General features: G+C 43.3%; 7 protein-coding genes and 1 non-coding gene across 19 annotated transcripts in view; 4 read left to right on the top strand and 4 right to left on the bottom strand.

Moving 5' to 3' along the window:
• rin1b (Ras and Rab interactor 1b) overlaps window positions 1-31,008 on the top strand; it is a 34,732-nt gene extending 3,724 nt beyond the window's left edge. Inside the window, exons 1-13 of one of the 3 annotated variants that reach the window (XM_052497372.1) lie at window positions 7,387-7,529; window positions 17,291-17,422; window positions 17,701-17,815; window positions 19,547-19,619; window positions 19,816-19,907; window positions 20,768-20,976; window positions 21,323-21,640; window positions 22,466-22,809; window positions 23,106-23,329; window positions 24,820-25,131; window positions 25,342-25,473; window positions 28,491-28,666; window positions 30,568-31,008. In XM_052497372.1, the coding sequence (XP_052353332.1) occupies window positions 17,291-17,422; window positions 17,701-17,815; window positions 19,547-19,619; window positions 19,816-19,907; window positions 20,768-20,976; window positions 21,323-21,640; window positions 22,466-22,809; window positions 23,106-23,329; window positions 24,820-25,131; window positions 25,342-25,473; window positions 28,491-28,666; window positions 30,568-30,891 (2,451 nt within the window). In that variant the 5' untranslated portion in view covers window positions 7,387-7,529 and the 3' untranslated portion in view covers window positions 30,892-31,008. Of the gene's footprint in view, window positions 1-7,386; window positions 7,530-17,290; window positions 17,423-17,700; window positions 17,816-19,546; window positions 19,620-19,815; window positions 19,908-20,767; window positions 20,977-21,322; window positions 21,641-22,465; window positions 22,810-23,105; window positions 23,330-24,819; window positions 25,132-25,341; window positions 25,474-28,490; window positions 28,667-30,567 lie in introns of those variants that run through there. The other 2 variants (XM_052497373.1, XM_052497371.1) reach the window with 2 other exon arrangements.
• A 2,690-nt stretch (window positions 31,009-33,698) lies between these two features.
• On the bottom strand, window positions 33,699-40,574 carry LOC118368899 (actin-related protein 2-like). The gene is made up of 9 exons (XM_035753366.2): window positions 40,324-40,574; window positions 39,124-39,234; window positions 38,663-38,821; window positions 38,291-38,420; window positions 37,970-38,106; window positions 37,649-37,798; window positions 37,105-37,250; window positions 34,952-35,084; window positions 33,699-34,697 (listed from the first exon to the last, which is right to left on the bottom strand). Exons 1-9 carry the CDS (start codon window positions 40,369-40,371, stop codon window positions 34,527-34,529), a joined length of 1,185 nt encoding a protein of 394 aa, XP_035609259.1. The 5' UTR covers window positions 40,372-40,574; the 3' UTR covers window positions 33,699-34,526.
• A 240-nt stretch (window positions 40,575-40,814) lies between these two features.
• Window positions 40,815-49,908, bottom strand: LOC118367984 (homeobox protein SIX6-like). 2 transcript variants are annotated; one of them, XM_035751690.2, is made up of 3 exons: window positions 49,127-49,908; window positions 44,669-44,832; window positions 40,815-43,830 (listed from the first exon to the last, which is right to left on the bottom strand). In XM_035751690.2, exons 1-3 carry the CDS (start codon window positions 49,547-49,549, stop codon window positions 43,617-43,619), a joined length of 801 nt encoding a protein of 266 aa, XP_035607583.1. In that variant the 5' UTR covers window positions 49,550-49,908; the 3' UTR covers window positions 40,815-43,616. The 2 variants fall into 2 exon arrangements, with proteins under 2 accessions (XP_035607583.1, XP_035607584.1); XM_035751691.2 differs by having other exon boundaries at window positions 49,142-49,908.
• Window positions 49,909-68,271: 18,363 nt separating this feature from the next.
• b4gat1 (beta-1,4-glucuronyltransferase 1) lies at window positions 68,272-73,107 on the bottom strand. 2 transcript variants are annotated; one of them, XM_052497370.1, is made up of 3 exons: window positions 71,542-73,107; window positions 69,478-69,678; window positions 68,272-69,147 (listed from the first exon to the last, which is right to left on the bottom strand). In XM_052497370.1, the coding sequence occupies exons 1-2, from the start codon at window positions 72,646-72,648 to the stop codon at window positions 69,487-69,489; spliced, it is 1,299 nt and encodes a 432-aa protein (XP_052353330.1). In that variant the 5' UTR covers window positions 72,649-73,107; the 3' UTR covers window positions 68,272-69,147; window positions 69,478-69,486. The 2 variants fall into 2 exon arrangements, with proteins under 2 accessions (XP_052353330.1, XP_035609258.2); XM_035753365.2 differs by having other exon boundaries at window positions 68,272-69,678; window positions 71,542-73,104.
• Window positions 73,108-77,467: 4,360 nt separating this feature from the next.
• Window positions 77,468-77,549, top strand: trnas-gcu (transfer RNA serine (anticodon GCU)). The gene has a single exon. It is a non-coding gene; the product is annotated as a tRNA-Ser (tRNA).
• Window positions 77,550-78,203: 654 nt separating this feature from the next.
• Window positions 78,204-81,670, bottom strand: pfdn2 (prefoldin subunit 2). Of its 2 annotated transcripts, XM_035753363.2 has the most exons (5): window positions 81,517-81,622; window positions 80,923-80,967; window positions 80,549-80,637; window positions 80,103-80,226; window positions 78,204-79,498 (listed from the first exon to the last, which is right to left on the bottom strand). In XM_035753363.2, exons 1-5 carry the CDS (start codon window positions 81,595-81,597, stop codon window positions 79,319-79,321), a joined length of 519 nt encoding a protein of 172 aa, XP_035609256.1. In that variant the 5' UTR covers window positions 81,598-81,622; the 3' UTR covers window positions 78,204-79,318. The 2 variants fall into 2 exon arrangements, with proteins under 2 accessions (XP_035609256.1, XP_035609257.1); XM_035753364.2 differs by lacking the exon at window positions 80,923-80,967 and having other exon boundaries at window positions 81,517-81,670.
• Window positions 81,515-84,834, top strand: nit1 (nitrilase 1). Of its 2 annotated transcripts, none has more exons than XM_035753360.2 (7): window positions 81,515-81,759; window positions 81,931-82,014; window positions 82,481-82,717; window positions 82,871-82,974; window positions 83,117-83,253; window positions 83,375-83,500; window positions 83,817-84,834. In XM_035753360.2, the coding sequence occupies exons 1-7, from the start codon at window positions 81,701-81,703 to the stop codon at window positions 84,084-84,086; spliced, it is 1,017 nt and encodes a 338-aa protein (XP_035609253.1). In that variant the 5' UTR covers window positions 81,515-81,700; the 3' UTR covers window positions 84,087-84,834. The 2 variants fall into 2 exon arrangements, with proteins under 2 accessions (XP_035609253.1, XP_035609254.1); XM_035753361.2 differs by having other exon boundaries at window positions 81,515-81,763.
• A 116-nt stretch (window positions 84,835-84,950) lies between these two features.
• On the top strand, window positions 84,951-141,084 carry LOC118369181 (H(+)/Cl(-) exchange transporter 3-like). 6 transcript variants are annotated; one of them, XM_052497364.1, is made up of 15 exons: window positions 84,951-85,225; window positions 90,635-90,827; window positions 113,439-113,599; window positions 115,645-115,744; window positions 116,444-116,631; window positions 118,289-118,411; window positions 118,965-119,171; window positions 120,856-120,936; window positions 121,164-121,712; window positions 122,312-122,498; window positions 122,787-123,004; window positions 123,526-123,706; window positions 131,122-131,338; window positions 135,831-135,906; window positions 139,769-141,084. In XM_052497364.1, the coding sequence occupies exons 2-15, from the start codon at window positions 90,662-90,664 to the stop codon at window positions 139,946-139,948; spliced, it is 2,634 nt and encodes an 877-aa protein (XP_052353324.1). In that variant the 5' UTR covers window positions 84,951-85,225; window positions 90,635-90,661; the 3' UTR covers window positions 139,949-141,084. The 6 variants fall into 6 exon arrangements, with proteins under 6 accessions (XP_052353324.1, XP_052353327.1, XP_052353326.1 ...); XM_052497367.1 differs by lacking the exon at window positions 90,635-90,827; XM_052497366.1 differs by lacking the exon at window positions 135,831-135,906.
• Window positions 141,085-142,933: the final 1,849 nt, after the last annotated feature.

The following is a 142,933-nucleotide window of genomic DNA, read 5'->3' as shown; positions in this document are numbered from 1 at the left end:
AGTGGGTCAGAAGTTTACATACACTAAGTTGGATGTGCCTTTAAACAGCTTGGAAATTCCAGAAAATGATGTCATGGCTTTAGAAGCTTCTGATAGGCTAATTGACAGAATTTGAGTCAATTGGAGGTGTACCTGTGGATGTATTTCAAGGCCTACCTTCAAACTCAGTGCCTCTTTGCTTGACATCATGGGAAATCAAAAGAAATCAGCCAAGACCTCAGAAAATAAATTGTAGACCTCCAAACGCCTGAAGGTACCACATTAATCTGTACAAACAATAGTACCCAAGCATAAACACTATGGGACCACACAGCCATCATACTGCTCAGGAAGGACACTTGTTCTGTCTCCTAGAGATGAACGCAATTTGGTGCGAAAAAATGCAGATCAATCCCAGAACAACAGCAAAGGACCTTGTGAAGATGCTGGAGGAAACGTACAAAAGTATCGATATCCACAGTAAAACGAGTCCTATATATACATAACCTGAAAGGCCACTCAGCAAGGAAGAAGCCACTGCTCCAAAGCTGCCATAAAAAAAGCCAGACTACGGTTTGCAACTGCACATGGGGACAAAGATAGTACATTTTGGAGAAATGTCCTCTGGTCTAATAAAACAAAAATATAATTGTTTGGCCATAATGACCATTGTTATGTTTGGAGGAAAAAGGGGGAGGCTTGCAAGCTGAACAACACCATCCCAACCGTGAAGCACGATGGTGGCAGCATCATGTTGTGGGGGTGCTTTGCTGCAGAAGGGACTGGTGCACTTCACAATATAGATGGCATCATGAGGAAAGGAAATAACGTGGATATTCTGAAGCAACATCTCAACACATCAGTTAGGAAGTTAAATATTTGTTGCAAATGGGTCTTCAGAATGAACAATGAGCCCAAGCATACTTCCAAAGTTGTGACAAAATGGCTTAAGGACAACAAAGTCAAGGTATTGGAGCAGCCATCACAAAGCCTTGACCTCAATCCCATAGAAAAATTGTGGGCAGAACTGAAAAGGCGTGTGTGAGCAAGGAGGCCTACAAACCTGACTCAGTTTCACCAGCTCTGTCAGGACTAATGGGCCAAAATTCACCCAACTTATTGTGGGAAGCTTGTGGAAGGCTACCCAAAACTTATGACCCAAGTTAAACAATTAAATGGCAATGCTACCAAAAATAGATAAAAGCTGAAATAATCATTCTCTCTACTATTGTTCTGACATTTCACATTCTTAAAATAAGTGGTGATCCTAACTGACCTAAGACGGGGAATTTTTACTAGGATTAAATGTCAGGAATTGTGAAAAGCTGAGGTGTATGTACACTTCCGACTTCATCTGTAGCTAGCAAGCTAACAGTCATCATGAATCAAGTCGACAATCTACTGGCAAATCCTTTTCAGTCCTTGTCATATGAAGAGAAATTACGAAGGAAAATTATAGATAAAACATATCGGTGCTCATCGGCCATTGGCCTTAAACATTACACAACAAGTTGGAAATCTCAAATTCAACAATGAGTTGTTTGGAAGAAATCAGTGGCTTACTGCAAGTGTTGCAAAACAATCACAAGCCTGCTATTCAGTGGAGTGGTGTGTGTGGTCTGGGTTTAAGGGTCTCTTTTCCAAGCTTAAAAGGGAAGACATTCACATGCCATGGGCCAGAAAAGGTTCAGAAGAACTGGAAACTCGGAACTGGGAAATCTCAGACTTTCAAGACAACTGGGAACTAAAAAAAACGAGCTCCAACTGGGAAAATACTTTTTGAACAGTCATCCAACTCCAATCCAATTACAAGTCGGGAACGCTGGCCTCTTTCTAGGGCTCCGACCTGAAGATCACTGCGTCATGATTCAACCGTGTTTTTTTCAGAGTTCTCATATGTCTTGAAAGCACCGTAAATCCAGAGAATGCCAGACTTTGATGACAAAATTTGACCACGAAAGACCGCCGCACCACCTTCCTGTTCAAGTGAGCACAGCATAACAAGGTGAGTCCAAAAATGTATTATATACTGCTGCATAAATTATGTAATATTCCAGGGAGATATACATACTGTAGCTAAGAAAGTAATTCTAAGTGTGTGTTGTGTAGTAAGCTGCTTGTGCCTCACCCTAATAATTTGGTCCCTTTCCCCTTCATAACTTAGCCTACTGTTCTGACTTGGTGGTGCACTTGTAGCCTGTTTTAGATAAATGTCATCATCAAATATTGTAAGAGCTTTCATTGTTTGCTTATATGCCCCCTTTATTTATCCTATGGTTCTGAGTTGGTGTACTGGGAGAACACTGTAAGAACGGAAAATATTCTGTCACTGTACATTCCAAAAGTGCTGAACAAATAGTTATATTGACTACGTCCATTCTAGCTCGCTCATTGTCTTAATCGAAATTGCTGATTTCTCAACGTCCCCTTATGCCATAGTTTGTACATCTCAATTGTCAGTAGAAACCACATTTCTTTAAGCAAGTCACCCAAATCAGCTATGTTTTTTTTTAAAGGCAGTAAATTAAGCTGAATTAACTGTTTTGCTGCCAGACAAGGCTCCACTGATAGCCAGGTGTATTCACTCAATGGTGCTGAAAAGCAATCTCTGTGGTTGGGAAAGCTTTATTTAGGCCCTAACAGTTTGTGGGAACTGTTTGTCACTGTTCTGGTGCAATTAATGTATTGTTTAGTGTTGTGTTGTGTAGTGGCTTTGCTGGCAGGCATCTAAATATTGCAGCCTGCAGGTAGAAAATATCCTAATAAAAATAAATATGCTATAAATCACATTGGCTGCAACGAACTTGAAACATTATTTTGGGTCCAGCCAGAAGCTTGTGCTTGTGAACTTGCAACTTTGTATAAAATATTCTTGGCCCTCAGAGTTTCCGGACAGTGAGCTCGGGACAAACACAGCTGTAGGCTATTTGCACAAGGGATAAGAAGCAGTGCTTGACTTGGGCAGGTGCTCACCAGATCTGAGTACCTCATCTCAAATGTTCTACTGCTTGAGCTCTTGTTCCTCTTATAGAATGTTAGCTCAAAAGCATTGTGGAACTCCTGCAACTAAATATAAACCGTACCAGCACCCAAAATGAGTACCGGAACCTATTTATCAGTCAACTCAAGTCAAGCACTGATAAGAAGTGATCAGAGCATGACATTTTTCTCTTTCACACTGAGTGGTTATTGAAAGGGAGAGAGCTGGAAAGATTAATGATTAATCAAATACATTGAAGAACTATTGTAATTCTCAGTGGAGGTTAAAACGGACTTGTTTACTTGCTGTTTGAGGTGGAGAAAAAATTACTTTGACAAGCTCCACAGGTGGTGGTGTGTTAAGCCAATCAGAAATACTATCAGATCCTGTCGTGGTCATTTCCTGTATTACTAAACATTGAGAGAGCAAACCACACACAAGTCAGACGTATATCATAAAGTCCATCTTTAATTATATATGAGCTTCAGCATAGCCCTGTGACTCTCAGATCAATTCCGTATCTATAAATGAATTCTCTGAGACTGCTTACAAAACAGTTTAGTATCATTTATAGCCAAGACACACCCATCTCAACTCACATGACGAAACACAGATCTTAGGAACATTACTCAAAGAACCTTTTACTTGAAAGCGGTAGTTTATAACTACCTCTGTCGTTGGACAGAAAGAAAATCGGATCTTACATCAGTGCACATGAAAATGTATAGTCTACACAGCAAAAACTGTTATGAGCTTTTCTTGATAAAGAACATTGACACCCAGCCACCGATGCAGGTTTAACTGTTGATCTGATGAGATAAGCTGTGATGGAGTTGGGAACTTATCATCATAGTTCCTGGCTGATCTGAATCACTGTCTTGTCCATTGGCCATTTCAGGGCTAAAATTATGACTATTCACAGTTATGCTAACAGCTCTCCTCTCCTCGCTACTTCTCCCACAGCCTAAGTGATGGTCTGACTCATTCTGCTGCTGCCTGCCTCCTTATTGCACTCTCGCTCTCTCTAAATTACAGCGAAGTCCATGTTAGAAGAAATGGCAAACAAGACAAATAAATTAAATTAGAGATACTTTAATAGGAGCACCCCCCCCCATCTCTCTCTCCGTTTCCCTCCCACTCTCTATTCTCTCTCTTTCTCTCCCGTCACTCTACCCTCAAACTCCCCAACAACAGCTCTTTACAGCCACTCAAACAGAAACCAGTCTGAAGGACCCCTGTGCCCCCTCTCCCCCACACACACACACAAGGTAGATTCACACAGCAATTATCCACTTGCATAAGTCACATTGAATGGTTTCACTCCACAACCTTACTTTGCAATTATTTCTATATATAGCTTTGACATAATTGTCTCTTATGTACAGGAAGTGGTGACATCCATTGATGTCTGATGATCTACAGATATCATGTAGTACGTCCCTATTCTGACGAGCCGTTTGAATCTTTGCCCTCTCCGTACTACATTAGATGACTTCGCCAATATCATCCCCAGACATTAGAAAGCCTGCGTTGTTATTCAGAATCCGAATCATCATAATGTAACAACGTATTGTAAAATGGACTATTTATACAGTCCAAATGTCAGAGTTACAGAACAATAAGCCACTTCTACCTAGTGCACTGGTCCACTATATTGTAAACACATTTTTATTTGAACCTTTATTAAACTAGGCAAGTCAGTTAAGAACAAATTCCTATTTTCAATGATGGCTGAGGAACAGTGGGTTAACTGCCTTGTTCAGGGGCAGAAGACAGATTTTGTACCTTGTCCACTCGGGGATTCGATCTTGCAACCTTTCGGTTACTAGTCCAACGCTCTAACCACTAGGCTACACTGCCGCCCCTAGTCTCGCCCTCCTCTACTATCTATTAACTGTATTTCCCCTGCCTGACACTAATTTAAGGTTTTTGCTGCAATTGCTGCAATGTTTCCTTCTCTGACTCCTCGTTCTCTCCCCTCTTCCTTGTTCTCTCCTCCGTCACTGTCACTGCTGGCTGCTGCCCACTTTCAAACTAAAGGTCTTGTTCTCTCTCCCTTTCACTCTATTGCTCTACTTCTTGCCTCCCCAGGGGTCTGCCCTACCAGGCCTGCCGCTCTCTTTCATCCACTTCAGACTCTCATCTCCACTTCTTTGTTATCAAGCAAGCTCTCTGCATACTGTACCAAGCTTCTCTAGTACTACTACAGTACATCACGCTGGCGTCTGTCCTCCTGTCGCCCCCTGATAAAGCTCTTTAATTGGATTCTATGGCCTTGTCACTGGTCTCTGTGGATTACAATTGATTTAGACCAATGCTGACAAGTAATAAACTGAAATGCTTTATGTTGGCCTTCACATGTAAAATGTTCCCTTGGAATTTGAACCGGGTCTTGACCTGATAGATTCATTTGTGTTAATGCAACATGACATGAGGAAGACTTCAGTGAACTAGACTACATTTTCTACTAGTTTTCAACGTGTTGTGTACTGCAACTGCTAAGTAGTCCCATTATTGCTAGCAAGTGCCCCCAGTTAGCTGTGTAATTTTAGTTTAATTATTTCTTTCAGTTTGTGCATTTATTTTGCGTTCAGTCTAAAAAAAAACGCTGTGTAACATTAATTTAAACAGAAAAGGTGCCGTTCTGAACAACCAGTTGAAAAACGGGGAGGGGTTGGGGAACGCTGTCAGCATGTCCGCTGTCCTTTAAATACGTCACTGCTTCATGCCACACCCACCAAACGGAGCAAACACCCAAAGATTGTCTATTATGTTGACAAGATAGCAGTGGCGGTCAGTGTCTTATTTCTATTACAGCATATTGGATGACTGTCATTCATATTCCATTCACTCAGTTCAATGTAACAGTGATAGGTTTAGGCTACTACATGATACTCACATTTTCCCTATACCCATCATGAGGTTGCTACAACCTAGCCTGTGAATGAAAGCTTACAACGTAGGTGCACACTGGTCGAGAGACAAATTTGATGTGACAGACAGTGACACATGGACAGACAGTGACATTCAATACCGCCTTGCACACTCTTGCCTAGCTAATAGTGGGTGTAATCATTAGTCCAACAGTTGCAAACGAGAGTTTCTATTGAACAAATGCAGGTATGTTTATCCCCGTTTTGTTCTGTTTGTTTGTGTAAGAAATGAATGAATACACTCCTGATCACGCGTAAACACAGTTGCTGTGTAAGTCTATGGAAGGGGGTGAGAACCATGAGCCTCCTAGGTTTTATATTGAAGTCAATGTACTCAGAGGAGGACGGAAGCTAGCTGTCTTCCGGCTACACCATGGTGGTACCCTACAGAGTGCTGTTGAGGCTACTGTAGACCTTTGCAAAATAGTGTGTTTTAATGAATGATTTGGTGACGTGATTATATTTAGTATAGTTTTATCTAAAAAGGTTAACTTAATGTTTTAACATTTACATTTTTATGAAATTCACTGAGGAGGTTGGTCCTCCCCTTCTTCCTCTGAGGAGCCTCCACTGCAATATAGTCAAGTGACCTCTCTAACAATGGAAATATATGTCTTCAAAGATGGAAGGCAGGTGGGAGGAGGTGAGATCAGATAGGAGGACCATTCTAGCCAATTAGAGGGCAGATACACGTGTGAACAAGACGTGAATAAACACAAGTTGCTTTACGAAAAAAAAAATAGCATCATTGAGTTTAATAGTAAAACAACGATGTAGCTATGTTTTACTCTCCCTAAAACGTGGCTACTTGTTGACAGGACCGTTACCCATTTGTTTAGACTCCACCTTGTTCACCAGTCATGTTACCTCATTAGGCGGCAGGTAGCCTAGTGGTTAGAGCGTTGGACTAGTAACCGAAAGGTTGCAAGATAGAATCCCCGAGCTGACAAGGTACAAATCTGTCGTTCTGCCCCTGAACAAGGCAGTTAACCCACTGTTCCTAGGCCCTCATTGAAAATAAGAATTTGTTCTTAACTGACTTGCCAAGTTAAATAAAGGTAGAATAAAAATTAGCGAGCTATAGCTAACAATCTGGGGCGCGTTCAGCAGGACGTAACGTTTTGGAACGTTCAGATATAAATGTGCTATGAAGAACAAACATGCCTTTGATATGATGAATAAGGAATAACGTTGGTTCTATTCAATATGTTTTTTTTTCTGCAACGTTCGAGAACGTTCTGCAACAGAACATGGCCCTGGTAACATTACCAGTAGTCTATACGCAAACATTTGGTGCCACAGAAAGAAAGGAAAGGGGATAGCAAACCATTTGTTGACTACATTCCCCGTAGGACACAATATCTGACTGGTAGTACCACAATCTCTTTTTTATTTGTTAATGTGGACCCAGTGACTCAGATTTAAGCTCTGGGACTTGGATTTCAGCCATAGGGACTCGTGACTCGACTTGTGACCCAACCATTGGGACTCTATTTGGAATCTAGGTTTAGTGACTCGACTCCAGCACTCACTGGGCGAAACAGTCATTAGTTCCCGTTCTACTTTTGGACACCAATGTGGCTGAGGCGTCTGTGGAACGTTGTTAACAAAGGCAATGACGTGATCGAGTGACGGAGGTGCATCCCCATACTACTTTGCGACACCATCTGGTGATTGTGGTACTCTTTCTCTCGCGCGCTCTCTCTCTCTCTCCCTCTCTCTCCCTCGCTGCGCTTGTGTGGGCCTGTTTGTTTTATGTGTAAAGTGCAATATCTATGTAGGCTGAATTTACATGGCCAGATAATTCTTATATATTCTATATTTGGCATATGTCTGCTGTTGGGAAAAGAATAAGACATTATGTTGAAAAATATGTTGTTAGGACAAGGCTATTATGTATGTATGTGCACATGGAAGTCAGTGATTTATGTTTACTATACAGTGCGTTCAGAAAGTATTCAGACCCCTTGACTTTTTCCACATTTTGTTACGTTGCAGCCTAATTCTAAAATAGATTAAATACAATTAAAAAGCCTCATCGATCTACACACAATACCCCATAATGACAAATCTAAAACAGGTTTAGACATTTTTGCATATGTATGAAAAACTGAAATAGCTTATTTACATAAGTCTTCATACCTTTTGCTATGAGACTCGAAATTGAGCTCAGGTGCATCCTGTTTCCATTGATCATCCGTGAGATGTTTCTACAACTTGATTGGAGTCCACCTGTAGTAACTTAAATTGATTGGACATTCATTTCTGCAGCATTGAAGGTCCCAAGAACACAGTGGCCTCCATCATGCTGTGGGGATGTTTTTCAGTAGCAGGGACTAGGAGACTAGTCAGGATGGAGGGTAAGATGAATGGAGCAAAGTGCAGAGAGATCCTTGATGAAAACCTGCTCCAGAATGCTCAGGACCTCAGACTGGGGTGAAAGTTCACCTTCCAACAGGACAACGACCTTAAGCACACAGACAAGACAACACAGGAGTGACTTCGGGACAAGTCTCAATGTCCTCGAGTGGCCCAGCCAGAGCCCAGACTTGAACCCAATGGAACATCTCTGGAGAGACCTGAAAATAGCTGTGCAGCGACGGTCCCCATCCAACCTGACAGAACTTGAGAGGATCTGCAGAGAAGAATGGGAGAAACTCCCCAAATACAGTATCGTCATACCCTAGAAGACTCAAAGCTTTCAAAAGGTGCTTCAACAAAGTACTGAGTAAAGGGTTTTAATATTTATGTAAATGTGATGTTTTTTTTAATTTTATACATTTGCTAAAATGTCAAAACCCCAGTTTTTTCTTTGTCATTATGGGGTACTGTGTGTAGATTGATGAGGAAAACAAAAAACGATTGAATCAATTTTAGATAAGGCTGTAATGTAACAAAATGTGGGAAAAGACCAGGGGTCTGAATACTTTGAGTGCACTGTAGGTTCATGAGGCAATACAAATGTGATGTGACTAAAAAGAAAGAGCATTTAGTTGACCTAAATGGCCCACTGTTTTCATTTTGACAATACCTTGACTAAACCATTATTCAAATGACAAAAATGTGACTAAGACTTCATGATATTTTAGTCAAAATGACTAAGACTAGACTAAATCTGAAAAAAGAGCCAAAATTAACACTGGAGGACAGTAGCAGTTGACTGTGGTTTGTAAAAAAGTATGATTTCCCATTGTAACCAATTCAGTTGCAGTAATTCCGTTACTGAACTTTTGGTAATGTCATTACCAATTTGGTTTTAATCACTTAATAATACATAAACAAAATTGATATCAGTAAAATCACACATCTACAATTACTTGTTACTTCTGTGAACTTTCATTATCCTCCTCATGAGGGAGAGAAATTAGAAAATATCTTAAAGATATGTGGGAATTACAAGGCACAGGTAGGTTTGCAAAGCGATCTGTGATTTACCAAGGTTACTGTAATCTTCAGTCATTTGGGTAATTAAAATAAAATCTATGGCAATTTAGCATAACATTGGTAATGTTATACTTGAATGACTTTTTAAAAAATGTATTCATATCATTTTTTCATATATCATCATTTTTTATACAGTTGAAGTCGGATGTTTACATACACATAGGTTGGAGTCATTAAAACTCATTTTTCAACCACTCCACAAATTTCTTGTTAACAAACTATAGTTTTGGCAAGTCAGTTAGGACATCTACTTTGTGCATGACACAAGTAATTCTTCCAACAAAAATAGAACTGTTTGGCTGTAATGACCATTGTTATGTTTGGAGGAAAAAGGGGAGGCTTGCAAGCCAAAGAACATGATCCCAACCATGATGCACAGGGGTGGCAGCATCATGTTTTGGGGGTGCTTTGCTGCAGGAGGGACTGCTGCACTTAACAAAATAGATGGCATCATGAGGAAAGCAAAGTATGTGGATATATTGAAGCAACATCTCAAGACATCCATCAGGAAGTTAAAGCTTGGTCACAAGTGGGTCTTCCAAATGAACAATGACTCCAGCATACTTCCAAAGTTGTGGCAAAATGGCTTAAGGACAACAACGTCAAGGTATTGGAGTGGCCATCACTTTGTCCTGACTTCAATCCTATAGGAAATGTGTGGGCAGAACTGAAAAGGTGTGTGTGAGCAATGAGGCCTACAAACCTGACTTTTGGGTAATTGTCCTGTTGATAAACAAATGATAGTCCCACTAAGCGCAATCCAGATGAGATGGAATATCACTGCAGAATGCTGTCGTAGCCATGCTGGTTAAGTGTGCCTTGAATTCGAAAATAAATCACTGACAGTGTCATCACACCTCCTCCTCCATGCTTCACGGTGGGAACCACACTTGCGGAGATCGTCCGTTCACCTACTTTGCATCTCACAAAGACACGGCGGTTGGAACCAAACATCTCAAATTTGGACTCATCAGACCAATGGTCAGATTTCCACCAGTCTAATGTCCATTGCTAGTGTTTCTTGGCCCAAGAAGTCTTATTGGTGGCCCTTAGTAGTGGTTTCTTTGCAGCAATCCGACAATGAAGGCCTGATTCACTCAGTCTCCTCTGAACAGTTGATGTTGATGTGCCTGTTCATTTCTGAGGCTGGTAAATGAACTTATCCTCTGCAGCATAGGTAACTCTGGGTCTTCCTTTCCTGTGGCGGTCCTCATGAGAACCAGTTTCATCGTAGCGCTTGGTGGTTTTTGCGACTGCACTTGAAGAAACTTTCCAAGTTGTTGAAATATTCTGGATTGACTGACCTTCATGTCTTAAAGTAATGATGGACTGTCGTTTCTCTTTGCTTATTTGAGCTGTTCTTGCCATAATATGCATTTGGTCTTTTACAAAATAGGGCTATCTTCTGTATACCACAACTACCTTGTCACAACACAACTGATTGGTTCATACACATTTAAAAGGAAAGAAATTCCACAAATGAACTTTTAACAAGGCACACCTGTTAATTGAAATGCATTCCAGGTGACTACCTCATGAAACTGGTTGAGAGAATGCCAAGAGTGTGCAAAACTGTCATAAAGGTAAAGGGTGGCTACTTTGAAGAATCTCAAATATAACATATTTTGATTTGTTTAACACTTTTCTGGCTACTACAGGATTCCATATGTGTTATTTCATAGTTTTGTTTTCTTCACTATTCTACAATGTAGAAAATAGTAAAACATTAAGAAAAACCCTTGAATGAGTAGGTGTGTCAAAACATTTGACAGGTACTGTATATACAGTGCCTTGCGAAAGTATTCGGCCCTGTTTTCTTTGCGACCTTTTGCCACATTTCAGGCTTCAAACATAAAGATGTATTTTTTTGTGAAGAATCAACAACAAGTGGGACACAATCTTGAAGTGGAACGACATTTATTGGATATTTCTTTTTTAACAAATCAAAAACTGAAAAATTGGGCGTGCAAAATTATTCAGCACCCTGAAGTTAATACTTTGTAGCGCCACCTTTTGCTGCGATTACAGCTGTAAGTCGCTTAGGGTATGTCAGTTTTGCACATCGAGAGACTGACATTTTTTCCCATTCCTCCTTGCAAAACAGCTCGAGTGAGCTGTTTTGCTCGAGTGCTCAGTGCTCAGTTCGAGTGCTCAGTGAGGTTGGATGGAGAGCATTTGTGAACAGCAGTTTTCAGTTCTTTCCACAGAATCTCGATTGGATTCAGGTCTGGACTTTGACTTGGCCATTCTAACACCTGGATATGTTTATTTTTGAACCATTCCATTGTAGATTTTGCTTTATGTTTTGGATCATTGTCTTGTTGGAAGACAAATCTCCGTCCCAGTCTCAGGTCTTTTGCAGACTCCATCAGGTTTTCTTCCAGAATGGTCCTGTATTTGGCTCCATCCATCTTCCCATCAATTTTAACCATCTTCGCTGTCCCTGCTGAAGAAAAGCAGGCCCAAACCATGATGCTGCCACCACCATGTTTGACAGTGGAGATGGTGTGTTCAGGGTGATGAGCTGTGTTGCTTTTACGCCAAACATAACATTTTGCATTGTTGCCAAAAAGTTCCATTTTGGTTTCATCTGACCAGAGCACCTTCTTCCACATGTTTGGTGTGTCTCCCAGGTGGCTTGTGGCAAACTTTAAACAACACTTTTTATGGATATCTTTAAAAAATGGCTTTTTTCTTGCCACTCTTCCATAAAGGCCAGATTTGTGCAATATACGACTGATTGTTGTCCTATGGACAGAGTGTCCCACCTCAGCTGTAGATCTCTGCAGTTCATCCAGAGTGATCATGGGCCTCTTGGCTGCATCTCTGATCAGTCTTCTCCTTGTATGAGCTGAAAGTTTAGAGGGACGGCCAGGTCTTGGTAGATTTGCAGTGGTCTGATACTTCCATTTCAATATTATAGCTTGCACAGTGCTCCTTGGGATGTTTAAAGCTTGGGAAATCTTTTTGTATCCAAATCCGGCTTTAAACTTCTTCACAACAGTATCTCGGACCTGCCTGGTGTGTTCCTTGTTCTTCATGATGCTCTCTGCGCTTTTAACGGACCTCTGAGACTATCACAGTGCAGGTGCATTTATACGGAGACTTGATTACACACAGGTGGATTGTATTTATCATCATTAGTCATTTAGGTCAACATTGGATCATTCAGAGATCCTCACTGAACTTCTGGAGAGAGTTTGCTGCACTGAAAGTAAAGGGGCTGAATTATTTTGCACGCCCAATTTTTCAGTTTTTGATTTGTTAAAAAAGTTTGAAATATCCAATAAATGTCGTTCCACTTCATGATGGTGTCCCACTTGTTGTTGATTCTTGACAAAAAAATACAGTTTTATATCTTTATGTTTGAAGCCTGAAATGTGGCAAAAGGTCGCAAAGTTCAAGGGGGGCCGAATACTTTCGAAAGGCACTGTATTTTTATCATCTTATTCAATTATTTGACATATTTTACATGTCATAAGACCACACAGAGGGCCAGAGATAATTGCAGACACCTGTGATAATCTGAAGTACCCAAAATCCATGAAAGATGGCAACATTCTGGTAGTTTACTGGTAAACTTAGAACGTTTCCTGTAATATACCCTCCCTTTGCAAACCCAAGGCACAAGGCAATATTTCTTAAACTTACAGAAGGTAAACAATTTCTTCCAAACTAAATATGTGTTGATATTAGTTGGCAGGTGTCTTTACATCAACATGATTGTGTTTTGATGTATTTTCTTTTTTTTATGTATCAATTAATTTCCATGAAATATAGACTCTTAGCTTTCATTTGACACCCAATTTGATATGTTCCTATGAACTTCACATGTTGGTGCTCATGGGCCCTTTTCGATGGAAATGCCTAAACGTTATTGGCTGATTGCTCCCAACTCATAACAATCCTCACCCAGTTGACTACTTTAAAATGGTGGAAGCCATCCATGGCAATGTCAACGCTTAAAAAAAAATGTAAACCTTTATTTAACTAAGCAAGTCAGTTTAGAACAAATTCTTATTTACAGTGATGGCCTACACCAGCCAAACATGGATGACGCTGGGCTGATTGTGCACCACCCTATGGGTTGCAATACAGCCTAGATTTGAACCAGTGCGTTTGTAGTGATGCTTCTAGCACTGAGATGCCGTGCCTTAGACTGCTGCGCCACACAGGAGCCCAAGGGTTATATTCATAATGTGGTCCTCTATCTCTGTGACAACAGGCACAACTCATATATTAAGTTGTCCACTTATATCAGTGCATTTGTAACAACCTAACCAATACGCTACTTCTATTACATACAGCATATTAGATCCAATAAGCCTCACATAGCCAATTAGAAATTTAAAAAAATGTAAACCCAGTTTGACACTCATTGACCTTCATACAAAAATTCCTCACTTTGTGGGCTTATTTTCATGGACAGATATTGGGTGGCGTAAAACCTCTTGCTTTGCCTCTTCCTCTCTAACGTACCTTAACGTCTGTTTAAGAATATTTGGGGGAAACGTGTAGTTCAGTACAGACCGTCACGCAACTTAGCAAACATTTAATTGAACTGAACACACCCCTTGTGTTTGTCATGCGACTGTTGTGTTGCCGCTTTTCAGAGCTCCGCTCGCATATTCACAGTTGCTTCAGAAGAGCTCACCCTGTTTCCCCGTGGGTTTTGTCATTTTGGTTATGTTTTATCAGGTAAATTGACTGAGAACACATTCTCATTTTTAGCAACAACCTGGGGAATAGTTACAGGGGAGAGGAATGAGACAATTGTAAGCTGGGAATGATTAGGTGACCGTGATATTATGAGGGCCAGATTGGGAATTTAGCCAGGACACCAGGGTTAACACCCCTACTCTTACAATAAGTGCCATGGGATCTTTAGTGACCACAGAGAGGCCAGACACCATTTAACATCCCATCCGAAAGACAGCACCCTACACAGGGCAATGTCCCCAATCACTGCCCTGGAGCATTGGGATATTTTTGTAGACCAGAGGAAAGGGGGCCTCCTACTGGCCCTCCAACAGCACTTCCAGCAGCATCTGGTCTCCCATCCAGGACCAACCCTGCTTAGCTTTAGAAGCAAGCCAATGGTTTTGCCAATGGAGTCTCAAGGTATTTGCCATTTTTCTGTGAGCTTTGATGGGGAGAGTGTCCCTATGTGGATAGGCCAACTCTATGGGGTAGGCTGTATTTTGTCCTGACAATAGGGTAGTAGGGGGTAACTATCCCCCCCAGGAGCAATGTCTAATTTCTGACACTAAAAAGCAACGTTTGGGGAAAAAAGTGGGTATATGTGGATGAGGTTCATGCTGAGGCGTAAAACTATAAAGGGAAAAAAATGGCTACAGTTAACAGTTTTGTAGGTATTGTATGAAATCTTGTTTTTAGAAAAGGTTGCGTTTTTTTTAAAGTACTGGGGTAAATAGCTAAAAGGCTATAAAGTAACATTAACTCTAAAGCTATCAGTGACTAGTGGAAACATTTACAACTGATATTAAGTTATCTTTTTTTAATGTATTTTACATCAGATAATCTGGTAGTAAGGTTGCTAGCTAGCACTCCTAGCAGGTTATGGTAACTAGCTAGCTGGCTAGCATGTATTGCTAGTGAAGTTGCTAGCTAGCAAGTTAGCATAAACTAGCACTAACTGACAGGTAGAAACACATTCATAACCATAAAGGGGTAACTATCCCTGGGGGGGAGGGAGGTGCCCCCAACACACTCATCCAACATATTACTACTACTACTCCAAACTTAAGGCTTTCCTACTTGCATATATATGTGTTTTAATTATAGATATATCTTCATTGGAATGCATCTACAACTTTTTCAAAATGTCAAAAAATGTGATCAACTTACCACAAAATCGTTTTGTTGAAATATCTCCAACAGTTGTGATGACACAGAGGACATTTGTTGTGGAGCAAGAGCAGTGGCAGCCAGGGAAAGTGTTGTGGAAATCATTTGGTGCCTGTTTCTTATGCCATTAGGGTGAATCCGGATTTCTGGATTGAGTCCATTTAACATTTTAATTTCTTTGGATAAATTTGTTTTTGCTAATCTTTTGCTTGTTTTTGTAATTATTTGTTGCCTATTTTGCTGAATTTCTTATCTACCATAATCACAGCTACCATCATAACCATTACTCTGTGGATGAAACCGCACATTTTGCACTTTATCCTTTGCCTCCTGCCTGTCCTTAAGACCATAACACATGTTTTCAAGACAAACATCTATTACATTCTCTTCCTAGAGATATTGCATATCAGACTTTTTCTCTCCCTCTCTATCTTGCTCTCTCAGTCTCTCTCTCCCTTTCTGGGAATTACATAAGTCTCTGTGTGTGTGTGTGTGTGTGTGTGTGTGTGTGTGTGTGTGTGTGTGTGTGTGTGTGTGTGTGTGTGTGTGTGTGTGTGTGTGTGTGTGTGTGTGTGTGTGTGTGTGTGTGTGTGTGTGTGTGTGTGTGTGTGTGTGTGTGTGTGTGTGGGCTGTGTGGTGTTTTATGTAAGGGAGACCTGGAAGTAAGTATGGGTGACCCCTACACTGCCCTGCACACTCACTGGAGGTGGGAGGTTGTTTATGTTAGTTATAGAGAGCACAGGATGTGTGTGTATGTGTGTCACGTGTGTTTTCTATTACCATGTTAAATCAGTTTATAAAGACCAGAGAATGGAGTAGGTTCATGAGTTTTTCCAAGTCTGCTATTGTGGTTGGGAGAAACACCTGGCTCTGAATGAATAAAGATAGGTTATGATGATAAAGTGAAACACTTTTTTTTACCCCCTTTTTCGTGGTATCCAATTGGTAGTTACAGTCATGTCTCATCGCTGTACCTCCCTTACGGACTCGGGAGAGGCGAAGATCAAGAGCCGTGCGTCCTCCGAAACACAACCCAGCCAAGCCGCACTGCTTCTTGACACAACGCCCGCTTAATCCAGAAGCCAGCCGCACCACTGTGTCGGAGGAAACACCGTACACCTGGAGACCGTGTCAGCATGCATTGCTTCCGGCCAAACCCTCCCTTAACCCGGACGACGCTCGAACCCGGACGACGCTGGGCCAATTGTGCGCCACCCCATAAGTCTCCCAGTCGTGGCCGGCTGCGACAGAGCTGGACTCGAACCAGGATGTCTAGTGACACCGATAGCACTACGATGCAGTGCCTTAGACCACTGCGTCCCTCGGGAGGCAAAGTGACACCTTGATGAATTATACTACTGAGACTTGGAGTTCTCATTATACCTCTGGCTAATCATGGTGTTTATTGTCATTTGAGACTTGTTTCTCACTAGAGAACATTTCTTATTTCATAGAAAGGCGTTTAGACAACATTAACATTTGAACATTTGATCATTGTGTTATCTTCCTTGTTTCTAAGTGATTTCTCCTACTTGGCTGACTCCTATTCTGACGAATGTTATCATCATCAAGTCATCAAAGAAAACAATAACAAAAGACTCGTTCCTGTTCAGAATTGCAGCTCACCTGACTGTCTATACGAGGAAGGAGGGTGTTGTATTGTTGTTAACCAGTGGAGAGGAATTACCAGTACCGGTATAAATACACTTTGTTTGTTTTGTATGCAAGAGAAAAGTCACGATACTTTCTAGAAATATAAAAGAAGACTTCACCTTGCCAGTAGTTTCCCTGCACTCCGGATGTGTGTATTTGTGTGTGTGTGGTGTGTATCGCCTCGTGTTGGGAGAAGGGGGTGTTCTTACTGAGTGGGAATGCCTGGTAGGATGTGTAGGCCTCTGTAACCAAGGCAACCATCTGCTGCTATGCTCGCAACGCTCTCCGGCAGCCCACACAATGTCACCACTGTGACATCCAGCCTGCAGTTCTGAGAGAGAGGAAGAGAGAGGGGGGAAAACAAGAGAGACAAGAGAGATTGTGTGTCTGTGTCTGTGTGTTATACATTGACCCCTTCCTGTGTTCTATCTAGATGCAGGGGGATCTAGGGTCCCAGCGGAGTTTCAGTGTGTTGGACCGACTCCTCCACACACACCCCGTCTGGCTGCAGCTGTCCATCAATGCTGACTCCGCCCTCTATATCCTGCTCAGAGAACCTGTCGGGGTGAGGAGGGGAAAGCCAATCAGATCATTCCATCAATTAACTAAACCTGACTGCCAGGTGAACTGTATCTGTATAGTATAGCTTTCTAATAGAGTAGTGTACAAGACAGTCAGGAACTTACTGTACAGTTCCTCACCCCAAGTGTTCACAAAGAACCCTAATAAAACCCAACCTTAGCATACTCTTACTTACTTGTTATTGACAGTTCTTATTGAACAGTTCCATAAGTACTTGTTTAACAATGTTTGTCAATATTTATGGCTGGCCCCTGTGTGTAGACATTCCTGGTGCGTAAGTGCAGCTCCAGCCAGAGGAAGTTGTTGTGTGTCAGAGTGACCGCAGACCGAGCAGCATCCTCCATTAAGGAGTGTCTCATATGTGAGGAAGACTCCAGTGAGTACACATACATGTAGGCTACACCAACATTCTAAACTAACAATGAAACAGTTTCTCAACTCCAGTCCTCAAGAGCGCACATTTTTCTTGAACTAGGCAAGTCAGTTAAGAACAAATTCTTATTTAAGATGACGCTCTACCGGAGAACAGTTGGTTTACTTCCTTGTTCAGAGGCAGAACGACAGATTTTTTGCCTTGTCAGCTCAGGGATTCGATTCAGCAACCTTTAGGTTACTGGCCCAACGCTCTAACCGCTAGGCTACCTGAAGCTCTGGACAAACACCCCCGATTCAACTCATTGAGGGATTGATAAATAATTGACAAGTTGAATCAGGTGTGCTTGTCCAGGGCTAAAATTAAAATGTGTTCTGTTGGGGGTACTGGAGGACTGGAGTTGAGAAACACTGCTCAAAACTAACAATAAAACACTTGAACAGTTTCAGTCACACACAGTACTGCATGTGATCAACATCCACTGTGAATCAATGAAAGATCAGGCGCGGCTCCACGAGGGGACAAAAGGGGACTTAGCCCCCTCAATTGAAGCTTGTGCCACCTCAGTTGTAGTTTTATGCCCCTAAATAAACGATTGAGTGACAGGTTGGTGCAAAATCTGTATCAGCGCTGTATCAGGGCTATGAAAGGCCACTGGGTGGTTAGGTATTTCTCCTTTGGGTTTTCATAAAAAGCGGGGGGGAAACGCTGCTCATCTGTGGTAGGCTATGTGGAAAATGAGATACGCCTCCATCTGCAATATTTTATCCGGATTTAGAAGAACCCGGTCAAGTTTACAATTGAAGCTCCTTCACTCAACTCTGCCTCACCACTACAGAGTTAAGTTAGCTTCTTCGCTAGCTTTAAAAGGCATTTGTGTTATTACCCTAGAGCTCTAACCAGTTAATCTGCCACCGCCACGATGGATATCGGAAATCAAACCACCAAGGCGCCAAACCCAGCAGGGATGATGCTGCCGGGCACCGGCTATTTCACATGAAGAGCCCACGACCCCTTCCCCGACTGTTCCTGACTATCTTGGGACAGAGGAGCCAGCCCAGGTTAGCCTGGAATCCTACCCTAGCCGCAGGTTTTCTGCCCAAAAACGTTTATTTAATAGCAACTGGTTCATAGGAAGAGAGTGACTGGAGTCCTCGGTTACTGCAGATGCGGCATTTCGGTTTCCATGTCAAAAGGTCTGTGTTGGGTCCAATGCTAACGCAGACAAGGCCTTCACCCAAGGTGGATATTCTAACTGGAAGAACGCTATTGATGGTACCAAAGGATTCACTAGGAATCCTCCAGCAAGGAGCATTTCAAATGCACTGCACTGTGGTAAGGAACTAGTATTCAGATGCATTCACATAGGATAATTCACCTATTTCAAACAGCCTATATTCATTGCCCAACAGGCCTTTCTTCAGTGTGTAGGTCGCTGTCCATTGTGCTGATACAGCACAGCGGAGATGGGTTACAGATTTCACGCCAACCTGTCACTTCAAAAGCACTCACTGGTCTAGGAGTCTCAGCATTTTAGCTTTATGTTTATTATGGTATAGCGTGATATAAGCAGAATTCAATATAATTCCAATGCAGGAACTCCCAAAAATTGTGCCCCCTCACCGATTTCAACTGCCCCCTTATTCACTTTATCCTTTCCCTGGATCTGTGAAGGGTGCTGCCAAATGTTACAAAGCTGTGATTGGTGTCAAATTCTTTCTGTCCTATCCCCAGCCTTCGCCTTGGAGAGCTCCGCCCTCAGCTTCCCAGACCTCTGCCGATTGGTGGCCTTCTACTGCATTAGCAGGTGATTACCACTACCTTTACCCCATCTACCTGTCAATAACACTGCCACTGCTTTGGTCTATTTTGTCCACAGACTGTAAATACGCTGTAATGGCACTCCCATTACAGAACAGGGCACCTCCATGCTGTTCTAGCCCACTACGGCACACTGTGTTATTTGATCATAAATAACCTCAATATGTGTGTGTTGTCTCCAGGGATGTGCTGCCTTTTCCACTGGAGCTCCCAGAAGCCATTGCTCAGGCCTCCACCCACAGGAAGCTGGAGGCCATCTCCCATATGGGATTAGGTAGGAGTTCATTCAACGGATCTATAGCATACAGATGTAGGATCTTAATTTGATCACTGTTTTGTTGCTGAGTATGTTCCTGCACAGCAGGAAATGCAAACTTGTTGTGTATTTGAGGTTTAATAAAGGCTTTAAAATGTCAGAATTGATTTTCCCTATGGAAATATATATCAACCCCTACAGAAAATGTCCATTAATTAAAATCCACATAATAATTCACATTTCCTGTTGCTTCAGGATTATTTTCCTGCTGTAGCAAACTGGCTCAAATTAAGATCCAACATCAACATTACATTAGACTGTGGGATGGGGGGATGGGGCGACCTACACACAAGAAAGTGAAGGTGACCTGCCTAAATGACTACCGCCCCGTAGCAATCATGTCGGTAGCCATGAAGTTCTTTTGAAAAGCTGGTCATGGCTCACATCAACACCATCATCCCAGAAACCCTAGACCCACTCCAATTCGCATTGACTCGGTACTGGTACCCCCTGTGTATAGCCTCGTTTTTGGTATTTTATTTTTTACTATAGTGTATTTTGTCAATATTTTCTGAACTCTATTTCTTGAACTGCATTGTTGTTTAAGGGCTTGTAAGTAAGAATTTCACGGTAAGGTTGTACGAATACAATTTGGTTTGATTTGAAAAGGAACATAATGTGTCTAGGGGTTGTTTCTGGACTGGGCCTAAATGTTTAGCACAGTAGGATATGGTCTTCAAAGCACTTCAATATCACTCACTTTATGGCGTGAATCAATTACTTATCCTCTGAACACGACAGTATGAAAATGTTACATACCAGAATCTGGACCGGGAAACATTGTCTTTCTTCTCCTTCTTTTCCCCACAACCCGACAGAGTTCTGGAGTTCACTCTCTGACACCCAGAATGGACCTGGGGATCTACAGGCTCCACCCACCATCAAGGCTTCACCCATTACCACCAAGACTCCGCCCACCAGTGCCATGCAGGTCAAGGCGGGTCTGTCCCAGGACCTGTGTTACCTGCTGTCCCGCGGCAGACAGGAGTCTCTCTGCTTCATTAACCCTCTCTTTCTCCAGCTTGAGGTAGTCACCCTTAAGCACAGATCTAGGAACAGATTAGCCCACCACAATTCCTCACCATAACCATTGGGGGAATAAAAATAATGTCTTACCCTGATTCAGTTTACTTGGCTTCCTTCAGCTGGAGGTAGAGACTTATAAACACATCAACATGGCTGTAAGTGGGAAGTCATCCCAGTTTTTAAAGATGTCACCTTGCAGAATCTACCTTTTAACCACATCTGGGATCAGTTTTCCCTACCAAAATTCCTAACCATAACCATTAGGGAGAGTGAAAACATATCTATCTGACCCTGAATCAGTCGGTATAGGGACAACTACCTACCTCCTACCTCCTTTCTCCCTCCAGCAGCAACAGCAGCCGCAACAGTCGATCCCGGGGGCGTCCCACAAACGCCACCGCTTCAAACGCAGCATGAGGGTCCGTGTCTCTACAGAGAGCTCCATGACTCTGTCTGGTTGTGGTGGTGGTGGGGGGGGGGCTGGGTCATTCCCCTTGCCCCCACCGGAGAACCCCAAGGACCAGGAGAGGCTCCAGCCCACACCCCTCCAGCCCAGTCCCAAACCGCACAGAAAGGTCCATCCTGGGGCTGGCGTCCTGAGGAAAACCCCTGCACTGTCCCCCATGTCGGCCGAGGATGAGGACCTCGTGCCTGTACCGCCAGCGGTAAGGGTCCCTTTATGATATTCACTACCGTTCAAAAGTTTGCGGACACTTAGAAATGTCCTTGTTTTTTAAAGAAAAGCACATTTCCATTAAAATAACATACAATTGATCAGAAATACAGTGTAGACATTGTTAATGTTGTAAATGGCTATTGTGGCTGATTTTTTTATGTAATATCTACATAGGTCCATTATCAGCAACCATCACTCCTGTGTTCCAATGGCACGTTGTGTTAGCTAATCCAACTTTATCATTTTAAAAGGCTAATTGATCATTAGAAAACCCTTTTGCAATTATGTTAACACAGCTGAAAACTTTTGTTCTGGTTAAAGAAGCAATAAAACGGGCCTTGATAAGACTAGTTGAGTATCTGGAGCATCAGCATTTATGGGTTCGATTACAGGCTCAAAATCACCAGAAACAAAGTCCTTTCTTCTGAAACTCGTCCGTTTATTCTTGTTCTGAGAAATGAAGGCTATTCCATGCGAGAAATTGCCAAGAAACTGAAGATCTCGTACAACGTTGTGTACTACTCCTTTCACAGAACAGCGCAAAGCCTAAAATAGTCATTTACAACACTAACAATGTCTACACTGTATTTCTGATCAATTTGATGTTATTTTAATCGACCATTTTCTTTCAATAGCAAGGACATTTCTAAGTGACCCCAAGCTTTTGAACGGTAGTGTATGTCTCCATCCTCTGTCTTATTTTCTCTCTTTTCCTAACTCCCTTTCTTTCTCTCCTGAAAGCACACATCCAGTCAACACACTGACCAGCTGATGCATCGTATAAAGATATGACCTTGACTCCGTCTCTCCCCAGGCTCCAACAGATCCTCCAGTGGGGGAGGTAGAGGAGGACCCATCTGCTCCAGAGGAGCCCAGCATCGAAGAGGCGTGCTTGGCCTTGGAGGGCCACCCAGCCCCCTCTCTGGCCCAACTGGACAGCAGCAGCTCTTTCAGCAGTCTGGAGGAAGAGGACACAGGAGCAGAAGCAGAGGACCAGTTCTTCAAACAACCAAACCCCAACCCTCAGCACCGCCCGCCCTTGGTGCGCTCGCGGGGGGGTCACGGAGGCCTGCAGAGGATGAGCGCGGCATTTGTGTGTTTCTTTGCTCCAGAGAAGAGGCTCGCCAGGCTGGTGGAGGAGCTATCCAGGGAACGGAGGTCAGCAAAACCACTTATAAATATAGAGAGAGACTTTGGGAAAACTTGATGCCATGTTTGTGCATTTGAACATTACATTTGTCTGTTCATGGCAATTTTTTTTTTGGGGGGGGAATCTTGTTCTAATCCTACACATTAATTGACGTGGCAGTGTTTAAAATTCCTAAATGAAATGCTATTGGTTGATATTGCCCATAGGGAGCTAACATGGCTTCCGTGGAATTGTGTAGTGTCATGTAAATTCATCATGTTTTTGGTGTGAAAACCTCAAAACTCCAAACTCTCTGTCTCTGGAGGTCTGCGTTTGGTTCCTTGGTCCAGGAGTTCCTCCAGAAGCAGAAAGAGGAGCTGAGAGGGGTCTTGACCCAGGCTGACTCTTCATCGTCGTTTTCCTCGCCGAAGTCCTCTTTGGTGGTGCTCCAGGGGCTGCGGTGCTTCTTGTCCCAGGCCAAGAGCTTCCTGCTGGACAGCGGAGAACTGTCGCCCCCCCTAGAGACCCTGGTGCCCGAAAACGAGAAAGGTACCACCATTCTCACCTCCTAAGGATGCAAGGAGGAAAAAATAGGATAGAGGAAGAAAGAGAGAGAGGAATATATCATAAGAATGGGAGAGATACTGAGGAGAGGCAAGAATTTGGAAGGGGCAGGATCTTCAGTAACTTCAGGTGTTCAGCATCAAACACACAAAACAGATTGATACGATACACAGGACATTACAAATACTTTTAAATGCTGCAAAGCAAGCCCATATAATATTCACTAAAGACTATAACACAAATATTATTCGATATTATCAGCATGTCAATTGGGGAAAGCATTACCACCACTGTCTATTGGTTTGACAGGATGTGTAATAACACACAGTAAACCCATAGAGAGAGACATAGATCTACGGAAACAACAGGCTAGCTTTAGATGAGACTCAGACAAGACTGTCCAGAGGCTTTTAGTGAAAAGGTATTACCACTGCGTAGGGGGTAGCTTTTCATCCATGAGTTCATATTGTCTCTAGGATTTATAAAGCTTTGCTAGCCAAGCCAGAGAACTACATCTATCACATTTAGCCTGCCAAATATCTCTGTACGTTGCTGGATGGGAGATATAAGACGTCCATTCATTGATATTACTTATTTCGGGGGACTACGGGGGATGGTTGGTGTGTGTGTGTGCTGAGGCTTTTGGAGACAGTAGAGTGGACTCCACACTCACATTTGCGTCGGTGGAGGCATTTTCATTTTTTTCTCCCTCATCGTTTATCATTCAAAGATATCACAGTCCCACGCGCACTTGAAGAGCAGCACGATTCTCAGGCTGGAGGGAGAGTGAGAGAGAGCGGGAGGAAGGGGGAGATGGAGGGAGGGGGAGAGAGAGATGGAGGGAGAGAGAGGAAGGGAGCGAGGGATGGAAGGGGAGAGAGATATGGAGAGAGGGATGGAAGGGGAGAGAGATAAATAGAGGAAGAAGGCGAGGCAGGACGAGGACTGGGTATTGATGTAGAGCTGACATTAGCTTTATGTGTGTTGGACAATGTCAGCCTAGTCAGGGAATCCTGTGACCCTCCACTTCCCCCTGTCCCTTAGTAATGATTAATCATTTCCTGACTGAACAAGTGGGTGGTATGTGTAGTGTGTGTATGAGTGGGTGTTGTGTTGTGTGTATGGGTGTGTATGAGTGTGTGTTGTGTGTGTATAGGTCTGTGTTGTGTTATGGGTATGTGTTGTGTGTGATATGAGTGTTTAGATCTGGTACGTTGTTATTTTAGATAAATGTTTGTAATCTGAAACAAAGTAAATCTTTCATACAATATGTTTCCTTATAATATTCAACTACTGTGTGTGTGTGTGTGTGTGTGTGTGTGTGTGTGTGTGTGTGTGTGTGTGTGTGTGTGTGTGTGTGTGTGTGTGTGTGTGTGTGTGTGTGTGTGTGTGTGTGTGTGTGTGTGTGTGTGTGTGTGTGTGTGTGTGTGTGTGTGTGTGTGTGTGTGTACCTATGTATGTGTTCCCCCATGCAGCCATAGCCCTGGAGAAGGCCATGTTTGGCTGTGTGCTGAAACCTCTGAGGGTGCTGCTAGACCAGGCCCTCCTCTCCCTCCACAGACAGGACGGCTCCACCCAGCACCTGGCCTCTAGTCTCCTGGCCTGCCAAGAGGGGGCGATGGAACGCCTCGGAGTGCTGGTGGGCGTGCCTGACACACGCGGAGTGGAGAGGGTGAGGCAGAAGCTGGGCCTCATGCAGCGCACCCACTCACCCATAGACAAGGTGCTGCTGCTGCTGCAGGTCTGCAAGTCGGTCCAGAAGGCCATGGGGGCCCTCCACGACGGTGGTGAGTCGGCCTTCAATTTGCCTAATCTTAAACGTCAAATAAAGTAACCACAGCCAGTGATTATCTATTATAAATAGAAACATTTTAAGAACCATTTATTTACCTGTTATAATCTAGAAGCTGTTATCAACTGTCATAATCAATCAATCAACTGTTATTAATCAATCAGTCTGTTAAAGCTGTCTTGTGCCATCCTCTTCCTGCTCCCAGGACAGGAAGTGAGCTCTGAGGACTTCCTGCCGGCGCTGTCCTATGTGATAGTGATGTGTAACACGCCTCAGATCCTACTGGAGGTGGAGTACATGATGGAACTACTAGAGCCCTCCTGGCTCACTGGGGAGGGTACGCACTATACCCAAACCACACCCTAACTACACCCCTTATAGCCTACACCCCTTATAGCTTACATCCCTTCCACCTTAAAGCTTACCGAATGCTTCCCAGTCGAAACAGTATTATGGCGAAATTTGGTGCCATTTTTATTTCCTGGGAGGTTTTATTAACACTCAACATAAATGCTAGATTATTTTGAGGTTTTTGAATAACTTCCTCAACACTTTAACTGAATGTTTCAATAAGCCTTAATAACACAGCTAGGTTATTTGGGGTTAACTGTTTTGAACTCCAAGCACAGATAGGACACATGGAAATGCATTTCCTTGGGCATTAATCATGAAAACACGTTTATTTTTATTGTGACACGGCGTCCGTGAGATTCAAATCTATAATATTCTGTTCTTGATCCATGGAATTAGTCCACTACGCTACTAGAATGGAGCTAGCATGCCATGTTTTTTTACGCATACAAAGCTAATTTACTTAACAAAAGGCATGACATAGCACAAGTGGGGGGGGGACTTTTGCTCCTCTATTGTTCCTCAAGCAAGAGGCCGATGACATCAGACCAACTCCTTCACTGCCTTACTCCTTGGAGTTTGTAGTTGTGTCTAAAAAAACAACTATTTTACTCAAAACATGTTTTTTAGAGTGTGTACTTTACTGTATTTACACTTGGGATATTGCCTTTCAACTGTAAACGTTTTTTTTAAATCACTGGAGAACATCTTTAGGATCAGGTGCGGCCAATTAGTGGGCGCAGCCAACACACCTGAACACACTTAATAAGATAGAGAATAGGGAGAGTTGTGTTGATGCTGAGAACGGAATGTATGTTTTGAAATAACATTCTTAGAATGTTCCTCTAAAAGTTACTAAAGTTTTCTTCTAGTTTTTATGGAAACATTTTTTTACGTTTTCGGAACCATTTGAGAACATGACATTAAATAGAACCATGAGGGAACCTGTAGGAAATGTTATGCGGATGCACTGAAATTCCCACAGAAGAACTTTGTTTCTTAACGTTCTTGGAAAAATTTGAGAACATTCCCAACGTCAAACCAGTTGGAGAATATTCCTAGAATATTACCAAAATGGAAAATAAATGTAACAATGTTTTAACTTTTAGGAAAAGTTCTGTTAAACATAATTACTCCTGTAAATTGCTCTGGATTAGAGCGTCTGCCAAATGACTGGCCCAGCGTTGTCCAGGTTTGGGGGAGGGTTTGGCCGGGGGGGCTTTACTTGGCTCATCGCGCTTTAGCGACTCCTTGTGGCGGGCCGGGCGCCCGCAGGCTGACCTCGGTTGTCAATTGAACTGTGTTTCCCCTGACACATTGGTGCTGCTGGCTTCCAGGTTAAGCGGGTGGGTGTTAAGAAGCAGCATGGTTTGGCGGGTTTCGAAGGACGCATGACTCGACCTTCGCCTCTCCCGAACCCTTTACACTTGTGGGAATTGGCTTTTGTGGATAGGGCTCAATTGAAATGTTTCTTACAGAAGAAATATGAAAGCATATGTAGTGTAATGGTCGCAATTGAAAGGGAACAGTTAGGAGATAATGGGAAAAGAATTAGACCAACGGTGAGTACACAGTTCACCCCACACAAGACATTACACTGTTGATGTGTATTTTACATTTACTGTACTTTTTGCTGCATTTGTTAACAACGAAATCTGAAAATCCTGTGGATACATTCAGTAAAATGAGAAGATTATTCCTGGAAAATGTGGGGTAAGCGCAACATGAGACAAAAACATGACATGGGTTTGAGTGAGAGGAGCAACTGGAGTCTCAAAGTGGCCACACACCTCTCCCAAAGTGTGCACGGTTCCTAAGCAATTTCAATGTACTTGTATGACTCAAAGAAGAGTCTTCAACTACAAGCTGCTATTTTGAGCTCTCCAAGCTGTGCTGTTGAGGAACTAGAGCAATCGCACTTTTAGTTGTTTTCTTTGGAACACAGCCCTACATCCCTGCCATCACACAATTACTGTTGTTGTTTGCGCAATCCAAAAATGGTCTGGGTCAGCTGGGCATCATTTCAAAGCTTGTTCTATTGCCAACATGACTACCTAAGCTATAATATATGATTTTAAAGTGTTAGGCTGGGGTTACACAACGTTGTGTAATGGCAGCCTACGGCTTTCACAAGGCCATTCAGAGAAACGGATCGTACTGTTGGTGCGCATAGATAGGAGTCATGCGGCAAAATGGAGTCATAATAAACAAATCAGAGACTCATTCTGTTCAGAACAACCCAGGGTATGACGCCATGTCATCTTGTAACCACATCAAACATATTCATCAGAAACATTGACACTGCATATGACATGAGTTTTATGATTTGGAAACTAGAAGTGCACATTTGGACTCACAGGTGTTTGGCTTGCTTGGATCACATCAGTGGTATTTATTATAATCCTCAACGTCTCGTCTTTCAAAATACATAGTCCTCTCAATTTGCAGCATTTCCCTCCCTCAGACAACAACGAATGTGTAAAAGTAGCCCAATTATAGCGGAAGGGATGGGGACAACTTGTCGCGCGCCGAGCTCAATTTCAGAACATCTGTCAGTCAAAACCCATGTATAGCATGTTATTGTACACCCACAACGTTCCAATTTAGGAGCTTATCAGTGCTCAAATCTGCCGTTTTCAACCCGTATTCGGGTATGAGTGTAAACGGCTACATGTGCTGCGAATGTTCCAAAGCCAAGCAACTAACCTGCACCGTTCCCAGAACGTTGTGGGAAGGTTGTATGCAAAATGACCCTCGGACAACCACACTCACCAAGCTCTAAGAGACATATGGTTCTCAGTACGTTATGTGATAGCTGGTTTACCCTCTCCACCCCAAAGGAGAGGGCACCACTACGAACTACACCCTTTTCCTTTATACACTCTACCTCTAAAATAACATTGCGGATAATGAAGACAACATAACTGTGGTCTTGATGGATATTTAGATGCCATTCATAGTCACTGTATTGACATTTAGCTGTGCCCCCACCCACTCTTCCAGGTGGCTACTACCTGACCAGTGTCTATGCCAGCCTCTGTCTGATCCAGAGCCCTGAAGCGAAGGGGGACCAAGTCCCCCCAGGAGGTCTGACCCGCGAGGCCCTGGACGGGCTGAGGGAGTGGGGCCGCAGACGCAGCCTGGAAGCCAAGAGCAACCGTGAGAGACAACAGAACCAGGTGAAACACTAGCTCCTGGGTAACCATAACCATTAGTGGAGAAACTGCCAAACTGACCCAAGATCAGTGTCTAGGGGCAGCTTCACCCTATTCTGAGACGCCACTCGACCCAGACCTGGATTTAAATAGCCTGGATTTAAATGTGTTTTCTTTCAAATACTTCAGCTGCACAGGATTGAGATGACAAAGGAATAGTCCCAAAAGAGCAAACCCCACCCATCTATAACTCCAGACAGACGCACCCTCCTTGTGCTTGTTATTCGCCAGAATCATGACCGCCATTCACCAGCAAACATAGTATGGTGGATAAGCTGGTTAGTGACGTGGGGAATACTGACTCCCTTCAAATAGCAGCTTGCTAAAAACCCACTCCTTTGTCCTAGTATTTGATTCGTCCCCAAATGATGACCATTCACTAGATGAAATGGTACAAACACTGTAGTTAGCTAGTCAGTCACGTGGGCTACTCACTCTCTTCAAATAGCAGCTAGCTAAAACACACGTACACACCACACACCCGCCAGCAGATTTGCTATACCGCCACTGAGGGAGATCAGTGAGCTAGCTAAGTGTTATGAAGAAGTGGGCGGTCAGATAGCATGAAATTTACTGAGCAGCAGCAACCCACTGAAGAGAGGAGAGCAAACACAATATGCACACGGACAGTGAGGAGCTCAGTGACTCTGTAAGTTGCAGTTTTTTAATGTTGTTTAATGATGTGGTTCATGGGGAACTTGCTGATTTGACTGTGTCCGGTATGTGAGAGTGTTAATAGAGGGTGTTTGGGAATGGGCAGGTTGTGTTATATGGAGGCAGGTGGTACTGTAGGTGGTTCTCCTATTATGTAATATAGTATATACCCAACGTTTCAACTGGTTGTGGCACACTGTATTTACATGTAGTATAGATGTATATTATTGTACTTTGGTGTAGGCTATTTATGTGTAAGTGTATGGATTCATTTTGTTAGGATGAAGGGACAGTGTGGTTTAATGGAGCTGTGTACGTGTGTTTTAAAGTGTGTGTTTAAAGTAGAAAAGTAAAAGTGTTGAATTTGTTTGAATATTAAGGCAATGCATGAAGACTGTTGGACTGTATTCATTGTAGAATATTTTGAAACTGATTGGTATTGATTTATTATGAGGAATGTGCATTTGTGGTGTATTGCCTACAGTATGTAATGCTGTGTAACGAACAGTAGCCCATTGAGGCTCTGTATACTACTAGCTCTCACAGTCTCACGTCAGAATTAGACTTTCATCTGTGTTTCTCAAATGTCAAATTTCAAAGTTGTTCCAAACCTCACATTTCAGAGTGTTTAAGGTTAAGTTTTGGCATTAACTCCAAATTTTTAACATTAGGGTTAAAATTAGACATTAACTCAGAATTGTTAAGGTTAGGCATTAACTCTGAACTTTCTATCGCTGGATTCGAACATGCAACCTTTGGAATCAGAGGCAGATGCTTACGCCCATCCGCCACCCCTGTCCACAACCCGAAACAGCGCTCACTGTTGCCCCTAGTGGCCGGTTTCCACCTCATCTCCCAACATCCTCAGACATCGAATGCTGACTTGTATCCCGGGTGACGTCCTGGTGTTTTATGTACTGTTTACAGTATTGAGTTAGTTTGGTTTAAATGAATGGAAGACAGTATATTATTTTGAAGCACTCTAATTTTCATGAGTCTTCTGACGGCTATGTTATAAAGGCTGTTTATGTGAGTTAACAAGATTATACATTTTGTAACTCATTTTGAGTGTGTGTGTGTGTGTGTGTGTGTGTGTGTGTGTGTGTGTGTGTGTGTGTGTGTGTGTGTGTGTGTGTGTGTGTGTGTGTTTGTGTGTGTCCTGTGTGTGTGTGTGTGCGTATCTTTGCTTGTATGTGTTTCTCTCTGTACAGAGGTGTGTTCGGGTACTGTTCCAGGACGGCGAGCGCAGCGCTGTGCGGACGCTGCAGTGGAGAGCCGGGGAGAGCTGCGAGGCCCTAGCCCGGCTCTGTGCCTCCACCTTCGGAGTCTCCGAGCCCCAGGACTACACCCTCTACTGGAGGTCCGGGGGGGAGATGAGGACCCTTCCCACCCAGACACAGCCTCAGGACCTGGCCAGCCACAGTGAGGGAGGCCCCTCTCTCTCCTACCTTCGCACGGACCACGACTTCAGCAAGATGCGGCGCCTGACCAGAGGGGGAGCTGTGGACCTGGGGGAGTCCGTGTGTGAGGAGTGAAGGAGGGAGGGCGATGGAAGGAAGGAGGGCGATGGAGGGAGGAAGAGGAGGTGGAAGAGTCCTTCTCGGATCTCAGCGTTTTTCGATTTATTGATTGATTAAAAAAGCTGTGTTGTGTCTTGGACGTGTTGTCATAACTACAGCTCTCACTAAAGACTAAGGGGCAAGTCTCAATTGGCACCCTATTCCATAGTGGAGGTCTAAAAGTTGTGCACTGCACTGTATGGGCTCTGGTAAATAGGGTGTCACTTGAGACTCAGCCTTAGAGGAAGGGCAGATTGGTTGTCTATTATTCACATCACTTCTGTCAATCTACTGCTCCTTGGTTGGAACCATAGAATTAGAATGAATTCTATAAATTATATTTCTATGTTCAGAACCCTGTTGTTAAGGGTTGGGGGGGGTGGCCTAAAACACTAGCTACCGGTATGTCCTTGCTACTGTAACGTAAGAGCGACGGAAATATTTTTTGTAAGACCGAACCTCAATACCAAAGTTAAGAAAGTAAAGTCATACACATAGGAATGTGTGCAGCTCAGAGGACAAGCTTTGCTTTAAGGTAAGATAGACCTGGTTCTTTTGACTTATTTACAGTGTTACAGATAAAGAAGGAGTGAATAAGAGCCAATACAGGCAAACGCCATGAAGCCATTTGGATTGTGAGTCTGAGGTACTGTTGATGTTGGCTCTGCCACCTCTAGTCACTTACTGTTGACAGGATTGAGGGAAAAACATTTTTTAACTTTACAAATAGAAAACCGGTTTGAGGAATTTTGTTGAAAGGCACAATATTTCCTTGTTTTAAGATTTTTGCCAACTGAATGTCTCTTTATGTTAAAAACGGACACATTTGTCAAAATAATTAATTTTTTTCTGTTTCACTTTCTATTACTGTTTCCATTGAACTGCTTTAATATTCCATGATAAAAGTAGCTTCTGAGAGAAAAGACCATCTATGTGACAATGGCCAATAAAACTGGGACCATGTTATGCCTCATGGCGATTAGCTGAATGTAAAGTCACCTAAGTGGCCATGGCAACGACTCCTGCTGCAGATCATCTTTGCCAACTGACTGTTCAACTTAATGTTAACACTTATAATATATTATTACAATAATGAATTGTTTCAACAACAAAAAAAGGTGGAATAGTTATATTGAGTATGAATCACAGATTTCTAAAAAGGAAAGTGAGATATTTACCTTTATGGAAGCTTTTACTGGAGAAGGGGTTCTTTAAAGAAGAACAAGGACACATGGAGGACTATTGCATGCTCTTTTCATTGAATGTCAAGACTTTGCTGGTTTCGTATGTGATGCATGTGTTGACTGTGTTGAAAAAGGCAACATAATGGCATTCACTATTTCATTGGCTGTATAACACATTGCTGTATTTTGTCCAGTAATACAAAATCGCAATAAAATTGCATTATCGGTTCATAGTGCTAATACATGATGTGTTCTTTGCTTATCAGTGTTTGCTGCGTACAATCTGTATTAATATAATGTTGAAGTTACAGTATATTGCTAAGGGAATATTACAAGTCACCACTGGGAGGCAGCAAATTACTTTACTTATACACTGAGTATACAAAACACAAGGAACACCTTCCTAATATTGTTGCACCCCACCCCTTCCTCCTTACCTCCCAGTACCTACTGCCATACCCCATTCAAAGGTACTTCAACATTTTGTCTTGCACATTCACCCTCTGAATGGCACACACACACACAATCCATGTCTCAATTGTCTCAAGGCTTAAAAATCCATTAGCCTGTCTCCTCCCCTTCATCTACACTGATTTGAAGGGGATTTAACAAGTGACATCAATAAGGGATCATAGCTTAATTCGACATCTTAGTCATTTAGCAGACGCTCTTATCCAGAGTGACTTACAGTCCATGGAAATCAAAACTACAACCCTGGCTTTGCTAGCGCCACACTCTACCAACTGAGCCACACGGGACCACAGCCTTCACCTGGATTCACCTGGTCAGTCTATGGAAAGAGCCAGGTGTTCTTAATGTTTTCTATACTCTGTACGTTGTTTTGCTATTCTTGAATTGGAATTTCAAGGAATCTCCTGAATTGAAATGGAAATGACCCAAACCCTTCCCAGTACATCAAAGCACAACTGTCACAAAATCTTTGAATAATCATATTCTCTCCACTGTCAGAATGAACAAATATGTATTTACATAAATGATTTATGACAGTGAATACGTAATACAAACATTTTTTGAAGACACAAATTATTGTCCAATAGAAATGGCTATTCGCCAGTGGTGGATAAAGTACGCAATTGTCATACTTGAGTAAAAGTAAAGATACCTTAGTAGAAAATAACTCCAGTAAAAGTGAAAGTCATCCAGTAAAATACTACTTGAGTAAAAGTCTAAAAGTATTTGGTTTTAAATGTACTTAAGTATCAAAAGGAAATGTAATTGCCAAAATATACTTAAGTATCAAAAGTAAAAGTATAAATCACTTCACATTCCTTAAATTAAGCAAACCAGACAGCACAATATTCTTGTTTTATTCTGAAATAATTTACAAACTAAGGATTTGTGTTTAGAAAATCTGCCAGATCAGAGGTAAAAGGGATGACCAGGGATATTCTCGTGTGTGAATTTGACAATTTTCTTGTCTTACTAAGTATTCGAAATGTAACGAGTACTTCTGGGTTTCAGGGAAAATGTATGGAGTAAAAAGTACATGATTTTATTTAGGAATTTAATGGAGAAAAAGTAAAAGTAGTCAAACATATAAATAGTAAAGTACAGATACCCAAAAAACTACAGAAGTAGTAATTTAAAGTATTTTTTATTTAAGAACTTTCCACCACTGCTAGTCAGTCATCAAAAACAATGACATTCACTTTATTCAATTTGGCATTTAGGCTAACGTTTAGGCTAACGTTTAGGCTAACGTTTAGGCTAACGTCAGTTATATTTATTTGCATATGCATTTGAAACAATGGCTACTTCAAAATGATTCCGTTAGACACAGTGAGAATTCAAATGGTAAAAATATGAAAACTTACAAGTGTATTGTACTGTATAATTGTTGTATTGTATGCAATACAATATGTTAACTTGACAGTACGAAACAACTTGGAAAGTTGACAGTGACGAATATGAAAATGTTATTCTCTTACAACAGACTTAACATACTGTAATGAACTGTAATGAACAGTAATGACATTTAATCTCATGGGTGACCAATAAGAGCTAGCTGAAAGACACACCCCTAATAAGTCACGCCTCCTGAACAGAACCTAAGGGTTATATTAAAAAAGACCCAGCTGCTAGGTCAACCCAGCGTGAGAGTAAAAATACCCAACTGATGGCTAAATGAACCCATGTTTGGGTAATCCCAACAACCCAACTTGTTGGTCAAAATAACCCTAGGTGTTCTGTCCACTATTTAACCAGCGCTGAGTTACCAAATAACCCAAATAGGGTTGTTTTTAGCACATTGTTTTTTGGAGCCTAGTGAATATAACCCAGGACTCCCAGACTTCTGTCTACTGCTGCACCCCAGATTGTCCAGCACCCCCAGACCTTATCTCTGTCTGTGTCTGTGTCTGTGTGTGTGTCTGTGTGTGACCCTAGCTAACCACCTCTATTTCACCTCTACTTCACGCCACACCCCAGTTTGTCCAGAACCCTCAGGCCTTTCTCCAGGTAGTCAGCCCGGCTCAGCCAGAAGGACTCCTTGTCCTTCATGATGTTGGCCAGCACCGCTCCACCCATAAACACCATATGTTTACGGCTTGGGGGGTCCTCAATGCGGATCTTAAACTTCTGCAGAGAGGAAGGGAGGGGGGACAGGTAGGGGAGAGTGTAGAAAAATACACAGTAAACTAAGATAAAGGAACATATAACACCATCTCTATCATTACACAGGTTTACGTATTGTACTGTGGGTGTGTACTGTGTGTGTAATGTGTGTTTGTATGTGTGTGCGTGTCCATACATGTGCATGTGCATGCATGTGTGCGTTTCCTTGCATGTGTGTGCATGTGCATGCATTTCCTTGCATGTGTGTGTGTGCTTACAGAAAGTTTCTCAGTGTCCCCCTGCAGCACCTTCTCCAGGTACAGCTGTTTGATCTCCCTCTCCAGTCTGGAGGGAAGGCCGGGGTACATAGTGGTGCCTCCTGACAGAACAATGTGCTTGTACAAGTCAGACCTTAAGGAGAGAGAAACAATATGGTAGAATACAAAAAGTATGTATGTACAGTTGAAGTCGGAAGTTTACATACTCCTTAGCCAAATACATTTAAACTTCCGTTTTTCCCAATTCCTGACATTTAATCCCAGTAAAAATATTCTGTTTTAGGTCAGTTAGGATCACCACTTATTTTAAGAATGTGAAATGTCAGAATAATAGTAGAGAGAATAATTATTTCAGCTTTTATTTTTTTCATCACATTCCCAGTGGGTCAAAAGTTTACATACACTCAATTCGTATTTGGTAGCATTGCCTTTAAATTGTTTAACTTTGGTCAAACATTTCGAATAGCCTTCCACAAGCTTCCCACAATAAGTTGGGTGAATTTTGGCTCATTCCTCTTGACATAGCTGGTGTAACTGAGTCAGGTTTGTCGGCCTCCTTGCTCGCACATGCTTTTTCAATTCTGCTCACATATTTTCTATAGGATTGAGGTCAGGGCTTTGTGATGGCCACTCCAATTCCTTGACTTTGTTGTCCTTAAGCCATTTTGCCACAACTTTGGAAGTATGCTTGGGGTCATTGTCCATTTGGAAGACCCATTTGCGACCAAGCTTTAACTTCATGACTGATGTCTTGAGATGTTGCTTCAATATATCCACATACTTTTCTTTCCTCATGATGCAATCTATTTTGTGAAGTGCACCAGTCCCTCCTGCAGCAAAACACCCCCACAACATGATTCTGCCACCCCCGTTCTTCCCGGTTGGGATGGTGTTTTTCGGCTTGCAAGCCTCCCCCTTTTCCCTCCAAACATAACGATGGTCATTACGGCCAAACTGTTATATTTTTGTTTCATCAGATCAGAGGATATTTCTCCAAAAAGTACGATCTTTGTCCCCATGTGCAGTTGCAAACCGCAGTCTGTCTTTTTTATGTATGTTTTGGAGCAGTGGCTTCTTCCTTGCTGAGCGACCTATCAGGTTATGTTGATATAGGACTCGTTTTACTGTGGATATCGATACTTTTGTAAGTTTCCTCCAGCATCTTCACAAGGTCCTTTGCTGTTGTTCTGGGATTGATTTGCACTTTTTGCACCAAAGTACGTTCATCTCTAGGAGACCGACCATGTCTCCTTCCTGAGCGGTATGACAGCTGCGTGGTCCCATGGTGTTTATACTTGTGTACTATTGTTTGTACAGATGAATGTGCTACCTTCAGGCATTTGGAAATTGCTCCCAAGGATGACCCAAACTTCTGGAGGTCTACAATTTATTTTCTGAGGTCTTGACTGATTTCTTTTGATTTTCCCATGATGCCAAGCAAAGAGTTTAAAGGTAGACCTTGACATACATCCACAGGTACACCTCCAATTGACTCAAATGATGTCAATTAGCCTATCAGAAGCTTCTAAAGCCATGACATTATTTTCTGGAATTTTCCAAGATGTCTAAAGGCACAGACAACTTAGTGTATGTAAACTTCTGACCCACTGGAATTGTGATACAGTGAATTATAAGTGAAATAATCTGTCTGTAAACAATTGTTGGAAAAATTACTTGTGTCATGCACAAAGTAGATGTCCTAAACGACTTGTCAAAACTATAGTTTGTTAACAAGACTTTTGTGGAGTGGTTGAAAAACGAGTTTTAATGACTCCAACCTAAGTGTATGTAAACTTCCAACTTCAACTGTATGTTTGCATACAGTTTTAATTGTAATTTAATAAGTCAACTATAGGTTTATAATACCATTGCTTCATATATTTAGTACAGCTACCAAACAAAATAGCTTGGGCTCTATTGGTAATATCCACATATATAGAACAACTATGTAACACTTGCACAGATCTCTAACTCTAGCACAGGCCACAATGTAATGTACTGTAGGACCTGACTCTATAGGCTGGCCTCCTCCACTTGTATGGCATTAAAAACAAACAATAGAGAAGTTGGCTACAGCACCACACAGTACAGGATGAGGCTACAGTATCAGTTAAACCATGTGGAGACCAACAGCAGGAGGGTGTATATCTGACCTGAGATCTATGTCAGCAGCCTGGATGGTGTTGAACAGCAGCTCAGCCACGCCTGCACCCTCTACGTTGATGAGGTGGGGCTGGAAGAGGGCCTCCGGTGCTCCGAACCGCTCCCCTCCCACCATCACCTGACAACCGTCAGGCAGCTGTAGCATAGAGCGAGTTAAATAAATAAATTATGTGGTTCTCGGTAGCTCAGTTGGTAGAGCATGATGCTTGCAACGTCAGTATATTGGGTTCAATTCCCGGGACCACTAATACATTGAAAATGTGCATGACTGTTTGGATAAAGTGTCTGCTTAATGATCTATTATTATATTACTTACAAATTCACACCTCTATTCTCTGATGGGTTTCGTTTTATGTCATGATTGATATACAGTGCAGAAGCTATAGGTAGGAGATTCATATAGGTTAGCCTGGGAGTTTTGCAACATTGCTACATTGCTATAAACAGACTGCCACCCAGGCTAAGAGACCATTCATAAATAATAATGAACATTCTCTCTGATTGACATGAGAGAAGAGGCGTTTTCTACAGTACCATGTATGACTCCACCAGCACGGTGGTCTCTGTAGCCAGTCTCTGCTCCTGCTCGATGTTGTATCCCACGTAGCACAGCTTCTCCTTCAGCATGCGGACCGTCTCAAAGTCAGCCGAGTGGTTAAAGGCATAGCCACGCATCAACAGCAACTGAGAGGGATCATAGGTGAAGAAACAGCTTCTCTCGGGCCATAAATAACTAAAAACTAATTCAAACTGTCAATTTTTAAGAAGTTTACATTGATTATGATTGACACAAGGGATATAAAGGCATAGTTTGGTTCATAATGTGACGAGGTGGTAATATATGTAGAAACACACCTTGATGAGGTAGCGCGTGATGTCACGTCCAGCGATGTCCAGCCTGCGTGTGAGGTGGGGTAGAGAGTAGCCCTCGTACACAGGACATATATGGGTCACCCCGTCCCCCGAATCCACAACTACGCCTGTCAACAAACCTAGAGACAGGACAAGGCAGGACACACAGGGTCACATAACAGACCGTATGAAAGTGAATGTGGGTTTGAATCAGCTCCTTACAAGAGTCTGTTAGCCCGCTGAGGTAAGTCTGGGCATTTATACTACAGTATATCATTATATATTACAGGGAGAACCATGTCTGTGGGTCTAGTGTCCCCTTACCCTGGGCATAGAGAGTGAGCACGGCCTGGATTGCGACGTAGATGCCGTGGAACTGGTAGGTCTCAAACATGACCTCAGCGATCTTCTCACGGTTCTTAGTGGGGTTCATGGGCGGTTCCGTCAGAAGCACCTTGAATCAAATGAAACTTCATTGATCCGTAACATTACAACACATACAGAAGGCAGGTGGACTGTAAAAAGTGTTTTCTAAACAAACCATTTTCCTAATAGTCCACTAAAACACTGGAAGTTTAACAGACTAAATGGATTTCATACCCATGTCTCTCCTTCAGAAATGTGATTTTATCTCAATCCCAGTAACCTGCCTAAAAAGTTTATTAAAGGAAAAAGGACAAATAAAAGAATGGTGACCTTGCAGTCTGGGGGGCTGATGTCCAGGCGCTCAGGGCCGAAGGTGTAGTCCCACAGGTGAAGCATGTCTTCCCAGGAGCGCACCATGCCGTTGTCCATGGGGTAGGACACCTCCAGCATGGAGCGACACTCACTGGCCTCGTCACCCACCATCAGGTCCTATAGGTTAGGGGTTAGAGGTTGGAGGTCAGGCCCAGGGTTGGGGGGTCAAAAAGGGAGATGGTTTGGATGCATTTGATCATACAGAAATATGCATACAGAGTACAGACATGGCAATTTTAAGATATTAGGCTAGCTCTCAAACATGATTGTCAGAGAGGGGATTGACAGTATTTGGAGATGGCTAATATTCAACTGATGCTTTCACAATCATACACAGCACAGCAAAGAGCAGAGGACTCTTCTGTGGCTCTGTCAGTGTTTAGGCTAGAGATCAACTGTCAGTGCTCCGTTGACCTCACCTTAATCTCGATGTTTCCAACTTTGGTGTTTGACCGGATGATGGGCCGACCCACCAAGGCAGGGAAGATATGCTCTGGGAAGTTGGAGCCAGCGAAGCCACACTTGACAAACTGCATGGGAACCAATATGAAAGAAACATGATGCTAAGGCATACTTTCAACAGTCTTTCAATAGTATTTCAATACACTTTCTGTAGTCCTTAAATACACATTCAACACACTTTCAATATGAGGGGTGAGGGACAGTTCGAGCTACTGAAAAAGTCCTTGCTTTTGTGCATTGAGCGGAAACCAAAATTGAACCACAGATAATGTCACTTCTCTTGTGATGAACTTCTGCAAAATATTTTCAGTTCAACATTAATAGTGGATGTGTCAAACTGTATCAAGTCAGCAACAACACTGTAAAAACGCACCTTGAAATAGTCAATTATACATTTTATTGGGACATTTCTGTCTGTTTACCTGTGTGCTTACAACACCATTTATTGAAATGCCCTAACTTGTCTATGTAGCCAAGACACATTCCATAGCCTGAAGGTGTAGAATACATTCCAAGCACCAGCCACAAGTGGAGGTGGGGTAAGCTAGCCTGCAGTCATCAGTTAACATGATTCTAGTGTGCTTTTGCGGGACAGGAAGTTTAAAGGGGCTTCCAATAGCCATTGATATGGTGCGAGTGAACTCAAGAAGCATGGGGAATGGAGAATTGTTTCAATTCTTTGCTTGTGTTCCTTCTTCCCATTCAATAACAGCTCGCTCCACGACATCAACACCATGTATGGCAGTGTGTGTAGATAAGAGAAGGAGTCTGTGACAAGTCCAGACAGACGCGCACCCATATTAGACCCACACCCTTACCTAGCGCGCAAAGAGAGCAGCTTGCTTCATAGGCTTCTACGACACCATACCGTTTACTGTGACAGACACTGTTATCTCCTTTATGAATAAAATGTTGCAGCTTTGTAGCAGGGTGCTTAGAAAACAACTTAATTTGTGCTGTTGTTATCAACACACATACACGTGATTAAGATATTGTCTATGACTTATTGGAAATTGTTAAATTCCAATACATATTACTACTCTCATAATTTATTCGCAAATCCTAAATAAACATTCAGTATTATCATTTTTTTAAACTCCATGGGGTAGTGATAAAAAACTTTTTTTTTAAATAACGTTAAATCGACACTCACTCACCCCTGTGCCATTGTCACAGACGACAACCTTTCTGCCCTCACTGTCCATGGTCCACTGATGCTGCTGGAGAGGAGAGGATCTCAATCTGTTCCCTCCAGCCGGGGCTCTCAGGTGGGCTAATCCAATTAAGCAACACGTTTTGATTGCTTTGAAAACATTCTGAAAATATTCATGCAAAATGCATATAGGAGCTACAGCAGCTGTAATCTTCTTCCTTCCGTAATTTGAAATGTGGGCGGGGTCAAAAAAACAGGGAGAGGGGGGCGACGCCGACCTTGCGTACAGGAAGGCTAGTGTTGTCAAAATAACTCTTATTAGTTCAATTATATACTGTCTGATTCACACTTCACTTTCTTTCTTCAATAAAAAAATGTCTGAGAATTATGTAGTTTGTCGTAATCCTTTAGAAATCAGCACATGTTTAGTATTTAGTATTTTATTAGGATCCCAATTAGCAGCAGCAGCTACACTTCCTGGAGTCCAACCAGAGTTATAACAATACATCATAATAAAACAATACATCATACAAGACACTGTGCTTTATACAAATGTATATTGCTCCAATATTACACATTTACAATTTAAAATGTACAATATCACAATGTGTGTCTGATTGTAGAGTATATCTGTGTGTGTGTGTGTGTGTGTGTGTGTGTGTGTGTGTGTGTGTGTGTGTGTGTGTGTGTGTGTGTGTGTGTGTGTGTGTGTGTGTGTGTGTGTGTGTGTGTGTGTGTGTGTGTGTGTGTGTGTCTTCACAGTCCATGCTGTTCCATGAGGTGTATTTTTTTTTATATCTGTTTTTAAGTAACATTTTACTGGTCACTTGAGTTACTTGATGTGGAAGAGAGTTCCATGTAGTCATGGCTCTATATAGTACTGTGCGTCTCCTAGCCTGTGTTCTGGACTTGGGGGCTGTGAAGAAGTCTTGTGGCGTATGAGCTGTGTGCTAGTCGTTTGGACAGACAGCTCAGTGCTGACAACACATCAATACCTCTCACAAAGACATGTAGTGATGCAGTCAACCTCTCCTCTACAGTACTTTGAGTCAGGAGGGATTGACATGCATGTTGTTGATATTAGCCCTCTGTGTACATTGAAGGGCCAGCTGGGCTGCTCTGTTCTGGGCCAACTATAATTTCTCTATGTCCTTCTTTGCAGTACTTGATCAAATAACTGGGCTGTAGTCCAGGTGTGATAAAACTAGGACTTGATTGGTTGATTGTGATGTCAAGAAAGCAGAGTTGTGCTTGGTCAGGGACAGACCTCTCCCCATCTTGGCAACCGTTGCATCAATATGTTTTCACCATGTCAGTCTACAATCTAGGGTTACACCAAGCAGTTTAGTCTCCTCATTTGCCACATTATTCATTCTAAGATTTAGATAAGGTTTAGAGTTCAGCAAATGATTTGTCAGAAAACACAATGCATATGAGCCCCCCTCCCGAACAAACAAACAATATGGTTCCATCCTGGAAACGCTTGTGGACTCGTTGTTCACAGACTTCAGCAGGTTTGGATAAAAATACTTTCATTTATTCCAAATGCATACATCAGACACATTTTTACAAAATACTTATTTTTCTATGAATGAATCCCATGACGATGTATTGTATGGTGATATTTATATGGGTAGGCCTATATGGGGTGGCAGGTAGCCTAGTGGTTAGACCAGGGGTGGGCAACTCCAGTCCTCGAGGGCTTGATTGGTGTCACACTTTTTCTCCATGCCTATTAAACACAGCTGATGAATCAAATTGCGTTCTAAACTGAAGATCATGATTAAGTGATTATTGGAGTTAGTTGTGTTAGCTGGGGCTGGTGCAAAACTGTGACACCAATCATGTCCTCGGGGACTGGAATTTCCCACTCCTGGGTTAGAGCGTTGGACTAGTAACCGAGTGGTTGCTGGATCGAATCCCCGAGCTGACAAGGTAAAAATCTGTTGTTCTGCCCCTGAACAAGGCAGTTAACCTACTGTTCCCCGGTAGGCCGTCATTGTAAATAAGAATTTGTTCTTAGCTGATTTTCCTGGTTAAATTAAAAATATATAAAGATGAAACGGTCATGTTAAACAGGTCATTCAGTCCTCAAACGTTTATAGGCACATCAATGAGTTAAGACCAAGTTGTGCTTCACTTTATCAATCTTGCTTTCATTTCATTTTTATCCCACTTATTTAGTTTTGCTCTGACAGGCAATTCCTGCAAGGACATCTCTAGTGAAATCTGCACAGAGGATTCCACACTGAATGATGCCTCCAACCACAGTCTAAAAGGATATAACAGGTTTGAACTGGATAATGTTAGAATGAGGATGTTTTGGATACACATCAACATTGTTATACAGTAGTCACATGATCATAATACAGGAAAACATTTCAACCACCATGTATAGTGATGTGTAATGTCTATATCCATGCATTACAAGATTGTCTAGAGAACATTTTTTTAGGCTGTGTTAGCTTTAGGGACAGTTATGGTCTGCAACGGTGCCTAATGTTAGCCAGACTAGAAGATTGAGGCTGTGATGCCAATATACTTCCTTCTTAAGGCAGTGACGTGTATGAAGAGAAATGCAGATCTGTCCAATCCAATCAAGCAGTTTTGCGTCCACCAACGACTGATCATGTAGGAAACCAACAGCCTACAGAAGGCAGTGGTTATTGTAAGGGGCTAATTAAGAAATGGGATTAAAGCTAGCGCTCAATGATCGACTACTCAAAAATAGACCCACGATGAGTTGAAACCATTAAGTATCAAAACATATAATATTATAATTCAAGCTCAGTAATTACTCTACGACTTTGTATGTTTATATTCTTTCTATAAATAACGTGCCTGAGAATTGCTGTCCTAGAATATGTTATCGCTGCTGACTGACTGACTTCTTTCTACCCACGTTGTAGTCCAAATCTACAGAACAGAGAATTGTAGTGGGTTTTTATAGCAGTCATTTGCACAGTCATATGGTACTTAGTAACAGTTTACCTTACAGTCATGTGCGATGGTGCATTTTAAGTGCATGTGTTTGTAGATGGTCTAATCACCAAACCCCCACCCCTCCCCATTCGTCCACTAGCAACCACATCAAGTGTCCATATCAAGTCTCTCATAGAGAACTTCCTGTCCAAGTGTCCAATCTCAAGCTACAGACATAGTAGTTCTACAGTGTCTATTGTCTCTATATATCTGTGGGGTCGGTCCTTCCTGGCTGAGAACTGATGACAGCCTCTCTCTTCAGGATTTAATTAACCAATGAGAGCCTCTCGCCTGCTGTGGTCAGTGACCCGACCCTCAGGATTCGAACTCGCTGTCGCTGCTAACGGAGTGGTCTGGGGTGGAGGTGCCAGTACCCCGGGGGTCGGTGCTCGTGCTGCAGTCGCTGGCCTCTGGGCTGCCCGGGTGACGCGGAGAGGCGGCCAGCAGGCGGGGGTGGTGGGCGTGATGCTCCTGGGCAGAACCCTCAGGGGAGCTTCCGGAAGGCAGGTGGGTGGGGTCCTGCTGCAGTCTGAGAGAAGAGAGAAGAAAGAGAGAGGAGTATGTTTTAGTTTTTAGAGATACATGGTTGGTTTAAGTGGTACCTAACTGGTACTCTCTCTCAACGAGAGCATTCAGCCTGGTCTCATAGGCTAGACGTAACATAGTAATTGTAAATACGGGACACGAAAATGAACATGTTATGTTACATTTGGTATGGTTACATAAGATAGAAGGCTATTTAAGGCAACAAAAAAAGTATGGTGGTTGGTCGGGCGTATAACGCAAACGTCTAGCAACCCAAAACCTGCGTGATTGAATATCATGACGGATAACTTTAGCATTTTAGCTAATTAGCAACTATTCAACTACTTACTACTTTTTAGCGACTACTTTTTAGCTACTCGCCATGTAACTAACCCTTCCCCTAACCCTAACCTTAACCCTTTAACCTAACTCCTAACCCTTAACCACCTGGTTAACAGTAGCCACAACAAATTGGAATTTGTAACATATCACATGTTTGGCAAACATATCCTAAGAATTGTAATTCGTAACATATCATACAAAATGTATGATAGACATCCACAAATTAATACATAGCATACGAAACATAAGGTATGATACTAATTGGAGTGTCCTGGATATCTGTTTACTATGCTACGTGTACCCCAGAGTCCAGGGTGCAGCATTGGTTATGCATTTGATGTAAAACAAACATTAAGATGTCCACAGTCCTATATTATTATTTTTAAATGACTTATATATATATTTTTTTTCTTCATTTAATTTAATTTCTAAAATATTCAACAAGACACTAGAAGTCAAAAGGTTTCGGCTGAGTAGAGTTCCTGTCTGTCTTAACGTACATGTTCTTTGCCGATGCAGCCCTGTCTCTCTGGCGTCGGTTCTTGAACCAGTTGCCGACCTGTGTGGGCGTGAGTCCCGTGGCCTGGGCCAGGTGCCGTTTCCTGGACGGGTTTGGGTACGGGTCCTGGAGGTACCACTCTCTGAGTAGGCTGCGAGTTCTCTCCTGTGATACATAAAGGACACAATAATGGTCAGTTTCCTGCTTCATGTAACCAACAGTGTTGGTTCTATCTATCACAATGAGATTTGACACACACTACCTGTCCAAAGTTTTAGAACACCTACTCATTCAACAGTTTTTCTTTATTTTCACTATTTTCTACTTTTTAGAATAATAGTGAAGACATCAAAACTATGAAATAACACATATGGAATCATGTAGTAACCAAAATGTGTTTTAAATTTGAGATTCTTCAAAGTATCCACCCTTTGCCTTGATGACAGCTTTGCACACTCTTGGCATTTTCTCAACCAGCTTCATGAGGTCGTCACCTGGAATGCAGGTGTGCGTTCTTAAAAGTGAATTTGTGGAATCTCTTTCCTTAATGCGTTTGAGCCAATCAGTTGTGTTGTGACAAGGTGTGTGTGTGTGTGGGGGGGATACAGAAGATAGCCCTATTTGGTAAAACACCAAGTCCATATTATGACATGAACATCTCAAATAAGCAAAGAAAAATTACAGTCCATCATTACTTTAAGACATGAAGGTCAGTCAATACGGAAAATTTCAAGAACTTTGGAAGTTTCTTCAAGAGCAGTCGTAAAAACCATCAAGCGCTATGACGAAGCTGGCTCTCATGAGGATCGCCACAGGAATGGAAGACCCAGAGTTACCTCCGCTGCAGAGGATAAGTTCATTAGAGTTACCAGCCTAAGAAATTGCAGCCCAAATAAATGCTTCACAGAGTTAAAGTAAAGGACACATCTCAACATCAACTGTTCAGAGGAGACTGTGTGAATCAGGCCTTCATGGTCGAATTGCTGCAAGGAAACCACTACTAAAGGACACTAATAAGAAGAAGAGACTTGCTTGGGCCAAGAAACATGAGCAATGGACATTAGACCAGTGGAAGTTTGTCCTTTGGTCTGGAGGCCAAATTGGACATTTTTGCTTCCAACCACCGTATCTTTGTGAGACGCGATGTGGGTGAACAGATGATTTCCACATGAGTATTTCCCACCTTAAAGCATGGAGGAGGAGGTGTTATGGTGTGGGGGGGGGGGCTTTGCTGGTGACACTGTCTGTCATTTATTTAGAATTCAAGGCACACTTAACCAGCATGGGTACCACAGCATTCTGCAGTGATGTGCCACCCCATCTGGTTTGGGCTTAGTGGGACTATCATTTGTTTTTCAACAGGACAATGACCCAACACACCTCCAGGCTATGTAAGGGCTATTTTACCAAGAAGGAGAGTGATGGAGTGCTGCATCAGTTGACCTGGCCTCCACAATCCCCCGACCTTAACCAAATTGAGGTGGTTATGTGGGAACGCCTTCAAGACTGTTGGAAAAGCATTCCAGGTGAAGCTGGTTGAGAGAATGCCAAGGGTGTGCAAAGCTGTCATCAAGGAAAAGGGTCGCTATTTGAAGAATCTCAAATATAATATGTATTTTGATTTGTTTAACACTTTTATGGTTACTACATGATTCCATATGTATTACTACATAGTTTTGATGTCTTCACTATTATTCTACAATGTAGAAAATAGTACAAATAAAGAAAAATCCTTGAAAGAGTAGGTGTTCTAAAACTTTTGACCGGTAGTGTATACAGTATGTTGGTGTAGTGTCTTTACTAGGCTACTCCATTGATATCAGTTAGAGAAGATATCCTAGTCCTAAGACATTACAACCAAATAATCGTATAATTGGATGAAATAATTGGATTTAAGGGATAATAATTATAATCCACATTATCAACATGAATATGTTGCACTGTATATTGGCTCAGGATGAAAAGCTTAGTACTGATGTAACCTGGGGAGTGGGGATATCCCCTAAGCCCCCCTGACCTATATACTGTCTATAGCAACAGTGAGCGCTCAGCCTCTGCCCTTTCACCTAATGCTCAGGCACAGACGTTATCCCTTCAATCTTGTAGACAACAACTTGGGCCAGAGACTGACACACGGGGCTTATATTGTTTAACGTCCATGGACCGTCTGTGGAAATGTGACCTGCTCAAAGTGTGTATCTGTCCAGGGTTAAGTCTCGGGCTACTCAGTCAGTCATGGATCTTTACGCTGTATGTTCTGAATTGCCTATTCCCTGCCCTGAAGCAAGTGCTTTCATATGCATTTCATTGGGTTTAGTTGGTTGAAGTGCTGTCTGCTCCCCTATCATTACCAGGGATGTTCCCTATTGTCGCTGACCAAAAGTAGTGCACTATAGAAAGAATAGGGTGCCATTTTGGAACACAGCCTAGGTGATTGCTCACTGCTGTGAGGGATGGAAACCCCAGAGTAAAATAGTGCCACAGGTGGTCTCTGACACACACGGCTTAAGCAGACTGACTCTCTCCATGGCTTTGTCCCAAATGGAACCCCGTTGACCAGGGTCCATAGAGTTTGGGTAAGAAGCAGTGCACTCTATAGGGAATATGGTGCCATTTGAGACACAGGCCATGAACTACAGCCCTAGCATACGGCAGCACAGTCCCTGTTTAACAGGCTTGTCTGGTGCTCTTTAACCCCTGGATTACTACCTGCAAGTTGAAGTAGCCTGACATCCAGACCTGTTTTGTGCTAAAATTCCACTCCTTTTACTCTGTGTCATATGAGGAGTGGATTGTTAGCACAAACAAACTGGTACCCAGGCTGAGGTTGAAAAGCAGAGGCATGACTTCCCGCCCATGTCCTTTACATGTTGAGATTTAGAACAAAATAAAGTTTGAGAATACTTTTAAATTAAATATATATTCTTTGTGTAGCCTATTCAGGTTCACTTTCATCACATTCGTTTTGTGATTCCACACATAGATGCTGATGCATATTGATCAGTGGCAAAGCCAGAGATGGTTGAGCAATGAGATTGTATAGACAGTCATCTATTGCTTCCCTGCACTGTAAAAAGTCATTACTTCTGATAACTCCATTTTTGTGTGGAAACCCGTTGCCTAGAACCATTGAAGTAACCCAACTCAAAGTATTGCAGTGTTCAAAACTTAATTAATAAAGTGACATCACCACCCATATGGTTATTTAAAAAAAAGTTGTAAATACTTTTGTTTTATGAACTTTTTGACACTAACTTGCATTATATATTCTGAACTATAACGATTGTAGTTACTTGAATGGAATATGTGTTGTACTGAACATAAAAATGTGGGATCCCTTCTACTTAAATGATTAACCTTCCTTACAAATTGTTTTCAAGTGTAATTGGTAAGTAGTTCTGATTAGTAATTTCCAGTGGTTGTGTCTTAATGTTTAATATTGTTTGATGTATTTGATGACTTGTCATTTTAACCTGCCTTAGCAGGCATTGTCGATCACAGTGCTCATTCCTCTAGCAGTAAACGGGAAGAGCTGTAAGCATTACAAGATGCTGCATTAGCCTCTGTCATCAAGAGTGGTGCACATGAACTTGTTGGTGGTGGAAATGGCATCTGTCATTATTGAACGTCAATTTGTCTGACTGTTTTGATATCCGTTCATCATGATCAATTACACCTCAGAACAACAAACTGCTTCATACTATTTTAGAAAGAAATCTACTTTTTTTTTCTTTAAACATTTATACAACATTGTGTAAAAGTCCACAATATTTGAATTACCCACAATCCTGTAAAAACAGAGCCATGTTCAATATTGAGTATGCATAACTTGCAAAAACAAAATCATTCTATATCAGCACAACACACATAAATGAAGTGTTTTTTATGCAAATATCAACTACACCGTTGTTATTTTAAGTAAAGACGTAAAACATAATAAAACAAATTCGTTTCTATTTATAAATAGCCTACGTGATGTATAATCTTTCGTGAACGGACTACCTAAAGATAACAGCTGACCAAATTACGCCCCATTTTAGTTCTAGGTTAACCGAGATTAAGTGATTTACTATTTCTAACCTTGCAGGGTGGCATTGACCCTAGAGTTTGCGTTAAGAGCGATCAGGGCTGGAGAAACTTAGATAACCCTGGTCCATGTCATTTAGACTTAATATGCCAACGTGCCATAATGGGACCTTCTGAATTCATTTCAAATGGTTCATTGTAAGAATGTTTTAAAAAAAAGTTTTACAAATTAGCATTCAGTGAGTCAGCCCAGTATACCCAAGTATTGAAATGCATGGTTACAGATATGAGTTCAATATAAGTAGATACATATATATATTATTCTCTAATATATAGCCAGGTGGTGCGTAAAATGGATCATGGAAAGGTGCGTCACTATAGTTATGGAAGGTAAAGTGCCTAACTACTATTGGTGCGAAAGAATATTACTTACAGCTTGGTGTCTCACCTTAAAGCAGTGCGTCTTCTGCTCGCCGTCCCAAATGGTGCGAGGCAGGGGGAACTTCTTGCGGATGCGGTACTTCTCCACGGGTCCCAGGGCACGACCTCGGAGCCGCTCCGCCTCGCGGTAGTGCGCATCTAGCCACAGATCTTGGAGCTTGGCGTGAGACTCTCGCGTAAAGCGGTGGCTCTGGAGGATCTGGTAAAGCGCCTCGAAGTTTCCTCCGTGGAAGGCAACCAGCGCCCTGGCGCGCATCACTGACTCGTGGCGGTTGAGAGCCTCCCCCGCGGAGCCAGGGACAGCGGCAGGCAGGGACCATAAGAACCGCCCAAGGCGCTCGATGTCGCCGGTCTCCTCGAGGTTCTCGCACACCCGAGCCACTTGCTCCGGGGTGAACATAGGCAGAGGAAACATATTTCGTTGTTCTCAGACTTTGTTAACAAACAAAATGGTCTAAATTTGCTAAATGGACATGGCCAATGGTCATATCATTCCAGCTGCCTGGTACGTGTTCAAATAAAGAGACCGTAGCCCGCGATGAAGCAAAACCCGCTGGAAGTGGCCTTTTACGCACCACGGTCACCGTGCGCCTACAGAGTGATGTGAAAGTTCAGTTGAGTCAAATATAGGCCTAGTTTTTCATTGGAAAAAGACACCAAACAAAATCTGATTGGTAGCGAGTTGCTTATATAAGTTGTGTCTCCTCTTTTCCCGGTATTGGCGAGCTATGCTATATGTGAGAAGATTCGTGGCGGGCTCATGCGCTTCCAGGAGTTCAGGCCGTTCTAGTAGGCTAAAGAATGAACGCCAAGAGTCAACCGGTATTTATAGCTAGATGCAATTAGCATCGTTGTAGTTGTTTTGAGACGGATTATGCGCCTCGGAGGTCATTAGCCACTTAGGGGTGGTGTGTGTGTGTGGGGGGGGGGGGGGCAGCCTGATCAGATTGTTTGGCTTAGTCGAGGGATACACTGACTGTCAGGCTGATTGGTAAGCTAACAACAAGGATATTTAATTGGTCTGATCTGCATAACCTGCAGGCCGGGCGAAATCCATTTCAGGCCAGGGGACAGGGAGGGAGGAAGAGGGGAATAGAAGAGAGCAGGAAAACGTGGGTAAACAAGATTTACCCATTAGGCCGGGTTTAATCACCCACTGGAAAGAATTTAATCACCCAAATATAATGAAGTGATGAATAATCAATAACATTTCTGTGACCAATAGCATACTTTATATTGGAATAGTAAATGTGTCATAACTTTTGTGCTTAAAATCGTTTGAAAAAATAATCCTGACGCGTTTAATTCTTGGTCCGACAAGAGAAAATAAAAACTATTCTTACTAACCCTTGCAGAGAACACACATGATCAAAATCAAATCACATCATTGGTGTGACATCATAGAGGGACAGAGCACGCGTTAAATAGGAAGCTCACTCCGTGAAGGACACAGTACACTTTTTTTTACACGTTTTATTTTGATGTTAAGGTTATAAAACTGTAATAAATAATTCCCTGTGCAAAATTGTGATGTCAAATGTGCATACTATGAACTGGTGCATCAACATATATTTTTAAAAGTTGCTAACATCATTTCAATTGTGTAATTCAGTCATTTGTGTTGTTGTACTATATCCTGTTCGTTTTGTCTTTCTGTTATTAGACTGTTATTTGAGTGAATTCAGAAAAATGTCCATCTTCTGTAACCTCTTCAGACATCTATCCAACATATTTAACCAGAATGTCATACACGTATTACATCCTCAGATGCTTACTCATCACAAAAAAATGGAATTGTCATTGGGGTACCATTGGGACTATAATAAGGGTGTCCTAGTTTATCCAATCTGCTGTCCCAGTCTACCACATGATTTTGGCTCAGAGTGCACAAACAGGTGTGTCATGCCTCCTGTGAACATTTGTTTTTTTTGTGTGTGTGTGTGATTAGGAAACATCTTAACAATTTCAGAAATGTATCAGGTGTTGGGCTAATATGTTGGATAGATGATGAAAGAGTTTACAGAAGACAGAAATGCCAAACGTGTCCCACTTATTCCAAATTCACCCTACAGAAAGTTTGGCGACTGACTATTTTAGGTCTTGGGTAAATTGTGCATATTTCAGACATACCTAACAGTGATACTTGCAAGAGCAGTGTGCGGGTTTCTCTTTTCTTTTAGATAGGCATAAACCAAACGGAATTTATACTGCAGTTGTTTTCAGATGTTTTTTTATTATTAAGTTTTGAATCTGCTTTAAAAAAGTAAGGCAACAAGAATATACGTAATATTATTAGTAGACGCAACTTTCGATGTTTTTGAGAAACAATTGTTTGAATAAATTGTTCACACAAATAAAGTAAGTCCAGGGAATAAATAATAGCCATAAAAATGTTTTCGATTTTTAAAAATTGAACCATTATTTAACTAGGCAAGTCAGTTTAGAACACATTCTTATTTATAATGAAAGCCTACCCTACTGGGTTAACTGCCTTGTTCATGGGCAGAACGACAGATTTTTACCTTGTCAACTCGGGGATTTCTTTCGGTTACTGGTCCAACGCTCTAACCACTAGGCTACCTATCGGATTTACTGATAATATGATTAAATATGAGTTGATATTACACCAATATTTAGTAAACCCAACATGAGTGTTCACGTGCTAGTCGGAAATCAGATTTTTCCGATTTACTAACTGGATGAACGCTTTGACTAGCATGTGAACAAGTTATTATTCCACCAGCAGTAGCCTACCTGGAGGTAGAACTGCAAGTATTGCATGATGCTGAATTTGCCCGTCATTAAAAATGGTCATGATGGGAATGGGTGGTCTCGCCATTGAACAACAATTTGTCAACGGTTTTGATATCCGTTCATCATAATCCAACATAGCACAACAAGCTGCTCAATACTAATATAGAAATATAGCCTACTTTTCTTTCTTCAAAAATGCATACAACATTGTGTAAAAAAACAATTGTACCCAAAATCCTCAAAAAAACGGGCAAATTGTTGCAATATCTTAAAATTGTTAAGTTGAGAGAAATAGTATTATTATTAATAATATTTACAAAATTTATTAACATTTAGTAAATTAAATCACATAATTTTCTATCTTTTTGGTTGTCCTCATAAAATATATATTTTTTTGGTCAAATTAAATGAACAAATCATTGAAATGACCTAATCTCATTTTTATTATGTAGGCCTATATGTGGGTTGTTGTTTTTTGTTGTTGATTGTTTCAATTGACCTCATAATTGTCTTTTACAGTGTTGGTGGATGGATGCACCCTGGCTCAGAAAATGTAGGGGCTATAGACGACAGACAGCTATAATATACCCTCCGTATTTAATAAGGATTGGATATGAGCGCCAGAGATACCGCGCGTTAGGCTTGCATGTAAACCTGTATCACATGCGTGGAGGCTGCGTCCATTTACCGCGTCGACATTTCCGAGGCGACTGCATGCTCTCAACGCACCTGACAACTAATCGCATGTTAATTGAAGTGGACACTGTTATACCGTAATCTCTCCATCCCGGTTGGTCCCCGGGTCAGGATTGGAAAAAACACCAGTCTCTCGAGGCAGGATGATGGGGATCCACGACAGTTACACGAGGGCACGGTATTACATGATCCTGCCCCATGGGTTCAATACCTCTCTGATCTTATAGTATTAATCAGTGTTTAGGGGACAATAAATCCGGTTTAGAATAAGCATCTGTCTATGAATGCGGTACAACAAACACACATGAAAGGCTATGATATGTGTATAGGCTATGGGGAATTGATATGTCCAATTAGCCCATTAGGTTATAGCCTATCGCTTTTCTATTTCATTCAACAGATCCGGGTCTTTATGCACATTGCAGTTTAATGTATTACTGTTTTGTTTAGGGAGTGATGTCAATGGGTTTGTGTACAATGGTGGCTAGCATAGCCACAGGATGTAGGGGTGATAAAAAAGAAAATATCTGACAAAACATATCCCCCCAAACTACTATGATAGCTAGCCTATATGTTGGTGGAGGTGGGTTGGGATCAGTTTAGGAAGATACACATTAAAAATACATCTTGCTATTCTTGAATTGGAATTCCAATAATTCTCCTTAATTGATTGAATTGAAATGGGATTGACCCCAACCTTGCCCAGTACATTCCGAGTCTAGAGTGCCACATGCTTGCCAATCCACCACCACCAAACCAAGTTTATGGGCTTTGTATGCATATATGTTTTAAAATAGAGGTTGTACTCAAATTAAGAGGTCATGGTTTAGAATAAGGTAAATGGATTTAGTCTTGTCTAATAATCTGTCTACACAACACAAATATGGGTTTACTTATCAGACAATGCTGGCTTAGCTGGGGACATTCAGGGTGATGATTGATTATAGAATTAAGTCAACAGACAAGATATTCAGACTTTATTAAGTCATCAGACGACTAATTCAGACTTTATGCAAAATGTAAGTGTAATAGCTGAGTTAGTAAGTAAATATGTTATTGTATTAGAAGGTTTTTGGTTTTCTTATTTTGTTTTATTGCTTACTCTTTTGTACACCTCTGAAAATAACTAGTCCAATTGAATCAATCAGTCGTGATTTATAAAGCCCTTTTAACATCAGCAGATGTCAAAAAGTGTTTATACAGAAACCCAGCCAAAAAACCTCAAACAGCAAGCAATGCAGATGTAGAAGCACGGTGGCTAGGAAAAACTCCCTAGAAAGGGCAGGAACCTAGCAAGAAACCTAGAGAGGAATCAGGCTCTGAGGGTTGGCCAGTGCCCTTCTAGCTGTGCCGGGAGGCGATTGTAAGAGTACAAGACCATTAAATCCAAATCAAATCAATCAAATCAAATTTTATTTGTCACATACACATGGTTAGCAGATGTTAATGCGAGTGTAGCGAAATGCTTGTGCTTCTAGTTCCGACAATGCAGTAATAACCAACAAGTAATCTAACTAACAATTCCTAAACTACTGTCTTATACACAGTGTAAGGGGATAAAGAATATGTACATAAGGTTATATGAATGAGTGATGGTACAGAGCAGCATAGGAAAGATACAGTAGATGGTATCGAGTACAGTATATACATATAAGATGAGTATGTAAACAAAGTGGCATAGTTAAAGTGGCTAGTGATACATGTATTACATAAGGATGCAGTCGATGATATAGAGTACAGTATATACGTATGCATATGAGATGAATAATGTAGGGTAAGTAACATTATATAAGGTAGCATTGTTTAAAGTGGCTAGTGATATATTTTTCATCATTCCCATCAATTCCCATAAGTGGCTGGAGTTGAGTCAGTGTCAGTGTGTTGGCAGCGGCCACTCAATGTTAGTGGTGGCTGTTTAACAGTCTGATGGCCTTGAGATAGAAGCTGTTTTTCAGTCTCTCGGTCCCAGCTTTGATGCACCTGTACTGACCTCGCCTTCTGGATGATAGCGGGGTGAACAGGCAGTGGCTCGGGTGGTTGATGTCCTTGATGATCTTTATGGCCTTCCTGTAACATCGGGTGGTGTAGGTGTCCTGGAGGGCAGGTAGTTTGCCCCCAGTGATGCGTTGTGCAGACCTCACTACCCTCTGGAGAGCCTTCCGGTTGAGGGCGGAGCAGTTGCCGTACCAGGCGGTGATACAGCCCGCCAGGATGCTCTCGATTGTGCATCTGTAGAAGTTTGTGAGTGCTTTTGGTGACAAGCCAAATTTCTTCAGCCTCCTGAGGTTGAAGAGGCGCTGCTGCGCCTTCTTCACGATGCTGTCTGTGTGAGTGGACCAATTCAGTTTGTCTGTGATGTGTATGCCGAGGAACTTAAAACTTGCTACCCTCTCCACTACTGTTCCATCGATGTGGATAGGGGGTGTTCCCTCTGCTCTTTCCTGAAGTCCACAATCATCTCCTTAGTTTTGTTGACATTGAGTGTGAGGTTATTTTCCTGACACCACACTCCGAGGGCCCTCACCTCCTCCCTGTAGGCCGTCCCGTTGGTAATCAAGCCTACCACTGTTGTGTCGTCCGCAAACTTGATGATTGAGTTGGAGGCATGCGTGGCCACGCAGTCGTGGGTGAACAGGGAGTACAGGAGAGGGCTCAGAACGCACCCTTGTGGGGCCCTGGTGTTGAGGATCAGAGGGCCCCCCTAAAAAGATTTAGATGCACTATTGTAAAGTGGCTGTTCCACTGGATGTCATAAGGTGTATGCACCAATTTGTAAGTCGCTCTGGATAAGAGCGTCTGCTAAATGACTTAAATGTAATGTAATGTAAATGTTACCTACCCTCACCACCTGGGGGCGGCCCGTCAGGAAGTCCAGTACCCAGTTGCACAGGGCGGGGTCGAGACCCAGGGTCTCGAGCTTGATGACGAGCTTGGAGGGTACTATGGTGTTGAATGGCGAGCTGTAGTCGTTGAACAGCATTCTCACATAGGTATTCCTCTTGTCCAGATGGGTTAGGGCAGTGTGCAGTGTGGTTGAGATTGCATCGTCTGTGGACCTATTTGGGCGGTAAGCAAATTGGAGTGGGTCTAGGGTGTCAGGTAGGGTGGAGGTGATATGGTCCTTGACTAGTCTCTCAAAGCACTTCATGATGACGGAAGTGAGTGCTACGGGGCGGGGCGGTAGTCGTTTAGCTCAGTTACCTTAGCTTTCTTGGGAACAGGAACAATGGTGGCCCTCTTGAAGCATGTGGGAACAGCAGACTGGTATAGGGATTGATTGAATATGTCCGTAAACACACCGGCCAGCTGGTCTGCGCATGCTCTGAGGGCGCGGCTGGGGATGCCGTCTGGGCCTGCAGCCTTGCGAGGGTTAACACCGCCTCGCTTCGCGTTCCTAGGAAACTATTAAGGCAAGATTGGGTATTTGACCAGCAGGGTCAAATAATAATCACAGTGGTTGTAGAGGGTGCAACAGGTCAGCACCTCAGGAGTAAATGTCAGTTAGGTTTTCATAGCCAAGCATTCAGAGGTTGAGACAGCAGGTGCAGTAGAGAGAGAGAGAGAGAGAGAGAGAGAGAGAGAGAGAGAGGAAGAGTCAAAAACAGCAGGTCTGGGACAAGGAAAAAAATATGGAATAAATGATTACATAAAAGCAGTGATATTTTAAAGAAGAAAAATACAAAAAAGTATCTTCATATACATTATCTCCAGCACCACCCCAACATCAACATATGTGAAAACTGTGCATTTCTATGTTTTGTAGTAAAAAAGATAGAGGAAGATACACTTACATTCTCAAAAGTATGTGGACACCTGCTTGACGAACATCTCATTCTGAAATCATGGGCATTAATATGGAGTTGGTCCCCCCTTTGCTGCTATAACAGCCTCCATTCTTCTGGGAAGGATTTCCACTATAAGTTGGAACATTGCTGCGGGGACTTGTTTCCATTCAGCCCAAAAGCATTAGTGAGGTCGGGCAATGAATTTTGGGTGATTAGGCCTGGCCGCAGTTGATGTTCAAATTCAACCCAAAGGTGTTCGATGTGGTTGAGGTCAGGGCTCTGTGTAGGCCAGCCAAGTTCTTCCACATCAATCTGTAGTCAACAAACCATTTCAATATGGAACTTGCTTTGTGCACAGGGACATTGTCATGCTGAAACAGGAAAGGACCTTCCCCAAACTGTTGCCACAAAGTTGGACGCACAGAATCTTTTAGAATGTCATTGTATGCTGTAGCTGGAACTCAGGGGCCTAGCCCGAACCATGAAAAACATTATTCCTCTGCCACCAAACTTTACAGTTGGCACTATGCCAACTGACGTGAGACTACCAGACGAGCTAAATGCCATTTATGCTCGCTTCAAGGCAAGCAACACTGAAGCATGCACCAGAGCACCAGCTGTTCTGGATGACTGTGTGATAACGCTCTCTGTAACCAATGTGAGCAAGACCTTTAAACAGGTCAACATTCACAAAGCCGCGGGGCCAGACGGATTACCAGGACGTGTACTCAAAGCATGCGCAGACCAACTGGCGTGTGTCTTCACTGACATTTTCAACCTCTCCCTGAACGAGCCTGTAATACCTACATGTTTCAAGCAGACCACCATAGTCCCTGTGCCCAAGGCAGCGAAAGTAACCTGCATAAATGAGTACCGCCTCGTAGTACTCACGTCGGTAGCCATGAAGTGCTTTGAAAGGCTGGTCATGGCTCACATCAACAGCATCCTCCCGGGATACCCTAGACCCACTCAAATTTGCATATCACCCCAACAGATCCACAGATGACGCAATCTCAATCACACTCCACACTGCCCTTTGCCACCTGGACAAAAGGAACACCTATGTGAGAATGCTGTTCATTGACTACAGCTCAGCGTTCAATACCAAATTGCCCACGAAGCTCATCACTAAGCTAAGGACCCTGGGATTAAACACTTCCCTCTGCAACTGAATTCTGGACTTCCTGACAGGCTGCCCCCAGATGGTAAGGGTAGGCAACAACACGTCTGCCAGGCTGATCCTCAACACTGGGGCCCCTCAGGGGTGTGTACTTAGTCCCCTCCTGTACTCACTGGCAGCTTCATTAAATAGTACCCGCAAAACACCAGTCTCAACGTCAACAGTGAAGAGGCGACTCCGGGATGTTGTCCTTCTAGGCAGAGTTGCAAAGAAAAAGCCATATTTCAGACTGGCCAATAAAAATAAAAGATTAAGATGGGCAAAAGAACGCAGACACTGGACAGAGGAACTCTGCCTAGAAGGCCAGCATCCCAGAGTCACCTCTTCAATATTGACGTTGAGACAGGTGTCCTGCAGGTACTATTTAATAAAGCTGCCATTTGAGGACTTTGGAGGCGTCTGTTTCTCAAACTAGACACTAATGTACTTGTGCTCTTGCTCAGTTGTGCACCGGGGCCTCCCACTCCTCTTTCTATTCTGGTTAGGGCCAGTTTGCGCTATTCTGTGAGGGGAGTAGTGCATAGCATTGTACGAGATCTTCAGTTTCTTGGCAATTTCTCGCATGGAATAGCCTTAATTTCTCAGAACAAGAATAGACTGATGAGTTTCAGAAGAAAGTTCTTTGTTTCTGGCCATTTTGAGCCTGTAATCGAACCCACAAATGCTGATGCTCCAGATATTCAACTAGTCTAAAGGCCAGTTGTATTGCTTCTTTAATCAGGACAACAGTTTTCAGCTGTGCTAACATAATTGCAAAAGGGTTTTCTCATGATCAATCAGCCTTTTACAATGATAAACGTGGATTAGCTAACACAACATGCCATTGGAACACAGGAGTGATGGTTGCTAATAATGGGCCTCTGTACGCCTATGTAGATATTCCATAAACAATCTGCCGTTTCCAGCTACAATAGTCATTTACAACATTAACAATGTCTACATTGTATTTCTGATCAATTTTATGTTATTTTAATGGAGAAAAAACTTGCTTTTCTTTCAAAAACAAGGACATTTCTAAGTGACCCCAAACTTTGAACAGTAGTATATATCATAGGCGGTGTCAGAGGAAAGCCCATAAAATTGTCAGAGTCTCCAGTCACCCAAGACAGAGACTGTTTTCTCTGCTACCACACAGCAAGCGGTAGAGGAGAGCCAAGTCTAGGTCCAACAGGCTCCTTAACAGCTTCTACCCCCAAGCCATAAGACTCCTGAACAATTCATTGAAAAATCCGCCGGACTACTTACATTACTTACTTTAAGTTATTTTTTACTCTAGTTTATTTGGTAAATCTTTTCTTAACTCTCCTTGAACTGCACTGTTGGTTAAGGACTTATAAGTAAGCATTTCACGGTAAGGTCTACACTGTATGTACAGGGACATTGTTATTTTAAATGTTTATACAGTATGTCCATATAAAAAATATCCAGTTTAACTTTAATATCAACCAAAATATTAAGGTTTCAAAAAGTAAAAAAAAACGATATGTGACAAATATAGTATTTTTCAAATGAAGTCAGCAGAAACAGCAAGTAGCCTAACTCAAGGAAAGAGTACAGATTCCCAGAGGGCAGCGGATGATAACCAGGCAATATGTTATATCCTAAAACTAGATTAGATTATCAGGGCAGTGGGGTGCAGTGTGTGCGTGTGTGTCAGGGGGGATTGTACTGTGTGTGTTCAAGTGGCACACAGCCGGTATTTAGAGGAACAGAGAGAGGGAGAAAGATGAACCGGGGGAAGATCATACCATTAATCTGACCCTGTTAGGTCTCAGACACTTCCCTCCACTGCCACACACACCCCTCTATCCCCCTCACTGAACCCCAACCAACCCCCAATCTATTAAACACTGAGAGCAGACTGAGGGAGCTGAAATCTGATAAACCACTACCAAGACGTTAGAATGGGATGAATCCTAAAATGAAGACGGGATGAGCGGATGATGGTGTGTGTGTGTGTGTGCGTCAGTCAGTATCAGGGTGTTTAAACTGTATTGATTTACTGAATACTATACATTCTTAGAGGCATAGTTTTGATATGATACAGACAATAGCGTGCTGATCGAGCCCGCCAATGTTAACCTAATCAAATTGTTCATATTGTTATCTTAATTATCAGCATTGCACTCTTTGACCTTTATAGTGTATGTATTGATATGTAGGCTAAGTGTGCTTTTACACTTTTTTCTATGTAGTTCTGTCCTTGTCTATTAATGTTCTGTGTTATGTCATGTTTCATGTTTTCTGTGGACCCCAGGAAGAGTAGCTGCTGCTTTTGCAACAGCTAATCCTAATAATATACCAAATGCCAAGCTGAGCAAGCAAAGTTTCCAAGCTGAATCAAACATATGGGGGCTGAAGAGTGGTCATCAACCTTGTAGCAACATTTCTATCTATTTATCCATTTGTTAGCAGAGTTATTTGAAGTGTCAGGAAACAGGTGGTAAAAACTTGGGGCTGGATTCAATCTGCATTGCTGAAGTTCAGCAGTATGGCGCGCTTGAGCCTACATATGCAACGTTTACTGTGTATGCAGTCTCCGTGAATGCGGGAACATTGCCCTTACATTTCAATCACGCTGTAACTCTGATATTCAGCGCTAGGGATTGAATCGAGCCCTTGGTCTTAGTAAGAGCATGCACTGCGGCTTCACCAAATCTCCAATGTGTTTTGTTCAGCTTGTAAACTAGCAAAAGTGCAATATTGACTATAAAGGCAAGAAAGTTAACAACGGGATGGTTTAGCTACCTGGCTGAAAAAAAATGGTCTCATAAGTTATGTGACTAAACAACTACGATCTCAAAGCAGAATGTGCTATAACACCACTACTTCTACAGAGATACAACATAATACATTTGTGTACATTTTTGTTCTAATTAATTCTGTGACCATATGCGCATATCTGGACCCCCTTCCCGTACCCCCCTCCCCTCTTCCCCTTTCTGGACAAGACAAGGTCCACGTTCCAAATGGTACCCTATTCCCTATAAATAGTGCACTACTTTTGATCAGAGTCTTATGGGCCTTGTAGTGCACCATATAGAGAAGAGAGAGCCATTTGTGATGCAGTCCAAGGCATTATGATGGTGGAACCCCACTTGGCATAATTAATTAGGCTTAAGCAAGAAGCCCTGCTTAAAAACTAGCTGTTGGTTTTGCCATCAGGAAAGGCAGGGGGTGTTAGGCCCTGTGGGCGGGGTATTATCCATCCAACCATGCTGTATAAATCCACAGCACAACACAATTAACAAGCAACTGGGAGGAGAACTAATTACCATTATTTACTCATCATTGGCCCCAACCCCCATTTTTCCCCAAAGAAAAGGGGGTCAACACACACACAGCGAAACACACGCATTAAGCACACACACACACACACTCGCATAAGTGTAACACACCAACACAAACACACTAATTCCCTCCCTGCAAGTGAAGTAGGGGCTAATTACAAATGCATTTGCAACTCAATACCAGTATACTCTCAGACAGGTCTAGTGTCCCTCCTGCTCCCCTGTTCCTTCCCCACCTAGCAGGGCCTCCCTCGCAGCACCAAACAAACAATATATTCACTTCCCCTGACGCTGTTGAGCGGTGCTATAGAGGTGAAAGAGCAAAAGACAAGGGGGGAATCCTCATCTCATCTTAACAGTCAGAAGGACACCGCAGAGCTCTTCTTTTAACCAGCATTTACCACGTGTTAACAACATGCATTGTACTAAATATCAGTTTACTTTTTTGTTGTTGTTGAGAGGAACAGTGTATGGCGGGTTGATCAGCTTTTAAATAAATGCATACTTTTCTCCCTGTGATATGATGATATCCACAGGAATAGGTTTTCAAACACAACTAAAAAGCATAAAGGCTATCTGTCTATGTAACTTTTCATGCTAATGAAAATGAACCCAAAAAATGTTTACCACATTGTACAATATTAAAAGTTACCTAACTAACACACATCTCATTTCCAGGAGAGATTCTACAGAAAATCCCTTCTAACTTGAATCAATGGTCAAATTAGTCTAGATGTCACCGGGGGGTCATAAAGCCGAACAGAGAATATATATCATAATGAGATGTTCTTTTCCGCTTCAGTTAATGGCCCATCCTCCTAATACAGTCCCAGAAAGTACTCCACCACCCATAGAAGTTGAAGCACGAGCTCTGGCCACCCATCATGGAATCGCCACTTGGATGGAGATGCCCGCTCTCTAGTAATACTATTTCTATGGATCCACCCTAACGAAGGTATCATCCACTGCTGTGTGTGAAGATTAGTTTACACAAGGGGATCTCCTCTCGGTGGCTAACCGACCAACTGACGACACATTCTAATTTAGGCTCTCTGCAGGAGAAAATAGATCCAGAGACGGATGGGTGGGTGGACGGATCACTTTCAGGGTTTGTTTGTTTAATTACTTGGCTGGCCATTGGCCCTTGTGCTCTGAATCTGTCATTAGTGACTAGCACCAAATGCTACAAGAACTACATATTTACATTTGTGTAATTTAGCAGACGCTGTTATCCAGAGCAACTTTCAGTAGAGTGCATACATTTTCATACTTTGTTTTGTTTTGTTACTATAGGAGATGTCCTGGTGGCTATTAGTTGTCATGGTGATGTCTGTCTTGACATTTTTAGAAAGGTAAAGGTAAAGGTCATTTACTGCATTTGTATACAATTTAAAAACTCTAAAATGCTATTAGGAGCACAGCAAAAACAAGCACAAATGACCCCAGCCATTATCACATTGGCTGCTGTAGCTTCATTCACCTCAGTTGATCTTCAGACACACAGTTTATGAACTATACTATTAGCCGCTACACAATAACTCACATTTATACAGCACTGGGATTAAAAACTATAATGTAATACGTACAGAGGGATCTGTTAGCAGAAAAAGTATTTCATTGAGAAAAGGTAAACAAATATATTTGCTTTACAAGACTCTTTTGTTGCTACATTTGTACATTTCCTGTAATTCTACACACTTTGGCATGATTTATGCCATATGATATCCAAGTGAGAGTGACTAACAAAATCAATGGGTGGCCCCTGGAGGTCAGGGCCCCTGGGGGTCAGGGCCCCTGGGCATGTGTCCTGCAAGCATATGCCAGGTAGGTAATATGGCCATGATTACTACTGGTTTAGAAAGCTGGCTAAACTAACTAATGTTATACTGACATGGGCTGATTGAGTGACAGAACAAGAGGAAAACTGCTGATGCACAATTAAGTTTAAAAATTTCACCTCATGTATTCTACTATTCTAAACCCAACTGAGTCTGTATGTATATTTTTTTTTCAAAAAAAGAATGACCCAGGTCCGGACCTCAGTGTCCTCATATGTAACTACAGCCACCCTGCCGCCATGACATCATCACCCAGAGACTAGAAGATAATATCCAAGGAAATGAAAGAGAGTCTTACAATTCTTTGAAATCTTAGAAGCCCTGTGTCAAAAAAACGATTCACTGTTCGCTTCTTCCATTCTGTCTGCAACTCAATAGGCAGTTCTGTGGATTTGGATTGGAGTCTCAATTCTATTGGTATTGAGTTATATTTGATGGTTATCACTCCTTTACCAATTGTAGTCAAATTGAATAAATATCATACTCATAAAATTGTGTTTAAAATGTGTACTTGTCTTTCAAGTCTCCATACCTGCAAACTCACTTCTAACTTTTCACTCACCAGTTTGGCCATCATGTCTTTATTGTCTTAGGTGTCTCTCAAGGGGAAATCATTTCATTCTCATGCTATGCAGCCTCGCTGCGATTCAATCATATAACAGGTGTTATTGGAGTTGTTTAGAAATGCTAAATGGCTTAGAGGTAGGACTTATTCTCACCTAATACTTTAATACTCATTAATTCCTGCTTCAGTGACTTACCTCTTCTGATCCTCCCTCCCGCCTCACCCACAGCCACGCCCGTCAGAGGAGAGGTGGTCAGCCAACGGGCCCCGCGGGAGGGACAGGTGGACAGAGTGAAGAGTGGGGGAGGGATGAAGAGGATGGTGATTTAAGAGTGCTTAAAGGCTCATGCATAACATTTGTTTGTGTGTCATCTAGAGGCACTGATAGGAGAGTACTACATACACACTGACCTGAGCTCATAATTACTCTAAAGAGCACCGAAGAGACTTAAGTAATTGATTGATGGATAGATACTCAGAGATACACATTTTGAGACACATTGTTAGCATGGTTATAATTAATTCATAACAAATACAAATGTTTTATTTTCCAGCGAGTGAATGTCTTGTTTTACAGGGTCATCCCATAGTAGTACAATGTCCCCGAAGCAAAATAATGTTAAGTGCCTTGTTCAAGGGTACAGACAGATTTTTCACCTTGTCGGCTCGGGTATTCGAACCAGCGACCTTTCGGTTACTGACCCAGCACTCTATAATTGTCTTTATTCTTGAGTGACGTTGGAACAAATGGAAACTATTTCTACTGCTTTTTGTTATGGAAAAAAAGTGTGTACCACAGTGTGTACCAGAGAGGTTTACTACAAAGCAGGATCAAGGAGTTAGCCAGTCAGCTAATTTACCTAAATAATCTAAGCGTAGCTTTTTCAATGAACCAGAAAATCCTTGTTATTTCTGGTTGTTTATCAAAAGTTAGCTGGCTAATTCATTGATCCTGATTTATTGTATCCCCTCTTGGTGCACTCGCCTCCACTTAGTCTTAATGCAATACAACATGTATCATGTCAAATCCTAACTGGGGTCCCAAGCTGAGGGCCCAATGAATGTGCAGCTGGTGTACAAACACAGTCAATATCATGTCATCCATCTGTTACTAAATGATTGTGATAGAGGATCTTGCATTAGTGCATCGATCGAGGAGACAGGTTTCATTTAGCTCCGTGTGACCAGTGTCAGGTCAGTAGGTTCCTGCTCCAACTTGTTGATTCCTTGTTGTGTGTGTGTGTCTGTATGTATGTGTTCGAGCCTCAGAGCACGTGACAGTGTGCAACTATGTGTCAGAGGGGGACGCCCTACCCGCCACCGTCCGTCTGTTCGCTCTTGATGAATTCATGCGACAGCGGGGAGGAGGGGAGAACTTGGAGGCTTCTAGGAAGCCGCTGGGCAGCGGGGAAGACGACTTGAAGGCGAAAGAGGCGAGGAGGACTTGGAGGCTAAAAGCAAGGTGCTGGTGAGGCTCGGTGAGAGAGATTACCGTGATCCGTTAGGCCTGATTGTCTTTGCCCCCGGTCAGTGTCATGCCCTATAAGAACTGCTCCTACTAGCTGGATACCAGGGGGGCGGAGGGTGGAAGGAAGACGTGTTAGCAGGATACGTTTAAGGTGCTAGCAGTCAGGGTGTCCAAGAACACTCGACTTAACTGGCCAGAGTAATCTGGGTGCGTGCATCGGTGGGAACTCGTTCCATAAGCAGACATAACCTACTCCTGAAGCTGCCATTTGATGACTGATAAGCTCACACTCGTCTAAGTGAGACAGATCACTCCCTCCCGGAGTTCAGTGTTACCAGGTGACAAAAGCTGACCTGTTCCTCTCACCCCTCAGACAGATGTCTCACCTTTTTGGGGAAATGTATACAAAGTCCCGTTGTGTTTGACCGGTTCCTCTCACCCTGAGACACAAGCACTTCTCACATTTTACTGAAGTGTAGTCCTATTTGGTTTATAGTTAGGATATTACTTAAGTAATTAAAAAAAAAACATTTCCATGTAGTCAAAAGCTACTTTTGATTAAAAAAAAAAGAAGAAGTCATAGTTAAGTTTTAACATGTTGTTGATCGGTCATGACCTATCAGCTTGAGAGTGACCTCAGTTGACTTCAGGCAGACCCATCAGACATGGAACACTCAACAACTTCTACTTGGAGTGTAGGGCAGATTTGATTTCCCTTTTCTAGTTGGTGACATTTTATTTAACTTACCTCAATGTTGTTTCAATGAAACACAATGACTCAAAATGCACCTTGAGATAACCAGACAGCATTTATCCTGTACTGCATCATACAGTTATGTTATTCAATCGTGAATCGTTATTCAGTCATGGTTCAATTCAATTCCATACAACTTTACTTATCCCCTAAGGGGCAATCAATTAAGAAGGGCATTGATTGATTGATTGATTTACCAGTCAAGTGCACTCTAATGGTCAATCAACAGAGGTAGCCTGTCATTAGCAGCACGCAATAAGGTTTTAATGGTGAACCTTTTCAATGACTGACTGTTTAACATGCTGTGGCCATAGACAACAGGTCATTCAGCACTACTTTAATATATGTGTACGTCCCAAACGGCACCCTATTCCCTTTACAGTGCACTACTTTCGACCGGGGCCCACAGGGCTGTTAAAAGTAGTGCACTATAAAGGGAATAGGGTGCCATTTTGGGACACACATTGACTCTCCAGTCCTAGTTTTGGGGTCACTCCTTCCTCACTCCACAAAGCCCCCCAAAAAAAAAACACCACTAGGCCGGGGTATCCAGCTGGTCTGGCCTCCCCCCCGTAGTACAGAAGCTGTCCACACACACACACACACTGTGTGAAACACACCTCCTCTCCTCCTCCTCTCCTTGCTAATCCAGTGGTAGGCCTCCTGCTAGCTCCACATAGAGGCCAGCCCTAATTGCTCTTGTCGTAAAGCTCCCTGACCCAAATAAGCTGCAGCTCTCCAAAGCTGTGGAGATAAACCCCACTTTACCTCACCAAACCTGCTTAATACCACCCCCACCCCCCCCAAACACCATGGATGGGACGAGGTGGGGGTTACTAAGGAGGGGGCTGAGGGAGACACTGAGGAGAAGGGTAGGGAATCAGAGAGAGAGGAAGAGACAATATGCTAATAGTCATTGGTCCTGTGAGATAAAGGAGAGGAACACAAAAAATAAACAACAAAAGAAAAGAATGTTGAAGGAAGATTTTTTTTAAAATGATATGGTTGTGAAGTGGAGTTATTGGGGTGAGAGAGGAGATGTGTATCAGTTTAGATAGGAAGACTTCCAAGAAATGTTCAGCTGGTGTTGAGATTATGAGCTGAACGGGTGGGTATGATGAACCAAGTGTCCAGCAGCAGTGATAGCGTGTTATTCACTTTGTCTCTCCACCTGGTTCGGGAACGCAAGGCGGCTTAGCCACAAAAATGTCACTCTGTCACGAACGTCCTCACGTGGCAACCGTCACACCACTAGTCAGCTAACCTCATTAACTTGTGTTGTTGCTATTAAGTTTCTCTATAAAACGGAGATGAGAGATGGTCATATAAATGTATACTTTTTATACCGTAATCCCTTGCGACAGACTGTTTTGCAAGTCTTTAGTCACTACTCGTTATGAAAAAATATAGCATTTCCAGTTTGGTTTTCAGATATGCCTATACGGCTGTGTTTACACAGGCAGACCAATTTAGATTTTTGTTGCCCAGTTATGGGCAAAAGAGCTGATCTGATTGGAAAAAAAGACCAATATTAGTGGAAAAATATCAGAATTCGTCTGCCTGTGTAAACGCAGCCTATGAAGGCCTATGATTCCCCCTAGAAATACATTAGGTTAGAAAAAAACAAAAACACCACCATGAAGTGAAAAACATCACTTGCGGCTGGGCCATTCTAGTGTTGCTCTGTAGTTCCCTCTTATTGGAAGACTTCTAGGCTACGTCCCAATAATATCTCCTTTGTTCACTTCACTGATTTGAAAGGACATTACTGGTATAATAAGAAATATGGTGGGAACTTCCACTAACCCTTGACTCCACCTCGTCCACCCTCCCAATGCTTCCAGATTTGTGGGAAACTAGTGAACGATCGCACATTTCAAAATAATTTGATATTTTTGGGACGCAACCCTACTAGATGTGTGTCTGCCTTACAGATCTAATTCAACATACCCCTATCAGGCGTTAGGCAAATCACAGGGCTCGGTAGAGTTTACTTCAATACAGGTCATGTTGATTAGTAAAAAGGGGCCTTTAATTGGATGTTAGGCCGAATCACCTTTGGCGTCAGCTCCCATTGGTTTAGGGATATCTTTTAAACTCAGACATGTTGTGGCCTCACAAACTGTCAACAACACCACACTACAGATACGGTTTGCTCGGATGGAAAGACACAAGTTCACTTACAAATTCATTAATGGATAACTGTCCATTGTTTTATACATGTTGACTTTTCCACTTCCTGAATTGACAACGGAATTCATTAAAAAACGGGAGAGAAGTTGAGATATACCTAATGTGTAGTTTTTGCATCCAATCATCTAAGTCAGTACCCCCAACAGCACACATTTTAATTTTAGCCCTGTGACAAGCACACCTGACTCAACTAATCATCAATCCCTCAATGAGTAGAATCAGGTGTGTTTGTCCAGGGCTTCAACAAAAATGTGTGCTGTTGGGGGTACTGGAGGACTGGAGTTGAACACTTATCTAAGATGTAAACACCTTCCCATCTAAGAAGTATATGGTTAGCATGAAAATCTACTGGATTGACGTACTCAGGAACTTGATTTAGAATCAACAGAACAAGAACTGTAGTCCTACAAGATATATCCTCTGAACATAGAGAACCTTCCCTCCATTGCCTTCTGCTGGTGTGTGTTGCTACTACACACAAGTGTGTGCCAAAAAAACGTTCTACATAGCAAATTGAAATGGTCAAAAAATATTTTTGATCGTTTTAAATAATGTAGTAACATTAACTTCCACTCCAAATAGGACATTTAATGAAAAGCAATTTAAGAATGAAGTTAAAGTTTTGTTGTATTTTAATAGGAATCCAACCAAACCATGGACATTTACTTTCAGACAACTTGAACCACTCTCAAGTCAGGGAGAAAACATTACATTTGAAAAATATCGCACTAATATGTAAACTTTCAAAACGTAATTAAAAATGTACTCCCAGATAACTAAAAACAACATTTATTAGTGGTTGGAGTACAGAGCTTCTCTGTGCTACAGTAAGTTCTTCACAGGTCTAACGAGTCAGTGCAGAAAATAGTAGTACTGTACCATATGTTCACACGCCAAATATCCAGGATGCAGACTATGGGTAGGTCCCGATTGGCACCCTATTGTTCTATTAGTAGTCTATATGGAATAGGGTGCCATTTGGGACGGACACTAGGGCCTACACACTGTACGTGACCTGAACAGCTGATCACCTTTAAGAAAACAACAGCAGTGTTCACAAAACACTTCACACTTCAAATATTCACAAACCATAACAATCTAATCCTTTATAAATAAGTGAGCATTTCAATTAAATAGAGTATCTATGTCAGTAGTCGTGAATAACATGTATATTATCCATTGCTTTTACAGTCTCTCTAAACATTCATCAGTGTTTGTAAAACCTGCAGGTATTAAATAACTAACTTTTTCCAGTTAACACGCTGGCTGGTATCATAACAGTGGTAGACCCAGACCACTCTCTCTTTCCTGCTACATGGACTGCATCTCTCTATGGTCGTGTCCCAACTTATATAGAACAAGGTCATATTTACAAAATATTCTGTGTCACAAATACTCTGTAAGTAAAACGTTTCAATGTTTTGTTCTCCTTGAGCTGGATGAAGGTCAGAGGGCACTGGAAACCACTGGAAATGATAGGACCACCCTCACTGTAAATACATAGGTAACGATGATGAAGAAACCCTAGTAGTCAGGTGTCTCTCCAGGGGTTGAATGAAAGAAAAATTTGCAGAAATTGAGAAGTCCAGAAGTCATTTGTTGATTTCTTGATGGACAAAAGTCTTGTGAACTTCTCCAAATCAACCCCTAGAGCCATACTTAGGGGAGAAGTGATCCAATGCTGAATCACACTATAGGGCCAGACCGTACTGTTGGCTTGGATATCATCCCTAGCACGATACCAGCAACTACGGTGGCTGCGTAACCAGGCCAACCCATTGATTCACCGTATAGTGTCAATCAGGCACCAGTGTTCTCACCTGGTCTCCTCAGCAGCGTCGAGGGGAGGAGGGGTACTTGGTCTTCAGGCCCTCCTTGAAGCTGCGGAAGAGCAGGCGGTTCCTTCGGTTCTCCTCGTCTTTCCTGCTGTGGAACTCGCCCTGAACTTTGAACCCTTTGTGCACCACGAAGGCAGAGTTCAGCACGGAGAACCTGTATCCTGCCACATGGAGCTCACAGGCCTAGGGAGGGGAGAGGAGAAGGGGGAGAAGAGGTAAGGGGGACAACATGAAATGGAGATTACTTTATTCAGCTAAAAGAGATGTTCGATCGGGTTCAAGTCCAGGCTCTGGCTGGGTCACTCAAGGACATTCAGAGACTTGTCCCAAAGCCACTCCTGCGTTGTCTTGGCTGTGTACTTATGTAACAGTATAACTTTAGCCCGTCCCCTCGCCCCTACCCGGGCTCGAACCTGGGACCCTCTGCACACACCGACAACAGTCACCAATGAAGCATTGTTACCCATCGCGCCACAAAAGCCACGGCCCTTGCAGAGCAAGGGGAACAACTACTTCAGGTCTCAGAGAGAGTGACATCACCAATTGAAACGCTATTAGCGTGCACCACCGCTAACTAGCTAGCCGTTTCACATCGGTTACACTCACCTCCCTTTGACCTCCTCCTTTTCTGCAGCAACCAGTGTTCCGGGTCAACAGCATCAATGTAACAGTTTAACTTCAGTCCGTCCCTCGTCCCTACCCTCTGCACACATAGACAACCGACACCCACATAGCATCGTAACCCATCGCTCCACAAAAGCCGCAGAGCAAGGGGAACAACTACTTCAGGTCTCAGAGAGAGTGACGTCACCGATTGAACCGCTATTAGCGCGCACCACCGCTAATTAGCTAGCCGTTTCACATCGGTTACACTTAGTCATTGTCCTGTTGGAAGGTGATCCTTCACCACAGTCTGAGGTCCTGAGCGCTTTGGAGCAGGATTTCATTAAGGATCTCTGTACTTTGCTCCATTCATCTTTCCCTCAATCCTGACTAGTCTCACAGTCCCTGCCAATTAAAAACATCCCCACAGCTTGATGCTGCCACCAGCATGCTTCACCGTAGGGATGGTGCCAGGTTTCCTCCAGACGTTATGCTTGGCATTCAGACCAAAGAGTTCAATCTTGGTTACATCAGACCAGAGAATCTCGTTTCTCATTGTTTGAGAGTCTTTAGGTGCCTTTTGGCAAACTCAAAGTGGGCTGTCATGTGTATTTTACTGAGGAGTGCCTTCTGTCTGGCCACTCTACCATAAAGGCCTGATTAGTGGAGTGCTGCAGAGATGGTTGTCCTTCTGGAAGGTTCTCCCATCTCCACAGAGTAACTCAGGAGCTCTGTGTCAGAGTGACTATCGGGTTCTCTGACCAAGGCCTTTCTTCCATTTAAGAATGGAGGCCACTGTGTTTTAGGGGACCTTCAATGCTGCCAAAATGTTTTGGTACCCTTCCCCAGATTTGTGCCTCGACACAATCCTGTCTGAGCTCTAAGGAAAATTTCTTCGACCTCATGGCTTGGATTTTGTTTGGACATGCACTGTCAACTGTGGGACCTTATAGACAGGTTGTGTCTATATAATGTCAATTGAATCAATTGAATTGACCACAGGTAGACCCCAATCAAGTTGTAGAAACATCTCAAGGATGACCAATGGACACAGGATGTACCTGAGCTCAATTTCGAGTCTCCTACCAAAGGGTCTGAATAATTATGTAAATAAGGTATTTCTGTATTTATTTTTTTATAAATTTACAAAAATGTCTGAAAACCTGTTTTCGCTTCATCATTATGGGGTATTGTGTGTAGATTCCTGAGGATTTAAAACATCTATTTTAGAATTAGGCTATCACATAACAAAACATGAAAAAAGTCAAGTGGTCTGAATACTTTCCAAAGACACTATATATTTTACTGCAGTGCAAGGGTTCTGCAGTGTACGGTGTCAGTTGATGTAGTGAAGCCCTAACTGTGTGCAACCATACACACACATGTGCCGCATCTCCCCTGCAATCTAGAATACCCGGTTACCCGTATCCATACAGCACATACCTGGCTGATGCGGTTGAAGCCGTACTGCCTGAAGTTCTCGTCATACAAGGGCACTGTGCGGTGCCCGATGTAGAAGGGCTCCCAGGGGTCCACCCAGGATAATGTATAGGCCACATCCAGGGGGCCCAAACCCTGACTGTGTCTGTTCACCCACTGAGAGTAGTTTGTGGGGGCCTGGCACCGCGGGCATAGCTCCTCGTAGAAGGGCCTCACCTCGCCCACCTGATACAGCTGCACCAGCTCCGACTTGGTGGCAGGCATCTTGCGTACGTGGCGGATCTCGAAGGCGGGCAGCACGAAGACCTCGTCCGTGGCGGGTTCACGTCTCATGACCAGTGCCAGAAACTGCTGGTGGAGGTCAGCACTGGGCGCCATGTCGATGTCGATGACCAGGATGTAGTTGGCTTCCGTGCCGCCACGGGCAACGTTCCGAAGGAGATTATTCGGGTAGGAGACGTTTCCATTTCCACCAATGGCATAGTTCTGGTATTTGTCTCGGTGCGTCTCGAGCCTGGCAAACACAGCGGCACAGTCCTCAAGCCCGGTGAAATGCTCACGGTCCTGCTCTGGGAAACTGGCCATCTGCCCAGAGTGGCACACCAAGTGAAAGTCCACCAAGGCCTGGATCTGAGGGCAGAAGATGGTGAGGGCGTAGACCAGGGCTGTGGCAAACTTGACATCTTGGCCATGAGCGAATATGGCCACAGAGAGAGGGTTTTGCCACCTTTCCACTAAAGAATTCAGGTGGTGCAAGTTGTTGATGGATGTGTGCGTTGCTAAGGCCAAGAAGTGAGAACTGGCATCCGCTCCTGGTTTCTGATTGGTAGAGAAATCGCTTTTTATCAAGTTCTTGTACACGCGGTATTGTCCGCTGGGATCAAAGATACCCCCTGTGGAGAGAGAGTACCTGAGACGCTCTTTCCGTGAGTTTTTCTCCGGGTTGGCATTTTTCTTGCCAGAGCTCCCGAAGAGCTCTGAGTATCGGTAGCGCTGCTGCTTACCGTGCAGTTTCGATAGGAAGGAGAGGTAGATCATTTGTAAGAGTGCCACGAGCACCAGAGCGCCGAGCACCACTTTGAACGCGGAACATTTCTTAGATAAATGCATTCCCGACCTTTACATGTACACCACATGCAGCAAGTCAAAAATACTTGAGCAATATGCCCCAGGAAGGTATCAAATCTACCACTGCTAGTTGGCTAGCTAGCTCGTTATCTACACGGCGCTAGCTAGCTAATTTGGCAATTTGGGTACGTGGGGGAGCTCGAATATCTCGTGTCGTTGACACCACGCAGTGCTGCCACAGGGTTCGATTTTAGATCGTGAAATCATTGTACGTGCCTCCTTCATATCTGATGCTTTGCGGTTCTGTCTATCTCATAGCGTTTCAGGAACATCAACAAGACGTTAGGACGTGTTATTCTTCTTCGATGGGGTTTATCAGCGATTGGCATCCAACTTTATGGTGCATTACCGACACCTACTGTACTGGAGTACGGAGAAACCAAATCATACATGCCAGCCCCGTTGCTCTTAAAAATATAAAATATGTGTGACTATATCTAATGACGTTCTACTCAATATACTCTAAACAAATTTCCTGTATCCCCTTCTCCCTCATACTGGATCTCAGCCTCTCTCCTTCCCACACTGTAGCAATACATGCTCCAAGGTGTGTGTTCCCTGGCAATAATCACATTTTCCTGTTGGATGCTTTCCGATCACATTTAAGTTCTTATTAAACTAGCTGTGTCCCACCCTTAATCTTGTAAAAATAGCCTCCTCTCTTCTGTCCCTTCCTCTCGACCCCCCCTTCCCGACTTTCCTCTGTACTGGAAATAAATGCCTTCCCTTGGTATCTGTAGTCTCTCCAACACTTCCAGATCAACAACTGAAGGCAGGAGAAGCCATGGTGGATGTACAGGAATAGCTACTGTTAGACTAAACTCCCCCACCCACAGCTTGTGTTCTGCCTTCTACCTCATTTGCACACACTGTATATATACTGTTTCTCTATTATGTTATTGACTGTATGTTTGTTTGTGTGTGTGTGTAACATAACTGTATGTGTGTAACTGTGTGTCGCACTGCTTTGCTTTATCTTGGCCAGGTCCCAGTTGTAAATGAGTACTTGTTCTCAACTAGCCTACCTGGTTAAATAAAGGTGAAAGAAAATGGCAGCTGCAGTCTCCTAATCTGCAATGGCATATACCCCATCTCCACCTGTAGTGCAGCCACTGGGGATGTCCGAAACACCCCTCTACATATTCCGAGTCCTTGCTCCAGTATGACATCTAGCCTTTCCAATGAGGTCCGGGCTGCCCAACCATACGCAATACTGCCATAGTCTATTACAGATTGGATCAATGCAACATACATTATCCTCAATGAGGAACGCCCAGCCTCTCACTCCTTCCCTGTCAGACAGTGCATCACATTTGAGCACCTTCTTACACTTTCCCAACACTCAATGTGTTCTGCCCAGGTCAGTCTAGTGTCAAAGTTTACCCCAAGGAACCCCACCCTCTCCAAGTTTCTCCCATATAACCTCAAGCATACCTCATCTCCCACCTTCCTTCTGGTAAAGAACACTGTCGGAGTTCTCTACAGAGAACCGGAATTCCCACATTAATACCCACTGCTCTACCTCCTCACTTGCTTCCTGTAACTTCCTGACTACGTATGGCACGTTTCTTCCCCTCTTCCATGAGACCCCACCATCTGTAAATAACAACCTCCCAATATCTGGCTGTACCCGAGAGTAAACATTATTGATCATGATTGAGAACAACAGAGGATGAATCACACTCCCCTGTGGTGTACCATTATCCACCAGGTAGCTGCCTGATAGTGACTTCCCCACCCTCAAAAGGATAGACCTTCCAAACAGGAAATCCTTTATCCAGTTGTACGTTCTTCCTCCTGCCCCCATAATATCAAGCTTGATTAACAATCCCTCCTTCCACATCATACGCCTTCTCCACATAAAAAAAGATAGCTACAACAGTCTCCTTGTACACCTGAGCCTTCCTGACCTCTGCTTCTAAGCAGAGCACTGGGTCCATAGTTCCCCTACCGTTCCTGAACCCACTCTGATGTTGCGATACTAACCCCCTGGTCTCTAGGAAGTAAGTTAGCGTCCCTCCTATCTAGTGCCCCAGGATGCTCCTCTCTTGTTCTCCCTCTGCCCCTCTGACAAATTTGCTGAGCTATGCACTTGGACATCATCTCTCATCATCTGTTACTGCCACATCCTTCCCAATCATCAACATTGGATAATCCCACTCATCCTCTTAATCATCCTCCACACTTCTCCCACAGGTGTCGGTCTTCCAATGGTGTCACAGAACCGACGCCAACATGACCTCTTTGCCTGACGGATAGTTGTCACCAGGGCCTGATAATACTGAATCAGATGTTGGAAGTTATGCATCCTTTTCAGTATTCTAAATGCCCTGTTCCTACTTCTCAGCATTGCCACACTCTGCTGTCCACCACAGGACTGCTTTCCTCCTTCTCCCTGAACTCTTAGGTATAGCCTCAGTAGCTGCCCCCACTAACGCTGTTCTCAACCTAGTAATTCATACTATCCACATCCCCTCTCATATCCACCTGAGCCATCACCTGCTCACTCAGCTCCTGAGACTGATCCCACTTTGTCCTTCCAAACACCCACCTGCCTACTCCATCCACTGACACCTCGTCCTCACTCCGGCCTACTGTGCATACTATGGGGTAATGATCACTCCCTACTGTCGACTCCTCCCATACCTCCCACTCACAGATTCCTGCCATTGCACTAGATACCAGAGTGAGGTCCAAGGTAGAGCCTTTCCCTGTGGCTACATCAATCCTGGTCCCCCAGCCATCTTTCAGGCACAACAGATCTTTAATTTCTATGAGATTTTCCATTACTTGGACATTTCCATCCATCTGCCCCCCCCATTAAAATCCCCACACCACATTACTTCTATCCTGGCCCTCCACCATCTTCAGCACTTCCAGGTCCAATATCTTACAGGGGTTTTAGTAGTTCACTACCACTAGCACCCGTACTTGCTTTTAAAAGGTAGCACATCACCCCACATCTCTGTCTTTACGAACCACAAGTGGTGCAGTGATCTAAGGCACTGCATCGCAGTTGCTAGTTGTGCCACTAGAGATCCTGGTTTGAGGCCAGGCGCTGTCTCAGCCGGCCCATTGGGCGGCGCACAATTGGCCCTGCGTTATCCGGGTTAGGGAAGGGTTTGGCCGGCAGGGATGTCCTTGTCCCATCACGCTCTAGTGACTCCTGTGGCGTGGCAGGCTGGGCGCATGCACGCTGACATGGTCGCCAGGTGTACTGTGTTTCCTTGGACATGTTGGTGTGGCTGGCTTCTGGGTTAAGAGGGCATTGTGTCAAGAAGCAGTGCGGCTTTGTTGGGTTGTGTTTCTGAGGACTCAGGGATCTCAACCTTCGCCTCTTCGGAGACCGTACAGGAGTTGCAGCGATGAGACAAGACTGTAACTACCAATTGGATACCACGAAATTGCAGATTTTCTTTACAAAAATATCTATGTATACCATATTGCCGCCCAACTGCCCCGTAATCCCCGGTCTAGATGCTCCTAACCATCTCGCCATTGAACCTGTATCTCCCTGGATCACCCTCACTGCCTCTGCATATGACACCCTTCTCTCCACTCTCACTTGTTGCACCTCCACTGCCTGCTTCATTGCCTCACACCCACTATGAGCACCACCACAGCTGCAGCACTTTGGTTGTACACCATCCCAACACCCATACTCATGCTCCCCTCCACACCTGACACACCTCTTTTTCTCTTTACAGACTGTTTGTTGCCACACGCCCAAACTTCTGGCAGTTATAACATCTTAAAGGCTTTGGTACATAAGCCCTCACATAATAACTCATATATCCTATGGTTAATATATTTGGCAGTACCCAGTCCTTGAAGTGTAACAGAATAGACAGAAACAGAATGTACCATAACTCCACCCCCCTTGTTGCTTGCAATCTTTGAACACACTAGAACGCCTCCTCTCAAATTGTACCTCTTTAGTGCTAACACTCACTCCTGTTATCACCCCTTTAATCCACTGCTTCCCTGCTTGATCAGTCCAGCTGCTCGACACCACTTTACACTTCCCTATTTGCGCCACTCTGAGAGCGTTTTCCCTCTGCGCCATGTCCTTACAGAATACCAACAAGCTCCCATCTCTTAACACTTTAGCATTGACAACTTCCCCAATCAACTCTTTTATCACAGCCGTCAACCTCATCGTACTCATCGCCCCAACTTCTCCTTCCTCCCTAAACTTCAGAATCACTTTATGGTCCTCACCTCCATGCTCCCCTCGCGATTTATCTTGCCCTTCCTCGGCACTTTCTACCTCCGAACTGCGGCTAGCTTTGGAAACTATGTTGCTCTCCTCAAACTTCCTTTTCTGCCTCCATAGACCTCACTCTCCCCTTCAAACCCCTTCTCCCTTTCTATCCCGCTTTATTTTTCTTACCCCCTCCTTCATTCGTACCACTATGCTTCACTTTCTTATCCATCACTATCTCCTACAATCTCTGACCCAATCTCAGCACAGCCGTGCCGAGTAAAGTTTGATTGTTTTTTAAATCAAAGATTGATCGCTAGCCTCAAGCTCAGACTCTAAGCATTGTGTGTTTGGAGTAGGGGCAACTGTGATATTGTCTATGCGCTTTTCATGTTACCACAAACCCTAGAATAGAAGGGCATATAGAGTTTGACATAACGGAGCATTTTTTGTGTTCCTAGCAAACAGCTGGACGTTCAAATATGCTGTGCGGTTAGCTAGCACTTTTATGAAAATGGTATCTAGAACATGAAAAGCCAATAGCAAAATTAATAAATTGAGATAAATTGTATTGTTGATTCTACAGTATACGTAGAGGACGAGGTGGCCGAGTGGTTAAGGCGATGGACTGCTAATCCATTGTGCTCTGCACGCGTGGGTTCGAATCCCATCCTCGTCGGCAATTATTTTCTCATGTCACGAATAGTAGTGCGACAAACACTATCTGCTAAATAGTCCATATCCGTGTTTGTTGAAATTTAGACGATCTTCGTCAAAACCACCAGTACCTTTGCCTCCTATGAAACTATTCTAACGTTACATTAAAACATATGTTGCGAATTAGTATAGATATGGTATCTTGAACATGAAAAGCCAATATAGCAAAATAGTATAACTTATTTACTTTACTAAATTGTGATAGATGTATGAATGATCGATTATATACAGTAAGTACCAGGAGCATGTTCATGTTGCTGTGTACAGTTCCATCACCTACCCTGGACACACAATCCAAACCTTTTTTGTATGGGTACTGTATGCACGTCATTAACGCACCCTTCTAACAGGTACTGTATAGTTAGTTTACTTACATGCGCCGGGGGATGGCATGCCATAGCTCTGTTCATGACAGCTGGTAGGTCCATCTGAAGATGTTGTCCAGGTTTGTTTCATGTGGTATTTCAGGTATTTGCCCATGAAAGGGTCCCCACAGCAGAACGAGACTGCTGGCGGCTTGCTAAAGACGCTTGAAACAGTGACCACCAGCAAACTGATTGTATAATATGACTTATATATTATGTACATACAGGCAAAAAGCAGCAGACATCAGAAACCATGTTTACATTTATTTTTATTCCTAAACATTCACACACAAAAAAACTAATTTTCTCCACACAACTACATGGTGATAGATTATGTAGTTTAGGGCTGTGTGCTTCAGATACTTTGGGGGCACTTAAGACTATACCAATACATCAGCTGTCAGAGACTGGGCGTGTCTGAAATTGCACCCTCAGCAAAAGTAGTGCACTATATAGGGAACAGGCTGCCGTTTGGGAGGCTGATTTTACGTTATCCAGATACTCTGGGCACACTGTTTTTCTTTCTCAAATGCACATAGAAATGTGAGTTATAGATCTGTCATTATCATTGAACACAAGTCTAAGAAGCAGCAAATATGTTCTGTGCACACAATTTCTATGCTCCCTGATCTTAAGTTTCATTTTTTGCCTCTTTTAATTTAGGTGTTGTACACCAGCTTCCAACAGCTGGAAATACAATATTTTGGAAAAATATATTTCACAGCAGTTTAGAGCATACAATGATTTTCTACACTTGCTTGTTTTGTCACAAACTGAAATGAGGAGAACTACTAGAATTTTAGCAATGAGGAAATAGCGGAGCTATTTCTGCACAGTGCACCTTCAAGAAAGATTGAAACGATACAGTGCGTTGTTATGAAGTGTTTTTCCAATCAGATTGTCATTCCTTTTGCAAGCATTATTTTACAGCATGCCAGAGACAAACCTCAAAAACAGAGCCCCCAACAACAGGATCATAATATACATTGAAATATGACTGACAATAGAGTATAAATAAACTTCAAATCAATACATGGTCATCAAGAAGGCATGTCTTTTACAACAATCATCCCGTAAGATTTTGATGAAACACTGTCTTGAGTAAAAGGCGAAAGGCTTGTAATTAAACCAGTGTAAGTGAAATGTTGGTGTAAGTTTTGTTGAACTACAGGTGAAAAGGGATCACTTTGATCTGAAATGAATGTTCTGGATAATCTGGCCCTTGTGACATTGGTTAATTATATAATTTCTTTCATGCAAGACACGTCAAACTCTGCCTTTGAAATGCCTTCCAGATCTGTGCTGACTCGATGCTCGGTGGCATTCCGCACAATTTCCTATCGTACTAAAGTCTCCACACACAAAGCTACGAAACTAGAACGCCGGCACCGCCTTTAGACCCACCCCCATTGGAGGTAGCTGCCGATTTGCCCTGTCCTTCCTCTCCTTCTCCCACCAATCGGATATTGTATTTTTCCCGATACTCCGTGAGCTCCCGGCCTTTTGTCTGCATCTGTATGTTGAGGGACTCTACAATCTTTGATATCTGTAAGGAAAAGAGAGGGGACAGCAGAATGATAATCATGATGTATGATCAACAGTGATTTAGTTTTACAAGATAGTATTGCAACAACCTATAGCATTGGTAATTATGTTAAAGGAAAGGCGCACCATAATTAACGTTGATCGTGTGCAGTTGATTATGTGCTGGGTGTCAACGAACGGTAGTGATTTAACATGTAGAATTGTCAGGAAATGAAAATAAAGTAAAGGCCGGCATTCTTGTCGGAGGCGATAGGACGGCCACCTACTATTTTTAAGTACACTTGGCCGTCAGTTGCTCTAGTGCTTTTTCTTTATTAAAAACACTTCCAAGCGAGATTGCCCTCTTGGGAACGTTATGCGACTGGAGTGTTTGGACTGTAGTGTGGCTGGAGTACTTTGGAACCAGAAGGTTAGAGGTTTTCTTCCCCAGTCGGACTATGCTCATGGCCACCACATCATGTACATATTGACAGTTGATATATTAATGGCATCTTCTCATCAAGCAATCTTATTTTAGACAGCCCTTTTTATAACAGCAGTCATTACAAAGTGCTTTACAGCAACCCCGGATTATACCCCAAAGAGCAAAGCAAACAAAAGCTTACCTGTTCTTTATTGCTTCCCAGAGCTGGTAAGACTTCCTTAACCGTCCTCTCCACGAGCACCCCGCCCACCAGTCGGAAGCACTTCCTGGTTGGATCCACGTCTTTTAGGGTCTCGATGACTAGGCTGAGAAAAAAAGAGGGAAGTTGTGAGAGGAATGTAATAAGGGTGAATATCAAAAATCAAAAAGTTAAGACATTATCCTCCTCCCTTTGGACCCTTTTTCCTCCAATGCATTTTGAGAGGGAGGCGAGGAGAGGAAATGAGGAATCCAGGGAAGACTTGATTCACCCCCCAGTGTCCAAATCTCTCATATTATTATTATATATTATCTCTTAACACCTTACAGACTGATCAAAGATCATTCCTCTCTGTGGCCAAGTCCATAGTTAAGTCCACAGAGGTGAACAGTGAGTGAAATAGAAGCGGTAACTAGTACTGTAGTTACCTGTGCTCGTTGATCTCCATCTCCAGCTCTGCAGCCTTTGAGGCCATGCTGCGCTGTTCTGAGCGCATCCTCTGAAATGCAGCCACAACCTTTTGAACACACCAAACAGATCACATTAAAACATTATCTCATTATAATATATGCCCTTTAGCAAACCCTTTAATACAAAGTGACTGAAAAATCTGGTGACCTGCGGGAAGGCCTGCGTGGGCAACAACTTTAGTCAGTGTCAAAGCTCTATTACAGTAGTGCATGCATACATACATATTCGTACCCGGGTCCCTAGTGGGAGTCGAAACCATGATCCTAGCGTTGCAAGCACCATGCTCTCCTAACTCAGGGCAGCCACAACACACACAGATTTCTGAACTTACATTAGATTGAACAAAGTTGCAAAAAGCCTCGTTATATAGGCCTACCTGGAAAAGGACATATTATTAGACCATTTATTGATTAGCTACAAGTAAATACAAAAGTCGTTTATTTGTGATTTGTCAAACTGGCTGTATTACTAATGCGGTTCTGTATGCCACTGGTTGGCAAGGGAGAGCGACGCTAATAGCACGAACTGTGACAGGCAGAAATATTTTCTCATCTGCTCGACAGCACAACTAATCCCTTCCTTGCAATTCGTCTGAGTATCTTACGTTAATGAATACTGATAGAAACCTAGTCAGGCTAAAATATTTCAGTTAACTCAAATGATTATAAACTCAATGAGGTATTGTGAATACGACTGATACCAGACTTGGCCTCTAAATCATAAAATATCAGTTTTGAGGAACACACTAGTAGGACGCAGACGATGGGAGCGAGCTAGCTAGATAGCTAGCTTGCTAACGTTAACTAGCCAGATGCGTGACTGGCAAGTCCAGGTTTGTATCTCAAAGCTCGCAACTATTAAACAGCATTTGCTAACAACACATTAATATTCGTACAGTTAAGGAGTTAAAGGAGAGTGGGGATACCTGCTCGGCCGACGGCCCTGATTGTTTCCCCCCGATAATGTTGCTGGGTTTGCTAACCGTGCTGCTACTGTTCGCTGCCATCTTGGAAGGGTGTCGTTAGTGGTGGGGGCTGAGGGCCCAAGGCTTACCATCTTGAGCTGTCTCATGTGATTGCCTGTTTGGAAAATCGTAATGAAAACAACACATGAAGAATGTTGTACTAGCTTGTCTCGTAGTCGTGCAATTTGGCGCCGCAAACACAACGTAGGTAGTTACATTGTTGATGTTTTGATACTTTACTGACTGGATGTTGCATTAACTTGAAATTAAAACAGAGTCCAAAGTACAGCACGAGCAAAGAATATACTTTCTGGTGTTGCTCAGTCGGATACAGACAGATTTGTTTTGACACGTTAAGCCAATGTTCGTGCTCAGGTGCAGTTTGAGAAGAACTCGGGTGAAACATTTACTGGACTGTCATTCTTCTTGGGGCTCGAGCTGCATTGGGGTGCATCAAAGGTAACGACACCAGTCAACCTTTTAACGTTGTTTACAGTGCATGTGTCTGTTAACATAGCCCATTAAATGGGGGATTAGGGTTGAATAGGTTATTCTAAAATTAAAATGTATTGCCTTTAATTCATTTTCTGTCAAGGTCTACTAGTGTCACTGACTTGTGAATGTAGGTCAATTAGTAATGTTCAGCTATTATAACTAGCCACATATTTTTTTTTACCTCTTACACTAACCCTTTAGATGCTTGACTTTAAAAAAAACTAGGCAAGTCAGTTAAGAACAAACTCTTATTTACAATGTTGGCCTAGGAACAGTGGGCTAACTGCCTTGTCCCGGGGCAGAATACCAGATTTTTACCTTGTCAGCTCTGGGATTTGATCTAGCAACATTTCAGTTACTGGCCCAATGCTCTATCCACTAGGCTACCTGCTGCCGGACTTAATGTAAACTCAAGTGTCTTTCTTTCCAGGATGTCATCATCATCGCCTCATCCAGTGGCAGCGGTGTGCCAGGTGACCGCAACCCCTGACAAGGAGGCCAACTTCACTGCCTGCAAGCGATTGGTGCAGGCGTCAAAAGAGGGTGGAGCCAGCATGGTTTTCCTACCTGAGGGGTTTGACTACATCGGCTCTAGTCGAGAGGAGACCCTGAATCTGTCTGAGAGGCTAACGGGAGACATTATCTCACGCTACACACTGCTCGCCAAGTGAGTACTCCTAGCTACTGAGTGTGGTTGTCTATTCTATTCATTTCTATTACATCCTCGTCTAATAATAATTATTGAATGGGGGACTTCATCTCATCTTGTTCTGTTATTGATGAGTGTTTTTGCAGTTAATCCACATCTGTCCTTTCTTAGGAAGCTGAGCGTGTGGCTCTCTCTTGGAGGGTTTCATGAGAGAGGGCATGACTGGGAGACGGACAGGCGAATCTACAACAGTCACATCATCATAAATGAAAAGGGTATGAACACACACACACACACACACACACACACACACACACACACACACACACACACACACACACACACACACACACACACACACACACACACACACACACACACACTCTGAAGTGCTGACACCTTCACTTAACCCTACAGGTGATATAGTGTCCGTATACAGGAAGTCCCACTTGTTTGATGTGGAGCTGCCAGGAAGAGGTGTGTCCTTAAAAGAGAGTGCCTTCACCATACCTGGATCCAGCCTCATTCCTCCAGTTCAAACTCCCATTGGCAAGGTCATTCTATGATTCCACCAATCCTGCTCTCATTGAATTGTTATTGCAACTAACCTCCATCTTTGTACACCAGATTCTTAGATCTACCACCCCAGTATTCTGTCACTGTATTGTGTTCCAGGTGGGACTGGGTATCTGTTATGACCTGAGGTTCCCTGAGCTGTCATTGGCCCTGCTGCGACAGGGGGCGGAGATTCTGACATACCCGTCAGCGTTCACTGTGGCCACAGGAGCTGCCCATTGGGAGGTGGGATAGATTTTTGCAGAAACACACATCTTCCTCTGTCTTGTACTATAATTTCTACTAGCTACTATTTCTAGCACTGCTATTTCTATGTTTTAATACAAGTTATAACAGTGTTGTTCGAACATGGTCTTGGGGACCCACAGGGTATGCAGGCTTTTGTTCCAGTCCAATACTTACACACCTGATTCAAATCATAAACTTCATTAGTTGATTCAGGTGCCTTAGTACTGGGCTAGAACCCCTGTGGATCCTACTCTTTAGGACCCGTATTGAAGAATGTGGACCAATATAAAACACACTGCTCTTCTAATCGCAGGTGTTGCTTCGCGCCAGGGCCATTGAGACTCAGTGCTTTGTCCTTGCTGCAGCCCAAGTGGGCAGTCACCATGAGAAGCGTTCGTCGTACGGCCACGCCCTGGCTGTGGACCCCTGGGGGGTGGTGATGGGGGACTGTGGAGGAGAGAACACAGGCATGGTTCTGCTGGAGATTGACTTGGAGAAGCTCAGGGACACACAGAGAAACATGCCTGTGCAGCAACATCGCAGAGACACTAGCTTCTACTACAGTTTGGGTGGAAAGGACTGACAATCAAATGTGTGTCCTAATTCTCCACACTTTTTCTTGAAGTGTGCACTTGTGCACTCCCCCACATAGATTTAACAGCATAGGATTGGCGTAAGCATGTGGCCATTACACCAGTCCTATCATTTTTAATCCATGTGGGTTCAATCAAATTTCAGGGAAAAGGGTGGAGAATTGAGACATAAGCACGTTCCTATCAGAAAAAAAACACTGGAAGAGCAGATTTACCATGTTAATGATGTCAACGTTGGTATGCTGTATACAACCAGTAGATGGTGATATTGGTATGAGGATTTTACACTCTTTTTTTATTTTATATACCACAAATGAGTTATGATGCTGTAATCAAGAAGTTCACCATCTTTTAAAGATGTGATTGACTTTCTGGCTTTTTGACCTTTCAAACAAGAGAAACTAGATTTTCTAGCCACAATCCAATGTTCGCCATGACCAGAAGATATTCCTCTCTTACCAAATGCATGGGGGTTTCCAATGAAGCTTTGTATGTATATGTTATGATGGATGAAATGAGGACATGGATGAAAGAATCTGTTTAATAATACATTCATTATATAGGTCAAATCCTTTGTTTGCTAGAATGATCTCTGTGTCACATGATCTTGTTTGCCTTCAAATCTAAAACATTGCACTCTGACTATTCCCAATCCAATGTCATAGTTTTGGCTTTTAATGTATATTGTTTTATTGTACTTGATGAAACATTTTAATAATAATGTCAAATAATGTCAAAGCCTCTTTGCTTCTTCTCTCGCTCCTTACGACGGCGGGCGATCAAGAAACCGGATGTTAACGTCACCGGTACAGGATTTTCCCCCCACTAGACAGTACAGCCACAAAGTCGTTAATATCATGAAAACTAAAAATAACTTTTGGTCTTAATTTAACGTTAGGGTTAGTCATAAGGTTAGCAGTGTGGTTACGGTTAAGTTTAAAAAATAATCGAAATTGTAGAAATAGGCGGGGTTTATTACTTTATGTATGTATGAATTAACTAGTGACGACCGCCAGGAGCGGGACAAAAAACATGGGGAGAATGTCAAATATATTTGAGTAAAAACTCTCCGTTTCTACTCAAGAAAAGGATGATTCGGTATGTCCCGGGTGGAATAGGGATTGCAAAGGTAAAGTATGTTGCTGGTGCACACCGCGATGTGATGAGGTTATATTTTACACACTATCGTAACTACCGTTGGCAATTTTAACTGTGAATACATGTTGCACATCTCTCCATGCATTATGCTTTAAATAATTGTCACCATAATGATGATGCACATATTCAGCATATGATGCATTTATAGAGAAGTTTGACAGGTCAGTTATGCATATAATAAGACATCGCTTTGTGAAATTCACCATACCAAATGGTGGAGTTGCATCAAAATCGATCAACTGATGTTATGGAGGAGCGCTCGAGCCCCTGCCAGTCGTAGCTTGTTTGTTAGCAAAATTCTAGTTGGCTTTTATATCATACTACGAGACAGTTATTCGCAGATAAATCGTACTTATTTGTGGTTCTCACTAGCTCGCGGCATCTTTTATGTGACATTTAGGATGATGTCATTGTAAGTTATAACATTTGTTGTATCATCCAGAAACACTGCTGACCTAGCTTTAAAAAAATGTCATAGCACCCCCATGGCATGATACATCAGAAAGGCGCGTGATGACAGATACTGTAGTTGCAGTGGAACTTGGTATTTTACATTTACATTACATTTAAGTCATGTTCATGCTTATTTAGTGGCAAGGTAGCTTACACAGCAAAACAGAGCTGCATGCAACACAAACTATATGTATATGTTATGGCATAAATCTATATGGAGGTATTGCATAGTGATATTTATTTTTCCTTCCTTACTTTTCACCCATGCGTTGTCCTGAATGGAATGTGTCAGCTGTGTTCTACATACTGCAAAATATGATGCTAGGGTGAGTATGGGGCATAGATTGGCCTCTGCATGTGAGCAACAGGAAAGAACCTCAGGCCTCACAACACAATTTCTTTGGGTGAACATTTGCTTTTTCAGGATAAGTGGATGTCTTTTTCTAGTTTCTGCTCGTATTAATTTGCCCCATGCAGCTACAGGTAACTGCCAAAATAAAGGAAACACTAATATAAAGTGTCCTAATGGGGAATTGGGCTACCACGAGCCAGAACAGATTCAATGCACCGTGGCATAGATTCTACAAGTGTCTGGAACTCTGGTGTCACATCCCTCCAATATTCTTGCACAAAAAAATTCCATAATTTGATGTTTTATTGGGGGTGGAAAACGCTGTCTCAGGCACCGCTCCAGAATCTCCCAGAAGTGTTCAGTTGGTGACTGATTCGGCCAGGGCATATGATTTACATCGTTTTCATGCTCATCAAACCATTCCGTGACCTCTAGTGCCCTGTGGAGGAGGGGATTGTCATCCTATGGGGGCATAGCCATGGTAGGCAACATAATGGCCCGCTCATAATTTTATACATGACCCTTAGCATGGTGAGATGTAATTGCTTAATAAACTCATGAGCCACACTTGTCTTTTCAGTGCTGCATGATTAAGTTAGCCTTCTGGAGCTCTTGACCAGAGCATCGGTTGGAGTCCGTTGTGCTTGCAGTGGACTGAAATAGGTGCCTGCTGGTACTCTTTATATTATTTAAGTGCAGGGTGGCATTCATAGTATTTAAGAGACAATATTCATGTCCATATTTGGTGTTCCATCTATGACAGTGCTGACATTATAGAAGAATCATCCGTTTTTAACTCTCACTTCTACAATGTGACAACACAAGTTCCTTTTATTTAAGGTTTCTCACAACTTGCAATTTAACAGTTTTGCAGTATAAAGCTACATCCTTGATTATTACAGTAGGTAGGGAAGGTATAGTAGTTTAAAAAATATATATATTGCTTTTATTTTGTTTGGAGGTGTGTCAAGTCAACCTGTAGTGTTGGCAGTGGGGACTATGCCTCACAGGAGATGTGATCATCTCACCTGAGGGACAGGGAAAACGCTGAGTCATATCCCAGCAACAGTCTCCCCTGGCAACGCTTAGCTCCTTGACTACTGACAGAAGAGAACCCTTTCTCCTCTACTCTATAAGTTGTAGGAGGTGGCAATAATGCTGTTGCCATTCAAACACATATGTTCTCCACACCTCACTCCTCTCACACATTCTAAAATGTCAGAGTGAAAATTGATAAGGAACAAGTATCCATTGTAGCAGGGTTGGGGGTGTAACGGATGTGAAACGCTAGCTTAGTTAGCGGTGGTGCGCGCTAAATAGTGTTTCAACCGGTGACGTCACTTGCTCTGAGACCTTGAAGTAGTAGTTTCCCTTGCTCTGCTTTTGTGGAGCGATGGGTAACGATGCTTCGTGGGTGACTATTGTTGATGTGTGCAGAGGGTCCCTGGTTTACACCCGGGTATGGGCGAGGGGACGGTCTAAAGTTATACTGTTACAGGGGCAATTCCATTTAAATTCCAGTCAATTCAGGAAGAACACTGACATTTTTATTTTTAATTTGGTTTGTTTTCTGAATTGACTGGAATTAAAATTGATTTGACCCCATCACTGTATTTTAGTAGCTGTTTATAAAGTCATCATCCTGTCAACTTTAACCTAATGCTGTATTTGTTCTGATACGAGATCAAAAGCTTAGCCTTAGTGTGCAGTAAGCAACTTCATGTACCTGACATCTGTTGGATTGAAGTCTATAAAGATACTTAGCCAATTTATGATTGATCATTTCATACCCGTTTGGTTTGTCATGTCAGGCTGGTTCTGAGACTCCTGGGAGTGTTAATTTCACTATTGGCTCTTATTGGGCTGTTGTAAACTAAACATTTCCCTCTGTTGATAATGAAGCCTGAAGTTTGTTAAATTGACCAATAATGTTCACGACTTTACCTGAACCTTGTGAAAAGGTGAGAGGAAGAAACATGCACCTCTCCAGACTGGGTAGGAAGAGACAGTTCCATGTGAAAATGTAACAAGATTTAAATTACTAACATATGTCATACGGTACCAGTCAAAATTCTGGACACACACTCATTCAAGGGTTTTTCTTTGTTTTCACAATTTTCTACATTGTAGAATTATGACATAACATATATGGAATCTTGTATTCATCAAAAAAAGTATTGTATTCATCAAAAAAAAGTCTTAAACAAATAAAAATATATTTTAGATTCTTCAAAGTAGCCACCCTTTGCCTCGATGACAACTTTGCACACTCTTGGCATTCTCTCAACCAGCTTCTAAAAGCAAACAGAATTTAATTTCATGCTTTGATTTGATCCAGCTCAAATTGATTTCTTCATTCAAGGTGAGAGGGAGTTGTTAGCCTAGTGGTCCAGACTGTTGGTGTATTGGCATGACGACAATAGAAAATAGTAGGTGACTGTATATGACGTTTTGGGACCAGGCTAGTGAAATGTAGGCTCTCTGGTGTGTTTCTTCCTGTTGATGTGACAAGATTTGTGTCTCACAACGTGGTGTTCACAGAGTTGTGTCTCCGACGATTTATACTTGAATGAAACATAAGCTGTAGTGACATCAGTTAAGCTATCATGTCCTTTTGCTTTCATTGTTGAATGTTGATGAGTGCAAATGATCTGGATCAGGCCTAGGAGGACTTCTGACTCTTTCTTCCTGTCATAATGAGCTTGTGACTTGCGTCTGTATATGTCCAAGTTATCATTACTCATTGTGTATTTATTACTTAAAAAATGAAACGTTTCTAAAATTGCTCTATTTTCTTTCACTCTGCATTGTTGGGAAGGGCCTGTAATTAAGCATTTCACTGTTAGTCCACACCTGTTGTTTACAAAGCGTGTGACATAAAATTGGATTAGATTTTAATTTCTGTTTCAAGAGAGAGGATACTAGACTACATCTAATCTCCCCAGAAGAGTCAGTGATACAGCTGCCAGCCTAAAATAAGTTATCAGAACAATGAGTTTAATAGAGGATTACGCCTACAGCCAGTGACTCTACCGTGACTTTATCCCTCAGGCTCTCTGGCTGTTACTTGGTGACTCGTCTACAGATGAAATGCCTTTTGATTTCATATGGTTCACTTTTGGATTAATTTAGTTAATTGCATTGGGTCTGGTTGGGATGATGATACATACACTAGTTCTATTAAATTTAAACATATCGTTAGCTCAACCTGCTTCCATTTCAACTCATAGGCCTAGCTTGTTTTACCACATGGAAAAAGATCACGTCTTGCTAGATAAGACCAGAAACCATTGTTTAGAAGAATCATTAACCTGGTTATTCAGTCAGATAGGATAGCTACTATCTTTGATGATCTCGCTCAGATGTTGGTGTATCTCCCCCTCCTCTCTGGTTCTCTACTAACTCATCACATACGCTGTTGCTACTGTTTATTAACTGTCACTTTATTCCTAGTTATATGTACATATTTACCTAGTCACCCTGTACCTCGACTCTGTACTGGTTCCAAGTGTATATGTACAATATCTATCGTTACTCATTGTGTACTTATTATTACTCTTATTTTTACGTGTTTTACTTTTCTATTATTTCTCTTTTCTTTCTCTGCATTGTTGGTAAGGGCCCGTAAGTAAGCATTTCACTGTTCGTCTACACCTGCTGTTTACGAAGCATGTGATGAATACATTTTTATTTGATTTCTGATCTGGAAGGTGTTGTTTTCCCCTGCCAACACTAGGGGGCACAATAGTGAAGTTACTGTGCTCTAGGAGTGTTGTTCTAAACCAGCATCACATCACTGTACAGTGGACAGGATGTATCCACTCCTGTTCATGTGTGTCACTCTGTTCATCCTAATCCCCAATCTAAAAATAGGACTACACACTCCTGGCTAGTTCTTCCTACACAGAAATGTTTTGTTTGCACAAATGCCCCACATAACTGATGGACTGGAGAGGTATAAATATTTCAAATAGGAATCGATATCTCCATCTGAGTGGGGACCATATAAACAAAGGAACAAACACAAAACGACAGAGTTCAGATTCAGACAGAGGTGTCGTGCACAACGTGCAGGGCATACAGACTCGTTACTACTATCTAGCACACACTCGGACAGACAGATGGAGGTAACGAGATACATGGGCTTTAGGATGTTCACAACCAGGGCCCTCCATCATCAGTCCTCCATACTGACAGTAGAGAGATACAGCATATGGGTTTACTGCTACTGCGGTTCTTCCTCATCCATCTTCCTCTTTAGTGAAGTGTCTGGGTCTGACGGCTCACACTCATGTCTTCTAATAACCTCCGCCCCTTCCTCCTTCCGTCACTACTAGAAACAACCCTGCACTGAGGTTGGCACCAGGTTCGGAGTCAGACCTAATCTGAAACCGAAACCTTTACCAGACTTGGCCCTCTGGTTCCAACTCCCTAATCAGCCAGCCCGTGGACTTCCTTGTCTGTCTGTGTGTGTGTGTTACTACAGGAGCCACTACACAGGAACAGCTACAACGGCATCGCCACAGTGCCCTACCCTGTGATCTGAGTGTGTGTGTGTGTGTTCCCTCCACCCAGGGCACTGCGTGTGTAGCGCGTAGCTAAATGGAGTCGGAGCAGCTCTTCAACGGGAGCGGCTACTACAGGAACGGCTACAACAGTATCACCAGCGCCAGCAGCGACGAGGAGCTGCTGGATGGCACAGGGGTTGTCATGGACTTCCACACCTCCGAGGATGACAACCTTCTGGATGGAGACACCACCTCACCAGGTAGGCCCACTGCTAATTGCTGCTGACTACGCCATCAGACCCCCACAACTGCCCATGGTGCTGGGTTGCTGTTCCCAACGGAGAGAGGGTCTGGCTGGGCTGACTTGTTCAGATAGAGGGTCCGCAAGCTGTGGGTCCATCCATGGATGGGTGTTGTGAGCTGTGTTGTTGTGACTGTACTTCGTGTCCTGGCTGGCTTGCCCAATTTGCACTGATGATCCCATTCAATGCTGCCTTGCCCGTTGAGTCGCTCACTACCCTAGCTGAGATGTGACATATTTTCCTGCCCCTGCCTGCTGCTGTGCCGTTGATTCACCCCCATCCCTGTTTCAGCTCCCAATATACAACCATCTCCATCCATCCATGCCACCTGATCCCAAACCATCCTCCATCAGATGTCTGCTGTCTCATCTCCATACCAGCGATTGGTGGTTGCAAACTTACCTGCCATCTTGTTTTTGTTTTATGCTTACAGCCCAGTCCATATTAGCCTGGTTCCAGATCAACAAACATGTTTTTGCATGACAACGGCCATAGGACTGGGCTAATATAGTACAAAGAAACAGATCTGGAACCAGACTGTCCATTCCTGTTTTGTTATGATATAATCTCTGCTATCGCCATCCATGCGGTAACTCATTCACTACTCTATTCATTGTGCTTCACTTCCTGTTTACTTTGCGGTCGTGACTTGTGGCGTTACATTTTGCAGTGTTTATGGTTGTGCTGCTTTTGGCCTTATTTGCTGCTTTAATAGGTTTTCCTGCTTGTTTCCTGTTGCTGCCTGCTGGCCCGATGCTTGATTTGCTGAGTCATGTCTTGTTACCGTAGTTACACTGGCTTCCTGCTGCTGTTCTAGGTTTGGGTTCTAGTAGCTGATCAAAAGAGAAACAACTCCCTCATATCTGATATGATGTTTTAATATGACAAGTCCCAGAGAAACAGCTCCCTCATATCTGATATGATGTTTTAATATGACAAGTCCCAGAGAAACAGCTCCCTCCTATCTGATATGATGTTTTAATATGACAAGTCCCAGAGAAACAGCTCCCTCCTATCTGATATGATGTTTTAATATGACAAGTCCCAGAGAAACAGCTCCCTCCTATCTGATATGATGTTTTAATATGACAAGTCCCAGAGAAACAGCTCCCTCCTATCTGATATGATGTTTTAATATGACAAGTCCCAGAGAAACAGCTCCCTCATATCTGATATGATGTTTTAATATGACAAGTCCCAGAGAAACAGCTCCCTCCTATCTGATATGATGTTTTAATATGACAAGTCCCAGAGAAACAGCTCCCTCCTATCTGATATGTTCAATATGACAAATCACAGAGAAATGACTCCCTCAACTCCCTTAATATGACAAGTCATAGTTGGCTAAAGTGACAGTGCAAGCTTCCCTAATTACTATTCACAATCTGAAGTTTAAAAAAAAAATGAAATTGAATCAAAAGCTAAGCTCCCTCATTAACTTATTTCAGGGTTTTTGTGTGACAATTTTAAGTGCGTCTGAACTGAATATGTGAGTCTGAAAGAAGGATTAGAAATGGATTACCTGTATTAAACCTCTTCTGGAAAGGACCCTTCATCTCAATTTCTGCCTAAAATGACATCTAACTGCCTGTACCTCAGGACTTGAAACAAGGATATGCATATTCTTGATACTATTTGAAAGGAAACACTTTGAAGTTTGAGGAGATGTGAAATTAATGTAGGCGAATATAACACAATAGATCTGGTAAAAGATTAAACAAACAAAAAAATGTTTTCTATTTAGATTTTTGTTGCATCATCTTTGAAATGCAAAAGAAAGGCCATACATTGAAATAGGAAACTGTCAAGGTTAGGGAGTAACGGATTAGAAAACGTTGCCAGCAAAAATATTGTAATCAGATTACAGCGTGGTTAAATGTGGAAGACACATTTCAGTTGAAGGCATTCACTTGTACAACTGACTAGGTATTAGAGGTCGATGATTAGGATTTTTCAACGCCAATACCGATTTTATTGAAGGACCAAGAAAAGCTGATACCAATTCAATCGGCCAATTTATTACTATTTTATATATATATATAAAATACTGAATGAACACTTGTTTTATCAGAATATAATACATAAATCAAATCAATTTAGTCTCAAATAAATAATGAAACATGTTCAATTTGGTTTAAATAATGCAAAAACACAATGTTGGAGAAGAAAGTAAAAGTGCAATATGTGCCATGTAAGAAAGCTAACGTTTAAGTTCCTTGCTCAGAACACGAGAACATATGAAAGCCGGTGGTTCCTTTTTTAACATGAGTTTTCAATATTCCCAGTTAAGAAGTTTTAGGTTGTAGTTATTATAGAGCAATAGTCACCGCATCATAATTCCTATGTACCATTTGTATTTCATATATCTTTGACTATTGTATCTTCTTATAGGCACTATAGTATTGCCAGCCTAATCTCTGGAGTTGATAGGCTTGAAGTCCTAAACAGCGCTGTGCATCAAGCATTGCTAAGAGCTGCTGGCAAACGCAGGAAAGTGCTGTTTGAATGAATGCTTATGAGCCTGCTGCTACCTACCACCGCTCAGTCAGACTGCTATATCAAATCATAGACTTAATTATAATAAACACACAGAAATACGAACCGTAGGTCATTAATATGGTCGAATCCGGAAACTATCATTTCGAAAACAAGACGTTTATTCTTTCAGTGAAATACAGAACCGTTCGGTATTTTATAGACTGGGTGGCAACCCTAAGTCTAAATATTGCTGTTACATTGCAGAACTTTCAATGTTATGTCATAATTATGTACAATTCTGGCAAATTAATTAGGGTCTTTGTTAGGAAGAAATAGTCTTCACACAGTTTACAACGAGCCAGGTGACCCAAACCGCTGCATATTCCCTGACTCTGCTTGCACTGAACGCAAGAGAAGTGACACAATTTCCCTGGTTTATATTGCCTGCTAACATGAATTTCTTAACTAAATATGCAAGTTAAAAAAAATATATATACTTGTGTATTGATTTTAAGAAAGGCATTGATGTTGATGGTTAGGTATATTTGTGCAACGATTGTGCTTTTTTTCGTGAATGTGCTTTTTTTTTTAAGATCATCACCCGTTTGGCGAAGTTGAAGTAGGCTGTGATTCGATGATAAATTAACAGGCATCACATTGATTATATGCAACGCAGGGCAAGCAAGTTAACCTAGTAATATCATCAACAATGTGTAGTTAACTAGTGATTATGTTAAGATTGATTGTTTTTTATAAGATAAGTTTAATGCTAGCTAGGCACTTACCGTGGCTCCTTGCAGCCACACGGTCCTTTTGATGCTGCACTCGCATAACAGGTGGTCAGCCTGCCACGCAGTCTCCTCGTGGATTGCAATGTAATCGGGCATAATCGGCATCCAAAAAGGCAGATTATCTATTTTGTTATGAAAACTTGAAATCAGCCCTAATTAATCGGTAATGCCCTATTATTATTATTATATATATATTTTTTTAATTATTATTATTTTTTTTAAATTGGTCGACCTCTACTTTCCCTTAAAAAAAAACGAGATAATTACTTCAAGGATTACTTTTTAAATTCAGAAAGGATGTTTGCAAATTTTTTAAATTGTTTACAGTAAGTTTGTCCACCTGAGCAAGTCTGACCTCAGGTCCGAGACCACTATGATGACAGACCAAATGTGTTTGATGGATCGCTGGAATAGGCTTTTGTAGGATACAGTCCAAGCTATGTCTTCCAATGGTGCGACTGCTGTCGGCATCCAAAGATTATCCAACTTGAATAAACGCTTGGCGGTAAGGATGACAGTAGTGGTGTAGTCTACGGCGATACGGATATCACTTATTATTGATATCTACATAGCACATTGATGTGAATCACACTGCTGCTCTCTCATTTAGCTATTTGCGCCTTACAGATTATGGTTGATGTGTATGGCTGTTCACAAATCTATATGTGTATTTGAACCTAAACAATGGTTGAATTCAAAAAGTTTGAGCTGCCTATCAATCATTGTTTTTGAAACCATATATATTTGAATTTGTTTATTTGAGGTTCTTCAAATAGCCACCCTTTGCCTTGATGACAGCTTTGCACACTTGGCATTCTCTCAACCAGCTTCACCTGGTTTGCTTTTTCAACAGTCTTGAAGGAGTTCCCACATATGCTGAGCATCTCAATTTGGTTGAGGTCTGAGGATTGTGGAGGCCAGCTTGTCTGATGCAGCACTTCATCATTCTCCTTGTTAAAATAGCCCTTACACAGCCTGGAGGTGTGTTGGGTCATTGTCCTGTTGAAAAACAAATGACAGTCTCACTAAGCCCAAACCAGATGGGATTGCGTATCACTGCAGAATGCTGTGGTAGCCATGCTGGTTATGTGTGCCTTGAATTCAAAATAAATCACAGACAGTGTCACCAGCAAAGCAGCCCCACACCATAACACCTCCTACTCCATGCTTTATGGTGGGAAATACACATGCAGAGATCATCTGTTTACTTGTTCAGTTTTGAGAAAAGTTTGTAGAAGAGAATGAACAGCTGTGTAATGTAAACTACTGTGCGTCCTGTTTGCTTTCCCCTTGAGAATGAACACCGTTGCCCACAGCTCTAGCATCATGGTTGTTTGTTGTACAAAGGGCGTTCACATACTTCTGTAAAGGCCAGCTCATTGGCTATCAAGTAAGCTATGTTTCAAAACGATAGGTGGTCATTGGACAATGACACACTCAATCAAGTGAACATGCTCGTCTCATTGTTGCGTAATGATGGATTACCTTCATGGGCTAATTGACATGTTGTGTAGCCAATACGTAATGTAGAATGATGAAACAAGTTCGGTTGCCTTCTAGAGTGTCTGAGGATTGCACAGAAACCGAACTTGACCGGGTTAGGATATCAAAATTAATTTTGTCAAACAAAACTATGCTACATTTTATCTCTGGGACCCTAAGGATGACAAATCGGTGGAAGGTTACTGAATGTAAGTACATTATATACCATCAGAAGTGAATGTATCAAACCAGTTGCCTTGATAAGTGTTTTGTTATGCACTATCCTTAAACAATAGCATGTTTTTTCTCTCTCTCGCTGTAATAGCTACTGTAAATTAGACACAGTAGTTAGATTAACAATCACTTAAGCTTTCTGACAATATAAGACATGTCTATGTCCTGGAAGATTGGTTGTTGTTTACAACGGTATTCTAGTCACATATCGTATATTGAGCAACAACTGTCCCAATTTCCGGACACTGATCCAGTGAGGTATTAAAGTACATTTATCAAACCATGGATGTAAGGAGAGGTTAAGGAAAGCCAAAATATGGACAGCCTTTTGTTTATGTTGATTGAGTCTGATTAGATGTAATACTAGTCGAAACTAGTTATTTAAAAAAAAAAAAAAAAATCTAATTGAAGTTGTGCTTAGGGCCACACAGTGCTTGACATTTTTACTCTGCTGCACAATACTCCTTATCCACTGTCTCTCACCAGTGTGTACAAGAGCAGAGTTCCTCCTGTGTTTACATGTTTGTGTGTGCATACGTGCGCCTCTGAAAGCAGTTATGAATTGCTGAGTACAGGGATAGTTTTTCTCATATTAAGCTCCCCCACAGAGTCCAGAAGTCAATGAAGATGTGTAACCAGAGAATGGACCGACACTAACGTTACTGCCAATACGGCACAATGTGTGAATACCAAGATGTAGCCTAACGCCTGTTTTGCTGCCTGCCTGAGCGCCAGACTGTTTCTACTTCTTTTTAGCCGACTTCTCGTCATATTTCCAAGCAAGTCACTGAACGGCTGTAGCAGTTGAATGTTGAAACGTTTGGGAAACCAGGTTAGTGAGTCTGAATGCTTTAATGCAACATTGCTGGAGCCTCAGGGCATGTTATAAGGCTACATTGCTTCTTTCTGGGAGTCCTCACAGCCAGCGAACTAGGAAATGTTATGTCAAACTAGCGCACTCTGCTGTAACCTACCATAACTTGGTTAGGCCATGTGGATATGTCTTTCTTTAGTGTTCTTGGTGTCCTACATTGTGCCTGTGACAAGGAGACCAGAGACCATGGATAATTAAAGACCCTGTGGAGACTGGCTATCTCGTGGTACTGCTCCAGTGAGGGTGGCCCGGTTTTGTTTAGTAGGACACCGAGAAAGCATGCCAAGGCGGGCCACTGTGTGTCTGTGTGTAAAGGGAATTTTCCGGTGAACCAAAAGGAGAGCAGTTGTTGATAACATCAATCAGAATCCAATCTTATTTATTTAACAGGGAGACACCTCCAGAGCAGAAGCCGAAACAAATTCTAACGGGCCTTCTCTGAGAATACCCTTCTTCTTAATCACACCGCACCTAATGTTCTGTAAACACCAGCCGAGAGGCTTGTAAGATGTCACAACATCAGCTGCTACAGAATCACATAGTGTCACGGATACATTATCAGTGATCCCTTGACTCAGTCTGGAGTCTAACTTTAACCATAACAATCAACACTGGCAGACATTTCATACTGGCAGTTACACAGGTCAAAGGTCAGTACTTTGTTACAAGATAATTATAGAAAACTACTTAACCATGTATGTTTTAAGTACCATATTTAATAAAGTCCTGTTTCCCTTCCCCCTAGGGAATGAGTGTGAGTTGGGTTACAAGGTCACTCTCAGTAATCTCTGCCCAATCAGTGGTCTCCATTCTCCAAGTCTGCAAACGTTCTCAATGAACCTTGGTGTAAGCTACTGCCTGTAGGTGTATCCACGTGTTACTAAGTAACAGGCTACCCAAGTCAGTGTTCATACACATGCCCACATGGTATATACAAAAGTATGTGAACACCTGCTCGTCATCTCATTCCTAAATAATGGGCTTTAATATGGAGTTGGTCCCCTCCTTTGCTGCTATAACAGCCTCCACTCTCCTGGGAAAGATTTCCACGAGAACATTGTTGCGGGGAGTTGCTTCCATTCAGCCACAGACACTAGTTAGGTTGGGCACAGATGTTGGGCGATTAGGCCTGGCTCTCAGTCGGCGTTGCAATTCATCCCAAAGGTGTTTTGATGGAAGGTGTTTTGATGGGGTTGAGGTCAGGGCTCTGTTCAGACCAGTCAAGTTCTTCCATCATTCAAATTAATTTATAAAGCCCTTCTTACATCAGCTGATGTCACAAAGTGCTGTACAGAAACCCAGCCTAAAACCCCAAACAGCAAGCAATGCAGATGTAGAAGCACAGTGGCTAGGAAAAACTACCTAGAAAGGCCAGAACCTAGGAAGAAACCTAGAGAGGAACCAGGCTGAGGGGTGGCCAGTCTTCTTCTGGCTGTGCCGGGTGGAGATTATAACAGAACATGGCCAAGATGTTCAAATGTTCATAGATGACCAGCAGGGTCAAATAATAATAATAATCACAGTGGTTGTAGAGGATGCAACAGGTCAGCAACTCAGGAGTAAATGTCAGTTGGCTTCGACACCCATCTTGACAAACCATAGGCTGAAACAGGAAAGGAACTTCCCCAAATTGTTGCCACAAAGTTGGAGAATCAGAATAGTCTAGAATGTCATTGTATGCTGTAGCATCAAGATTTTCCTTTAATAGAACTAAGGGGCCTAGCCCGAACCATGAAAAACAGCCCCAGACCATTATTCGTCTTCCACCAAACTTGACAGTTGACACTATGCATTTGGGAAGGTAGCATTCTCCTGGCGTCCGCCAAACCCAGATTCATCCGTCAGACTCCAGAGAACTACTGCTCCAGAGTCCAATGGTGGCGAGCTTTACACCACTCCAGCCGACACTTGGCATTGCGCATGGTGATTTTAGGCTTATGTGCGGCTGCTCGGCCATGGAAACCCATTTCATGAAGCTCCCAACGAACAGTACTTGTGCAAACGTTGCTTCCATAGGCAGTTCGGAACTCTGTAGTGAGTGTTGCAAATGAGGACAGACGATTTTAATGCTCTCCAGCACTCGGCGGTCCCATTCTGTGAGCTTGTGTAGCCTACCACTTCGTGGCTGAGCCGTTGTTGCTCCTGTACGTTTCCACTTCACAGTAACAGCACTTACAGTTGACCAGGGTAGCTCTAGCAGGGCAGAAATTTGAAGAGCTGCTTTGTTGGAAAGGTGGCATCCTATAACAGTGTCACGTTGAAAGTCACTGAGCTCTTCAGTACGGGCCATTCTACTGCCAATGTTTGCCTTTCAGTGTCCCTGTGTAAGAATTTCCACAACACTCCATAGACGATCTTAAATGAATCATTGTTTATTGCCAGCGCACTGGAGAGATTTCAACCAACTCAATGCACACATGTCAGTCAGGAGCTCTGCTTGGGTAGTCCCAGCAGTTGCCTTATATATGGCTATTCTAGTTTTTTTTCATTCATGTGTCCGACCAATACTGGTTCATAACATGTAACAATACCTCACAAGGCTTCTTCTCTCTAAGCTGAGACCCTGAAACTGAGAAATCTTTCGCTCTCAAAACAAGGTCTGGGCGTACTGCCAAATTGCAGCTACTGAAGGTGAAGATTCAGTCAGCCACTTGCATTAACACAGAAATTGGTCATTAGAACAGCACACGAATAGAACACATAAATTAGTCCTAAGAGAAGCACATGAGTATAACATTTCCATCACAGGCGATTGCATAGCTGTGTGCTCAATTTCTTTTATACACCTGTCAGCAACGGGTGTGGCTGAAATAGCCGAATCCACTAATTTGAAGGGGTGCCACATACTTTTGTATATATATAGTGTAGGAACTGGATGAAGTGACTAGGGGAGTGAAAAAGAAATTCCCATGAACCAGTTTGGCAGCTTGATGTCCAATCAGCACTTGCCTAGTGGCAATCCATGAAGTGTAAATGCCGGGATCTGTCAGGATTGTGCCCGTAGGTTAAGCTGCCTTTCTGTGTGTCTCGTGCTATTTATATGCACTGTGTGTTGGGGGTGGAAGTGGACCCTTGTCTGGCCCACCTGGTGTGCTGTGTCAGGCAGACGTGGGAATGTTCTGTAGTGGAACAGAATGGAACTACCTGATCCAGGCCTTGAACAGAGGAATTACATATTGGAACTGTGGAGATAGAACATACTTGGTTCTGGAGTGCTGGTTCATCTGATCTCTAGAACCCTGGTGCCACGTTAACTTGGTACTCTCTGTTGGGATTTACTTCCAAACTCCAGATGGTTGATTTCGCCTGTGCCATCACCTAGCAACAGGAGCCGTGCTAAAAGGTAGGGGGGCTTCATTGGTTGGTTGTTTGGTTTGATGGTGCCAGCACAGCAGTCAAAATGTCATCTTTCTTTAGGGTGACAAGTGGAATATTCCTGCCGGAGCTCGTGCTACAGGTGGGTGCTGCTATGGTGACCAGTGAGCTGAGATAAGGCGGGGTTTACCTAGCAAAGACTTATAGATGACCTGAAGCCAGTGGGTTTGGCGACGAATATGAAGCGAGGGCCAGCCAACGAGAGCATACAGGTCGCAGTGGTGGTTAGTATATGGGGCTTTGGTGACAAAACGGATGGCACTGTGATAGACTGCATCCAATTGGTTGAGTAGAGTGTTTGAGGCTATTTTGTAAATGACAACGCCGAAGTCAAGGATCGGCAGGATAGTCAGTTTTACGAGGGTATGTTTGGCAGCATGATTGAAGGAGGTTTTGTTGCAAAATAAGAAGCCGATTCTAGATTTAATTTTGGATTGGAGATGCTGAATGTGAGTCTGGAAGGAGAGTTTACAGTCTAACCAGACTCCTAGGTATTTGTAGTTGTCCACATATTCTACGTCAGAACCTTCCAGAGTAGTGATGCTGGATGGGCGGGCAAGTGCGGGCAGCGATCGGTTGAAGAGCATGCATACATTTAGTTATACTTGCATTTAAGAGCAGTTGGAGGCCACGGAAGGAGAGTTGTATGGCATTGAAGTTCGTCTGGAGGTCAGTTAACACTGTCCAAAGAAGGGCCAGAAGTATACAGAATGGTGTCGTCTGCGGTGGATCAAAGAATCACCAGCAGCAAGAGCAACATCATTGATGTATACAGAGAAGAGAGTCGGCCCGAGAATTGAACCCTGTGGTACCCCCATAGAGACTGCCAGCGGTCCGCACAACAGGCCCTCCGATTTGACACACTGAACTCTGTCTGAGAAGTAGTTGGTGAACCAGGCGAGGCAGTCATTTGAGAAACGAAGGCTGTTTTGTCTGCCGATAAGAATGTGGTGATTGACAGAGTCGAAAGCCTTGGCCAGGTCGATAAATACAGCTGCACAGAATTGTCTCTTTTTGATGGTGGTTATGATATCATTTAGGACCTTGTGCGTGGCTGAGATGCACCCATGACCAGCTCTGAAACCAGATTACATAGCGGAGAAGGTACGGTGGGATTCGAAATGGTCGGTGATCTGTTTGTTAACTTGGCTTTCAAAGACCTTAGATAGGCAGGGTAGGATAGATATAGGTCTGTAGCAGTTTGGATCTAGTGTCTCCCCCTTTGAAGAGGGGGATGACCGCGGCAGCTTTCCAATCTTTGGGGATCTCAGACGATACGAAAGAGGTTGAACAGGCTAGTAATAGGGGTTGCAACAATTTCGGCTGATAATTTTAGAAAGCGAGGGTCCCGATTGTCTAGCCCTGTTGATTTGTAGGGGTCCAGATTTTGCAGCTCTTTCAGAACATCAGCTATCTGGATTTGGGTGAAGGAAAAATAAGTGAGGCTTGGGTAAGTTGCTGTGGGGGGTGGAGAGCTGTTGACCAGTGTAAGGTAGGCCGGGTGGAAAGCATGGCTAGCCGTAGAGAAATGCTTATTGAAATTCTCAATTATTGTGGATTTATCAGTTGTGACAGTGTTTCCTAGCCTCAGTGCAGTGGACAGCTGGGAGGAGGTGCTCTTTTTCTCCATGGACTTTATAGTGTCCCAGAACTTTTTGGAGTTTTCTGCAGGATGCAAATTTCAGTTTTAAAAAAGCTAGCCTTTGCTTTCCTAACTGCCAGTGTATATTGGTTCCTAACTTCCCTGAAAAGTTGCATATCGTGGGGGCTATTTGATGCTAATGCCGTACGCCACAGGATGTTTCCGTGCTGGTCAAGGGCAGTCAGGTCTGGAGTGAACCACGGGCTATATCTGTTCCTGGTTCTACATTTTTTGAATGGGGCATGCTTATTTAAGATTGAGGAAAGCACTTTTCAAGAATAACCAGTCATCTTCTCCTGACGGAATGAGGTCAATATCCTTCCAGGATGCCCGGGCCAGGTTGATTAGAAAGGCCTGCTCGCTGAAGTGTTTTAGGTGTATCAATACACCCAGTCACTACACTAGGCTAAATAAAATAAATACAAAGATACAGGCGTCCTTCCTAACTCAGTTGCCGGAGTGGAAAGAAAACCGCGAAGGGATTTAACCACAAGGCCAATGGTCACTTTTTAAGAATGTTTAATGACTGATTTAAAAAAAAAATCCTGTTTGCAACAAGGTACTAATGTAAAACCAGGCGTTGGAACCTAAATTATTTTCCAATCGTTTTGTTCTGAACAGAACCATAATTTTTTTCTTTAACGTTCTATTGTTACTAACAAGCTGGCTAGCTAACAAACTTGTGTGTTCAGAGAGGCACCAGAATTAAAATAAAAACACGTCTTACCTTTTTGTAGTTAATACATCTACTGTGAAACACCATAACTTTGTTATCCTTAACTAGCATTAAAAAAGTGAATCAATTGTTCTCTAATAAAAAAAATCTCCCCCTAATTTCTGCATCACGCCTGTAATGTCAGTAGCGACAGGAGACTTTGCATGCTTTGTAGGGAGGGGGAGGGGCTATAGTCTACACACTCACATTGGCAAAGCTTTTCAGCTGGTAGGCACTGGAATGCACTTCTGAGTGACAGTGAGGGCTTTGCATAGGCGTTTGTTGTGGGACTGCAAAACATGCTCGGAACGTAAAATAACATTAACCGGTTCCCATACTTTTAAAATAACGGTTCTGTTCCAGAACAGTATAGATCACTTTTGTTCTTGGTCTGGTTCTGTTCCTTTAAAAATGTACTTTATTTTTCAGTTCTGTTCCCTGAACCGGTTACAACCCCTGACTAAAACTGCAAATGACGATTTGTATTCAGGACAAAGTTTATGTTTGGGGCAAATCCAACACAAAACATTACTGGGCACTACTCTTCATATTTTCAAACATGGCAGTGGCTGCATCACATTATGGGTATGCTTGTCATTGGCAGGGACAAGGGAGTATTTTTATTTAATAAAAATTAGGATACATTTTTTGCACAGGCAAAATCATAGAGGAAACTTAGTTCAGTCTGCTTTTCACCAGACACTGGGATATGGATTTACCTTTCAGCAGGACAATAACCTAAAACAAAAGGCAGAGTATACACTTACCAAGACAACATTGAATTAGTGGCCTAGTTACAAAATGGCTGTCTAGTAATGCTCAACAACCAACTTGACAGAGCTTTAAGAATTTTTAAAAGAATAATGTGCAAATATTGTACATTCCAGGTGTGCAAAGCTCTTAGAGACTTACCCAGAAAGACTCACAGCTGTAATCACTACCAAAGGTGACTCTAAAATGTATTGACCTGGGTGTGAATACTTATGTAAATTACATTTTTGTACTTCATTTTCAATAAATTTGCAAACATTTCTAAACTTTTTCACTTTGTCATTATGGGGTATTGTGTGTAGATAGATGGGTGAGGGGAAACATATATATTTAATCAATTTTGAATTCGGGCTGTAACACAACAAATGTGGACTAAGTCAAGGGATATACTTTCTGCAGGCACTGTTGGTAGCTATGAACCCTTCAGATGAAATCTCACACATTGCTTCATATCCTCTTTGTGCATATGTGTTTGAGAGCAAGTTCATGTGTTTGTGGAAAGGGAAGGAGAAGGTGGAGGAGAGTGTCTGTCTCGTACTACTGGTTTCACTCATTTGTTTATGGTAGTTTTCATCTTCTGGTTATTTCTCTTGCTCTCCCCTGCTGTGGCTTTTGCTCTAATGACATTTTGGTATGTGTGTGTGTGTACACACTGTTCTGCCTCTGAGAAATTGCTTCATTTAAGTCAATTAGGCCTATTGATTGTGTAGAAAAACAGTTTTTCTAACATTAATATATTCATTAGTTAATTCCTTGGTAAGCAGCAAATTAAAACTGTAATGTACTGTATAGCGCTGTGTTCAATACAGATCAATATGATGCCGGCAGTACTGGCTCAGCCAGTTGTCTACCCTAGGAACCAACCAGTGCGAGCCGATAGTCTTTCCTGTGACGACATCATCACCGGCCCCTTAGCAGTCAACTGCTGAGAGCTCGGCTCACACACACAGAGACATCGTCACTCACGCACACACACAGTCACAAATAAGCCTACGCACACCGCCCGCTACACTATTCGTGGCTGCTGTAAATCATGGAGGCTGCCTCCATGGTAAACAGTTCGCCTAGAGACGAGTAGCTAACGCGCAGTGAGAGAGCTAACGCAAGCTTAGCGACCAACTGTCAGTCAACCATGGAGGATATCTCAGCCGAGACCGACCCCTATCTCCCTTACGACGGGGGAGGGGATACCATTCCCCTGCAGGAGCTGCCTAAAAGAGGTATGCCACGATCCCCTCATATTTCCTTCCTTCTGAATGGAGGTTGGAGGTTCGTTTCTGTCTGTCCATCTGGCTACAGTTAGTCATGGAGCTGGATAATCTAATGCTCAAGCTCCCAGCTGTTGTTATAAAGACTAAAATGGTGTGGCGCTTATGATTTAGGACAGATAGGAGGGCTGTAGTGTGTGTGTGTGTGTGTGTGTGTGTGTGTGTGTGTGTGTGTGTGTGTGGGCGACAATATTATCTGACTAACGTTAGCTGGCTGTCATTCTTCGACCATTCCCCTGCTCGTTGATGATTAACCTTGGCAGTTTGTGACCCAATATCTGGGCTGTGTGTTTGCGTTATCTGCGTGGTGAATTAGCTGGGTGTGTTTTTCTCACAGGAAGGCTTAGCTGGGCTGGATGAAGCAGTGACCGAGGAGTAGCAATGTGTGCCACTGCCTCCACCTTTTAGTCTCTTGACTTTAAATGTTTGTGTGTGTTCAAGAGAGAGACACGTGTTTGGTGTGTGTGTGGGAACACCTCTATAACAGCCTCCAGATGTTGGTCTTAGTGTGGTGCTGATCGATTTAACATTAAAACAGTGTTTGAATATTTTTTTTATTTTTTAAATTATTTTTATTTTTATGAATTACTAACAGCACCTGATTTTAAACACATTTTGTCAAGGGGTCAGTGGAAAACGTTTGTGTGTTTAATACAATACAATGTATTGTAATATTGTTGATATACAGTTGATGTTCTTAACCCAAGGCTTTATGGGCCTGGGAGGCTCCCAGGGATATAGGTATCCACAGTAGGCTTACTCCAACAATTATACATTTTTCATCGCAATACATAGTGTACATAATACATAGTGTAATCCCACTTTATTGTTATTAAACTGCAAAGTTTTCTCTGTAAATTGTCATGATAATTAGCTTGAAAAATGAAAGATTTACTCACTAACTCACACTAACTCACACTAACTCACACTAACTCACACTAACTCACACTAACTCACACTAACTCACACTAACTCACACTAACTCACACTGACTCACACTAACTCACACTGACTCACACTAACTCTGACTCACACTAACTCTGACTCACATTAACACTAACTCACATTAACTCTAACACTAACTCACACTAACACTAACTCACACTAACACAAATTCACACTAACTCACACTAACTCACACTAACTCACACTAACTCACACTAACTCACACTAACTCACATTAACACTAACTCACACTAACTCACACTCAAACTAACACTCACACTCACACTCACACTAACTCACACTCACACTAACTCACACTCACACTAACACACTCACACTCACACTAACTCACACTCACACTAACTCACACTCACACTAACTCACACTCACACTAACTCACATTAACACTAATTCACTCTCAAACTAACTCACACTAACACTAACTCACACTAACACTAATTCACACTAACACTAATTCACTCTCACACTAATTCACTCTCACACTAACTCACACTCACACTAACTCACACTCACACTAACACTAACTCACACTAACTCACATTAACACTAACTCACATTAACACTAATTCACATTAACACTAATTCACTCTAACTCACACTCACACTAACTCACACTCACACTAACACTAACTCACACTAACACTAACTCACACTAACTCACACTAACTCACACTAACTCACACTAACATCTATAAAGCATCTGCATCCTTATTACCTGAACAAAACCTTTACATTCTCAACATGATTCAATGTTGTGTGGATATATCATTTTTTTCACAGTTAACTAATATATTGTGCCATCTTCCCTAAGGCCTTAGCCGTTAATGGCCCACCGCTTAATAATATCCTTGCCTTCAATATAGTGCTGAGCAATTAGTGCCTTTTTGAGGTTGTTTCAGTTTGATTATAAAGAATAATCACTTCCATTTATTTTTTTAAATAAACTGTGCATTATGTGGGTTGAATGCTATGTAAGCGCAGAATAAAACCATTAACTAAAACAATTGTAGTGGCTGCCCATTACTGCTTTAACATAATTTATTCACATTACTTTAATACAATATTAGTTTACTTTGATGACTTGATTTCATTCCAAGTCCTCATCTCATCTCTATAGAGCTGCTGCCTGTGCTGTCTGACAAAATCATTATTTCAGTAGTTCTTCAAAGTAAATACGGCATACTTTTATGACTGCTGAATGCCATCTATCAATCACTTAGATCATGTATTTTCAGATGACAATACCTCTCAAAGCAGCTGCTTTCTATCCCTCTAGATTGAGAGAAGAAAAAGCACACGGTCTCTGTGTCTGCTCCACACCCATTCTTATTATAGCTCAGTGCTCCACACAGACCGGACAAGTATGCAGCACAATGGGTTGTGGTAATTGTAGTTGCCACGTTTTCTGCGCTAAACTATCGAGAATATTGGCCTGTTGGCAACTACAGCTCTCTACTACATCGCACAGTTCAGGCTTGATCTGATTTATCTCTACAGAAACTGCATTGAGCTCACAGCAACAAAAAAAAAGGAACGAAATGGAATTCAAATACTTTACCCAAAGTTAGTCAATTAGTTGTTCACAAAACTAAAAATAACCTACATTTCGATTAATTGCTCAACTTAAACTTAACCTACCACGTCACTGATTATCTCAAAAGAGAAACTACTTAATAGATAATGGTTTGTGTTGGTGTAGTCCTTGTTCATTACTTTCCCTTGCTGAATGAAATACACTGGCAAAGGATTCTCTCTCTCTCGCTCGCTCATTCCCCCTCTCTCGCTCGCTCATTCCCCCTCTCTCGCTCGCTCATTCCCCCTCTCTCGCTCGCTCATTCCCCCTCTCTCGCTCGCTCATTCCCCCTCTCTCGCTCCCTCATTTTTTCCCTTCTCTCTAGTCTGTTATGAGGTAGGCCTTTTGGTCATGTTTCCTTACCAGCCTCTGCAGGCCAGGGTTAGTTGCAGCCTGCTGTTCTCCAACTCCAGTCAGTCCAGCTGCTGAGCTGAGCCTCCTTGATCTGCTTTGCAGGACTGGAGTAATGCTGGAGTAGCCTGATGCTGGAGTAGCCTGATGCTGCAGTAGTCTGATACTGGAGTATTGGTGGAGTTGTCTGATACTGCAGTAGACGGGTACTGGAGTAGTGGTGGAGTATCCTAATGCTGGAGTAATCTGAAACTGGAGTAGTGCCTATGTGCACTCAACCCTGACACTGAATGGTCTCACTTTAGGCATGTAACTGAACGCACAAAGTGCACATGTGTGTGTTGTGAACTCATTAATCAGTGTTGCTGTTGTGGTTGAAATCAGTCCCTTGTAGGATTCTGTTTCCATAGTGTTATCATTCAGCTGGATGCTGTGTGTTAGCTTACACAGGTCGGTGAAATCAAAACATGAGGTGCCTGCTGCACTGCAGGACCAGGACCCCCCTGTGGATTTCACTCACAAATCAGGTTGGTTGGAAGGTAGAAGGCGATAATGTCCATCTCAATGATTGACTTGACTGCCTGCTCTGTTTGCCAGGTTTCAGCTGACTCCACAAGAACAAGCCATTTCACATTGGTCTTCCTCACAAAGCACCAGATGAAAGCTATTAAACTAGTGTAACACACACACACTAGTTCCTGCTGCTCTCTGGGAAATGCCTATTTCTCTCTTAGACTTCTATTTCTACATCAAAGGGCTTCATATAGACCTAATACTGTAATTGGAATGGCTTGGCCTTCTAAAATCAGGTTAGAGGTCTGAGAAATGCTTTATTCCTTTCTCTACTCCTAGTGGTAGCAAGTAGTGTAGTGAATGCACACATTTATATCGTCTTTGTTATTAGTGTTAATAGATTTACTTCTATTACTTTTACTTCTATTTTCTCAACCTCGCCATGGTCCTACTTTCCTCAAAATCAAATGTTATTGGTCACATACACATATTTAGTAGACGTTATTGCGGGTGTAGCGAAAGGCTTGTGTTCTTAGCTCCCAACAGTGTTAAATATATCATTATTAGGATGAGCAATGTCAGTGGCATTGACTAAAATACTGTATATACAGTGCCTTAGGAAAGTATTCGGATCCCTTGACTTTTTCCACATTTTGCGAGGTTACAGCCTTATTCTAAAATAGATGTTTTTCCCCCAGAGTAATTCTCATCAATCTACGCACAATACACCATAATGACAAAGCAAAAACAGAATTTTAGACATTTCTGCTAATTTATAAAATAAAATAAAAACGTATCACATTTTATTCAGGTTCTTTACTCAGTACTTTGTTGAAGCACCTTTGGCAGCTATTACAGCGATTACAGAGTCTTCTTGGGTATGACGCTACAAGCTTGGCACACCTGTATTTGAGGAATTTCTCCCAGTCTTCTCTGCAGATCCTCTCAATCTCTGTCAGGTTGGATGGGGAGCGTTGCTGCACATCTATTTTCAGGTCTCTCCAGAGATGTTTGATTGGGTTCAAGTCTGGGCTCTGGCCGTGCCACTCAAGGACATTGAGACTTGTCCCGAATCCACTCCTGTGTTTTCTGTGTGGTTAGGGTCGTTGTCCTGTTAGAAGGTGAACCTTTACCCCAGTCTGAGGTCCTGAGCGCTCTGGAGCAGGTTTTCATCAAGGATCTTTCTGTACTTTGCTCTGTTCATCTTTGTCTCGATCCTGACTAGTTTTCCTGCCCCTGAAAAACATCCCCACAGCATGATGCTGCCACCACCATGCTTCACGTAGGGATGGTGCCATTTTTTTTCCCAGAAGTGACGCTTGGCATTCAGGCCAGAGAGTTCAATCTTGGTTTCATCAGACTAGAGTATCTGGTTTCTCATATGGTCTGAGAGTGTTTAGGTGCCTTTTGGCAAGCTCAAAGTGGGCTGTCATGTGCCTTTTTCTGAGGAGTAGCTTCCGTCTGGCCAATCTCTACCATAAAGGCCTGATTGGTGGGGTGCTGCAGAGATGGTTGTCCTTTATGGAAGGTTCTACCAACTCCACAGAGGAGCTCTGTCAGAGTGACCATCGGATTCTTGGTCACCTCCCTAACCAAGGCCCTTCTCCCCCGATGGCTCAGTTTGGCCGGGCGGCCAGCTCTATGAAGAGTCTTGGTGGTTCCAAATTTCTTCCATTTTAAGAATGATGGAGGCCACTGTATTCTTGAGGACCTTCAATGCTTCAGAAATGTTTTGGTAGCCTTCCCCTGTGCCTTGACACAATCCTGTCCCTGAACTCTACGGATAATTCCTTTTTGACCTCATGGCTTGGTTTTCGCTCTGACATGCACTGTCAACTGTGGGACCTCCTATACAACAGGTGGACCTCATACCACAGGTGAACTCCAATCAAGTTGTAGAAACATCTCAAGGATGATCAATGGAAACAGGATGCACTCGAGCTCAATTTCGAGTCTCGGGGCAAGGGTCTGAATACTTACATAAATAATGTATTTATGTTTTTGCGTTGTCATTATGGGTTATTGTGTGTAGATTGCTGAGGGGTTTTATGTAATCAATTTTAGAATAAGGCTGTAACGTCACAAAATGTGGAAAAAGTCAAGGGGTCTGATTACTTTCCGAAGGCACTGTACATATGAAATAAGTAAAACAGTATGTAAACATTATTAAAGTGACTAGTGTTCCATTATTGAAGGGACCAGCCTGCTAGTGAGTGACTCATCATTCACCAGTGTTTGAACTTTGATCACGTTCCCACTTCCCACAGATCAGGTGACAGTCCCAGGTGTCTAGTATTTTATGTTAGCACTTACCGCCTAGGATTGATATCCTTAGTTAGCTTAGCAGTTAGCGCCTTGTTTCCTAGCATTAATAATAATAATAATAATAATAATAATAATATATGCCATTTAGCTGACGCTTTTATCCAAAGCGACTTACAGTCACGTGTGCATACATTCTACGTATGGGTGGTCCCGGGAATCGAACCCACTATCCTGGCGTTACAAGCGCCATGCTCTACCAGCTGAGCCACAGAAGGACCACATTGATATCCTTATTTAGCTTAGCAGTTAGCACCAACTGCCTCTCCTAGGTATCGTTATAGGCTAACACTAGGCTCTACAGCTTTGGATGTCATTGTGCCAACTGTGCCAAGCCACACAACGTTAGCCCCTGGATGACATGGTTGTACTAAACAGCCCCTAGATAACAAACCCCAGCACCATATCACACACTGCCGGGAAGTTCAGCAACTACACATCAGTGGTGTGTCCCTGACCGCATGCCAATGGAGAATGGTTTCGAAGGTCAGCAAACCATGAATCATCATAAATGAATCACATACCCGTGGCTCAGTTGGTAGAGCATGGCACTTGTAACGCCAGAGTTGTGGTTTCGATTCCCATGTGGGACCAGTAAGAAAAAGTCTGAAAAATGTATGCATTCACTACTGTAAGTCGCTCTCCATAAGAGTGTATGCTAAATAAAAAACATCTATAAAATGTGTTTAGCTGTAACTTTGACAACGACTTGTCATTAGCTTTGCATCCATCTTCTGGAGATTGTTAGGGTTAAATCGGGTTATGTCAGTTGATGTGATGTCACAGAGGGTTTTAGGTGAATACTTTCTCCTACAAGGCCAGATTATTAACAGGTTTGAGCTATGCCGGTATTGGTTTGCAGTGTATTCCTATTTCTCTCTCGCTCGGGTAAAATGTCTCTCTGTAAAAATACACAATACACTGTATTTGTATATCAGAGAGCTGAAAAGAAGAATTTGCACAACAAAGAATGGGTCTAATATCATGCATGCATGCCTACCAGTTGTTTAAAGCACATACTTGAGGAGACAACATTTTCTTCTGATGTTTTTTTGGGGACACATAGTGACTTTGTTCTTTCCCGGACACAATCCCACAGATCTGTACAGTTGTCAGAACGATGTGGGAGATTTCCCTTTTTGTTGGTAGAGTTGTATGGGTAGATGAATGTAGGCCTGTCTCTGTGCCTTTGAAAATGATATGTAATCCCTATCATACTCAGAATAGTGCAAAACAATCCACTGAATTGGATAGTGATCTTACAATTAGATGTTTATAAGGTATTAGTCAACGTGCCGAATACAACAGGTGTAGACCTTACAGTGAAATGCTTACTTACGAGCCCCTAACCAACAATGCAGTTTCAAAAAAATAAGAATAAGAGAGAAAAGTAAAAAGTAATTAAAGAGCAGCATCTTTGACGACTACGTGCCGTTGTCCGGTGATACTTCGCATGAATGTGTCTTACTGTAGCAGTGTTTGTTTCTCTCAGATCACAGCCACTGCAGAGAGAGATGACCTTTTTCAAAATGGCGGTTGGCTGCCCAGCTGAGTTGTAGTGCTGTGGCACTACAAGTCACCTCTGCTCCATCTCCGCCTTTCGGTGTGTGTGTGTGTGCCAGCCAGCCAGCCAGTATAATCTATTTAACTATCCTTGTTAGATGCACTTTAGCACTGTTACCAACCAGCACAGTCGAGCATGACTGGATCTGGGATATCAAGCATTAGCAGTGATCATCAGGCATTGTTCTTGATTATCGTCGTCATGAAGGACATCATTTTGGAATATATCTTTTTGGAAATGCAGTCAGTTTTTCTCCTATACTGCATCTCTGCCAGTTGAAACATTTTAAGTGTTGTAATGCAATTTCAAATATTGCTACGTTCTCTGTGCTTTTTGATCATGTTAGAAGGGTGACCAGAGCCGTGTGTTCAAATCCCTAATGGTGAACAGAACATCAATTGAACATTATTGGTGTGGTGTAGCCGACTGCAGGGTTCACCAACTGGTGTGTGTCTTTCTGATCTATGCCTGAGGCCTACATCCTGTATTAACACAAGCGGACATAGACCGAGAAGAATGGCAGACTGTTGTAATCCTTGGCCAGTGTTCACTTTACAGTCACACGTTACTACTGTGCCTCTGTTTCCCCTGCCACATTTGTACTACAACATAACACAGCCTGTTGTGTACACAGAGGCATGTGACTGTAGAAAGATCCTTGTGGCAATTTTATGGGGAACTGTTATCAGAGATTGTGAAATGAGATTCGAGGAAGAAAACCTCACAGACTTGTAAGTAAACATTCTCCTTTAAACCGGAACGGTCCTTTTTGAAGGAAGTCTTTAGATTGTAAATGAACCACTGTTCTGAGACCAACCTCCATGACCAGTGAGTGATTCATTAAAAGGAAACGTAGAGCCCTGGCTCAGATTCTACCCCCTGTGTTCAATCTGCAATTGAACGTCTGCAACTGCACCTTCATTTTGGCTCTGAGCTGCAGGTTTACCCACAGTGCTCTGGTGGTGAGGGGGTAAAGGGAGTAAAGACGATTTAGTCCTCTGATTTATTACGGAGCTGTGTGTGTACACGGGTCAGCAGTTTTTTCCACTGTGTCTGACTCTGGTTGAGATGCAGCGGGCAGCCAATGGATGGTTGGATGGACGGGGTTTTCCCCGGTGTGCCACAAGTACCAGTCAGTCAGACAAACTCTTGTTTTCATATGCAAGCAGGCAGCATGTGCAATGCAGTGTTCCTAATGGAGTAGATATTTACCACTTCCAGGTTGACGCACACAGTGTAAAGAAGAAACGTGAAACTGGGGTTGGTGTAATTTGATTTCGGTGATGATTATCGTGTGAGAAGCAGAAAAGGCTACAAGCACACTGTAGTTATGCCTCTGCTGGTGGGTTTTATGTACAGTAGAAGTGTTTCTGTTGTCGGTCCTTGTCAGGGCGGAGGGAATCATATCTTCTGTGTCAGATGTGACTGTGTTACTCAGAGTGGGAGGTTTTCTCTGACGCTGTTACTGTTGCCTCCTTTTACCTGGGTTTTTCAGTGGCGGCTGACAGGGAAGATCATTACGTCACTGTCTGCCTGACTCAGATGGCTTATTCCTAACAGCATTTGGCCCATTCAGACTTCTAGCAGGCTATGAAGGAACTAGTATGCCATTGTCTGGTCTCTCACAAACTGTCTCTCTCTCACCTGTAGGATCTAACTACGTCATGTCTAACGGGGGAGGGGTGCTGAGCAGCACCACCCACCTGCTGGACTTCCTGGAGGAGCCCATTCCGGGGGTTGGCACCTACGACGACTTCCACACCATCGACTGGGTCCGGGAGAAGTGCAAGGACCGGGAACGCCACCGCAAGGTGAGGACGCGTTTACATTTTGGGAACTAATTTAAGAAAAGAATAGCTGCACACTAAATATATATATATATATATATATATAGAATTTGAGTAATTCAGCAGACTGACAATCAGTGTATTCAGCTAGGGTAGGTAAAATAACCACAAGGGTATCCCCAAGGACTCTGTGCTGGGACCCTTACCCTTCATCTACATTCTACTCACAACTTCTCTTACCACTGTGCAGTGTAGTTTTGTGTCTGAACAGATGTCTTATGAGCATTAATGTAATTTCCAGGTCAGGTCTTCATCGTTGCCTGTGTTGTTGTCTTGTGGGGGGGGGGGGGGAGCTATTCTCCACAGTGTCTGCCACAAGTCAGGGCTCATGTTTGTTGTTGTGTAGTGAAAGAAATCAAATGAAATGTATTTATATAGCCCTTCCTACATCAGCTGATATCTCAAAATGGTGTACAGATACAGATCCCAGCCTGTGAACCATGCCCCGAACAAAAGAGATCCCAGAAAATCAATTTTTCCACCACGTTCCTGGCAAACTATTCAGTGGACAGAAGGAACTACAGCCAAGTTGTATAGGAGGAACACACAACACTATGTGTGGAGAAAAATGGCACAACACACCAACATCAAAACCTCATCCCGACTGTAAAGTCTGGTGGAGGGAGCATCATGGTTTGGTGCTGCCTCAGAGCCTGGACAGCTTGCTATCATCGCCGGAAAAATGAATTCCCAAGTTTATCAAGACATTTAGCAGGATAATGTTAGGCTATCGTATCTGTCCACCAATTGAAGCTCAACAGAAGTTGGGTGATGCAACAGGACAACGACCCAAAACACAGAAGTAAATCAACAACAGAATGGCTTCAACAGAAGAAAATACTCCTTCTGGAGTCCTGACCTCAACCCGATTTGAGATGCTGTGGCATGACCTCGAGAGCAGTTCCCACCAGACATCCCAAGAATATTGCTGAACTGAAACAATTTTGTAAAAAGGAATGTTCCAAAATTCCTGCTGACCGTTATGCAGGTCTGATCCGCAACTACAAAAGTGTTTGGTTGAGGTTATTGCTGCCAGAGGGTCAACCAGTTATTAAATCCAAGGGTTCACATACTTTCCCACCCTGCACTGTGAGTGTTTACACTGTGTTCAATAAGACATGAAAACGTAGAATTGTCTGTGTGTTTTATGTTTAAGCAGACTGTGTTTTGTCTATTGTTGTGACCTAGATGAAGATCAGATCCAATATTATGACTAATTCTTTTCAGAAATACGCGTATTACCGAAGGGATCACATACATTTTCTTGCCACTGTAAGATATCTAGCTGGCAACATTTTAGTTGTGAATTCCATACTGTAACGTGATCACCTGGCGCGTTGCTGCACAACGGTGTGTGACTCACAAGTCTCCGGTCTCTCGTCGTTGTGTGCATGTAAACACACCACATGACTGAGGACTACTGGGAAACTTCATAATGAAATATTGTGACAGGTGAGGTGAAATGAAGAACAATCTGCTTTATCTCCTAACGTATTGCACAAGTTGACTGCAGGTATTTACTTAAGTAGAAAGAAAACGCCAAAATAAATAGAAGAAAAAAAAACAAACATCCCGTGGCTGTTTCCAAATACCCCGGTATACAGCCCAAGTCTCTACAGTGTCTGCCAGGGGTCATATTTGTTGTTCTTGTTGAGGAGGTGTTCCCTCCTATGCTCTCTGTGGTGGCTCTGTGTGCATGACTGAACACCACAAGGAAAACCTTTTTGTCTTTAGTGATATGAATCTGGGTCGCATGGTTCCTCAAGGTTCCATTCACTCTCGCATTTGAATGTCATTTGAATGTTGCCTGGAGTCTTTTACATTTTTTTAATCACCCGACAAACAAGAACACATAACAATTGTTCTGAATTTGAAAAACTGCAGTAGCAGCAGTTCATGAATGGCTAGGCCATGGCTAGAACCATACATTGTTTCATACTTTTATATATATATATATATATGTGTGTGTGTGTGTGTGTGTGTGTGTGTGTGTGTGTGTGTGTGTGTAGATCAACGCTAAGAAGAAGGAGTCTGCGTGGGAGTTCACCAAGAGCCTGTATGATGCCTGGTCTGGATGGCTGGTAGTGACGCTGACAGGACTGGCCTCAGGTAATACAGACACCTGACCTCACCTGTACTAGTAATGTGAGAGCAAAATTCCAAGATTATGTTATAGTACTGTTATTGCATCAAATGGTTGTTTTATGCAACAGAATAGAGGGTTTTTATTACACTCATCTCTGTGTGTTCTACTGAGAATGGGCCTCTGGAGACTTAATGCTGACAGAATTTACGATGTCTTGGGTGATAAACCTAACAAGACCACATTCCATAGCATGAGTTGGTGTTTCTGTTCTGAGGTACGATGAGAGGAACGTTGTTTTGGGGGCCAGACCCTGGATTCTACACAATGAGAACAGTCTTTACAGCAGATGATGTTTACTGTGAATTATTAGTATGTTTTCATATGAATCCTAACCTTGTGACCCATTCCATGCATCTGTTGTTTGGCATGAACATTCAAGAGAATATACGTTGCTATAAAATGCTGTGGCTCAAATCCCCTCGTTGACAAACTTCATTATTGCAATAATTAATTGATGTTATTAATACGTTTTGAATAAGGTAATATCCTGATTGGTGATTGACCTTGTCTTTCCTCATTATTGATTAGAATTTCCACGACAGATTATTTACGTTAAATACAGGCTCGTCATTGACAACGTGTTTGTTGTTCATCTTGTTTTTTATGCCACACTGGCACAGGCTTAAACTATTGTTTCCTTCTCATCCTCTTTGTCCAATCAGGTGCCCTGGCGGGTCTGATCGACATCTCTGCTGATTGGTTGAACGACATCAAGGAGGGGGTGTGTCTGGATGCCATGTGGTTTAATCACGAGCAGTGCTGCTGGGGCTCCAACGAGACCACTTTCGCCGAGAGGGACAAGTGTCCTCAGTGGAAGAGCTGGGCGGGGCTCATCCTGGGCCAGGAAGAGGTGGGAGGGATTTAAAAAATATAATGTCAAAATGTAGATTTCCACCTAAACAGACATTTATCATGAGAGGGCCATAAAAAATACCAAGTAATGATTATACTGCCAGAATGATTAAAATCTCACCTTTTCTAGTAGAAATTGTTAATAAATTGCTAAGGCGTAGTCACTTTTGAGGATACAAGTACACAGTACAAATATGAGGAATAGGGCTTAACATGTTTGTGGGAATAGGGCTTAATATGTTTGAACTGCTTTCTAAATATAGTGACAATCAAATTATAACCAACTTACTATAAGATTTCACCTTATAACTGTAAAATATGTGCTTCTCCCCAATTTCCTGATATCCAATTACGATCTCATCTCATCATTGCAACTCTCCAACGGGCTCGTGAGAGGCGAAGGTCGAGTCATACGTCCTCCGAAACATGACCCGCCAAGCCGCGCTGCTTCTTAACACCCACTCACTTAACCCGGAAGCCAGCCACACCAATGTGTCAGAGGAAATACTGTTCATCAGGCGCCCGGCCCGCCACAAGGAGTCGCTAGAGCGCTATGAGCCAAGTAAAGACCCCCGGCCAAACCCTCCCTTACCCCGGACGACGCTGGGCCAATTGTGCGCCGCCCTATGGGACTTCCAGTCACGGCCGGTTGTGACACAGCCTGTGATCGAATCCCTGCTGTGAAAGAGCATTTTCTGCTCCGCGTCCTCTTAGCGACACACAGACGCCATTCATATGCATGCAGACTTGTTACAACTTTAGTTTTAAGCACAACGGGATTTTGTGTCTCTGTGACCAAGAGAATGTGGTCTTGTTTAAATTCTACTATTTTTTTTACATTTTTTAATGTTAATGTTGAGGGCTCTAAATCCATCTGAGAGCATCATAGCGAGATGAGACTGTTGCTGTAATCACTAGGCTCTCCCGTTTCATATGCTGTATTCTAAGCTGTGAGGTTCACGGCCAGGGGTTCGATCCTTTTGTCTGGATAGGCCAGAAAATGTATCACTCCCTATTCAAATGAGGTTTCAGATTTCACATACTGCATCTCAGATGAGAACGGCAGACGAAGCAGGATAACCAGAGCTGTCACGAAGTGCACAACAAATAATGTTGCGCCGTTCACAGAGCACTTTGTACACAAAAATGTTGGTTCGGAACTGGTCCAGAACTGCTCAGTCCACTAAATAAGGGACTTAACATTTTAAGAGGTTTTACGTGTCATATAGGTGTTATAAGCTAGTAGTTTCCATTGTTGAGATGGACAAGTATCATCAGTGGAAGAGATTGGCTGAACTAATATTTCTGTGTTCCAGCAGTCGTTCACCACTCTTTTCCAATACCTTTTCACTCAGAATATTTCAAACTGTCTCAATGTAGTAACGTTAAAGGGATAGTTGGGATTTTTGATGCTAGCTGTACCCAAAACGTTTCACTTTTTGTGCTAAGCTAGTTAGGATCAGCTCGCAAAACTAGCTTTAACTTCCTTCATGCTGGATGCAGATAGAATTTTATTTAAATGGTATTCATGAGTTCTGATTGCCAAAATCCCAAACTATCCCTTTAATGGCAGTTGTAAACGTGCTCCTCTCCCTCCTCCGACTGCCCTCTCTTCTTCTCTCTCTCCTCCTCCTCTCTCTTTCCTCATCTCCCAGGGTCCTGGTTCCTACATCATGAACTACTTCATGTACATCTACTGGGCTTTGTCCTTTGCCTTGCTGGCTGTGTTACTGGTTAAGGTGTTCGCCCCCTACGCCTGTGGCTCAGGCATACCTGAGGTAAGACCGCACGCACACATATGCACGGATGCAAACACTCACAAGTTTACATGGCTACACACATACACTATGTATTGTATTTCAGGCGGGTTCTGTACCTGCTTTGTAGGAAAAATTCATGTTGAGGTGAGGTTGTCTGCTCTAGTCTAGCACTCGAAATCGCACTTTCTAGTTGCCATGGCAACAGGAGAGCGAGCGAGATGGGGATGAGCACTGCGGAGCAGTTGGATTTTTAATTTCTTCAAAATTCTTAGATCGTGACATTGACCATATCTGGCAAGCGAGTCGCTGTGGTCTCAATAAATATGATTATTTGGTTCTAAGACTGACAACACATTTTGCCCTTAGAGAGAAACGATTTGTCAGAGTATATCGTTTATATCAGGGTGGCTTTTCAGGAGCAGTTTGGAATATGTTTGGATAGTTGCCTTATTTCTTCAACAGACCAAATCATCTACCTCCTCTACCCTCAGTGCTTCTCCAGATTAAACCTAGAAATAATTTCTTCAGTAGTATATTTACCTAATTTTCCCCCCGTCTCTCTGTCTCCCAGATAAAGACCATCCTGAGTGGGTTCATCATCCGGGGTTACCTGGGGAAGTGGACCCTGCTGATCAAGACGGTGACCCTGGTGCTGGCTGTAGCGTCTGGGCTGAGCCTGGGGAAAGAGGGACCCCTGGTCCATGTGGCCTGCTGCTGTGGAAACATTTTCTCATACCTCTTCCCCAAGTACAGCAAGAACGAGGCCAAGAAGAGAGAGGTATGTATGATCTACTGTTCTATTAGGTGTGGAGATATACAATATAACTTTGTCCAAGTAGAGTAGGAATGAGGCCAAGAAGAGAGCGTGTATGGTTTAGTGTATGTATCCATTGTATTACATTACAAAGTTTAGCGTTTTGTTATAAGACATTCTTTTGGTGACCTTTTCTATTGTATGATTTTAAGACTGTGTTCTGGGTAAATACCTGTCAGTGTTTCAGCTGACTCTGCCTGTGTTTTGGATAAATACCTGTCAGTGTTTCAGCTGACTCTGCCTGTGTTTTGTGTAAATTCCTGTCGGTGTTTTAGCTGACTCGGCCTGTGTTTTGGGTAAATTCCTGTCTGTGTTTTAGCTGACTCGGCCTGTGTTTTGGGTAAATACCTGTCGGTGTTTCAGCTGACTCGGCCTGTGTTTTGGATAAATACCTGTCAGTGTTTCAGCTGACTCTGCCTGTGTTTTGGGTAAATTCCTGTCGGTGTTTTAGCTGACTCGGCCTGTGTTTTGGGTAAATTCCTGTCTGTGTTTTAGCTGACTCGGCCTGTGTTTTGGGTAAATACCTGTCGGTGTTTCAGCTGACTCGGCCTGTGTTTTGGATGAATTCCTGTCGGTGTTTTAGCTGACTCGGCCTGTGTTTTGGGTAAATTCCTGTCTGTGTTTTAGCTGACTCGGCCTGTGTTTTGGGTAAATACCTGTCTGTGTTTCAGCTGACTCGGCCTGTGTTTTGGATGAATTCCTGTCGGTGTTTCAGCTGACTCTGCCTGTGTTTTGGATAAATTCCTGTCGGTGTTTCAGCTGACTCTGCCTGTGTTTTGGATAAATTCCTGCCGGTGTTTTAGCTGACTCGGCCTGTGTTTTGGATAAATTCCTGCCGGTGTTTCAGCTCACTCGGCCTGTGTTTTGGATAAATTCCTGTCGGTGTTTCAGCTCACTCGGCCTGTGTTTTTGGATAAATTCCTGTCGGTGTTTCAGCTCACTCGGCCTGTGTTTTGGGTAAATTCCTGCCGGTGTTTTAGCTGACTCGGCCTGTGTTTTGGGTAAATTCCTGTCGGTGTTTTAGCTGACTCGGCCTGTGTTTTGGGTAAATTCCTGTCGGTGTTTCAGCTGACTCTGCCTGTGTTTTGGGTAAATTCCTGCCGGTGTTTTAGCTGACTCTGCCTGTGTTTTGGATAAATTCCTGTCGGTGTTTCAGCTCACTCGGCCTGTGTTTTGGATAAATTCCTGTCGGTGTTTCAGCTCACTCGGCCTGTGTTTTGGATAAATTCCTGTCGGTGTTTCAGCTCACTCGGCCTGTGTTTTGGGTAAATTCCTGCCGGTGTTTTAGCTGACTCGGCCTGTGTTTTGGGTAAATTCCTGTCGGTGTTTTAGCTGACTCGGCCTGTGTTTTGGGTAAATTCCTGTCGGTGTTTTAGCTGACTCGGCCTGTGTTTTGGGTAAATTCCTGCCGGTGTTTCAGCTGACTCTGCCTGTGTTTTGGATAAATTCCTGTCGGTGTTTCAGCTGACTCTGCCTGTGTTTTGGATAAATTCCTGCCGGTGTTTTAGCTGACTCGGCCTGTGTTTTGGATAAATTCCTGCCGGTGTTTCAGCTCACTCGGCCTGTGTTTTTGATAAATTCCTGTCGGTGTTTCAGCTGACTCTGCCTGTGTTTTGGTACTAATCTTTTTTATTTGTTGTCTCTGCAGGTCCTATCTGCAGCATCAGCGGCTGGGGTGTCTGTGGCTTTTGGTGCTCCCATAGGAGGAGTACTCTTCAGCTTGGAGGAGGTACATTTTATATTGTGTGTGTGTTTCTATGAGTGTGTCCGTATGAGTAAGTACATCACACACACTATAGCCTCGTTTTAGGCCGAGTTTCTGTGTAAGCACTTTGACAACTGCTGATGTAAAAAGTGCTTTATAAATACGTTTGCTTGATCTGTTCATGCACGCTTGTGCCTCTGTATGAGTTAATGCATCCCACTATAATATCCCCTATTCACCTGTCTCTCTAGGTGAGCTACTACTTCCCTCTGAAGACTCTGTGGCGCTCTTTCTTCGCTGCGCTAGTGGCAGCCTTCGTCCTCCGCTCCATCAATCCGTTTGGAAACAGCCGTCTGGTCCTGTTCTATGTGGAGTACCACACCCCCTGGTACCTGTTTGAGCTTATCCCCTTCATCCTGCTGGGGGTGTTTGGAGGCCTCTGGGGGGCCTTCTTCATCAAGGCCAACATCGCCTGGTGCCGAAGGAGGAAGTCCACCCGCTTCGGGAAATACCCCGTCCTGGAGGTCATCTTCGTGGCAGCCATTACCGCCGTGGTGGCGTTCCCCAACCCCTACACGCGACAGAACACCAGCGAGCTGATTAAGGAGTTGTTCACTGACTGTGGGCCGCTGGAGTCGTCCCAGCTGTGCCAGTACAGGAGTCAGATGAATGGGAGTAAGGCGTTTGTGGATGTGTCTCCTAACAAGCCAGCGGGGCCCGGGGTGTACACAGCCATGTGGCAGCTGTGCCTGGCGCTCGTCTTCAAGATCATCATGACAATATTCACCTTCGGACTCAAGGTGAGGTAGGGCAGGTTGGGTACTACCGTCTAGTTAATGTAGCCCGGCAGTTAAAGGGGAAGTTCAGACAAAAACATCCTTTATAACTACTATTGCCTGGTCGTTTGTCATTACCCCAGACAGTTTTTAGGTCCATTGTTTGAGTATTTAGATGTAGGTAATACGCTGATTCTACCCCCGCCTTCCCCATAGAAACCCCATGCAACGTGATAAGTCCATCCTAAATACCTCCTAAACACACCGCTCTGGCCTCCCATGATCGAAATAGTCCTTTTAATGACTTTCTCTGCACAATTTTTCTGCTAACTTATTTCAGTAGGCACATTTTTACATATGAATGTCGTCTCAGGAATTTCAGCATTTCGATAAAAAAATACATGCGTTATAAAGAGCCCAGAAGTGTTTTTGGGTGAACTTCCCCTTTTAATGTTATGGTATTGGATATGCATGTCTCTCAGATTGTGGTCTAATCCAAATCTTAGATTGTAGTCTAGACTTTAACAAATGCTGATCAGGGTTAGTTAGGGTTGAGAAACACTGAGCAAAATCAGAATTGGAATTTCAGTTCCGGATAGTTTTTTTGTGGTTCCTGTCCCCAGGTTCCGGCAGGCCTATTCATCCCCAGTATGGCCATCGGGGCGATCGCCGGGCGAATTGTTGGCATCGCCGTGGAGCAGCTGGCGTACTACCACCACGACTGGTTAGTGTTCAGGGAGTGGTGCGAGGTAGGCACCGACTGCATCACCCCGGGACTCTATGCCATGGTGGGGGCCGCTGCATGTCTGGGTGAGTTACACTGACTGGATGTGGGTGTCTGTAATGTTATGGTCACGTCTGATCCTCCTACTCGATGTTCATTGTTGTGATCCATTGACAAACACAGTCTATATAACAATGGATCACAGAAACACGGAGCTGTGTAAAATGTAATCTGTCCTGTTGGATGGCTTTGGTCCTCTCCCATTCAAACCTTTCCTTTTGTCTGTAGGTCGTTGCTGTAAAAATAATAGGTTCTCACTTCTGTCAAATTACCTGGTAAAATAAAAGGTCAATAATAACTATATATTTTTTCAGGTGGTGTGACGAGGATGACAGTGTCTCTCGTGGTTATTGTGTTTGAGCTGACTGGCGGTCTGGAATACATTGTGCCCCTCATGGCGGCCGTCATGACCAGCAAGTGGGTGGGCGACGCCTTTGGGCGTGAGGGCATCTACGAGTCACACATCCGCCTCAACGGGTATCCTTTCCTGGACGCCAAGTCAGAGTTCACACATACCACACTGGCGCGGGAGGTGTGTCAAAATCAAATGTTATTTGTCACGTACACAGTTTACAGCATGTATGAAAGGTGCGGTGAACTGCTTGCATGCTAGCTCCATCAACATATTGTGTGTGTGTGTTAGGAACAAATGTTTATTATGGACAGATTAAATGAATACATTGGCACACGGAATCATTAACAGTTAGATGCAGTACCATTGACATCAATGTATGATTAAGTAAAAAGTTGACTTCTTGGTCACAACTTCTTGGTGACCGAGGGGCAGTATTGAGTAGCTTGGATGAATAAGGTGTCCAGAGTAAGGTGCCTGCTACTCTGTCCCAGATGCTAATATATGCATATTATTAGTAGTATTGGATAGAAAAGACTCTGAAGTTTCTAAAACCTTTTGAATGATGTCTGTGAGTATAACAGAACTCATGGCAGGCGAAAACCTGAGAAAAATCCAACCAGGAAATGGGAAATCTGAGGCTTGTAGTTTAAAGGCGTCAGTTAGGGTTCAGCCCTAAACCACTTTCTGTGTGTCTTCAGGTGATGCGACCGCAGCGTAGTGATCCGCCGTTAGCGGTGCTGACACAGGACGACCTGACGGTGGAGGGACTTCAGGTGATCATCAACGAGACCGGCTACAATGGCTTCCCTGTCATCGTCTCCAAGGAGTCTCAGAGACTGGTGGGCTTCGCCCTGCGCAGGGACATCTCCATCGCTATAGGTGAGGAGAAACTGAGACGGCAGGTTGTGGGGGGGCACACACGTACTCAATTACATGCTTGCTTACACATACGGACTTGTACACACACATACGGACTTGTACACACACACACACACACACACACACACACACACCTGATCTCTCTCACTCTCTTTCTCTTCTCTCTCTCTCTCTCTCTCTCTCTCCTCTCTCCTCTCTCTCTCTATTGTCGAACTGTTTTATAATTTAATGTGTTTATTTGTCTATCTATTTTATGTATTTGTCTACAAGTTCATATATGTTTACAACAAGCAAGGGGAAGATATCCGAATAGGGGCATTGGGGGATAGTAACATGTTTTACGGAATAAATTTGTACTAGTGAAGCCGTATCTAGAGTAATGCAAGGTCTCGTTCATGATCATGTGAAATGCCAATTGCTATGGAAATGCTGGGATGTGTTTTTCAATTATGTTAAAGGTAATTATAATGCAACTATGACGGTGATACGATATGGATTACAATTATCATCATGAACATTAAGGCTATACGCACTACATGTTACACAGACTGAGGTTTTTTTTTTCAATATAGGTAATTCTCTTATAAAATGGGTAAAAATAATGTATAGCAACCCCAGGTGTAAAATAGTAAATAACGGCTACTTCTCAGAGTTTTGAATTGACAAGAGGAGTTAAACAAGGGTGTCCGCTATCACCATATTCGTTATGGCCATCGAAATGCTAACTATTAAAATCAGATCCAATAGCAACATTAGAGGATTATAAATCCAAGGCTTAAAAACAAAGGTGTCCATGTATGCCGATGACTCATGTTTTATATTAAGTCCGCAAGCTGCAATGTCTCATTGAAGATCTAGATAACTTTTCTGTACTCTCTGGACTAAAACCTAATTATGATAAGTGTACAATATTACGTATTGGATCCTTAAAAAAAAAAACTTTTACATTACCCTGCAGTTTACCTATAAAATGGGCTGATTGTGAAGTAGACATACTCGGTATTCATATCACAAAATATATAAATAAGCTCCCCACAATGAATTTCAATAGAAACCTTGTAAAAATAGACAAGATCCTGCAACCATGGAGAGTTAAATAGACAAAAAAATGCCCTGATTAACTCCTTAGTCATATCTCAGTTTACTCACTTACTCCTGATGATTCATTTTTCAAATCATATTAGCAAAAAAATATTTTGCTTTATCTGGGATGCTAAACCAGACGAAATAAAAGGTGCATATCTATATAATGAATATGAATTGGGTGGGTTGAGATTATTAAATATAAAAGCACTAAACCTCTCTCTTAAATCTTCACCCATTCAAAAGTTTTATTTGAACCCTAAATGGTTCTCAAGTAGATTACTAAGAAAAGCTCATCCATTTTTAAAAAATGGCCTTTTTGCCTTTGTGCAGATTGCCACGTCTCATTTTTTATTAATTCAAAATTATACTTTTTTCAAAGCATCTTTCTTTTTCAAACAAGCATTGCAGAGCTGGCTCCATTTTCAATTTCATCACCCTGAAAAGATGGAACAAATATTATGGCTAACTCAAATGTGCTGGTTGATAAAATACCTGTATTTATGGGAAAGATGTTTGAAAAGGGTATTTTGTTCTTAACTCTACTATTCCAATATAATTTTATGTCCTGATAACATGGAGTTATCAGAATTGTACAGAAAGGTTGGCTCAATCCACGAGTACAACCAATTGATTACAGCATTACCCCAAAAATGGAGGAGGCAGGTGGCAGCGGGAGGAGGTAGGGAACTGGTCTGTCTGCCCAATATAAAGGATCAAAACTGGAGGAGGCAGGTGGCAGTGGGAGGAGGTAGGGAACTGGTCTGTCTGCCCAATATAAAGGATCACAACTGGAGGAGGCAGGTGGCAGCGGGAGGAGGTAGGGAACTGGTCTGTCTACCCAATATAAAGGAGGATCAAAACTGGAGGAGGCAGGTGGCAGGCGGGAGGAGGTAGGGAACTGGTCTGTCTGCCCAAAACTGGAGGAGGCAGGTGGCAGTGGGAGGAGGTAGGGAACTGGTCTGTCTGCCCAATATAAAGGATCAAAACTGGAGGAGGCTGGTGGCAGCGGGAGGAGGTAGGGAACTGGTCTGTCTGCCCAATATAAAGGATCAAAACTGGAGGAGGCAGGTGGCAGCGGGAGGAGGTAGGGAACTGGTCTGTCTGCCCAATATAAAGGATCAAAATCTGGAGGAGGCAGGTGGCAGCGGGAGGAGGTCTGGTCTGTCTGCCCAATATAAAGGATCAAAACTGGAGGGTGGCAGGCAGGTGGCAGCAAAACTGGAGGAGGAGGTAGGGGAACTGGTCTGTCTGCCCAATATAAAGGATCACAACTGGAGGAGGCAGGTGGCAGCGGAGGTAGGGAACTGGTCTGTCTGCCCAATATAAAGGATCAAAACTGGAGGAGGCAGGTGGCAGGGGAGGAGGTAGGGAACTGGTCTGTCTGCGGGATCACAACTGGAGGAGGCAGGTGGGAGGAGGTAGGGAACTGGTCTGTCTGCCCAATATAAAGGATCACAACTGGAGGAGGCAGGTGGATCAAAAACTGGAGGAGGCAGGTGGCAGCGGGAGGAGGTAGGGAACTGGTCTGTCTGCCCAATATAAAGGATCAAAACTGGAGGAGGCAGGTGGCAGCTGGGAGGAGGAGGAGGCAGGTGGCAGGGGAACTGGTCTGTCTGCCCAATATAAAGGATCAAAACTGGAGGAGGCAGGTGGCAGCTGGGGAGGAGGTAGGGAACTGGTCTGTCTGCCCAATATAAAGGATCAAAACTGGAGGAGGCAGGTGGCAGTGAGGAGGTAGGGAACTGGTCTGTCTGCCCAATATAAAGGATCAAAACTGGAGGAGGCAGGTGGCAGCGGGAGGAGGTAGGGAACTGGTCTGTCTGCCCAATATAAAGGATCAAAATGGAGGAGGCAGGTGGCAGTGGGAGGAGGTAGGGAACTGGTCTGTCTGCCCAATATAAAGGATCAAAACTGGAGGAGGCAGGTGGCAGTCTGGGGAGGAGGCAGGTGGCAGTGGGAGGAGGTAGGGAACTGGTCTGTCTGCCCAATATAAAGGATCAAAACTGGAGGAGGCAGGTGGCAGCGGGAGGAGGTAGGGAACTGGTCTGTCTGCCCAATATAAAGGATCAGGAGGAGGCAGGTGGCAGCGGGAGGAGGTAGGGAACTGGTCTGTCTGCCCAATATAAAGGATCAAAAGGCAGGTGGCAGCGGAGGAGGCAGGTGGATCAGGAGGAGGCAGGTGGCAGTGGGAGGCGGGAGGGGAGGTAGGGGGACTGGTCTGTCTGCCCAATATAAAGGATCAAAACTGGAGGAGGCAGGTGGCAGTGGGAGGAGGTAGGGAACTGGTCTGTCTGCCCAATATAAAGGATCAAAACTGGAGGAGGCAGGTGGCAGCGGGAGGAGGTAGGGAACTGGTCTGTCTGCCCAATATAAAGGATCAAAACTGGAGGAGGCAGGTGGCAGCGGGAGGAGGTAGGGGTCTGTCTGCCCAATATAAAGGATCAAAATGGAGGAGGCAGGTGGCAGTGGGAGGAGGTGGGAACTGGTCTGTCTGCCCAATATAAAGGATCAAAACTGGAGGAGGCAGGTGGAGGAGGTAGGGAACAATATAAAGGATCAAAACTGGAGGAGGCAGGTGGCAGTGGGAGGAGGTAGGGAACTGGTCTGTCTGCCCAATATAAAGGATCAAAACTGGAGGAGGTGGGTGGCAGTGGGAGGAGGCAGGTGGCAGTGGGACTGGCAGTGGGAGGAGGCAGGTGGCAGTGGGAGTCTGTCTGTCCCCAATATAAAGGATCAAAACTGGAGGAGGTGGGAGGAGGCGGGTGGCAGTGGGAGGCGGGTGGCAGTGGGAGGAGGCGGGTGGCAGCAGGAGGCGGTAAGGCAGTGGAGGAGGCGGAGGTAGGGGAACTGGTCTGTCTGCCCAAATAAAAGGATCAAAACTGGAGGAGGCAGGTGGCAGTGGGAGGAGGCGGGAGGGGAGGCAGGTGGCAGTGGGAGGAGGCAGGTGGCAGTGGGAGGAGGTAGGGAACTGGTCTGTCTGCCCAATATAAAGGATCAAAACTGGAGAGGAATAAAAATAGCATAAATGGGAAGTTACCAGTTTCATTTGAGGACCAGGATGTTGACAACTGTTCCATACAGATTGCAAAATAGTTGGGAAGAGATTTGAGGACCAGGATGTTGACAACTGTTCCATGGTAGTTGGGAAGGGATGTATTCCATGGTAGTTGATATATAAAACAACGTAAGATTCATGACTTCATGCTTTTCAGCTAAAATTATTATATAGAATTCTTGCCACCAAATTTTTTTATTTTTATATTTGGGGCATAAAATCATCGAAGCTCTGCAGATTTTGTTGTGAGGATACAGAATCAATAGAGCATTTATTTTGGTATTGCCCTCAGGTAGCCTGTTTCTGGTCTCAGGTTCAGGAATGGCTGAAAATGCATACCATTGATCTAAAATTGACCCTAGAAATAGTACTGTTAGGAGAACTGGAGAGACCGGGTCAGTCAATTACTAATTATCTTAGTAAAAGTATTTATCTTCAACTCGCAATCTGTGTATTCTATTTGATTAGATGGATTGAAATTGTACATTAAACATCACAGCAAGATATGTGTTGTGTGGAAACCTGAAGTGGGTGGCCAGCAGAGAAAGATGGGATGGGCTGAGGGTTGGTACGTGGAATTGGAGACAAGTGGGAGTGGAGTTGCTGTGTGGGAGAGAATGATGGTAAAAGTCCAAATAAAACATAATAAAAAGTACATTTGAATGACACCTAGTGGCAGTGTTTTTACAACTAATGCCGGTTTCCCTGAGGCTGATGCCATGTAGGTGTTTGTACACATGCATATACACACACTCTCATTCAAATTAACACATAACACATACAAGACCACACACAAACATATACAGTTGGCATTGCTGTTATGATTTTAGTTGTCCTTGATGTCCTATTAATTTTATAAAATATATTTTAGTTTTAAAAAATTGCGTTTGCGGTTTTCTTCTGTCTCTTCCTTTTTTCTCTTGAGTTCATTCTCTTGGTTGTTGGAGCATTTGGGGAGTTCTTGGGGGTAGGGAATATAATTAATTGTATTTTTTTCTTTTCTTACTGGGCGGGACTGTGGGAGGGGTCTCGAATGGTTGAGGGACAACTATTGGGGATCTTGGAGGGTTCAGGTTCATGTTGTTTGCCCTGGTGGTAGATCTGTCAACATGACCTTAAGCAGGGTATTGACCCTGGATGCTTCTGTGTGTCACTGAATGGGAGTCTGTTGGATGACTGGTATGATGTAGTTGTTGAATGGGAGTCTGTTGGATGACTGGTATGATGTAGTTATTGAATGGGAGTCTGTTGGATGACTGGTATGATGTAGTTGTTGAATGGGAGTCTGTTGGATGACTGGTATGATGTAGTTATTGAATGGGAGTCTGTTGGATGACTGGTATGATGTAGTTGTTGAATGGGAGTCTGTTGGATGACTGGTATGATGTAGTTATTGAATGGGAGTCTGTTGGATGACTGGTATGATGTAGTTGTTGAATGGGAGTCTGTTGGATGACTGGTATGATGTAGTTATTGAATGGGAGTCTGTTGGATGACTGGTATGATGTAGTTGTTGAATGGGAGTCTGTTGGATGACTGGTATGATGTAGTTATTGAATGGGAGTCTGTTGGATGACTGGTATGATGTAGTTATTGAATGGGAGTCTGTTGGATGACTGGTATGATGTAGTTATTGAATGGGAGTCTGTTGGATGACTGGTATGATGTAGTTGTTGAATGGGAGTCTGTTGGATGACTGGTATGATGTAGTTATTGAATGGGAGTCTGTTGGATGACTGGTATGATGTAGTTATTGAATGGGAGTCTGTTGGATGACTGGTATGATGTAGTTATTGAATGGGAGTCTGTTGGATGACTGGTATGATGTAGTTATTGAATGGGAGTCTGTTGGATGACTGGTATGATGTAGTTATTGAATGGGAGTCTGTTGGATGACTGGTATGATGTAGTTGTTGAATGGGAGTCTGTTGGATGACTGGTATGATGTAGTTGTTGAATGGGAGTCTGTTGGATGACTGGTATGATGTAGTTGTTGAATGGGAGTCTGTTGGATGACTGGTATGATGTAGTTGTTGAATGGGAGTCTGTTGGATGACTGGTATGATGTAGTTATTGAATGGGAGTCTGTTGGATGACTGGTATGATGTAGTTGTTGAATGGGAGTCTGTTGGATGACTGGTATGATGTAGTTATTGAATGGGAGTCTGTTGGATGACTGGTATGATGTAGTTGTTGAATGGGAGTCTGTTGGATGACTGGTATGATGTAGTTGTTGAATGGGAGTCTGTTGGATGACTGGTATGATGTAGTTGTTGAATGGGAGTCTGTTGGATGACTGGTATGATGTAGTTGTTGAATGGGAGTCTGTTGGATGACTGGTATGATGTAGTTATTGAATGGGAGTCTGTTGGATGACTGGTATGATGTAGTTGTTGAATGGGAGTCTGTTGGATGACTGGTATGATGTAGTTGTTGAATGGGAGTCTGTTGGATGACTGGTATGATGTAGTTGTTGAATGGGAGTCTGTTGGATGACTGGTATGATGTAGTTGTTGAATGGGAGTCTGTTGGATGACTGGTATGATGTAGTTGTTGAATGGGAGTCTGTTGGATGACTGGTATGATGTAGTTGTTGAATGGGAGTCTGTTGGATGACTGGTATGATGTAGTTGTTGAATGGGAGTCTGTTGGATGACTGGTATGATGTAGTTGTTGAATGGGAGTCTGTTGGATGACTGGTATGATGTAGTTGTTGAATGGGAGTCTGTTGGATGACTGGTATGATGTAGTTGTTGAATGGGAGTCTGTTGGATGACTGGTATGATGTAGTTATTGAATGGGAGTCTGTTGGATGACTGGTATGATGTAGTTGTTGAATGGGAGTCTGTTGGATGACTGGTATGATGTAGTTATTGAATGGGAGTCTGTTGGATGACTGGTATGATGTAGTTGTTGAATGGGAGTCTGTTGGATGACTGGTGTGATGTAGTTGTTGAATGGGAGTCTGTTGGATGACTGGTATGATGTAGTTGTTGAATGGGAGTCTGTTGGATGACTGGTATGATGTAGTTGTTGAATGGGAGTCTGTTGGATGACTGGTATGATGTAGTTGTTGAGCGGCTTCACCGCAAGTATATTGTATGTTTTGAATATTCAATAAATAAAAAGCTGGCGGGGGGGTGCTCAGGCCTGGGTTCAAAACTTCAAATAGTGTTTGTTTTTTATACTTTAGCTGCACTTGACTTAGCTTGCCTGGCTAGCGCGATGGAACCACTCCTTAGACGCTAATCTTTCTCCCTCCACCTTTTCACAGAAAACGCACGGCGAAAGCAGGAGGGTATCCTGCTGACCTCGCGGGTCTACTTCACGCAGCACGCCCCCACCCTGCCCGCCGACAGCCCGCGGCCCCTCAAGCTGCGCTCCATCTTGGACATGAGCCCCTTCACCGTCACTGACCACACGCCCATGGAGATAGTGGTGGACATCTTCCGCAAGCTGGGACTTCGCCAGTGTCTGGTGACACACAACGGGTGAGAGGAAAGGGGCTTGGGGGAGAGGGGGGAAAGGGGTAGGGTGGCATGTGAAGAGGGGAGGGGAGGGGGAAGGAAAGGGGTAGGGTGGCATGTGAAGAGGGCAAGGGGAGGGGAGGGGGAAAGGGGTAGGGTGGCATGTGAAGAGGGCAAGGTGAGGGGAGAGGGGGAAAGGGGTAGGGTGGCATGTGAAGAGGGCAAGGGGAGGGGAAAGGGGTAGGGTGGCATGTGAAGAGGGCGAGGGAGAGGGGGAAAGGGGTAGGGTGGCATGTGAAGAGGGCAAGGGGGGGAAAGGGGTAGGGTGGCATGTGAAGAGGGCAAGGGGAGGGAAAGGGGTAGGGTGGCATGTGAAGAGGGCGAGGGAGAGGGGGAAAGGGGTAGGGTGGCATGTGAAGAGGGCGAGGGGAGAGGGGGAAAGGGGTAGGGTGGCATGTGAAGAGGGCATGGGGAGGGGGGAAAGGGGTAGGATGGCATGTGAAGAGGGCAGGGAGAAGGGGGAAAGGGGTAGGGTGGCATGTGAAGAGGGCAGGGGAGGGGGAAAGGGGTAGGGTGGCATGTGAAGAGGGCAGGGGAGGGGGAAAGGGGTAGGGTGGCATGTGAAGAGGGCAGGGGGAGGGGGGAAAGGGGTAGGGTGGCATGTGAAGAGGGCAGGGAGAAGGGGGAAAGGGGTAGGGTGGCATGTGAAGAGGGCAGGGGGAGGGGAGAAAGGGGTAGGGTGGCATGTGAAGAGGGCAGGGGAGGGGGAGAAAGGGGTAGGGTGGCATGTGAAGAGGGCAGGGGAGGGGGAAAGGGGTAGGGTGGCATGTGAAGAGGGCAGGGAGAAGGGGGAAAGGGGTAGGGTGGCATGTGAAGAGGGCAGGGGAGGGGAAAGGGGTAGGGTGGCATGTGAAGAGGGCAGGGGGAGAGGGGAAAGGGTAGGGTGGCATGTGAAGAGGGGAGGGAGAAGGGGGAAAGGGGTAGGGTGGCATGTGAAGAGGGCAGGGAGAAGGGGGAAAGGGGTAGGGTGGCATGTGAAGAGGGAGGGGGAAGGGTTAGGGTGGCATGTGAAGAGGGCAAGGGGAGGGGAGAGGGGGGAAAGGGGTAGGGTGGCATGTGAAGAGGGCAGGGAGAGGGGGAAAGGGGTAGGGTGGCATGTGAAGAGGGCAGGGGGAGGGGAGAGGGGGGAAAGGGGTAGGGTGGCATGTGAAGAGGGCAAGGGGAGGGGAGAGGGGGAAAGGGGTAGTGTGGCATGTGAAGAGGGCAGGGAGAAGGGGGAAAGGGGAAGAGGTGATTTTAAAAGTGATCTTGGATGAGAACAATGGGGAGGGAATCACAGCCTCAAAATGGGGGAATGTGTTTTGGTAGGGTGGGGGTGAAAGAAGAGAAGGAAGGAACACTGGATGGAGTCTTCCTCAGTCCTCCTAACCTCAACATGAACTAACAAATACCTCAACAGGCAACAGACTGAGTTCCACCAGCACACACTCAAGTTCTGTTCCAATGTACACACTACTACTTAGAATGAAGCAGTGTATTGGCTGTCATCTATTCTAAGTCGTATGCTAGTGTGGATATTGGGATGTAGTAGCATCCCCTCACATTCTAACGGAAAAAGATTGGGCGAAGTATTGCGTTTTGTGCTGCAAATACTGCCTCTGAAATCATGTTTTTTTTTTTTTTACTTCAGTAATTTTGTAGTGTGACTGCAGTTACAGTGCAGTACACTGCAGTTATTATACAATTACTCTGTCCAAAATACCACAGTCGACTGCAGTTACTTCACTTTTACTCTAGTTTCAAAACTGCAATCTTTTTTTTGTAAGGGATAGAGTGATGCATGGACACTGGGACTGGAAACCCTGGGGTTATAAACTGGTACGCTGCATGGCTTTTCAGCTAAATGCTAGCTGCGCTATGCTAACCAATATAACAACTCTGATGCCGCTTAACAAATAGTTGGATAGTTTTATCCAATATTTGAGAGACTTATGATGTGTTTAGAAGTTGGTGGTCATCGTCAATTACTGTGGATGAGCTCACTGGTTGAATATGACACTTCAGAGACACCTGGTGGTTAAAATAGGAATTAAAGGATCATTGGATAAACCCTTTCTCTGTAACTAAGTAAAGTAGTTTTTTGGGGTATCTGTACTTTATAGAATTTTATATTTTGGATAACTTTTACTACACTCAATTCCAAAAGACCGGGTCCGTACGTCATGAAAATACTGGAAAAGTTATGGAATTTTAAAATAGTGTTTTCGAGGCCTTAAAGTTTTGGAAAATGATGGAAATGTATTTAATAAATTCTGTTCATGTCATTTATTTAGGCACAGTTTTTAAATATTTTATCAATCAAATAAAAATCGACAGTGATTTAACCGCGCACCGCTACTGCTTGTGAGTAAGGCCATACAAAGTTGATTCATTTAAACGGCACATACGGAAAACAAACGATTCACTTCGCTAATGTATTAGTTGTGATTCGGTTCAATGCAATGAATTGAAGGTGAATCAAAATAATGTGTGAATTGTGAATTGTGAATCGCGAACAGTAATGTTAGGAAAAAAGGTTTAGATGTAGCCTTTCTTTTGGATTATGTGGCTTCAAAACTTGTTTTGTAGATTCTTCCAGTTGATTTGGGCATCCAATGTATGGGACATTGCAACTCAATACATGTCAGTCAGCCTGTAAAGTAACCACTTCTAAGATAAATGACTAAATTAAAAGGTACATTTCCTGAAGGAAATCCGTGGGCTTGGTTCAGCTAAATAAGAAGATTTGTAACCTACCATAGCCATTTGATAGGTTAAATGAGTGAGTTATTTCAGAAGGCATGAAATCTATTTGGTTGCAATGTTCTACATCAAGGGTGGTCAACCATCCTCCAGGAGAGCTAATGGGTGGGCAGGATTTTATTCCAGTCCCCCTCTAACAAACCACATTTTAGAAATGAGCTGCTCAACCGGACCTTGATAAACTGGCTCTGATGTGTTTGAGCAGGGCTTGATCAAAAGCCTGCACACCCAGTAGCTCTCCAGACCAAGGGTTGACCACGTGTGTTTTATACCGTTGCCTAACAGGTATTCTACTTTGTGCCTTGCACAACGACAGGAGATGGTACATGGGCTCAGAGAGCAACCTCCCGGTGTCAATACCACATTGCGCATACATTTTTTTCTACATACATGGAGACGCTGCCAACGGTTGGTCATGGAAATGTGGTTCAAAGTCACAGAGAAGTCATGAAATTCCATCTGTCAAAATGTGTTTGAACCCTGTAAAGAGAATATGTATACTTTTTACTCCCATACATTTTCCGTGACACCCAAAAATACTCATTACATTTCGAATGCTAAGACAGGACAGCAATATGGTCCAATTCTCGCACCATCAATATAACGAGTTGTCATCCCTAATGCCTCTGATCTGGCGGACTCACTAACCACATTGTCATCCCTAATGCTTCTGATCTGGCGGACTCACTAACCACATTGTCATCCCTACTGCCTCTGATCTGGCGGACTCACTAACCACATTGTCATCCCTAATGCCTCTGATCTGGCGGACTCACTAACCACATTGTCATCCCTAATGCCTCTGATCTGGCGGACTCACTAACCACATTGTCATCCCTACTGCCTCTGATCTGGCGGACTCACTAACCACATTGTCATCCCTAATGCCTCTGATCTGGCGGACTCACTAACCACATTGTCATCCCTAATGCCTCTGATCTGGCGGACTCACTAACCACATTGTCATCCCTACTGCCTCTGATCTGGCGGACTCACTAACCACATATTGCATTTGTAAATGATGAGTTTAAAAAAATAAAATCATGCATATGGTTTGCTTAATGTAAGGAATTCGATGTATAGCATTTACTTTTACTACCACTGAAAGGCAGTCAGTGTGTAAATATATGTTTAAAGACGAGTGTTTAAACGCCCCATCAGGAGAGGAGAGCACTGAGAGTGAATGAGATTACAGATGACAGCAGTCCTTTGTTTTTATACTTTTTCATTTTTTGTCATTTTATTCTTTTCTATTGTTTGGTTCTCAATGAATTCATCATTCACTCTATCAATACATATAACAGCCAAAACATCAGACATATTTAATGGAATCCTTGGTAATTTGCCTACCACACTTGAGTCTACTATTGACAAGATTAGATACCATTACAAATCAATAAGGAAGTTGTTGAAACTGACAAAGATGAATGATGATGCAACGATAACAGTAGTTGGCATCCAACTGACATGCACTTATACACACTCACCATCAGCGCAAGTGGTATATTTATGGACAAGTAAAATATATTGTTAATTGAGCTTTTTTTGTTTTTAGCAATACTATTCGAATATATTAGGTAGGTTGTGTTATGATTTGCCACTTTATGATGTCATTAAGTTGTTTAATATAAGTTATTTTTTTGTGTACTATGCTTTGTGCTGCTCTGTGTGTGTGACTGGCAGTCTCCTGAGTAACAGGTGTGTGTTTGTACAGGATTGTATTGGGCATCATCACTAAGAAGAATATATTAGCGCATCTGGAGGAGCTCAAGGAACACACGGAGCCCCTGGTGACTAGCCCCGCTCCCTGTCTCCTCCCATTCCACTGACCCCTTCCCCTCTCCCATTTCCACCTCTTAGGCCCGCCCTCCTAGGAGTGACGCATGTAACTGACAGTTCCCGTTTCCAATAGCAACCCACTCATCTTACTGTGTCTTTTCAACTCACTCATGAATACACTTTTTTTTTGAGGAGGGGTTTGTTTGGTTTGATTTGGTTGGGATGTGTGCATCCACTTTCTCCTCACTGGATACCTACCTACTGTGCCACACTATCACTGATCTCCCTATTCATTCCCTACTAGTCATTGACAACAGTTAGTTAGATTACTGTTTATTTTTTAAAGATCTACTCTATATGAGTGTTTATTATGGGTCCTGTAATGTTGGACTTTGATGGGAACTGTCATTTGAACCTTGATTAGTTAGATATCCATAATTTACTATTGCTCCACAGCCATTCCTTTCAACAACATCCTACTAGCTATTAGTCCCTTCATCAGTAGTGTGGGCTGTTTCATCCGCTATAAGAAATCATTCCAGAATATAGATATATAAGCATGAATATACTGATTACATACAGTCATGTAGCCATGCCTGTGTTTTTAGAGTGTGTGTCTCACTCGACACTAAGAAAACCTTCACACACACACACTATTACATAATTTCACTCTAAAATCATTTCACTCCAACAGATCGACATCTGACCCGCGTAGCGCTTCCGGTATTGCCTTTACCGAGCAGACCGTTGGTTGATGTTTTTTCCTGGGAGGGGAGATTTCGCATCTAGTGTCCCTCCCACCATGCCGTAGACCTAAAAGAACCACCCTCCTGTAGTGAGAGAGGAAACTCCCTCTATGGTGGTGTAGCGATGGTGGTGATAGTAGTGTGTTGGTAGCTAATACCTCCAGTAGCGGTAACTAGCCAAGCCACACCCATCCCCCTCCCCCTTCCAACACCCACCCTGATCCTAAACCATACCCACCCACTCCTCCGTCACCCCATCCAACCTGATCTCAACCCCCCTGCCTCATCCGGTGCCACCCACCTCAACACCTCCCTTCACTTCCTACAGTACTGACTCTAGCTCTACCCTGGACTGGAGCTGTGACAGACAGGCATACAGCCTCTCCTCACCGCTCTCTCTCAGCTCAACTCTGCCCTCACGCTCTCCCTCTCTCAGCTCAGCTCTGCCCTCACCGTCTGTCTCTCTCAGCTCAGCTCTGCCCTCACCGTCTGTCTCTCTCAGCTCAACTCTGCCCTCACCGTCTGTCTCTCTCAGCTCAGCTCTGCCCTCACCGTCTGTCTCTCTCAGCTCAGCTCTGCCCTCACCGTCTGTCTCTCTCAGCTCAGCTCTGCCCTCACCGTCTGTCTCTCTCAGCTCAGCTCTGCCCTCACCGTCTCTCTCTCAGCTCAACTCTGTCCTCACCGTCTGTCTCTCTCAGCTCAGCTCTGCCCTCACCGTCTGTCTGTCTCTCTCAGCTCAACTCTGCCCTCACCGTCTGTCTCTCTCAGCTCAACTCTGCCCTCACCGTCTGTCTGTCTCTCTCAGCTCAACTCTGCCCTCACCGTCTGTCTCTCTCAGCTCAGCTCTGTCCTCAACGTCTGTCTCTCTCAGCTCAACTCTGCCCTCACCGTCTGTCTCTCTCAGCTCAACTCTGCCCTCACCGTCTGTCTCTCTCAGCTCAACTCTGCCCTCACCGTCTGTCTCTCTCAGCTCAACTCTGCCCTCACCGTCTGTCTCTCTCAGCTCAACTCTGCCCTCACCGTCTGTCTCTCTCAGCTCAACTCTGCCCTCACCGTCTGTCTCTCTCAGCTCAACTCTGCCCTCACCGTCTGTCTCTCTCAGCTCAACTCTGCCCTCACCGTCTGTCTCTCTCAGCTCAACTCTGCCCTCACCGTCTGTCTCTCTCAGCTCAACTCTGCCCTCACCGTCTGTCTCTCTCAGCTCAACTCTGCCCTCACCGTCTGTCTCTCTCAGCTCAACTCTGCCCTCACCGTCTGTCTCTCTCAGCTCAACTCTGCCCTCACCGTCTGTCTCTCTCAGCTCAACTCTGCCCTCACCGTCTGTCTCTCTCAGCTCAACTCTGCCCTCACCGTCTGTCTCTCTCAGCTCAACTCTGCCCTCACCGTCTGTCTCTCTCAGCTCAACTCTGCCCTCACCGTCTGTCTCTCTCAGCTCAACTCTGCCCTCACCGTCTGTCTCTCTCAGCTCAACTCTGCCCTCACCGTCTGTCTCTCTCAGCTCAACTCTGCCCTCACCGTCTGTCTCTCTCAGCTCAACTCTGCCCTCACCGTCTGTCTCTCTCAGCTCAACTCTGCCCTCACCGTCTGTCTCTCTCAGCTCAACTCTGCCCTCACCGTCTGTCTCTCTCAGCTCAACTCTGCCCTCACCGTCTGTCTCTCTCAGCTCAACTCTGCCCTCACCGTCTGTCTCTCTCAGCTCAACTCTGCCCTCACCGTCTGTCTCTCTCAGCTCAACTCTGCCCTCACCGTCTGTCTCTCTCAGCTCAACTCTGCCCTCACCGTCTGTCTCTCTCAGCTCAACTCTGCCCTCACCGTCTGTCTCTCTCAGCTCAACTCTGCCCTCACCGTCTGTCTCTCTCAGCTCAACTCTGCCCTCACCGTCTGTCTCTCTCAGCTCAACTCTGCCCTCACCGTCTGTCTCTCAGCTCAACTCTGCCCTCACCGTCTGTCTCTCAGCTCAACTCTGCCCTCACCGTCTGTCTCTCAGCTCAACTCTGCCCTCACCGTCTGTCTCTCAGCTCAACTCTGCCCTCACCGTCTGTCTCTCTCTCAGCTCAACTCTGCCCTCACCGTCTGTCTCTCTCAGCTCAGCTCTGCCCTCACCGTCTGTCTGTCTCAGCTCAGCTCAGCCCTCACCGTCCGGCTCTCTCTCCAATGTCTCCAGATGTTTCACTAAATCTCAAGCTTTCGTCATAGCTGAATTCAAGAGCACAAATCATAACAAAAAGTCTATTCTAGGAATACATTTTGTGCTGTTGACGGACATCTAGTTGTTATGCAGCTGCACACTCTTACAATGTCGTAATTTACACTTTCTGTGTTAGCAGAACTCGTTTACATTTCAACCAATTGTGACCTGGGAGTACATATAGCGATGACCCACGTTGTATTTTAGATACAAGTGCTCTTCAATTAACCAGAAATGTTGAGTGAGCGTTCCAGTATGTGTATCTGACAAGGTGAAGGGTTGGTTGGTCGGTCAGTAAGGCAGAAGTGTTCTGCCTTGCAATTCCTATAGTGTTCATCTCACCTGCTCTTCCTGTAGGGGTTCAGTAAATCTCCTCCTCAGGCTTCCAACGAGAATCACTCACTCACCATTCTCCCCTGGTTACTCACCCCCTCCTCTCCTCCTTCTGTCCTTCCTCGGCACCAGTGGGACTTGCTTTTGTTGGCCTGGTTGCATTGACGGTCACAGTCGGCTGAGTGGTTACTAAGTATTACTACGTTCCCTGTATCACCTTGGGCTAAAATACAGATACAGTGTGGTAGTAATGGTGCGTTACTTCTCTTAACTAAAATGTAGCACTATTTTGTCATTTTTATTTATGACATCTGATCATTAAGCTTCAGATCCCAAAATAATGAGTTTCCTCTGACATTAAACACATTTCCATAATGTTGTCAGTTGGTTAACAGAGCCCATTATTTAGGTTATTGGTGCGTTATCATTCTGTGTTGATTGATTCCACGATATTGTATCCCCGGCCAAAACCACCACTGACTGACTGACTGCACGAGCCAACAAAAACTTGTAATTCTCTCCCACACCAACCAGACTGTGCTCCCTGCCAGCTCCTCTGTGAATAACTATTTTCTCTCTCCTCTCTATCAATCTCTCCCCCTGCAGGCGTCTCCTTGGTATTATCACAAAAAAAGATATCCTTCGTCATATGGCCCAGTTGACCAACCAAGACCCCGACAACATAATGTTCAACTAGTCACCTCCTTCCCAGGTCGTCACGATGATGAGGAGGAGAGCGAGGAGGAGGTGGTGCACCTACTGGAGGGTCGAGGCTCCTCTCTATGACAAACAGCCCCCCCCCATGGAACCCTGTCCCTAACCATAGTGACTGAGAGCCTTAGTGACTAGGGACCCTCCCACAGAGCCCTAGTGGCCACAGGAAGGATGAGACGGACAGATTAAAGGGACATTAAATGGCTGTTTTTGAAGGATGTTCCGGCCACAAAGTCACAGCTACTACGGACTGGGACATATATACCCAAGGAACACACATTTAACACACACACATACAGGAGCTCACACTCACTCATACAAACACAGATGCCAGACAAGAGCACACACTTGACCTCCTACACGCACGCACACACACACACACACACACACACACACACACACACACACACACCCACCCTTCATGCTCCTCCACCCATGTCCTATTCCTATTGGTTTATACTAGCAGACATTGCTGTGAGCCTAATGCCTGGCTGCCAGGGTGAGATGTCAGAATGATCCTCTAGGACACAAGGAGGGACCTTCAGACACACCGATTTGCTGTCTGCCAGATACCCTGCCAGGCTCCGACCCCACTGTGTCCCTCCCTCACACCCCGTCCATCCTCAAAATAATTGTTTACCTGGGAACTGTGTGTGAGAGCAATCAAGAGTGCTTGTGTGTGTGTGTCACGAGCACCTCAACATTCCATTCAGGTTGTTATAGTAACCCCCTAAAGACAACCCTTGATATTAGACTGGGCCTCGATCCAAGGGAGATTTGCTTTCATGTGAGAGAAGGAGAGAGAGCTAGAGGGTTGTCAAGGATACAAGCAGGATGTACTGTAGTAGTTAGTTCATGTCTGAGTGTATGGATGTGTGTTGTAGTTCAGTATGTGAAAACAGATGCAGTGTTGTACAGAAGAGTCTGATACTCATCAGTTACTCCCTGTTGAACTAAAGAACTGTGTGAGCATGTCCCATTAGGATGGAGACCTAGCAACACTCCGACAGTGAAGGTGGGGAGAGTTTGTAGAAGAAAATATTAAAAGGTTGAGTTACTCTAACTGGAGAAGTTTTTTTTTACTATTGCTACTACTTTTAGTATTGATATCTACATAATCAAGTAACGAGACAAAGTCAAGACTGGAGAAGTGCACTTTTTCTTTCCAAGTGAACAACATAAATGATGATGTCGATGGTAATACTGCACAGTAACCGTGTCTTGAAGATTTTACTTTGCTTAATTAAGCTGTTTATTGGTGTGGGAAATGTATCTTTCAAGGCTCCTCTGCCCAGTCGTCAACAATAACAATTCAACATACTTTTCTTTGCATGTCAGTTTTAACCAATATAAGCCATTTTAAATTGACTTCCAGCATTCCATGGTTGCGTCACAAATGGCACCCTATTCCCTATACAGAGCACTACTCTTACAAATGGCACCCTATTCCCTATACAGAGCACTACTCTTGAACATGGCACCCTATTCCCTATACAGAGCACTACTCTTACAAATGGCACCCTATTCCCTATATAGAGCACTACTCTTACAAATGGCACCCTATTCCCTATATAGAGCACTACTCTTGAACATGGCACCCTATTCCCTATATAGAGCACTACTCTTACAAATGGCACCCTATTCCCTATATAGAGCACTACTCTTGAACATGGCACCCTATTCCCTATATAGAGCACTACTCTTACAAATGGCACCCTATTCCCTATATAGAGCACTACTCTTGAACATGGCCCATAGGGCTCTGGTCTAAAGATATAGACTGTACAACACATTAGGAACATCTTAATATTGAGTTGCTCTCCCTTTTTGCCCTCAGAACAATAGACTCTACAAGTTGTTGAAAGTGTTCCACAGGGATGCTGGCCCATGTTGACTCCAATGTTTCAGTTGTCAAATTGGCTTGATGTCCTTTGGGTGGTGGACCATCCTTGATACACACGGCAAACTCAAACCGCTGCGCCTGCACCTGGCACCTACTACCATATGCCATTCAAAAGGCATGTCAAGCTTTTGTCTTGACCATTCACCCTCTGAATGACATACATAAATAATTAATGTCTCAAAGGTTAAAGAAATATTTTTAAGCCATCTCCTCCCCTTCATCTACACTGATTTAACAGGTGTCATCAATAAGGGATCATAACTTTCACCTGGTCATTGTAGATCATGGAAAGAGGTGTTTAATGTTGTGTACCCTCAGTGTATAGGGAATAGGGCGTCGTTTGGGACACAGCCCATATGTAATTCTAAAAAGCATGAATTGAAGGTACAACTCGGCGTACCACATTGAGTTGTGCCACCAACTCCTTTAAACTTAAAATAAACGTGTATATTTGAGTTGTTGAAACGTACAGCACACCAAAGGCAATCATTTTGAACCAGCCACGTGTAAACCTAGACTCATGAAAAACTAAATAGGATCTTGTCTGCTTCACCCTTTAATGTGTGGCCCACCACACAGGAAGCAGTGACCTCAATGTGTGCACCAGCCAAAGGAGTCCCCCTTCTCTCTTACTTCGTTTCCATGACACGATGCATAGAGCAGCACCTTACCTGCTGAGTGAAGGATAAGGGTTGTGTCAATAATGCCACCCATTTCCCTATAATAGTGCACTACTTTTGATCAGGGCCCAAAGGACTCTGGTCAAAAGAAGTACACTTCATAGGGTAGAGGGTGCAATTTGGGACACATTCTAAAGGGGGAAAGGCAGGTGATGACTACCGCTGCCAATGATTTTCGCTCTTGTTCCTTAGTATTGCAGTGACTGTCCTAGGTCATATTCATTAGGGACCAAACGAAAGAAAAAAAACAGACAAAGGGGGACTAGCTGGACCTATTTTACATTGCCAAATGTTTTCCGTTGCTTGCCCTAATGGATACGACCTGCTGTCGGTTGATGAAGAGCGCATCGTCCCCTGTGGTGGTAATCTTCTAGCACTGTGGTTGTCTTCATACTGATCAATGTTTTTCCTTTTATGGTAGTTGTTCATTAGGCAGAATTGTATGTATGATTACATTGATTGTACATTTGAACT

This window comes from Oncorhynchus keta, chromosome 35, assembly GCF_023373465.1.
Source record: "Oncorhynchus keta strain PuntledgeMale-10-30-2019 chromosome 35, Oket_V2, whole genome shotgun sequence".
Classification (NCBI taxonomy): Eukaryota; Metazoa; Chordata; class Actinopteri; order Salmoniformes; family Salmonidae; genus Oncorhynchus; species Oncorhynchus keta.
This window is presented reverse-complemented; position numbering and strand designations above follow the sequence as displayed.

What these genes read in the sequence shown, in the direction of transcription:
- LOC118368899 (XM_035753366.2), bottom strand. Translation starts at nt 40,371, where the DNA reads ATGGACAGTGAGGGCAGAAAGGTTGTCGTCTGTGACAATGGCACAGGG. An exon ending in TGCTGGTGGAGTCATACATG is followed by an intron (nt 37,251 to 37,648) that starts GTACTGTAGAAA and finishes TCTATGCTACAG; the next exon opens with CTGCCTGACGGTTGTCAGGT. An exon ending in GCTGCTGACATAGATCTCAG is followed by an intron (nt 35,085 to 37,104) that starts GTCAGATATACA and finishes TCTCTCCTTAAG; the next exon opens with GTCTGACTTGTACAAGCACA.
- LOC118367984 (XM_035751690.2), bottom strand. Translation starts at nt 49,549, where the DNA reads ATGTTTCCTCTGCCTATGTTCACCCCGGAGCAAGTGGCTCGGGTGTGC. An exon ending in TTAAGGTGAGACACCAAGCT is followed by an intron (nt 44,833 to 49,126) that starts GTAAGTAATATT and finishes TATGTATCACAG; the next exon opens with GAGAGAACTCGCAGCCTACT. An exon ending in GCTGCATCGGCAAAGAACAT is followed by an intron (nt 43,831 to 44,668) that starts GTACGTTAAGAC and finishes CTCTTCTCTCAG; the next exon opens with ACTGCAGCAGGACCCCACCC.
- b4gat1 (XM_052497370.1), bottom strand. Translation starts at nt 72,648, where the DNA reads ATGCATTTATCTAAGAAATGTTCCGCGTTCAAAGTGGTGCTCGGCGCT. An exon ending in GCTTCAACCGCATCAGCCAG is followed by an intron (nt 69,679 to 71,541) that starts GTATGTGCTGTA and finishes TCCCCTCCCTAG; the next exon opens with GCCTGTGAGCTCCATGTGGC.
- pfdn2 (XM_035753363.2), bottom strand. Translation starts at nt 81,597, where the DNA reads ATGGCAGCGAACAGTAGCAGCACGGTTAGCAAACCCAGCAACATTATC. An exon ending in ATGGAGATCAACGAGCACAG is followed by an intron (nt 80,227 to 80,548) that starts GTAACTACAGTA and finishes TTTTTTTCTCAG; the next exon opens with CCTAGTCATCGAGACCCTAA. An exon ending in TGGGAAGCAATAAAGAACAG is followed by an intron (nt 79,499 to 80,102) that starts GTAAGCTTTTGT and finishes TTTTCCTTACAG; the next exon opens with ATATCAAAGATTGTAGAGTC.
- nit1 (XM_035753360.2), top strand. Translation starts at nt 81,701, where the DNA reads ATGAAGAATGTTGTACTAGCTTGTCTCGTAGTCGTGCAATTTGGCGCC. An exon ending in CGCTACACACTGCTCGCCAA is followed by an intron (nt 82,718 to 82,870) that starts GTGAGTACTCCT and finishes GTCCTTTCTTAG; the next exon opens with GAAGCTGAGCGTGTGGCTCT. An exon ending in CAGGAGCTGCCCATTGGGAG is followed by an intron (nt 83,501 to 83,816) that starts GTGGGATAGATT and finishes TTCTAATCGCAG; the next exon opens with GTGTTGCTTCGCGCCAGGGC.
- LOC118369181 (XM_052497364.1), top strand. Translation starts at nt 90,662, where the DNA reads ATGGAGTCGGAGCAGCTCTTCAACGGGAGCGGCTACTACAGGAACGGC. An exon ending in ACGAGGCCAAGAAGAGAGAG is followed by an intron (nt 119,172 to 120,855) that starts GTATGTATGATC and finishes TTGTCTCTGCAG; the next exon opens with GTCCTATCTGCAGCATCAGC. An exon ending in TACTCTTCAGCTTGGAGGAG is followed by an intron (nt 120,937 to 121,163) that starts GTACATTTTATA and finishes CTGTCTCTCTAG; the next exon opens with GTGAGCTACTACTTCCCTCT.